This window comes from Rana temporaria, chromosome 1 (assembly GCF_905171775.1).
Source record: "Rana temporaria chromosome 1, aRanTem1.1, whole genome shotgun sequence".
NCBI lineage: Eukaryota > Metazoa > Chordata > Amphibia > Anura > Ranidae > Rana > Rana temporaria.
In genome coordinates this window covers 522,484,262-522,628,440 of record NC_053489.1, presented here as the reverse complement: position 1 = coordinate 522,628,440, position 144,179 = coordinate 522,484,262, and positions in this window count along the sequence as shown.

Here is a 144,179-nt window from a genome sequence, read left to right as displayed (position 1 = left end):
CACCCGTCCAGCCATAATTTTGCTATAGGCTAGGCGGAATGTGGTTAAGTAGCTGAATAATCAACCAATTATTTATTACAGGCATCTTCTGTACAGTATATATAGCTTCAACAATCTACACACCACTTTACATACTGTACATTCAGTCACAGACACACTAGGGCCAATTCAGACATGAGCCAATTTACCTACCAGCATGTCTTTGGAGTGTAGGAGGAAATTTATGCAAGCAAGGGAAACATGCAAACTTCATGCAGATAGTGCCCTAACTGCTAAGTCACTGTACTGCCCACAATGCATGTCCATCATTCTACATCAGCCATCTTTATCCAGCAGTAATTGTATGTGAAACATTGGAGAAAGACATTTAGCTAGCTTTTGATGCTAGATTTGATTACCAAATGGTATGTTTTTGGATAGAAAACCTGGTTAAAGTGGCGCCAAAGGGTGGTGATAAATAATGTGTACTCGGGGGCGTGGTCTGGACATGGCTGAGTGAGGACGTGTGCCTGAGGAGCTCCCGGTCCGACCCGTCCTTACCCAGCTTTACAGGCACAATATCTACTTGTTTTACCTGGCATGTACTCGGCTGGTAAACGGAGGGGAAAGACACAGCAGCGAGTACCTCCCAAACCAAGCAAGAGTGGGGATATCCAGAAATATCTTACCGGCGCCAACGGATCCTCTCCGGCCTTCAAGATGGTGGATGCGAGCAGCCAGGGACCTCGTGGCTCACAGTCTCCTCAGACCTCCTCATCAGCACTGCAGCCACTTGTTGCACCGACCCTGAACTTGGATCTCTCTATCCCGGCGGCCTTTCAGCCGGATCCGCAACATACAACACAGCCTGCCCCCGCACCGATATCATGGGGCCCGGATGCGGAGCTGAGGGCGCTGTTATGGGCACTTCCAATGAAGGCTGATATGGAGGCAATTGTGAGCAGGCTGGAGGCGACTGTAGGTACAGACACTATCGGACCGACTGGGGTCCGGGGAATCGGCAGTGGCCACACTTGAGAGCAGGATGTCAGCAGTAGAGGCGGCCCAGGCAACTCAGTCAAACACCATTCTCTTGCAGCAGCTCCAGCTCGAGGAGATTGAGGACCGTAGCAGGCAGAACAACCTGCGCCTGAGGGGTCTACCGGAGGCTACTGGTGCAAGAGATCTCGGGGCCTCGGCTATGACTATCTTCAGGTCCTTAATGGGTGACCATTTCCCTCCCACGCTGACATTCGACCGGATCCATAGGGCCCTCGGCCCCCGCTCGTCGTATCCGGATAGACCGTCAACTGTCGGATACATCAATATACTCATAAAGAGTTGATCTTGCGAATGGCGTGGGAGAAAGGAGACATGGAATTTGATGGGGCCGTACTGCGGATCATGCCGGATTTGTCCCGAGCAACACTGCAGTGACGAGCACTCCTGAGGCCTGTGTTGGAGGCCGCCAGATGCGCTGGACTTACATATCGTTGGGGGTTCCCAATTTCAGTCACCTTGAAGAAGGCTCAACACTCCTACACCCTCCGGTCCCCGGCTGATCTGCCCGCCTTGTTCACCTTCATTGACATTGACCCTGTTGCTGTGCCGGATTGGTTCCAGCCGCTGCCGCGCTACCCTACTCGCCCGGGGCTGACTGGTATGAGGAGAGCCAGGTCTCCTGGTCCACAGGAGTCGGCGTAGACCCCGCAATGTTTCTGCGGAAATCACAAGGGAGGATTAGCCAGGAGCGTTGTTAAGGTGAGCCCCCCGCAGTCTGATGCCCCTCCATGCTTTCCTTTGCACTTCAGGTTTTGGGACTCTCCTATTTCATTTTTTTTTGTTTCCTTTGCCTTCCCTTTATTTTTCATTTTCTATTTCTTATTTTCCCCTATTCTGGCCCCCATGTTTGACCTGTTCCTCCCCCCGCTTATACTCCATCACACCCTGCTGGCACGCTCTCTGGCTGGATTCACCCTTTTATACCCTGGGTCTGGGGAGGGAGAGGGCGGTTATCCCCTTTCCTGTGGACCCCAGTGCTGTCAGGCACAGACGTGGAGTGCCGGGATCTCCAACCTCACTGTCACGTGCTCGGGGGCTGGGGGGGGCCCTACCCAACACCCATCACGATGGCTACGGTCGGAACTGTTATAGATGTGGTCCGGTCGGTGGCCCCCCGAACACACGGTTTCTCTACTTTCCTTTTTCGTTGAGATACCCCCAGTTTCGGGTGGGGGGAGGAGGTATGGCACTTGCTCAGTGACGATGTCACCGCTCAGGACTCAGACCCTGCTCACCCGCGGTGAGGATACCCCTGCGGGACGGTACCCTGGAGATGGAGGTACACGGTATGACGAACACATTATGCTGAACTGATTCTATTATGCTGTTACGTGCAGGACTACATTTTACTGTTAGCTATAATCCTGTGTGGGGGATTTTTGGGGGAGGGCGGGTTTCGCTGGTGGCTGGGGGGTTTGTGGCTGGGGGAGAGTGACATGCCGCTCGCTGGGTTCTGCCTACTAGGTGGGGGTTCAGGGCCCCACGGGAGGGGAGGAGGGGGGTTACAGGTGGGGATCCATGGGGCAATGTTGAAGGCTTTCTGGGACTCTGGAGGGGTAGGGACCTGGTCTGTCTGGAAGAGTTTCATGGGGATCAGCCTGCTGTGGGGGTTGGGTTTCAATACTAATGTCTATGCTGGTTCATATTCAGTGGTTCCTCCGGTTTAAATGTTATTACTGTTTATTAATAGAGTTATGCATATTAAAGTAGATTGCTAATATATGTTTTTCTGGCTGGGGGGTGCGGGGGCGGATGGGGGCTCCACCCTTGGTCTACTCCTACCTCTTCCCAATTAGGATGAAGCATCCACCGTGGGTGAGCTAGGGAGTGCTTCTATACAAACTGATTGTTTGTACACTTAGCTAACGGACGATTGATTAGTCCGTTCGGAAACCGTCTTATTGGACGGTACAAGTTCTCTTACTGCTTCTCTTTCTTCTTTCTCCACTTCTATTCTCTCCTTTTCCCCACGCCCTTTGGGGGCTCCTTTATTCCCCTCCCCCCCTTGACCTGAGGGACGATGGACCACATCAATATTTTCTCGCTAAATGCGAAAGGGTTTAACATACCCGAAAAACGTCGGATGCTCCTAAACGACCTTAAGAGAGCTCATGCTGATGTAGCGTTCATTCAGGAAATGCATTTCAGGATGGGTAACCCCACCTGCCTCAAAAACCGCTTCTTTCTACACGCGTATCATGCCACGAACGCGGCCGCCAAATCTAAAGGGGTCTCTACACTGTATACTTGTATTGGGGAAAGTGCCCTGGACATGTATCGACACATTGTCGGGCCCCGATGGAAGATTTGTATTTGTTAAAGGCTTGATAGGGGACATGAAGGCAATGCTGGCCACGATATATGCTCCCAATGACCATCAGGACACATTTGTTCACCGGGTGTTGAAGCGGTTAGCGGATTTCCGGGAGGGTTTGCTTTTCCTGGGGGGAGGACCTGAACGTGCCACTTACACCGACGGTGGACACTTCCTCGGGTAACTCATCTCTGAACGCGGGTATACTCAAGCGTATATCACGGAACCTCCATGATGCCCAGTTGATAGATGTTCGGCGGCTACATCATCACGTGAGCGTGATTATACCTTTTTCTCTGCGCCGCATAAGGTCTATTCGAGAATAGATTATGTGTTTGTCCCTCACAATCAGTTGGAGGGGGTCTGCAGTATTGACATAGGTAATATTACGTGGTCCGACCACGCGCCCGTCACCATGCGTTACTGCCTTCTGTGTTCCTGAAATCTAGATTTTGGAGGCTGAATGAGAGTCTCCTCGAAGATCCGACAGTCCTGTCGGATGTTACGAATGAACTGAAGCATTACTCTCAAACAAATGCCACCGTGGAGTGCGACACGGGAATTCTGTGGGAAGCCCATAAGGCGGTCATATGGGGAATCTAGGAATCTAGATCAAACACGGAGCGAAAATTAAAAGAGAACGGGAACAGACACTACTCGGGCTGCTATGCAAAATACAGGCTGCAGAGACAAAGCATAAATGCGCGCGGGAAGCGGAACTGATGTCCCTCAGGAGACAGGTTGTGGATCTGTTACAATACAGAGCCAGGGCAGCATTGCAGGTCTGTCGGAAGCTTTCGCTGGGAGACAAATGCGGGAAGTTGTTAGCTAGAACAGTCAGGAAGCAGCGGCTCACCGCATAGATTCCCCAAATTGTGTCAGAATTCAGAGACTTCTATTCCTCCCTTTATAAACTTCCGGTGACTGCCCCAACCGAATCCGCAATACGAGACTATATCTCGGCATCACAGCTCCCCCAATTGTCGGCGGAGGCGAGTGCGGGGCTGGAGGACCCCATTACAATGGAAGAATTGCAGCAAGCTCTGGGCGGGATGAAACCGGGCAAGGCACCGTGCCCAGTTGGGTTCACGCTCCAGTATTACTGAACGCTGCTGCCTCTTTTGGGCCCTTACATGGTAAAGATGTTCAACGGCTTAGGACCCGGTGGGCGGCTCCCTAGAGACACCCTTAGGGCACATATATCCCTTATACCGAAGGAGGGCAAGGATCCGGCAGCGTGTGGCAGCTACAGGCCTATTTCCCTCCTTAATATTGACCTTAAGGTGTTCACTAAGTTTTTGGCCAACAGAATGTCTCAGTTTATGCCAAGGCTTGCATTCCGCTTTTATGGAAAAACACTGTTCCTCCGACTGTGGCGATGTGGCTGCGTAGGGTGGAGGAGATCAGGAGACTGGAGGTCCATTCGGCTCAAAATAAACAGGAACAACACTCCCAGACATGGCGGGTTTGGACCATGTTTATATATTCCGATGAAGGGGTGACTATGTTGGCCACCTGAGCGACAATGTATGACAATTAGAGAAGGGGCTATGCCTTCCCTGTGTGGTCTAAGCCCCTCAGGTCCCCCCCTTTTCTTCCCTTTTTCCCTCTGCTAATTTCTCTCCCTCTCTCTCTCTCTTGGTCTTATTATATTCTTTTTTCTTCTTTATCTTACACGCACACAAGTGCCAGGTATAGGGCATCAAGGGATAATAAGTGCTTTATTGGCGGTGTGGGCCTGTTTTTTTTGGCCAGGCCAGAAGCTGCTTTGATGTAAAATAATTTCAGCCCGCCAGACGGGACTTTAGTGAATAGTCAGGACATGCACCCACGACTGGTCTGGTAGCTACACATCGCACTATTGTTGGGGTTGAGCCACCCATGTACCTGTAGATGTCAATTTTTGAATTTTGTACTGTACTGCGTTTTCGCTGTTCTTTCTTCTGTTTCATTTTCATTTTGAAAACAATAAAAATGTATATTTGAAAAAAAATAACGTGTACTCAGACTGGTCTGGAGTAGTAAGTGGGGTACCCCAAAGCTCTGTCCTGGGACCAATTCTTTTTCATTTATTGATAAATGATGTAGAGTTTGTTATAAATATCTCAATCTCAGTGTTTGCTGATGATACAAAATTAAGTATGGCCACAACAGGATATAGAAACTTTACAAAAAGACCTGAATAAAATAATGGGGTGGGCAACTACATGGCAAATGAGGTTTATTGTTGAAAAATGTAAGGTAATGCACTTGACAGCTAAAAATATTATCGCACGTTGCTTGGTAGGGGGGAGAACCTCTGGGGCATCTGGAATGGAGAAAGATCTGGGGGTCCTAGTAGAAGACAGACTGAGAAATAGAATGCAATGTTAAGCTGCAGCAAGCAAAGCCAGCAGTCTATTAGCATGTATTAAAAGAGGATTTTACTCGGGAGATAAATCTATAATTCTTCCACTTTATAAAACTCTGGTTCAGGCACACCTGGAGTATTCTATCCAGTTCTGGTCACCAAACCTCAGGAAGGATGTGCTGGAACTTGATAGAGTCAAGAGAAGGGCAACAAAATTAATAACGAGGAACCATTACCAAGATTAAACGTATTCTCTCTGGAGATGAGACGTTTGAGAGATGATATGCTAGTGATATACAAACACCTCAATGGTGATCGCAGCATAGGAAGAAAACGATTCAGTCTCAGGGAGTGTAAAAAGACATGCAGGCACTGAAACTAGAGGAGAAGTAGTTTAACCTTAAGCTGTATAGGGGGTTTTTCACTGTCAGGGTGGTAAGCATGTTGAACTCTCTTTCATAGTCGGTTGGGTCAGCAGCAAGTATTGATAGTTTCAAAAAAAACTGTTGGACGTGCATCTTAGTGAACACCATATACAGAGATATGGGAAATGTTTATCGACATGAACACACATACACCTGCACAGGTTGAACTGGATGGACTAGCGTCTTTATTCAACCTTACCAACTATGTGACTATGTAACTGTTCTTTTTGGAAAGTTGCACTTTGCAAGGAAATTTTCCCTAGAGCTTAGCAAATGAGAGGAAGCTCTGACCCAGGAGCTCACTGAATCACCTTTGGAGGTGCTAATGTCGTATCCGGATATTAAAAATCTGGTTACGACTATTTATTCCCACCTGCAGTCTGCAGGGGTCAAACCCTTCCAGATTGCTCAGCGGAAATGGGGGGTGGACATTCCGGGGCTGTCCGAGGAGGGGTGGGAGGAGGCCTCGGAGGTCTGCTTCCTCCATCTTATCAGGTCTAATGATCAGTATGTACAATTTAAATGTATACACCAGTTGCACTATACTCCTGCCAGGCTGGCCCACATGGGATTTGATTCTGCTGCTTCTTGCTCTTGGTGTGGCTTCACTGAAGCCGGTTACATACATATGTTTTGGTCTTGTCCTACTCTATCAACATTTTGGAAGGACTTGTTTTCTTTTTTTAGGGGCACCTTACATTTACCCATTCCTCGAACACCGGAGGTTGGGCTGCTGAGAGTGCTTAAAGGGGTGGTTCCCCTAAAAATAAACTTTTGACATTGCATTTGCTACATTAATTACAATTAGAATCGGCTGGTTTTATTGAAAAAATACCTCCGTACGTAGCGTTTGCTATATTCGTTCCCACCGCCACTTCCGGGTACGATGCTGGCGGTGGGCGTTCCTAATTGATGGACAGGCATCCGACCGACGCATCCATCGCGTCACGAGATGCAGAAAGAAGCCGAACGAGGCATCTCGTGACGCGATGGATGCGTCGGTCGGATGCCTGTCCATCAATTAGGAACGCCCACCGCCAGCATCGTACCCGGAAGTGGCGGTGGGAACGAATATAGCAAACGCTACGTACGGAGGTATTTTTTCAATAAAACCAGCCGATTCTAATTGTAATTAATGTAGCAAATGCAATGTCAAAAGTTTATTTTTAGGGGAACCACCGCTTTAATGACTTTATACCTAAGATCCATGCTCGAACTCTGATATGAACAGTTTTGTTCTACGCTAGGAAATTAATTATGTTACAATGGAAGGGAGTGCCTCTGCTCCGGATTCAAATGTTGTATCATATGGTGAATAAGGTTATACTCATCTTTAAACGCATATATAAGGGAAGGGCCTGTCCGAAAAAGTTTAATAAGATATAGGAACCCTGGCTTGATATTGCAAATTCCTTTTGGAAAGACACCCCGCTCTCCCAGCCATAGCCGGCTATTGTCATGAGTTGAACTGGTACGTCTGTGGATTGATGGGTGGCGGGGCGGTGGGTTTGGTGTGTTTTGGATCTGGTTGGGGGTGTGGGTGGGCGGTGTGGTGAGACTGGTTGTGTGCATGTGTGTGGGTCTTAGACTAAGACTGTAACTGCTATATATCTCTACTGCCCAATATGCTATGACTTACTGTGGTGGGGCCCTAGGTGGTCCACTTCAGCTACCCTGTCTCAATTGTTGTTTTGGATTTCCTCCGTTGAGGATCCGGGGTTTACAATAGTCTCAGGATATCATATAACCCTGATGTGATATTCTTTTTCTGCACTGATATATACATGTGATGTAACCGTGTGCCTAATTGATAATTGTATTTGCAGAAAATCAATAAACAAACTTTTAAAAAAGAAAAAAAAAATGAGAGGGAGCTCGGTTGACTTCCATCATCCAATTATGTGCAAGCACAAATTGCACCACATTCACTAGGCTCTCATAAAGATTCCATTGTAAAGTACAACTTGCTTTGAAAAGTTAATAGTGTATTTACCATTAGTAAATCAACCACCCAGGTATCTAATAGGTGCAGATCAGGCAGCTCACAGTAGGACACAGCATTAGAACAACCTAGCACCATAAACACTGTAGGAGCTCAACAGCAAAGCAGTTTAAGAAAATCCAGCCGCACTTTGCAGCAACAGCTGATAAACATGCTGAACCGCCTCTCTAATTCAAGAGCACTGATTAGAGTGCATAGTTTAGAAACTACAGTACATCTCAAATACTACCAAAAAGAATGAAGCTGTGAAGCTACATTTATTATATTGTAAGAAAATCACCTACAGATGCTTCTATAGTATTTGCCGGAATCATGACACTGGCTACCTAGCAACCATGTCTTTCTGTACCAGACAGTTTTATTAAAAAGATTTGTTATTGTGGAGGCAACAGAGCCTTCCTGCAGATAAGGGATATATAAATGTTATTAGTCATGAGGATAAAACTGCATGGTTTTCATTTTTCAAAAGCAAAAACTAGAGCATATAAAAAATATCAATTTTCTAGAAGTCCTTGTAAACATCAATTGCCAGTGATTTGGTTCACGGTAACAGCTTACATAATATTTCTGGCAAGAAATGCGCCAATTAACTGGAGAAATAGGATACAAGAAAACACTGGCATTCTATACAAGACACTTTAATTGTTTTGCTTAAACACGTTTATTGCTTTGCATGGATACTTTTGTTTTATTTTTTACATTAAATCAACAGGAAACAATTTAATTTGCATAAATATTCACCTCTGAAAATAAGATTACTTTGGAGGGGACTGAAAATGATTTATAAAGAAAATGATTGTCATGACTTTTGTCATGCTGGGACACTGGTTCATGTTTAGAGGGTGTCCCCAAGCATATGTGTGGAAATCGAGAATTCCGAAAGTTTTTTGGATTAATACTAGACTCTGAGGCCTCGTACACACGACCGAACATGTCTGCTGAAACTGGTCCGCGGATCAGTTTCCGCGGACATGTTCGGTCGTGTGTAGGGCCGACCGGACCGGATTCCCGGCCTAGCGGACAGGTTTCCAGCGGACCAATGTTTCTTAGCATGCTAAGAAACATGTCCGCTGGAACCATGTCTGCCGGACATGTCCGATCGTCAGTATGACTCATCGGACATGTCCGCTGGCCCGAGAACCCGCGCATTGCGTCGAAGTGATTCGACGCATGCGTGGAAGCATTGAACTTCCGGGTTTGCGCATGTCGCCGTGTCATCGTCGCCGCCACATCACCGCGTCGTCACCGCGTCGTCTGTCCGCGGGAAATTTGCTCTGATGGTGTGTACAGCCATCAGACCAAATGATCCCAGCGGACATGTCCGATGAAAACGGTCCGCGGACCGTTTTCATCGGACATGTTGGGTGGTGTGTACGAGGCCTAAGAGTGAGGTGCAGGTCAGTGCAGAAATAGTTTATCCTTACACTGGCATTCTTTAGCAATTTAACTACTGTTGAACTACTGTCCCCCACATATAACATTCGGCTAAACTCTGTGTGAAATACTGAAATTAAAGAGGATTACGGCTTCACTGCTTCCACTGCTGCTTGCAAAAAAGCTTTTGGAAATGATAATGCAAGTGCACATGACGTACAGGGGATTTCCATTGTTCTTGGAAATCCTCTTTAAGGAGGATCTATCATTATAATGTTTTTTTTGTAGCTCTCTTACCTCTAGGATAAAGTACATGAAGTACTTTGTCCCATGTTTTTAAATGGTTTCTAATGCTAGTTATGTAGTCAGACCTGCCTCCACACCTAAATCACCGATCCCCACCCTTCTGCTGTGGTCAGTCCGATAACAACTATAAAGGAATCGGCTGATTCATAGCTGCAACTTGTCTCAGCTGTGAGCACTTTTCTGAGACAATGGAAAGAGAAATGCAGAAGGAGGGGAGACATGTTCGGCCTCTGAACATTGCTTGTCTCAGGAAAGTGCTCACAGCCGAGACAAGCTGCAGATATGAATCAGCTGTCTCCTTCAAATCTGTTGCTAGACTCGCCACAACAGAACAGGAGGGGGGAAGTCTGACTTTGTAATTAGGGTTACAAACTACTTAGGAACATAGGACAAAGTTTTATATATACTCTTTCCCAAAATATATATATGGTATATTCCTCACTTGGTAGACACCCCACAGTGATCTCCCATAAAGTTAGGGGGTGGCGGAATATACCCGAAAGAAGAATACAATCTTTATTTAACCTTAAGAGGGAGAGACCGACCTTTGTGTTCCTACAAGAAACAAACTACTCATTCAATACCCAAATTGGCTGATATTTTTTTCACTAAAGGCTTCCACACTACTAACACAGCAGCAAAAACTAGAGGTGTTTCTATTTTCATAGGAAGAGATTCATATTTTGAAATCACCCAACAACTGGTGGATCCCAAGGGTTGGTGCCTTTTTCTTAAAGGGAAGATTGGGAATTTTCCCATTACATTATCCAATGTCTTTTTTTCCCAATACTGCACATGTTTCTTTCTGCCGTAAAATAATCAATGAATTGTCCTGGTTTGCCTCTGGCTGCGTTATCCTTGGAAGGGACTTCAAGGGGCCGCCGTCATATGATGTCTTTGAATTCCCAAGCCTCTAGGGGGCGTCATTTGGGAGCCGATGCGCGTGCGATGTCTGCTGGGCACCAGCGAATGCCTGTCACACAGCAGGACAGTGGATCTGTGTGTGTAAACACACAGATCCACGTCCTGTCAGGTGAGAGGAGACCGATGATGTGTTCCCAGTACAGAGGAACACTGATCGGTCTCTTCCCCTTGTGAGTCTCCTCCCCCTACAGTTAAAATCACTCCCTAGGATACACATTTAACCCCTTGATCGCCCCCTAGTGTAAACCCCTTCCCTTCCAGTCACATTTACATAGTAATCAGTGCATTTTTATAGCTCTGATCGCTGTATAAATGTGAATGGTCCCAAAACAGTGTCCGATGTGTGCGCCGCAATGTCACAGTCATGATAAAAATGCCATAAATATATACCCTATTTTGTAGGCGCTATAACTTTTGCGCAAACCAATCAATATACACTTATTACGATTCTGTTTACCAAAAATATGTAGAAGAATACATATCTGCCTAAACTGAGGACATTTTTTTTTATATATATATATATATATATTTTTGGGGGATATTTATTACAGCAAAAAGTAAAAAATATTGCTTTTTTTCAAAATTGTCTTTTTTTGTTTTTGTTTATAGCGCAGAAAATAAAACAGGTGATCAAACACCACCAAAAGAAAGCTCCATTTGTGTGGAAAAAAAATATAACAATTTCATATGGGTACAGTGTTGCATGACCGCGCAAATTGTCATTCAAAGTGTGACAGCGTTGAAAGCTGAAAATTGGTCTGGGCAGGATGGGGGTGAAAATGTTGTGTATTGAAGTGGTTAAGGCAATCATATTGTTTCAAAGTTTGTCACCTGTCTTAGGAAATGTTTGCAGTTGGTATGACAGTAGACATAGTTGTGGAGTTGTAGATATTGCCAGTGTGTGAAGTATTTTGAGTGTAATTCTGCCTATAGTTGTTCAAAGATTTAAAGATTGCCATTGCTAGTACAATAATAGATTACCAGAGGTGTAGAATCTTCCCTATGTAGAAATGTCGCAGTTGTATGGCCTAGTGCAAAATCTTGGCTGTGTGCCCAGGGAGTCAGTGGGCCTGGAGAGGATGCTAGGTTATAATTCTGTATAACCTTTTGGAAAATTTTAAGTGTTGGTCCCATTAAAGGATGTGATTTGAGGGTGATAGCTGATATGGCATGATTCCTTTGGTACCAAGGTAGGAACCGTAAAGGTGTCTTGGATTGCATTCCCTCAATATTTACCCACTCTTTGCAGTTTAAATGACAGTTCCAGTCAATGATTTGTACTGAGTGGCACAGTAATAGTGCAAAAAAATTGGTAAATTGATGACACCAGCAGTTTTTAGCTTAGTTAGAATCTGCATACATATACAAGATCTTTTGCCTGACCATATAAATTTGCAAACTATTGAGTTCACTTGAGAGAAGAACCTCTTCAGTATCACAATGGGTAGGTTATGAAAAAGGTACAACACTCTGGGTAATATTATCATCTTGACTACCGCTGCCCTGCCAAACCAGGAAAAAGGCTTTATGTTCTAGTTTTTGAGATCTTGTTTCAGTTTGTGTAGGATAGGTTGAAAGTTTTGTGTGTATAAGTCTGTCAAGTTGGGAGTAAGCCATATTCCTAAGTATTTAAGGGATGATAGTATCCATTTGAAAGGACAAATCAGCTGTGTGTCCTTTAACTGTTTGGTATGGTTGTAGAAAACACAACCTCCCTGATGTACAGTTGGCTGCAATTCAACTCTGTAGACACTGCCAATAGACATAAGAGTGGAAGGCGGCCATTAACATGACCTTTACAGATGACCAGTGGCTCAATGCATGAATCTTGGCACATAAGTGTTCTATTAGCACTAGCATTCAAGATAGATCATACAAACTTATGACTAACGTATATCACACCAGCCAAGTTGCATGCATGGTACCTAGACACACCCGATACATGTTGACGCAGTGGTAACGATATAGGCGCCATGCTACATATATGGTGGGATTGCCCACTTTTACTTAACTTCTGGAAAGATTTATTCCCTAACCGAGACAAAACCAAAACTTACACCAGAATTTTGCTTACTGAATATATAAAATGATTCCCTAAGCAAATACAAAAAATCAATTGTGAGACATCTACTAAATGCGGCCAAATCCATTATTCCCAAACACTGGAAAACTACACATTTGCCCACAGTGACGGAATGGCTTCATATGGTGGATTCAATTATTAAAATGGAAGAAATAGCAGCAGTTGCTTTGGAAAGGACTGAAAAATTCCACAAATTATGAACGCCCTGGTTAAATACTCAAATGCATATGATAGATTAGAAAATGGCTGGTGGATACGCTTATGCACTTCAAAGAATCCACAACATCGGCCTAGTTTGGTTAGTACATATATGCTCAGGTATACACCTATACATCTGTGTGTTGATGTATAGATGAGTGAATTCTGTTCAGATGGAGTGTTATTGCAATTGTAACGGTAACTGAATTCTTTGGAATACTCTCCACTTAATGTTTCTTAAGTTAACTGATTTTTTAATTTTTTTTTATTTTAATCTTCCTTTTCATTTAATCAACTCCTATGTATTGAAATCAAAAACAGTGTAAAGATTTTTGTTTCTGGATCATGCATCTGTCGCATGATACACAATGACAGAGGTGGGTCTGGATTTTTACAATTACTGGTATATATGTTATGCTGTACATATATATTATTGTTAAAACGATACTGTACTGTTAAATTTAAACCTTTTCATTTCAATAAAACTTTTTTTGTTAAAGAAAAAAAAACTTTTTCAGCATACATTTGCTATCTGTATACTATTGAGACGATTTCCCTCCAGTCCTTCTCCTGGAGACACAAGAAGTGAAAGGAAATCTCCACAAAGTCTGTTAAAATCCTATTCTGGACAGTTGTCACTGAACATCCACTGGAACATTTTTCCTCATCTCGCGTTCTAGGGATAACTGTTATGCCTCGTACACACGATCGGTTTTCCCGGTGGTCAAAAGTCCACCAGGAAAACTGAGGGGAAAACCGAGAACCTGCTCGGTTGCTTTTCTCTGTGTACACACAGCCGGTTTTCCCGACATGAAAACTGCCATGACAGCTTTGGTCGGGAAAACCGGCTGTGTGTATGCTCCACCGCAGGCTTTCCCCATAGGAAAACTTCTGAGCAAAAAAACACAGAGAATCGCGGCGGGAAAATAGAGGACAAGTTCTCATTTTTTTGCTCGCAGTTTTCCTGTCGGGAAAACTGCTATGGAGAATATACATGTCCGGTTTTTCCAACCAAATGCAAACATGGCAGTTTTCCCGTTAGGAAAACCAGTCGTGTGTACGAGGCATCAGAGTGCCTATTACTTTTTATCTTGACAACAATGGTTACCAGGACAAACCCAGTGGAGACACAGACAGCAATAAAAATTTGACAAAGGGTAAAATTTTGGCCCTTGTATCCAAAACAAAATAAAATATTTGGGCTACTGTCATCAAGATCATGCCAGAAACAGGCGACTCAGACTTTGCGGTTCCCGATCGCGGCTGCAACCATGCATGCGTGTGCGTGCACGTGTGCACACCTCTGTTGGAGCCAGGCAGGGTATTTAAGCCGGCCTCTCACACACCATCCCTGCTGTCTGCTCTACTGTGTTGTGTATCTGAAACCTGATCTGAGACTTAACCTGTAAAAGACCCCGGCTTACCTGTGACTTTTCCAGCCATCCGCCTGCACCTGATCCTTGGCCTGTTCTGACTACCCTTTTGTCTGCACCTCTGTACCTCGCTGTCTGCCCGATAACCGACCCGGCCTGTCGGACCATCCAGTCTGCTAAACGGTTCCAGTCTGTTCCTAGTTCCAGTCCAGCTAAACGATTCCAGTCTGTTCCTAGTTCCAGTCCAGCTGAACAATTCCAGTCTGTTCCTAGTTCCAGTCCAGCTGAACAATTCCAGTCTGTTCCTAGTTCCGGTCCAGCTGAACGATTCCAGTCTGTTCCTAGTTCCAGTCCAGTTTGCTGAGCTGATCCAGTCTGCTAAGCTGATCCAGCCTGCTGAGCCTATCCAGTCTGCTAAGCTGATCCAGCCTGCTGAGCCTATCCAGTCGGCTGAGCTGATCCAGGCTGCTAAGCTGATCCAGCTCCGGTATTCCAGTTCCTGCAAGGAAGCTTCTGCTGGACTGATTCACTTCCTCTTCCTGTTGATCCTGCCAGGCACCCATGCCACTCCTTACTCCTGTGCCTACTGTTACCCTATCAGGGGGCCATGAGTGGGAGCCGTAAGGGAGGCCGTCCTCTGCAATTCGGGGCTCACAACCATCAGGTACGTGACAGCTACACATACATTTTGTAATAAGAAAAGCTGAAACCTTTACATCCCTTTAATTATGCAAAACATTTTGAAAAGACCTACTCTATGAATTTAATGCCGCATACACACGACCGTTTTTCGCGGTGTGAAAAATTGATTGTTTTTTAATGTCATTAAAAACAACGTTAAAAATGGCAGTCAAAAATGTAGAACATGCTCTAAATGTTCACGTCGTTTTTAACGTCGTAAAAAATGGTTGTGTGTGGGCTTTAACGACGTGAAAATAACACGCATGCTCAGAAGCAAGTTATGAGACGGGATCGCTCGTTCTGGTAAAACTAGCGTTCGTAATGGAGATAGCACATTCATCACGCTGTAACAGACTGAAAAGCGTGAATCGTCTCTCACCAAAGTTTTACTAACACGAAATCAGCAAAAGCAGCCCCAAGGGTGGTGCCATCTGAATGGTACTTCCCCTTTATAATGCCGTCGTACGTTTTGTACGTGACCGCGCTTTGCTAGAGCATTTTTTTTTCACGCTCGTGTGTAAGCAAGGCCAGCTTAACAAGAATCAGGTTAAAAAAATCACTGTTTTTTTCTAGAGTAGACCATTAAAAATGGTCGTGTGTACGCTGCATTATAATAAAAATTGGCTGTGATGACAATTTAACATCAAACTCTATGCAGATGTCTGGATAAAGCACATAGCCAATTACCTGAGCAGAGGGTTGGCATGTCGAGAAAGCTCTTTATGCAGTGCACTGTTGACTTGGTGGCAAGAAATCATTTTTGCCCTTTTTTTTGTTTAGTTACAGAGCTATTTGTATTACAATTGTGTTTGTTTTATTACTTGAAAAGTACAGGTTTATACCCCTTAGAAAAACACTGCAAACAATTAAAATTTTTGTTTAGTTTCTCTATAAAAAGGAAGGTGGAACCTGATTGTTTTTGTGGACATATTTGTGCTCTTTTTCTTTCTATACTTCTAGTGAATTGGTCCACATTTCCATACAAAAAGAGGAATTTAATTTTTTCCCTTGAAATCAGGATCACAATTTTGAAGAAAACATTAAAGTTGAAAGTATATTAAAGTGATTTTTACCTTAACACTTCATATTTCTGATATGATCCTGCTGTACCATGTACTTGTATGAGAAAGTATCCTGTTCTCTTTGTAATGCTTCCTTTATGTGAAATCCCCTGTGTTTCTGCCAGTCCCCTTAATTTCCTAATAGAAAATGACCACACTAAGCAGGAGAGCACACCATTGTCAGTTCTCTAGCTATGCTGGGAACTCGGTGTACTCTCCTCCAATGATCAGACTTTTCCTGATATGCACCAACTGCACAGCCATTCACTGGAAAGCTCAGTGTGATTCTGCTTCTCCTCCCCCTAGCTCGTATGCACCTGAGAACAGAGGGAATATGATCATTTATTTAAAAAAAAAATGTTATTGTATATCCCTGCAAAAATGTTTTTCATTTCTACACTATTAGCCAGATTCACGTAGACTTACGCTGGCGTATCAGTAGATACGCCGTCGTAAGTCCGAATGCGCACCGTCGTATCTTTAGGCGTATTCTGGAAACCAGATAAGCCTGAATTTGGCCAAGATACGACCGACGTAAGTCTCCTACGCCGTCGTATCTTGGCTGCCTATTTACGTTGGGCGCTAGGGGCGTGTACGTTGATTTACGCGTCAAATATGTAAATGAGCAAGATACGCCGATTCCCGAACGTACGTACGCCCGTCGCAGTAAGCTACGCCGTTTACGTAAAACATACGCCGGCGTAAAGATAAAACACCTCTCTAGGTGGCGCAGCCCATGCAAGGTATGGACGACGGAACAGCCGTCGTATTTAACGTCGTTTACGTAAGCGTACATGAATGGGGCTGGGCGTAGGTTACCTTCACGTCGAAAGCATTGAGTATTTGCGACGTGATTCTGAGCATGCGCACGCATGCGCCGTACCAACGGCCCTCATTTACATGGGGTCACGGTTACTTTACATGTAGCATGCCCACTACCTGCCTAATTTGAATTAGGCGGGGTTACGCCGGGCCATTTTTGCTACGCCGACGTAACTTAGGGAGCAAGTGCTTTGTGAATACTAGCCTTGCCTCTCTATTTTAGGTCGGCGTAGCTAAAATGAGCTGCGCTACGCCCGCTTAAACATACGGCGATGTATGTGAATCTGGCTATATATTACAAAAAATATTGGGACACCTGCCTTTACACGCACATGAACTTTAATGGCATCCCAGTAAATATTGAGTTGGCCCACTCTTTGCAGCTATAACAGCTTCAACTTTTCTGGGAAGACTCTCCACAAGGATTAGGAGTGTGTCTATGGGAATGTTCGACCATTCTTCCTGAAGTGCATTTGTTAAGTCAGGAACTGATGTTTGACAAGAAGGCCTGGCTCCCAGTCTCCACTCGAATTCATCCCAAAGGTGTTCTATCCATCAGGACTCTGTGCAGACCAGTCAAGTTCCTCCACTCCAAGCACACCCATGTCTTTATGGACCTTGCTTTGTGCCTGGTCCAAATAATTTGGTGGAGGGCGGATTATGGTGTGGGAATGTTTTTCAGGGGTTGGACTTGGCCCCCTAGTTCCAGGGAAGGGAACTCTTAAGGTGTCAGCATACCAAGACATTTTGGACAATTTCATGCTCCCAACTTTGCGAAAACAGTGTGAGGATGTCCTCTTCCTGTTCCAACATGACTGCGCACCAGTGCACAAAGCAAGTTCCACAAAGACATGGATGAGGGAGTTTGGGGTGGAGGAACTTGACTGGCTTGTGCACAGTCCTGACCTAAACCCAACAAAACATCTTTGGAGACTGCGAGCCAGGCCTTCTCGTCCATATTAGTGCCTAACCGCACAAATGCACTTCTGGAAGAATGGTCAAACCTTTCCAAAGAAACACTTCTAAACCTTGTGGACAGCCTTCCCAGAAGAGTTGAAGCTGTTATAGCTGCAAAGGGAAGGACAACTCAATATTGAACCCTTCAGACTAAGACTGGGATGCCATTAAAGTTCATGTGTGTGTAAAGGCAGGCATCCAATAGTTTTGGTAGTATAGGGGTTTATTTACTAAAGGCAAATCCAGTTTGCACTACAAGTGCACTGCAAGTGCACTTGAAAGTGCAATGAAAGTGCAGTCGCTGTAGATCTAAGGGGAACATGCAAGGAAAACAAAAAACAGCATTTTAGCTTGCACATGATTGGATGATAAAATCAGCAGAGCTTCCCCTAATTTTAGATCTACCCCTTAGATTTAGAGCGACTACAAGTGCACTTGTAGTACAAAGTGGAATTGCCTTTATTAAATAACCCCCATAGTGTATTTTAAAACAGAATTTATTTTTAATTTTTTTATTTTTTACAAGGTGATTGTTTACAATCACTTTACCAATTAAAATACATGCTGCCATTGCTATGTAGTCATCCGTGCAAAATTACCGCTATGGGCACCTTTTATTTAAATCTAGAAACTTACTTCTAACCCTGCTCTGTGTCTGACTCTGCATATAGTGATTATACCCCAACTGTATTCCGTGTCATACAGCAAGATTAATGCTGACACTCATTTTTCCTTATTAGTGAACTGCTGCATGTCAGAGGGTGTTGTAAAGGCAGACTGGTTCTCATAAGAACATGCCAATATAAAAAGTCCTTGGCATAACAGACATTTTCAGATATGCTTTTTATTCTCTATATGATTCATTCAGTTCTCCTTCAGTGAAGAATGGTTTGAGTCAGAGTATTGAACTCGTGACTTTAGTAGTTGTAATAAGAAAGGACACGGTAGGGCCTCTCATTATACTTAATAAGTATAGTTTATGAAAAATGAAGTCAAACCTAGAGCTCATGCCTACTGCAACCTATTTGATGATACTTCCTTATTTTCCCAGAAGAAGGAGGACTGGACTTGACTGGTTGACCAATGCACTTTCAAAACTGAGGAAATAAGAGCGCCTGACTGACCATTTACTCCTGGAACAAAGACCTTCTCACAAAGCACAAACTTCTGCCGCCTGCAGTGTTCAAATAATAGTTCCATATATGTTCGCTACAGGAATGTCTGTGATCTAGCAAACCAGCAGAAAATGAAAGGTCACAGTCATAGTCATAGTTTAGCAACTATGTACAGAATGTATAGAATTAATACACAAGTCCAAACCACAGTTCATATGATAGGACAAACAGATCCAGGATCAAGGTAATGTTCTGAGCAAATGCAGACAGTCATATGCCATGACTAGGTTTCACAAGAAACGACGTAAAGCTACAGACCAGCAACAGAATGTTTCTTGCGAGAATGATGCATTACACTTCTAATATGACGTGTTTTATAAAGAAAACACGTAGAGCTGAGTTTATGTTACTGGATGTTATCCATAACTACACATGCATGCTGAAAGCATCAGAGGAGGCCTGTAATGCACACACAGTGCTCTGGACAGACGGTGGTCTGAGGGGAGGCCTTGGGCCAGTAATTGCAATGTACACACTCATAGTGGATGCTCTCTGCTCTCGTGAGTCGGGGGTGGGACTCTCGTCAGGACTCGAGAGGCCTGTAATGCACAGTGCTGCTCTGGTCTCTGGAAGATTGTCTGAGGAGAGGACATGGAGGCCTGTAATGCTGGCTGCACACAGTCCAAGGAAACTAGAAGTTAGTTCATGAGAGGAAAGGTCCCTGCCTCACATTTTTATTTAGTTTTCGTTCATTAACAAAAACGGAATTGATTATCTTCATAGTTTTCGTCAGTGGACAAAAATGCGGTGTACTTTTCGTTTCGTTATTGTCACTGTAGAAATGGCACTGGCAAAAATGTTGACGAAAACTTTTTAATTGACGAAATTAACACTGGTCAGGTAACTTACATTTTCAGAAGGAGAGGACAGTAATGGCAGCCTCCATGTTTACGTTGTTACAAGTGTCCTTTAGCAAATCAACTCATTGAATGGGTTTGGTTTAGTGATTATCAGTGCAGCCCACCCCCGAGGATGTCCACCACCCAGGACCACCAAGGATACACACCCATGACCAGCAAGGATGGCCACCAGCGATGCCCAGCCATGACTGGTGACTGGAATACGGCCGAATACAGAATACGGCCGCCAGACTGGTGACTGGGAAAAGGACATGGGAATCAATCTCACCTTCGCTGAGAACCCTTCACTGGTTGCCAGTAAAAGACAGAATTGTATTTAAAGCACTCTGCCTGACACATAAGTGCATCCATGGGAAGGCGCCGCAATATTTTTGCGACAAGATAAAACCTCACAATTCTAATCGCGTTCTGCGATCCACTGACCAAAATCTGGTCAAGGTGCCAAAAACCAAATACAAGTCCAAAGGAGAAAGAAGGTTTGCTTTTCAAGGTCAGAGACTATGGAACGCTTTACCAACCAGCGTTCGGTTGGAGGAAAACCACCTGACTTTCAGAAGACAGATTAAAACTCTGCTCTTTTGATGTCATGAGACACGAAACATCAAGCGCCCAGAGGCGATTCAGTTCGCATGTGCCGCGCTATATACGTTTTTCATTCATTCATGACCACCAGGTAAACCCACTAGAACCTACAAGAGATGGCAATAATTGACCATTAGGAATGGCACTCTGTGCCCATCAGAGATGCCTGCCAGTGCCTCTGATCATTTTTCCAAAATGTTTATTCTTTTTTTATTTGAAGCGCAAAAAATAAAAATCCCAGAGGTAATCAAATACCACCAAAAGAAAGCTCTATTTGTGGGGGGAAAAAAATGATAAAAATTATACAAATTGAGTTTGGGTACAGCGTCGCATGACCGCACAATTGTAATTCAAAATGTGAGAGCGCTGAAAGCTGAAAATTGGTCTGGGCAGGAAGGTGTATAAGTGCCCTTTATTGAAGTGGTTAAACATATAGGATCAGACCATGTGATGATTATACAACTTCAACGCATGAATAGGCAGATGGTGGTTTTGCATTGTTGGCAGTATATTATAAGTTAATTAGCCAGTGAATGTTAGCTATTGAGGTTCTATTCTTAGCAAGGCCAATGTTATCATCATTAATTAGAGATCCAATTACCCTTTTATTCTACTTTATTACCATATTACCAAGAGCCCATACAACAGATCCTCTGGAAAGTGAATAGAGAACACTTACAAGAAATGAAGAAATGTCTGTTATATTTATTATTTCCATAAAATGAGGGAGCACATCCTTTTCTAGGTCAAATAATCTGTTAAACCAGACACTATAATATTAAATGATAAAATCACTAGATGAGTTATGAAACCTATATACTATACTGTAAAACAGCTAATAAAATGATTGTAAGTAGTAGTAAATTGTTGTTTCTGTGACCATAACCAGATTGGACTCCTCAATGAGAAAGGCAGGTGGTAAACAACCCACCAACCCACCAACCATCACTTATAATGCTGCTCTGCCAGGATACCAGTGATCTTTTTCCCATCCTGTACTTAACTGACAGTACATTGCAACAGACTTCTTGAAAAGTTTGCAATCTGTTTGCCACAGAAGGAGCATTTTAGGCTTTCATTTGCATAGGGAATTTCCAGCGAAATAATTGACAAAAGCAGTTTCATTATTTTCTGGTCTATTATCTGTTTAGCAAAAATGTAACATTTCTTCCACTACTTTTTATGGGCACTCTGGTCTATCCCGAATGTGAACGTGCAATTTGGACTCAATTAATTTACTAAAACTGGAGAGTGCAAAATTTGGTGCAGTTCTGCATAGAAACCAAGCAGCTTCCAAGGGGTTGTAAAGGATTTTTTTTTACCCTAAATAGCTTCCTTTACCTTAGTGCAGTCCTCCTTCACTTACCTCATCCTTTGATTTTGTCTTTTAAATGTGCTTATTTCTTCTGAGAAATCCTCACTTCCTGTTCTTCTGTCTGTAACTCCACACAGTAATATGAGGCTCTCTTCCTGGCGTGGAGAAAGCCTATTGAGGGGGCGAGCAGGAGTGTCAGGATGCTCTCTACTTTGCAGATAGAGAAAGGAGCTGTGTGTTAGTGGATGTCCTGACACTCCTGCTCATCCCCTCAAGAGGCTCTCTCCACACCAGGGAGAAAGCCTTGCATTACTGTGTGGAGTTACAGACAGAAGAACAGGAAGTGAGGGTTTCTCCGAAGAAATAAGGACATTTAAAAGAAAAATCGAAGGATGAGGTAAGTGAAGGAGGACTGCACTAAGGTAAAGGAAGCTATTTAGGGGGAAAAATTATTCCTTTACAACCCCTTTAATCAAAGTCTTATTGAACAAGTTGATGTTAGAAGCTAATTGATTGCCATGCAGAGCTGCACCAGATTTTGTAATCACCAGTAGTAGTAAATCAACCACACTGTTTAGAAGCAGCTCCCTTCTTCAAAACTAAAAACATTGGGCCAGATTCACAGAAGAAATACGCCGGAGTATCTACTGATACTCCGGCGTATTTTCAAATTAGCCGCGTCGTATCTTTATTTGTGATTCACAAACAAGATACGACGGCATTTGGCTAAGATCCGACAGGCTTACGGCTTTGTTCGCCTTCGGATCTTAGGCTGTAATACTTTGGCCGCCGCTGGGTGGAGTTTGTGTCATTTTCCAGCGTCGGGTATGCAAATTAGCTTTTAGGGTGATCCACGAAGGTACTCGCGTGCGTTACATCGTTGCAAGTAGTTTTTTCCCGTCGCAAAGTTAAGCCTGCCTTTTCATGGCTTAACTTTACACCAGCCATGTTAAAGTATGGCTGTCGTTCCCGCGTCGAATTTTAATATTTTTTTTGGCGTTACGCACGTCGCTATTCACAAACACGTCGGGGCGCCGTAATTTTGCGCAAAGCACGGCGGGAAATTTCCAAACGGAGCATGCGCAGAACGTTCGGCACGGGAACGCGCCTAATTTAAATGGTACACGCCCCATTTGAATTAGGCGGGCTTGCGCCGGATGGCTTTACGCTACGCCGCTGAAAGTTTGCACGCAAGTGCTTGGCAAATCAGGCACTTGCGCTGAAAACTTGCGGCGGTGTAACGTAAAGACGATACGTTGCGCCGCTGCATTTGTACCTGAATTTGGCCCTTAGATTTTATCTGGTGCTAGTGACATTGAACTTTGTGACTTTCCTGGGATAGCATAAAACAGATCCTTTAAACCCTAATATATAAGAATTAATTACATTAATTCATTGGCTCAGTCTAAACATTTACAGTATATGGATTATACTCTTGTAGATAGAAAGATACATTCTATACCTCATAGCTCCCAACTGTCCCTAATTTCGAGGGACTCTCTCTGATTTGGAGCAATGTCCCTCTGTCCCTCTTTGCTCCTCATTTGTCCCTCATTTTGGTCTGATCTATCGTATATAGTTGTATATAAAATGCACTTTTTATATTTTTTTTGTAGTACAATTCTCTTTTAAGGGGCAATGCAGGGTGTGTGTCCTATGCTTCATACTTTTGCTGATAGATGTCCCTCGTTGCCATCTCAGAAAGTTGAGAGGTACTATATTCCATTTAACTGAATTTGCAAAAAACTCTATTCCAAACTAGAAACAACACCCATTGATTCTGTCTATGTTAGCTCTTAGATATGCAAAGGTAGAACTGAGAAATAAGGGGTAATGAGTCATCTGTCTGTCCTTGAATACAAAACGGAACAGAGAACAGCGCCATCTAAGTGCAGTAAGTATGCAGTTTAATAAGGAAAACTTAATTGATTACACTCACAAGATTGTGGTCATGACAGTCATAATGGGGTTTCATCCTCTCCGACTTCCGGGTGAGGGAAGAGTCCGATGCCACTGGTTTGGACTGGTGTCCGTGATTAGGTATGTCTTCCGGCCACACTGCTGGTACAAGGTGCTTCCGGATGGATGGGACTATGATCGGCGGTACACTTCGAATCACGTCACTTCCGGGTCGGGCGGTGCTCGCGTTCCGAGTATGCGTACTCCTTCCTCAGGCTTGGATAACAGCCATGGCACCAGTGCGACTTGTCAAGAGATTTGACAGTTCCAAATTGCATGAACGATTTGTGTGACTCTGACTTTGCGGTGCCGCGATGATTCCTGCCCTTTTTTTTTCAATTTCAGGTGCGACTTGCACAGACTTCTGTGCATGAAGTCGCACAGATGTCAGGCAAGTCACACCTGAAATTGCACTGACCTACGGCTTTGAAATTGTGCTAATTCAAGTAAAGTAGCACAATTTCAAGGTTGCTTTCACTGTGAACAGGGGCTTAATCCAGGAGATTCAACAGTACACAAGTGATGTTTCTCAGCAAAAAAAATCTGATGCCAGTTTGTGCAAAGTTTTTTAAAAAAAAAATTGGAAAAAATGTGTATGATTAAGATAACTTCCAGCAGTTGGGAGTACTTGTTAAGTTGTTATAGTACAACAGGATTTTAGTACATCATCATGTAATGAATCATTATCCAATCTGGCTGAATAGGGTCAGATCAAAGATTGCCTACAGGGCACTTTCACCCCCTCCCTGCCCAGGTAAATTTTCAGCTTTCAGCCCTGTCACACTTTGAATGACAATTGCGCGGCCATGTAATAATGCACATATATGACATTTTTATAATTTTTTTTTTCAAACAAATTGAGATTTCTTTCTGTGATATTTAATCACCACTTTTTTTTTTTTTTTTTTTGCTAAACAAATTAAAAAAGACCAAAAGTTTAGAAAAAAAATGTTTTTCGCTTCTGTTCTAAAACTTCACAAATAAGTAATTTTTTTCCCTTCACTGATGCGTGCTGATGTGGCAGCAGTGATGGCCACTGTTGAGGCGGCACTGATGGGAACTTATGGGCGGAACTAATGGGCACTGATAGGCTCCACTGATGGGCAGCACTGCCAGGCAGCACTGATAGTGCCCATCAGTCCAGCCTGATCGGACTGCCCTGATAATCAGGGCACTGATGATCAGTGCTCTAATTATTTGTGTGCATGTCCCCTCTGATATTGACTGGTTACCAACTGTATGCTTTCCACATGCTGCGACAGCGCGTGAGGAAAGTACTGCCGATAACCGGAAAGTCTGTTTAAATTGTGATCATTTTTCAATTCATTAATTAGTTGTCTACTGTCCTTTTAAATAGGATTTTCCTTCCTTCACTAGTGGTTTCAGGAACCCGTCTATATATGCCCCTAATCTTGAAAATAGTGAATCTATGCCGCTTTTTATGGGCCTCCCTGGTGGTTTATTCTGATCCTTATGGATTTTGGGAACATAATATACAACTGGTGTTTTTTACGTCTCTGGAGTGAGGAACCTTGCCTCTTTCTTTGTAAGAATGCCAATATCTTCGCCCTTAGGCCCAGATTCACGCAGATTGGCGCATCTTTATGCCGGCGTAGCGCATCTCATATGTGTTACGCCGACGTAACTTAGAGAGGTAAGGTCCGTATTCTCATAGCAAATGCGTCCAATTTTGCGCCGGCGTAACGTAAATCCGTTAGCGTAAGCTGGTGTAATTCAAAGTAGGAAGGAAGTGGGCGTGATCCATTTAAATGAAGCGTGACCCCATGCAAATGAAGGGCCGAACGAACGGCGCATGATTGTATGTCCCGCGCCCCTCTGCGCATGCTCACAACTACGCCCGGCATAAACCCTGAGATACGCCGGCCCACCGTTTACGCCCAGGGCATAAATACGCCCAGACATGCGCCCGTCGAGTGCAAAAGTACACCCGTCTGTTTGTTAGTGGTGTAAGTGCTTTTGCTGTCTTCCTTTGTGCCATGTCTGCTCGTCGTAGTGGTAGTAGGAAGAAAAACTTCTCCCCAGAGGAGAGGGCCATTATCATATCGGCCATGGAGAGGTATGATGCTCGCCCCCATGGGGCACAAAGTAAAGACACCAGCAAGGGGAAGAGGGATGAGATCCTGATGTGGATAACCACCCAGGTCAATGCCCTAGGGAATGAGGTAAGGAGGCCCCAGGACATTGTCAAAAAAATGAACGACCTGTGCAGGAAGGTCAAGGAGAAGCTAGGCAAGATGAGGAGGCATGCCAGCACCACTGGAGGTGGACCAGTCTCTACTATTAGGCTGACTCCTGAGAAGCAGGTGGTTGCCCGGTGCCTTGAGAGGGAGCAAGTGGAGGGAGTGGAGGGCTATGACTCAGTTGAGCCGGCCTTGAGGACAGGTAAGTGTGTTTTTTCTCCTATCTGGTGTGTAGCATGTGAGGGGGTGGAAGGGAACATGTGACAAGTGTGTGGGTCCACCAACATGTGAATGTTTTGTGTCATCCGCAGATGTCCAGGAGGGAGCTGGGCCATCATCTGCCTCTGCCCGTCCCACACCTTCATCCCCTGAGCATCATGCCCCTGACCCCCTGGGAAGCCAAGAGACATGGTGCAGGCAGAGACAAATACAATCCTCAACCGCATTGCCGGGGCTTTAGAGGGCAGGCCTCCAGCCTGGGAGAGACCAGGGGATGCTCCTCCACCTGATGCCCCCCCACCTGAGCCTTCTACCAGGCAGTTACAGAGCCGTGGCCGTGGCCGTGGCCGTGGCAGCAGGCTTGGCCCACGACAGGGCAACTGATTATTTGGTTTTGCTTTTTTTTTGCTCTGGTGAAGAGCGTTTTTGTTTATTTTTGCTCAGGTCATGAGTTTTTTTTTTCCTCAGGTCATGAGGTTTGTTTTTTTTACAATTACTGCACACGGTGAGGCATGCAGATTATAGTGTGACTGGTGTGTGAATGGGGGGGTGACACTCCTGCCAGCAAGGGGGTGTCACCCTCGGTCGTTGGGGAGAAGTTATCCCCACGACCGTGTAAATGTGGTATGAATGGTCAGCGACATAATTGGAGCCTTGGCGTGGCGTTTCTGCTCCCAAGTCCTGCATGGTGGACTTGGGCTAATCCAATGTGATGTGGATGTGGTGTGTGTGAGCTAGGGACCACAGTGGTGTGCATGCGTGCATTCTCCTTGTGCCATGATGAATGTGTGTGTTTAACGTGCAAAGATGCATTCCACTAGGCAACTCCTGACTGCTGTTCCCTCAGCAGACAGGGTAGCCTCGGGCAGGGGGGGAATGTCTGGTTCGGGGGTCAGGTCATCACGTATGTCAATCTCCAGGCCCTTTCTCTCGGCAAAGTTGTGCAGAATGCAACATGCACCGATGATCTGGCACACAAAGTTTGGGGAATACAACAGGGTTCCCCCGGACTTATAAGGGCATCAGAAACGGGACTTCGGCATGCCAAATGTGCGTTCCACCACTGCACGGGTATGTGTGCATCATTGTATTTTTGCTCTCCTCTGGTTTGGGGATCCAGCTGACCTGCACACGTCTGGTGCAAAGTTACCCCTGCTTTATGAGGGGTAACTTTAGGCCAGGCGTATAGCTTACACGCACCGCGCGTAGCCTGCGTCGGGCGTACGTACGTTCGGGAATCGGCGTATCTCCCTCATTTGCATATTTGAATACAAAATCAATGTGAGCGCCAGATGCGCCCAGCGTAAATATGCGCCCACGCTACACCGGCGTAGAAAAGTTACGTAGGTCGGAAGAAGCCTATTTCAGGCATATCTGGTTCTGTGGGTACGGCGCATAGATACGCCGGCGTATATATACACTTACGCCGCGCATCTCGAGATACGCTGGCGTAACTTCTTTGAGAATCTGGGCCTTAGTTTCTTCTCATACTCTTCTTTGGTATACCCTTTTAGTTTTTTGTACGTGTCTTGTATATTCAGAAGCCTGGTCATTTCTGTTTCGTAATCTTGTTTATTTAAAATTACCAGTCCCCCCCCCCTTTTTTTCCTGTATATGGGATAAACACTGAGAGCACCACCAGGACCACAGCAGGATTTGCATTTGCCAGAGTGCTGCACAGTGGCATACACTGTGAATGCTGCAAACCCCAAGAGGGGGCACAAATCTGGTGAGTGCGGTCCATATAGGAGCACAGATTGGAGTGGATCACTGTGTGAAGCATAGAACTAGATGTTCACAACAGCATGAAGCACTTTTTCAAAAAAAAATTGTTTAATTTATTTATAATTATTGGCACTTAATACATTTTTTCTTTGTAATTTCTCACACATTTGGAGTGTATATCACTAGCCTTTGTAGCACAAGGATTTTATTAAGGTGCACTATTTTATTATATTTTTTTTGGATCACTTGGAACTGCGTTTTTATCGCAGCTGCTCAAGCAATCTAATTCATCTATTTTCACTTAACCACTTAAGACTCGGACCTTTGGGCAGCTAAAAAACCCGGCCAGGTTTTGCGATTCGGCACTGCTTCGCTTTAACAGACAATTGCGCGGTTGTGCGACGTGGCTCGCAAACAAAATTGGCGTCCTTTTTTTCCCACAAATAGAGCTTTATTTTGGTGGTATTTGATCACCTCTGCGGTTTTTATTTTTTGTGCTATAAACAAAAATAGAGCGACAATTTTGAAAAAAATGCAATATTTTTTACTTTTTGCTATAATAAATATCCCCCAAAAATATATATAAAAAAAAATTTCCTCAGTTTAGGCCGATACGTATTCTTCTACCTATTTTTGGTAAAAAAAAACGCAATAAGCATTTATCGGTTGGTTTGGGCAAAATTTATAGCGTTTACAAAATAGGGGATAGTTTTATTGCATTTTTATTAAATATTTTTTTTTACTACTAATGGCGGCGATCAGCGATTTTTTTCGTGACTGCGACATTGAGGCGGACACTTCGGACAATGTTGACACATTTTTGGGACCATTGTCATTTTCACAGCAAAAAATGCATTTAAAATGCATTGTTTACTGTGAAAATGAAAATTGCAGTTTGGGAGTTAACCACAAGGGGGCGCTGAAGGGGTTATGTATGACCTGTAGGGGGGTGTGGCTGTAGGTGTGACGTCATTGATTATGCCCTATAAAAGGGATCACACGATCAATGACGCCGCCACAGTGAAGAACGTGGAAGCTGTGTTTACACACAGCTCTCCCCGTTCTTCAGCTCCGAGGACCGATCGTGGAACTCCAGCGGCGATCGGGTCCGCGGGTCCCGCGGTCCCGGAGCACTAGCAGAGTGCTGGGCACTAGCAGAGGACGTACCTGTACGTGCATGTGCCCAGCCGTGCCTTCTGCCAACGTAAATGTGCAGGAGGCGGTCCTTAAGCGGTTAATCGCATTGCTATTTACACACACATTTTGGATATCACCAGCATTTTCCTTTACGTAAATAATGCATAATGAGCGTGGAACAAGCTATATGACAATTCAAGTTTGTCATTTTTACTTTCGGTATAAAATAAGCTACAAAAAATTGAAAATGTTGTGAAAGTTCAGGAATCTCTAACAACCAATCAGATTTCAGTTGACCATAGCGAGATTAGGAATATTATTTCTGATTTGTTGTTACTGATCTTCAATGATATTATTGCACTCAGTTTTATAATCTGTCGAAACATACAGTAGAAGATATACAGCCTGAAAACAATGACTGACCAACAGAGGGCATTGTTGCAGTATATTATATTTGACATACATAAACAGATTGTGTGTAAATATTTGTTAATATTGACAGCAGGGTGCCTCCTTCTAAAGATTTTTAATGATTTTTCCTCTAAGTTAAAAGAACAAACTTGTACATGATGAAGATATGTAGTCATGCTCATTATTCTTTCATTCTTTCATCATTAATAAATCAATTCCCAAGATTTAACACTACTATGCTACAACATAGAGGGGATTGTACAGCTTGAAGTTAATAACTAGAAAAACAGCATATCAAATGTGAATACACAACCAGCAGTAGGTGTGGAGGGTCTGCTGCATAAATGTCATCAAATGATTCTCATTATCAGCCTGTAAAGGTGTTTTATTTTTATTTTTTTTTACTAAGAAAAACCTTGACATGTTTGTTTATCCTTGTACTTATCTCTGTCCTATGAATTCTAAATACATTGAATGGTTCTATTATACCGTACCTAGTTGGGAACAGAAGAGTGTCACAATATACATTATATTGCTACTAACAGTGGCAGCAATATTTTGTTGTACATGCCCAATATCATAATTAAAGAGGAGCTCCAGTCTGTAAAAAAATAAAAATAAAATAAAAGTCAGCAGCTACAAATACTGTAGCTGCTGACTTTTAATATAAGGGCATTTATCTGCTCAGGGATCCCGCAATGTTGGAACCCTGAGCTAATTCATCAATCAGCTTTGGGTGCAGGCGCCGGCATTATAAGTAATTGAAATTGGCAGTGAAGTCATCAAGCTTCACAGCTGATTTTCTACTGCGCATGCTCGAGTCGCGCTGCACTTTCTGAATGGTTCTGCCGTCTTCTGGGACCTGTGTGTGTCCCAGAAGGCAGTGGGGGGAAGGAGGAGGGGCCAGAAATGTTGTAGATCGCCGATTGGCAATCTTACCCAGAAGTGAGAGTGGGTACCTGTCAAAACTAGGTACCCGCTCCCCCCCCCCCCCCCAGAAGGTGCAGAATGTGGCAGTGGAGGGAGGAAGGGTGCGAACAAGCGGAGTTTCCACTTTGGGGTGGAGATCCGCTTTAAAGCTGAAATTTAACCTCCCTAGTGGTATTCCTGAGTGTGGCTCAGAGGTTAATTCTCAGTACCAAAAGCGATAACCCCGAGCTACACTCAGGATTGCATTGCAGTATCCTGGTACTGGTTACTTACCTTGTCCCCAGGATCCTGCGAAGTCCTCCGCCGGATCCTCCGCCCGACGTATTACTGTTCCGGGCTCCGTTTCCTGCGAGCGCCGCAATGCATAGGGGCGGAGCACGGCGGCAAATTCCAAAGAGTACACTTTAATATGTATCAAATATTACTGTATCAAATCATTTCACATCAGTTTTTTCCCTAGTGCTTTGTCCAGTACCCAACCTGCACTTTTATATTATTATTACTTATTACTTTTTAATTATGTTCTTTCTGCCTGGAAACTTGAGGTTGTCCATGGCAACCAAAACGCGTCCCTTTACGTCAAAAGCGGTTTTAGACCAGCTAGAAAACAGCGATAGTGAATTAGAATCATTTGCAGAATTGAGCGATAGTGATTCGTGGGGAAATTCGTCATCAGACACCAAAAGTGACGACAGAGATAATTCTGCAACTGAACACATTTCAGTATTTTTTTATTTGATTACAATATTGAATAAAATGTATTATTTTTATATTATTAATTTTTATAATTATTTATAGTTATTTATTATATTATAATTTATGAGTTTGTGTTTTTAAATTTTTTCATACCCGGGATGTCTACAAGACTCTTTTTTGGACAGATTTAAGTGAGTTATTCCTAAGGCCTTGTACACACGACCGAACATGTCCACTTAACCTGGTCTGACGACCAGTTTCCGCTGACATGTCCGACCGTGTGTAGGGCCTAGCGGACAGGTTTCCAGCGGACAAAAGTTTCTTAGCATGCTAAGAAACTTGTCCGCTAGAACCATGTCAGTTGGACATGTCCGATGGTTAGTACGACTCATCGGACATGTCCGCTGGTTATGACGTATAACCAGCGGCCCGAAATCCCGCGCATGCGTCAAATTGATTCGACGCATGCGTGGAAGCATTGAACTTGCGTGTTAGAGAACGTTGGTGTCTTATACGTCACCGCGTTCTCTGTCCGCGGGGATTTTGGTCTGATGGTGTGTACACACATCAGACCAAAAGCTCCCAGCAGACATGTCCGATGAAAACGGTCCGCAGACCGTTTTCATCGGACATGTCTGCTCGTGTGTACAAGGCCTTAGAATTGCAGGCCTACAATATAAAAACCAACTTTCCATGCAAAACAATGTACCGCTTTGACATTCAAAAATCTGATATAATCATACTGCCAGGGAGGTTAATCTGCTTATATTTTGCCTTCTCTGGTTCATCTTGCCCCCTATCAACATGCTAACAAACATAATAAATAAAACCTCTCTCTTTTTTCATACCTTATTATATTCCCAAAGATTTCATCACTGGGTCGCTGGGCTACTCTATGCAATGTAGGTAGTTCGTGACTGGTGGGAGGGCCGTAGGGTGCTGTACATGGCTCCAAGAAATGAATCAGTTCTTCTTTCAAGAGCCCTCCATCTCATTCAAGCTGTAGCCTGTCTCTTGGGAGGAATTATGTAAATATCAAAATACCTTGATGGGTGGGTGTCAGTCTGGAGCAGTGTGAGTTCCCAAGTTGACTGTATTTGCGTGAAGACTGCTGTATTGTGATGCTGAGCCTCCATAATCAGTGGCATTGCAAAGGGGGGGAATCTGGTGACACCCGCCAGAGGGATGTTGACACCTGTCGGCAGGGCCCAGGGCAACACCACTGCACTGATCCAGATCTGCATTCGTGGACTGTACTGAATGGGGGGTCTGCACTGAAGGGGGTCTGTACTGAATGGGGGTCTGTTGTGAATGTGGGGGTCTGTACTGAATGGGGGGTCTGCACTGAAGGAGGAGTCTGTACTAAATGTTCTCCCCTCATGTCGTCTGTCCAGGCGCCAGCATGTTAATTGCAACATTCGTCTGTGACAGTTTGTGGCTTCACTGCCGGGTGCCCACTATGCGAGCGGCATTGCGCCTTGTGAATGATCCCATAGTCTTCTGGGACCTGTCATGTGGGGGGAGGGAGGGGGGAGAACTTCCACTTCTGATTGTCTAGACCAGTGATGGCGAACCTTGGCACCCCAGATGTTTTGGAACTACATTTGCCATAATGCTCTTGCACTCTGCAGTGTAGTTAAGCATCATGGGAAATATAGTTCCAAAACATCTGGGGTGCCAAGGTTCGCCATCACTGGTCTAGGTGATCGCAGTGGAAGTGGGAGCTGGGTACCTGTCAAACTCATGTACCCGCTCCCCAAAATTGCCATTTCTTCACCAGGAGCTAGGTAGGGGGCCTTAAAGCATAACTTCCCCTTTTGGGTGGAGTTTAGCTTTAATCCTGGCATCGCCAAAATAGTACACTGGTCTGCACGTGTGCACAGCTCAGTGTATATTGTGGATGGGCAGGTAAGAAACGTTAATGAAAAAGAGACATTGGGGTTGATTTACTAAAGGAAAATGGACTGTGCTGCTGCACTCATTTTCCCCAGTGCTTAATGAATGTGTAGTCAATCGTGTGTAAGAAAACATATTGTTTTTTTTTTCTTTGCACCTGATTGGGTATTCTTTACAAAGTGAGGCTTCACCACTTTCACAAAGCTCTGGGGAAAATTAGTGCAATAGCACTTGCAAAGTGCAAAGTCTATTTGCCTTTAGTAAATCAAGCCCACTGCGTGTCTCTTCTGCTTTACACAAACAGATCCCGGGTCTTGCTCTGTCATGAGCGATGGCGGGTGGCCAGCGGTCAGCGCACCTGCCAAGCACTCTAATCGGCTCCGGCAGAGAGCCGCAGGTGCACGTGCGTGCGTGCCTCTGGCAGCGTGTGCGCCCCTAGTGGCCAAAGGGGCGAAGCAACATAAGGTAACATCGCCCAGCCGTGCCACTCTGCCGCAGTAAAACTTCGGCAGCTGGTCGGCAAGGAGTTAAAGGAGCAGTGATTTTAATGATGCTTAAAGTGAAACAATAAAAATTAGAGATTCCTTTAAATATAGCACCTGGGGGTCCCCTTATTCTGCCTTATTCTGCCTGTAAAGTGGTGCATCTGTAGCATATATAGAACATACTGCAGCAAAAATTGCATTTGTAGAGAAACTATTTAAATCACATTTAAATTGACTCGCGGTTGCGATTGCCAGAACCCACAATGGGGTGGGGTTCCCCCAGTCCATACCAGGCGCCAAGAAGACTGAGGACATCTTGTGGCCTAGAAAAGTACTGTAGTGGCAGCTCCAGATTGAAGATGAGTTGTTTTGTTTGTTTGGCTGTTTTATACCGCCTGGGGACTTCATCATGCAATAAAAATGTAAAATTTAGTGTTAACATAGAACATTTGTCAACCTAATTACTAAATTGTATATGTAGAGCTACCCCCCTCAGGAGCCGCTGGTGAATAAGGGATCCCCCACCCTGCACAGACAGGCACACATGATTTTCCACAGCACACTGTAGACAGAAAACAGTCCTTGCAGCTTTGTTTTTGTGTTTTTATTAGGGATATTAAACTTGGATGGGGATAGTGGTATTATGGGATGCCCACTTGAATTTAGCAGAACGTAATAGGGACAACTTCTTCTCTACAGAATATTTACAATCCTAAGCTTCCTCCATCATAACTCTTGCTTGAAGCACTAAAACTACCAGGACCAGCTGGCACACTGTTAAGGAATCTGACAATTGGGCTTAGTCAGATTAGTAGCAAATGCCCTTTGCAGCCAGGGACTGTGGGTCCCTTTCGTAGTGTAGCAAAGTCTTAGTGCCCAGCTGTCCTTTTGTGGCTTCTTATCCTAGTACCACCTCTTCAGGCACTGCTAGCCCACCTGGCTGCAGCTGCCCTTTTTCTAGCCCTCTTGGCTAAACTTCCACAGTCCTCCCAGACTGACTCTACTCTCACCCAGTCCTCTCAGGCTGCCTCTCAGTCCTCCCCGACTGTAACACTCACCAGCCCGCTGGCTGTCTTCTCCTTGGAGATCTCCCAGATGTGCTCACTGGCTCCTGCTGTCCTCACACTTGCTCTTGTGCAACTAGACAGGATACTTTGTGGGTTGTAGAGGATCCCTCCTGCACCCGAGCTCCCAGTCCCAAAATCACACCACTACCCCCCCTTAAACTAGGGCTGACCCTGAGTATTTAAGGGGACCTGCCCCCTGCTAACCCATCTGTTGGGGATTGGTCGGGTCCCTCATGAATACTCCAGGCAGCTCCTCCTAACCTCCACTCCCATTATTCTAGAATCTTCTCTAAGTTTCTAGAAGTAGGGGGGGGTATCAGCGATGCTGCCTGTGAGTCATAACAGTCTCTCTGCGTCACTCACCCAACCCAGCCAAGCCTAAACAGTTTGCCTACTCTAACAAAAATCGAATAAGTCCTATTCTTGCACGCTAGAGGGTGCTACATATACTTAAATTTGATACCTTGGGGTTGATTTACTAAAACTGGACAGTGCTAAATCTTGTGCAGTTGCTCATGATAGCCAATAAGCTTCTAACTTCAGCTTGTTCAGATAAGATTTGACAAATAAACCAGGAAGCTTATTGGTTTCTATGCAGAGCTACACCAGATTTAGCATTCTCTAGTTTTAGTAAATCAACTCCGCTGTGACTACCCTGGATTATTACTTGTTTGCTTTTTTCATCGGTGCATACATACTTTTATTTAATGGAGCTGTAAATGTAAAAACTTACATTGTATAGTGTTTTCTTGAGTATTAGCAAGTTGATATTGTAAATGCCTATTCATCGTGATATGCTTTAAAACATACAAATTTTATAAAACGTGTTATGTTGTTCCATGTTAAGTTTAAAAATTGCACAGGGACATGGAGCAAACATTGGTGCGTTATCTAAAACAAGATTCCTTCTTTCATATCTCCCAAAGAACAATAAAATCCTATTAGATACCATGGGGAACAGCTAGTTTGAGCTTTTTGTTTTATTTTGTGCTTCATCCAACAGAAATCATCGCCAATGTGCTACAAGAAGCAAATATTCAGTGGTTACCTTAAACTAGTGACACTGAGGCCTCGTACACACGACCGAGTTACTCGTCGGGCGAAACACATCATTTTCCTCGTCGAGTTCCTTGTTAGGCTTGTCGAGGAACTCGACAAGCTTGCTTTGCGTACACACTGTCAAGACAAAATCTCCTCATTCTCAAACGCGGTGACCTACAACACATACAACGGCAGGGGAAGTTCGATTCCATTGGCACAACTCTTGGGGCTGCTTTTGCTAATTTCATGTGTTTGCGTGTAAAATAAAAGTTTGCAAAATCCAAAGACAAATGAGAGAGAAGATCACCGCTCAAGGTAGGTCTATTGTAGGGTCGTTTCAAAAATATAGGACTCCAAGGGTGCAGGCAATGCACTAAGGCAAATATTGGTAAAAAGATGAGGGATGGACAGCCGCACTCCAAACCAAACAGGTTGTCTTTATTCAAATCAACAGCAAGAACACAGCAGATCACAGCAATAGGAACAGGAGAATACCGACGTTTCGCACTGGCTTCAGTGCTTATTCATGGCTGAATAAGCACTGAAGCCAGTGCGAAACGTCGGTATTCTCCTGTTCCTATTGCTGTGATCTGCTGTGTTCTTGCTATTGATTTGAATAAAGACAACCTGTTTGGTTTGGAGTGCGGCTGTCCATCCCTCATCTTTTTACTAAAATAAAAGTTTGGTAAGAGACGATTTGCACTTTTCAGTCTGTTACAGATTTAAAAATGTGTTATCTCCATTACAAATGCTACTTTTACTCCCGTCTCATACTTTAATCTGAGAAAGCGCGGGTTTCTTAGCATACACACGCTCGAGTTTCACGTCGGAAACCAGCCCGACGAGGAACTCGACGAGCCAATTTGAGACTCCCGTCGAGGAAATAGAGAATTTGCTCTCTTTTTGGCTCGTCGAGTTTCTCGACAGTTTCCTCAACGAAAATGTACACGCGACCGGTTTTGAAAAATATCTCACAACAAGTTTCTTGATGGATTCTGCCGAGGAAACCGGTCGTGTGTATGAGGCCTGAGCTATGATAGAATTCTATAGGTGACAATTTATGTTATTAAATAGCCCTTGTGCTGATATTCCTACTGTACATCAGTATTTACAAGTCTTATGCCGCGTACACACGACCGTTTTTCGCAATGTGAAAAATGATTTTTTTTTATGTCGTTAAAAACGTGTGGGCTCCAGAGCATTTTTCGCAACGTTAAAAATGGTCATTAAAATTTTAGAACATGCTCTAAATTTTCACGGAATTTTTAACGTCGTAAAAAAATGGTCGTGTGTGGGCTTTAACGACGTGAAAATAACGCGCATGCTCAGAAGCAAGTTATGAGACGGGAGTGCTCGTTCTGGTAAAACTAGCATTCGTAATGGAGATAGCACATTCATCACGCTGTAACAGACTGAAAAGCGCGAATCGTCTCTCACCAAAGTTTTACTAACACGAAATCAGCAAAATCAGCCCCAAGGGTGGCGCCATCCGAATGGTATTTCCCCTTTATCGTGCCGTCGTACGTGTTGTACGTCACCGCGCTTTACTAGAGCATTTTTTTTTTCAAGATCGTGTGTAGGCAAGGCAGGCTTAACAATAGTCGGGTTGAAAAAAACGTTGTTTTTTTCTAGACCATTAAAAATGGTCGTGTGTATGCGGCATAACAATAAGTGACTAGTTCTACATCAATTTACAGACGCTAATAAAATCTATTAAAATACATAGTAGCTCTTCTGCAGCATTAATGATTTCGAATGACTCATTTTCAACAATTTAGGCCATATATTGTAGAGAAGAAATTCGATTTCTTTCCATTATTAATAATGCAAATAGGATTCTAATCTTGGACCTCCAGTAAGTCGTTTTAACATGTTTCAACAATTCATCTTTGACTTGGAAAAAAATATTGAGAAAGAAAAAGCACTTTTAGTTCTAACACTTTGTGGAAAAAATACAATCACAAAAGTAAATTGTACCAGAAAAATGTCTCTAATTATACCTAGATAATCAAGTATATAAATGTCTGCTTTGAGCCTGTCTTCTTTTTCGTATGCAGGACTGAAGTCTATAAGTTCACGTTATAAGCTGAAGAATGCGCGGTTAGCTTTTATTTCAGTGTGGTATTTCAACTGAAGTGTATTTATTTATTACTTGAACCAAAGAGAACAACCATCTGACCCTAAAGGCTCATACACATAGGTGTTAGGCCTCGTACACACGGCCGAGGAACTTGACGTGCCAAACACATCGAGTTCCTCGGCCAGTTCAGCCCTGAAGCCGCCGAGGACCTCGGCGGGCCGAGAGCTCCCATAGAACAACGAGGAAATAGAGAACATGTTCTCTATTTCCTCGCCGAGGTCCTCGTTGGCTTCCTCGGCCGAAAGTGTACACACGGCCGGGTTTCTCGGCAGAATTCAGCCAGAAACTCGGTCGGAAGCTGAATTCTGCCGAGGAAACTGGTCGTGTGTACGGGGCCTCAGTGTTTTTATGCATCTTTATGTAGGACTCTTATAGTCCATTATAGCCAATGTGTCCATGAACATAGCGGTTCTAAATGTCTGGAAAATATTATATGATTGTTTGTTAGTCATAGTAAATTGACTAATCATTTTCTATTTTTCTGTTTCGATAAGCAGTAAAACACCTTAAACATTAGAGAACAAGTCCAGCTGAGTGTGAACAGCTACTGTCTGCTAGCTTAATAAATAAAATGGTAAAAAGCATACTACTTCAACAATTAAATTACAGAAAGAACACTACTAATCTTGATATGGCGGGAAAATGTGTAAATAACAAAAGAAAGTGAAAGAAAGGCAAGTTACATGGAGGGAGCGGGACAAAAAAACTGCCTTTAACCACTTCAATACAGGACACTTTCCCCCCTTCCTGTCCAGGACAATTTCAGCTTTCAGTGCAGATTTTTAGATGAAAAGTGCTTGTGTGTGTCTGTGTATATGTTTACTGTGCGTGTGTCTGTCTGTCTGTGTGTGTGTGTATATTGTATAATCCATGTGTACCCACTGCCACTCAGCAGAAGCAAATCTACCTTTCGACTTCTGTTGAGCAGAAAAATGTCTGTAAAAAATTGCACTTGTTACCGGCCTCTGAACTGTGCATGTGGAGTTGTGGAGCCAGCCGAATGGTGAACTGCTGAGCTCGGCCTTGGATCGGGCAGTATGGCGGGTCTGGATTTGCATGCCTGTGCAACGACATCATTGCGCACATCAAACATGGCTAATTAATTACACTGCTCCTTCCAAAGAAAAAGGAAGTGAGGGGCAAAATAAAATGTTTCGGAGCTCACAAAGAACATTACAAGGAGGCAGAAAAAAAAAAACAATAACAAACTATTTCATGAAAAATATATTACAGAGCCATTAAGTAGTGAATCTGTATGGTTTATTTCTGGAAAATAAGGATATCATTAAGTGTAATATTAAAGTGACACAAGAGCAATAAGGAAGGTTCTAAATTAATTATCCAATCAGATACCTAACACCAAATCAGGCACAAACACACCAGAAATGACAACAGACACAATAAGTGTTAATTTAATTATATATTTGGAAATAGAAAGTGTCAATTAATCCCCAACAATGATGATGGGGAAATTCAATCATGGACACGGTGCAATACCTTTAATTGACTGGTCTGTCCATTGCAGAGATCTTTATGTGAGCAGTGATATATTCGTAAGGCAAAGGGCAGAGGTCCAAAGGCAATAGGTTCCTCTATTGAAGTATTACTTTAAAATGTCAAGACATTATAGCAGAGGAATGTTTAGCCAACATTAATGAGTAGATCTAAGTGTATCACTCCAATTTTGCAGAATAAATGCGGCATGTATTAGACATGTGGGCCCTAGGCAGGTAAAAGCTTCTAGCCCCACCTCTCCAAGCTCCCTTTACGATTTGGACAGCTATTCACATACTTCAGCACTATGAAAACCAAAATAAAAATATTTAATCTAAAAAAAAAAAAATTTTTTGTACTCACTATAAAAAATGTTTTCTGCAGTAGTTTAATAGAGTGTGGTTATAGCTTCCATCTCTAGAAAGTTTGAACAATATGCAATATGCAAATTAGGAAACATAGCCACACTTAATGTCATTATCCTTGACCCTGCATAGAAGCTCAGTAGTAGAAAAACAGTAAGCAATAAGAAAAGGATAAAACAACCTTCCATAACACATATTCCAGACAGTGGCAACAAATCAACATGCAAGAGAAAACCATCAGAAGGATGGAAGTATTGACCTCCATTAAAGCAGTATTAAACCCAAAAGCAAACACTCTTGTCGCCGCCACCCGCTTCACAGCCTGTTAAGTCTTATGCGGCATACACACCATCACTTTATGTGATGAAAAAAAACGTCGTTTTTAAAAACGTCACTTTAAATGACCGTGTGTGGGGGAAAACGTTGTTTTATGTCTTGTGAAAAACGACAAAAAAAAATTGAAGCATGCTTCAATTTTATGTGTCGTTTTTCAAAACGTTGTTTTTTACTTCACAGAAATTGACCGTGTGTAGCAAAAAACGACGTTTAAAACGACGTTTTTACACCCGCGCATGCCCAGAAGCTTCTTATGAACTGAGCTTCAATGGAAGAACGTGGTGAACGTAACCTCGCTTTGCTAGAACATTGTGAGAAAAACGATGGTGTGTAGGCAACTTCGTCTTTGAAAATTGAAGTTTCAAAAACGTCGTTTTTTACTTCACAGAAAATGTTTTTTTTTTCATCACATAAAGTGATGGTGTGTATGCGGCATTACTCTCCAGGCCCCAGCTACTACTGGGTGGGGAGCGGAGGAAGATCACTCCACCAGAGAAGACAAGAAAATAAACAGGCAGGTGGATGGCCAGGGCTTGAGCCAAGGCAGAAGAGCAGAGCTGAGCAGAGCTGAGCAGAGCAAGCAGAGCTGAATAGGCATACACTTGAAACTGAAGAAATATTCCCTCCGATTCGACCAGTGGCGGCCCATCAATAGGGGGCGCCCGGGCGCCGCCCCCCCCCCCCCTCCTGTAGTCATAAAAAAATTAAGAAAAAAATTAAAAAAACGGGCCCTTTAAGACTTTTAAAAAATTTGTTCTGCAGTGCGGCGCAAATAACATACACTCATGCATTGCATGAGTGTATGTTATTGTGGCCAGCCTATTCAGATAACCGGACATTGGGCACCGATTATCTGAATAAGGACAGCTGGTTGGATGTGCGGAAGTGCCTATCAGAGCCACCGGCTCTGATAGGCTTTCCCAGTACAGCCCTTCAGCTCCCGGATGTCTTATCCTCGGAACATAGTGGGCTACGTCCCTTGGCTAAGACTGACGGCCGTCTCAGCCAATCAGGTTCACTGATTCTGGTTATCAGTAACCTGATTGGCTGAAGCATCATCGAGGGCGGCAGAAGACATTGAGGGACCGTGGAAGGAGGATGGCGAACCCCAGAAAGGAAAGTGCCGGGCAGGGGGGACAATCTGACTGGCAGCATTTTACAGGGCACAGTGGGGACAATTGATGTGGGGACAAGTGATGTGGGGACAAATGAAGTGGGCACAGTGGGGACAATTGATGTGGGCACAGTTGGGGACAATTGATGTGGGCACAGTGGAGACAATTGATGTGGGCACAGTGGAGACAATTGATGTGGGCACAGTGGCGACAATTGATGTGGGTACAGTGGGGACAATTGATGTGGGCACAGTGGCGAAAATTGATGTGGGCACAGTGGGGGCAATTGATGAGGGTACAGTGGCGACAATTGATGTGGGCACAGTGGTAATAATTGATGGCATGGCACAGTGGCTGCGTTTGATGGCACAGTGGCTGCGTTTGGCATGGCACAGTGGTGACAATTGATGGGCACAGTGGTGACAATTGATGGGCACAGTGGTGACAATTGATGGGCACAGTGGCTGCGTTTGGCATGGCACTGTGGCGACAATTGATAGCACAGTTGCGACAATTGATGGCATGGCACAGTGGCGACAATTGATGGCATGGCACAGTGGCGACAATTGATGGCATGGCACAGTGGCTACATTTTATGGGCACAGTGGCTGCTTTTGATGGGCACAGTGAGGCTGCAATTGTCTTTTTTTTTTTTCATTTGTTTGCGCCCCCCCAAAAATTTTGAGCACCAGCCACCACTGGATTCGACCAGCACATGATCATCAGAAAGGGGCACAGATAATGGAAAGAAATACACCCCATCCCCCCCAAGCTAGTAAGAGCGGCAGAGCAGGGGTGTGTAATTTAGCTTTTTGTTTTTTTTATTTTGCACTGACTGTCTTTGAAATTGCCCCAGCCCCTGTTCAAATCCAATCCGGGGACAAAACCAGAGCCAGACTTTGTTCAGGGACAGTGTCCAGGGTTGTCTGGTCACCCTAACTGCCTGCACCACATCAAGACCATGCAGAGCAAACTCTTTAGGATGAAGACAGCACAAGGCAATCATAAAGATGGAAGCAAAGACACAACTGTTCTCAAACACAAAGGTTTAAGTCCCAAAACAACATTATTTGTGTAAAGGAAACAATAAAAAAAAAACTCATTACAAGATAATGCAGGCCACTCCAAGAGCCTTCTAGCTGACATAGAGGAAATTTAATTATTACATTTAAATAGAGGTCTTTGAAGAGCTGAAAGGGCTAAATATAGGCCCGGTGGGAACTGAACAGAAGCAGCAATGCAAGGAATACTCAGAGCAAAGGCATGGACCAAGAAGTGGGGACCAAACACAGCTGCAATAAAATTGCAAAACGGTGCTCAGCAATAGTTGCTAATCTATGCCCAAATGTAGGATACTCAGAATCCAGGGAATCAAATAGGTCTGACAATCAAGGCCAAGAGGCTCTTGTCATCTGATTAAGCCTTCCAAGTATAATGGTATGCCTTCTGGGAAAAAAGGTACAAGCCTCAGTTATGGTAGAAATCATCACTTCTGAGAGACCTATCTCTTTCAATTCTTGGGATTCAAAAGCTATGCTTTTTAAGCCAGCAGGTATAAAATCTGGTTCTCAGGCCTCGTACACACGAGCGAGTTTCTCGGCAAAAAACAGCAAGAAACTTGCTGGGAGATATTTTTTTGCCGAGGAAAACGGTCGTGTGTACATTTTCGTCTAGGAAACTGTCGAGAAACTCGACGAGCCAAAAAGAGAACATGTTCTCTATTTCCTTGACGGGAATGGAGAAAATTGGCTTGTCGAGTTTCTCAACAGCCTAACAAGGAACTCGACGAGGAAAACGATGTGTTTCGCCCGTCGAGTTCCTCGGTCGTGTGTACGAGGCTTCAGACAGCAGGTCTGGTTTAGGTTGAAGCTGCCACAGAGCATCTGTGACCAGCTGACCCAGGTTGGAATATTAGGTTCTTCTTGGCCACTATGGAGCAAAGGGAAAGAAAATTAAGAATGCGTTCCAATTGTATTCTACATAGACATCAAGGAAGGTTTTTTTTTTCCTTAAAGGAAGAACCACTTACTTCAGTGAGTACTGTACCAGGGGGCCAACAGGTACATTTGCTATATGCATAGTTGCAGCTGAAGAATCTATACTGCTCAGATTATACAAAGCAAAACATCTTGACGGTGAAGACTTTTGTATGTTTAGAAACTAGACACAATCCTACAAGGTTTATAGGGTTATCCAAAGGCAAGTTTTCAATTCCAGAACCTAAACAGCTCTAATGATAAAGTACTGAGGATCCGAAATGGATAGAAGTAGGTGGCAAAGTTTTTTGTAGGGATCCAATTAGATGAGAGATTGTAGCTGAATGGTCTGGGTCTACTATTTTCGTACTGTTGGAAGAAACAGGTAACCCACTTTGTTTTCGACCCCACAAGCTAGTTCTCTGATTTTTTTCACAAAAAGACATGATGGACATGATGAATAAATAATATATGATATTCTTACTGATGTCCATATTTTCTCGCATTCAATAGTTTTCATGGTTTTATCATCCTGGTATCCATTCAAGTAAAGATTTAAGGCCTCTTTCACACTGGGGCATTTTCTGGGCGTTATTCAAACATTTTCAGGCGCTTTGGCATTAAAAAAAAAGCCCTTAAAGCGCCTGAAAGAAGCCTCATCTGCAATCCCAATGTGAAAGACTGAGTGCTTTCAGAGCCCTTTCACACTGCCAGCGCCCAAAAAATGCTGGTAAAGCACCGCTAAGACCCTAACGTTTTAGGGCGTTTTTGCAGTGCCACAGTGTGAAAGGCGTTTTTACAGCGCTTTCAATTAATTTCAATGGAGAGGGGCATTTTTGGAGCGTTTTTTTTTTTCAGCGCCCAAAAGCTGCTCCAAAGATGCTGCTTGCAGGACTCAGTGTGAAAGGGTCCATTAAGATGCATGGAGAGTGTTTTATGAGCGTTTTAATAGCGCTATTTTTAACGCTAAAATGCTGTAAAACGATTCAGTGTGAAAGGGGTCTAAGGCCCCGTACACACGATAGAATCCATCCGCTGAAATATCTCAGCGGATCGGTTTCAGCGGATAGATTCTATGGTGTGTACATTCCTGCGGATATTTATCCGCGGAAATTTCCCAATTCCAGCAGACAAAAATTTGTAGACATGTCTACAAATCTATCGGCTTGAATTGGCTCCCGCGGATCGATCCGGTGGTCTGTACAGACTCACCGGATCGATCCGTCCGAAGGGATCCCCCGCATGCGTCGTAATGATTCGACGCATGCGTGGAATTCCTTTTATGACAGCGTCGCGCACGTCGCCGCGTCATCATCGCGGCGACGGCGCGACACGTCATCGCGAGGGGATTTCGGCGCGGATTTCGATCCGATGGTGAGTACACTCCATCGGATCCAAATCCGTGGAAATCCTCGAGAGGATTTATCCGCGGATACGGTCCGGTGGACCGTATCCGCTGATAAATCCTCTCGTGTGTACTAGGCCTAAGTGTTGAGGCAGAGAAGGAATGTGGAGGTGGTATAACAACTTCCGTGTCCTATGACTGAAGTTATCTTGAGTCTGTACACATATAGGAACACCTTTGCAATAAACAAACATGGTATGTTCTATACTTGACTGGTATATACTCTCTTCCATTCCTTTACCACCATTAAAAAAAGTAGTGTGAAAGAATTCAAAATAGGGATCAGATTATGAAGAGGGAAAACAGAATAGACAATACAATTAGACTGTGGAAAAGGAGAGAGAGAGGATGCAGGGAGTCTGAGTGGGAGGAGAGAATGTAGTACATTACATTTTAATTTTAAAAGATCAGAAAAAATGTCCAAAGTCAGTTTTTTGTTTGTTTCTTTTTGGCATCTCTGTCCCACTGGGTATTTTCCCCTTCACTTAATTTTCTGTAGACTCAACAAGAAGTGAGACTTTGGAAACCCCTCCTCTCTGACAAGTGTTCTCAGTGGAAAAAATCTCCTTCTATTCCTGTTCTGTCACAACTCAGAATTTTGGACTTTCCCTTACTTTCAGTTCTGGTCTACATTTTACATTTTAATAATACCTGGGGATCGTTTATCAGTGTCTCCCACTTGTTCTATTTCATTGTCACTGTGTTACACTCTTTTAATGGATTCTACAAGAGTCATGCCATTGCACAGGTATGTCCTATTGTTTTCCTATTAGGAAAAATGGCATGTAGCCGTTGTCAAAGTCCATGCATGTTGAGAGAAAATGGCTGTGCAGAGGCTGCAGGAGAACAGCATATACTATGCCTGGGGACAAGGCCAAACTGAGTGTAGGCACTTACACAGAGAAGGTGCTATGGTCCTAAACTTCCACCTTCCACAAACTCAGCCTTCAGTTTACCATACAAGTGAGCTATGACTAAGCATCTATCCATGATGTGAAACATGTTAGCTTTTTTTCACCCTATGTCCACTTTCTAACATTGATTTTTTGGATGTTATACAGCTTTGGATTTTATCCTTTGTTCATTTTGTTTCAATAAATCTCCTATCAGAGTGCGGCAGTCCAGGAACATTTCTTTTTTTCCACCTTACAAGTGTATTATATTTAAGTGGCCTGATGAGAAAAAGCATCTAGGATTGTTTAACAACAGGGCTATACCTGTATGCAACAAAGGATAAAGAAAAGGTGAAAACAAGTATCATATTAAAAAAGAAAATGGCAATCATTTTTGATACACAGTGCTCTAGCAAACCAAATGTTATTCGGGTAGGGTTTACAGGTTGAAATAATAATTTGCCACACACTGATAATGTCTCAATATTCACAGCTTTATTGCACACTGCACAGGCACACATGCAACCAGAACAACAGGCTTGTCTAGAGAACACCATATTTATGTCATTTCACCCAACCACAACAATAGGCCTGTCTAGAGAACACCCTTTTTAAGTTACTTCACCCAATCAGGTTTAATTAAGCCTGATTGTGTGAAATGATATAGGGAAGGTAGTCTCTGTTTGTCTGTACAATAAAGCTGTGAATATCAGAATGTTATCAGTGCGATACTGTCCATTTTTTTATGCAATCTGCTCAGAGCATGGATGGCTACTTTTGGCACCTGATTTTTTGGAGACAGTCGGAGGGTTTTCTTGGGAGCGGAGGATAGTGTTCATCTTCTCAAACTGAGAATTTACTTGCACTTAAACTTTTCAAAACAAAAATGATCTGTCTGTTTTCCTGTTAAAAAAACAAAAACAAAATTAGGTCTTATGGGCCTCTAATCATAGAAACAGATTCCTGCATCCTAAAGTAATAGCAGTCTATCATCCAGGAAAAAAGTGCCTACCTTCAATTTACTACAGTTGCACAGAGTTGAGTTTTCTATTGCCTTACACACCATCTTTTAGTTCTGCTAGCTCTACACTGTGTGAAGACATGTGATCAGGTAATCTGCTGTAAAGGCTGCTGATCTGGAACTCAAATAGCAAATCCAGTAAGTAGCGTCTGTGTAATCATTTACTAATGATTTCACATACGAATAGGTCAACAGTATGCATAAACTAGTGCACTAGTGGTAGAAGGCCACACCATAACACAGTGTTACAAATACACACCATGTGACGCGGTTTTACCTACAATTTAACATGATAACCTGCACTCCCAGAGAGCCCACATGCATTGTGGATTGCACCCCCCGCATACACCCTAGTACACCACTGCCTCCTAATTAAAGCATTTGATTGAACAATGTTACAAACAGGGCCGTAGATCTTTTTTTGTTCTGGGGGGGGGGGGGGGGGATTCAGCAGCAGGTACTAAGTAAAAGTATTTTTAAATAAAAGATATTGCGCCAAAATTATAAAGACTGGAAAAAGTAAAAAACTATATGTGTTGCCCCTAGTAAGCAATCACATCCTTAATTGTATTTTATCAGGTCCTTTAGATAATCAAACCTGATTTCAGTTTTTTCCTTCTTCCAGTTTTTTTGAACGCTGTTGGCTATTGTCCAGTATTAGCGTCCAAACTGAATAAATGCAAAAGTGAGTGTGCTGCCTACCTACAAGAACCCTTTGCACCTCCTCAGTAAGGTTGACTATTATGGTGCAAAGTGCACCATGTTGTGTCAGGCAGCACTCACTGGGCCGGATTCAGGTAGAATTGCCCATTATTTACGGAGGCGCAGGGCAACGTTTTTGCCCTGCGCCCCCGCAAATTTGCTCCGCTGCCCTTGATTCACGGAGCAGAAGCTCCGTGAATTGCGCGGGCGCGCCGGCAAAAAGAGCACGCAATTTAAATGATCCCGTAGGGGGCGGGAATCATTTAAATTAGGCGCGTTCCCGCGCCGATCGTAGCGTGCATGCTCCGTCGGGAAACTTTCCCAACGTGCATTGCGGCAAATGACGTCGCAAGGACGTCATTTGCTTCAAAGTGAACGTGAATGGCGTCCAGCACCATTCACGATTCACTTACGCAAAGTACGTAAAATTCGAATTTCGCGACGCGGGAACGACGGGTATACGTAACATGGGCTGCCCCTGCTAATAGCAGGGGCAGCCTTGCGCGAAAACCGCCGTACGTAAACGGCGTAAATTGCGTACGCAGGGCTCGCGCAACGTTGTGAATCGGTGTTAGTATGCAATTTGCATACTATACACTGAGCACAACGTGAACGCCACCTAGCGTCCACCGCAAGAATGCAGCCTAAGATATGCGGGCATAAGAGCCTTATGCCGCGCAGATCTTAGGCTGCAGTCGGCGTAACGAGGTTCCTGAATCAGGAGCACTCGTTACGCCGGGGCAAGTAAGCAATTGCGCTGTGTAACCTATGGTTACACAGGCGCAATTGCTTCTTGAATCCGGCCCACTGACTTTTTTAACTTTTACAGATAAAAAAAACGGGGGGGAATGCACTGCCTACCGCAGGATGGTGCACTGCAATACTGGGCAGGTACAAAGGGCACCATCTTGTGGAAGGCAGCACACTCACCATGTTCACATTAGCTTAATTTTCAATTAATCACAGAATGAAATCGATAAAAAAAAACAATCAGCTGAAAAATGACCAGCCTTGAATACACTGACTTTTCTTTAGGCAAGGTTGACATCAAAACAGGTGCGAAAAGGTGTGTAATTGCCCACCTCCCTGCACTGGCAGAGCAAAAACACACTACTGCTTAGGAGATACGCGGCGATACACTACAATGCAGGAAACCCTCAATCCATGCACGTTTCATGCACCTCATTCAAATCGCACCCCCCTTGCAATCTGCAGTGGGTGTCAGTGCTATCTTAATGACACCCCAATCAAAGTTTGCAAAACACAGTATGTTTGCCTGCACCAGATCGCATTCACAAAATGACCATGTGAACCAGTTGCAGTGCGGTTCCAAAATTGGTGCATGCATGACTTTGGTGCGATTTGAGCCCATTCAAAATGAATGGGCTTTGATTGCATCGCGATAAAACACATTAGGCCTGGTTTTACACTATAGTTTGCATGTAAATCGCACAGGAACTCCACCATATTCCTGTGCAATTCACATGTGATTCTGTGTGGTGTGATTTGAGCCCATATTTAATGGGATGAATTGCACCACATTGCACCAAAGTAGTGCAGGCACCTTTTTTTGAAAACCAACCATGCGATCTGGTACAGACAAACACTGCGTTTGTGACCTTCTTTTGGGGAGTTGTTATCTTTGAATTGACACCTACAGCAGATCAAAAACACAGTGTGATTGCAATGCAGTGTGGGAAACGCACAGCGATCACAGCGTTTCCTGTACCACATATGTATGAACCAGGGGTAAAACAGGGCCAAGGCATGCCATTGAGGGTAGCAGAAAGTCTAGCCTGGCTCTTGCATTGGCAGACATGCTGTGGTGTCAACTGCTGAATCAGTAAGCCGGTGGGCACCACAACAAGCTTACCAGTGCCAAACTCAGCTTAGCTTCAGTCAACTGTCACTAACGCAAGCAATGCAAAATTTAGCCCAGCCAGCCTCAATAACATACTTTGCCAGTTGCCACACAGAATCACAGACAGTCTCTCACTGACTCACGATTACCTAATATGAACAGCAGAATGCCAGCAGCAGCACAGCAGTCTGATCAGTGGTAAGTCTGAGGACACTCTGAGACTCTCTGAGACTAGGGCAGAAGAGAAAGAGGGACAAACCTGGAGAGGACAGCAGCATCCATGTGGGGGGCTGGTGGCTACACAGCACTTTACAAGCACTCTGCGCTCCAGGGCCCAGGCAAAGCTCCTCTCCCATGCCCAAGGTGGGAGTGGCACTGCAAGCCAATGGGAATACAGGGTGTGCAGTGGGCAGGACTGCACGCACTTCCGTCTCCCACTTTGCTGCCTGGTGAAAGATCTGTCAGCCCGAGCACGATAGACCGCCTTGGCGGTGTACCACAACATGCGTGCAGGTATGCCTAATGATCTATTACACTTGCTGCAGCAGCATTATTAAACTCTGTGTGTCACAGGGTATACTATACTAACCATATACTATAATGAAATACCGTTCTATTAACTATTAGGGTGCATTCAATTAGCACACACTTCAAATTCCAGTGGCAAGAATCTGCAGACTTCCCTTGGCTAGAATATCTGCAAAGAGCTGCATTTCCAATGACTGTTAGCACAGCCAGGGATTATATTAGGTGGGCACAGAGAGACTGAGCCCAACCACGATCATTTTTCTATAACTGTAGGTAATGACTGGCTGTGCGAACAATCATGAATAGCTGTAGCCGCCATCAGCCAGTCATTGTACTACAGCAGCCACAGCTCTTCACACGCAGCTGTCATTCCAGCAGCAGTAATCCACAGATTCTTGCCACTGGAATTTCACAGTGTGGACTCAATTCACTAAAGAATACTTCATGAGATAATTGAATCACGTGACACATTTTTTCCATGTATCTCTTCCTCTAATTTGTAGGGATTTCCTCTCACTTCTTGTTTTGGCTATGTGACAGAAGTGAAAAGAATCCCCCCCAATGACAATGTTGTTTTTTTATTGGTGGAAGAAGGGTATGTATATACATGTGTGATTTTTGATACTATTTTTACCTATTTGACATTTATAAAGATCTTGGCCTGGATTCACATACATTGGCGCATATTTATGCGGGCGTAGCATATCTAATATACGCTATGCCGGTGCAGCGCACAGATGCAAGCACAGTATTCACAAAGCACTCGCCCCCAGTCGCTGTTAAAGATACGCTGGGTTTCCTCAGCGTAAGCCAGAGTAGGTAGAAGTGGGCGTGAGCCATGCTAATGAGGCGTGACCCCATGTAAATGAAGGACTGAGCGTCATAAAGTTACGAATAACAAACGGCGCATGCGCCCTCCCGTAGACGCATCTCTGTGCGCATGCTCAGAATCACGTCGGAACTACTCCCTAAGATACGTTGAATCACTGCCTACGACCTGAACGTAACCTACGCCTAGCCCTATTCACGTACTACGTAAACGATGTAAAATATGACGGCTGTGTTCCCTGTTCCATACCTTTGCATGACTTGCGCCTCCTATATGGGGAATAACTTTACGCTGGACGTAAGTCTTACGCCAACCGCGTATATTATGCGCAGGGCGCAACTATGTTCGTGAATCGGCGTATCTCCCTCATTTGCATATGTGCATAGAAAATCAATGGGAGCGGCAAATGCGCCCAGCGTAAATATGTGCCAACGATACGCCGGCGTAGGAAAGTTACGTCGGTCGGATGAAGCCTATTTTCAGGCGTATCTCAGTTTATGGGCACGGCGCATAGATACAACGGCGCATACTTAAACTTATGCGGCGTATCTTGAGATACGTCGGCGCAAGTGCTTTGTGAATCCGGGCCCTTTTGTATATACTTAATTTACAGTAACTTAGTTGTTTTTGATACACTATGTGTGTCCTGTGAAAGCAGCTTCCCTTAGACCGCATTCCAGTCACCTTTTGTCTTTTGTATTAACCACTTCAGCTCTGGAAGAATTGGCTGCTCAATGACCAGAGCATTTTTTGCGATTCAGCACTAAGTCGCTTTAACTGGCAATTGCGCAGTCATGCGATGCTGTACCCAAACAAAATTGACGTCCTTTTATTCCAACAAATAGAGCTTTCATTTGGTGGTATTTGATCTCCTCTGCAATTTTTATTTTTTGCACTATAAAAAAAAAAATTGAAAATTTGGAAAAAAACACAGGGGGGGTTATCCACAAAGCCGCGGCGCAACGTAACTTTTCGGATTTAACCACTTGCTTACTGGGCACTTAAACCACCTTCGTTCCCGGAGCAATTTTCAGCTTTCAGCACTCTCACACTTTGAATGTTAATTACTCAGTCATACAACATTGTATCCAAATGAATTTTTTGTCCTTTTTTTCATACAAACAGAGCTTTCTTTTGGTGGTATTTGATCACCTCTGGACTTTTTATTTTTTGCGCTATAAATGAAAAAAGGCGGAAAATTTTGAAAAAAAATGAATTTTTCTTAGTTTATGCGATAAAATTTAGCAAAATATTAATTTTTCTTCATAAATTTTGGCCACAATTTATACTGCTACATGTCTTTGGTAAAAATAACCCAAATTAGTGGATATTATTTGCTCTTTGTGAAAGTTAGAGAGTCTACAAGCTATGGTGCAAATCATAAAAAAAATATCACACCTGTTGTACCGGTGCCTATCTCATTTCTTGGGGCCCTGAACACGCCAGGAAAGTACAAATACCCCCCAAATGACCCCTTTTTAGAAAGTAGACATTCCAAGGTATTTAGTAAGATGCATGATGAGGTTTTTGATGTTGTAATTTTTTCCCACAATTCTTTGCAAAATTAATATTTTTTTTATTTATTTTTTCCCCCTCACAAAATTGTCATTGTAATAGGTTATTTCTCTCACATGGCATGTGTATACCACAAATGACACCCAAAAATACATTCTGCTACTCCTCCTGAGTATGGCGATACCACATGTGTGGGACTTTTTCACAGCCTGACCACATACAGAGCCCCAATATGCAGGGAGCACCATCAGGTGTTCTAGGAGCATAAATTACACATCTAACTTGTTGACTACCTATTACACTTTTGAAGGCCCTGGAGCACCTGGACAATGGAAATGCCCACAAAGTGACCCCATTTTGGAAAGCTAACACCCCAACGTATAATCTATGAGGCATAATGAGTCTTTTGAACGATTCATTTTTTTCCAAACGTTTTTGGAAAATGTGGGAAAAAAATGAAAACGCATTTTTTTTACGCAAAGTTGTCCATTTATAAGATATTGCCAACACATAGCCTGTACATAGCAAAAATTACACCCCAAAATACATTCTGCTACTCCTCCTGAGTATGGCGATACCACATGTGTGGGACTTTTTCACAGCCTGGCCACATACAGAGCCCCAATATGCAGGGAGCACCATCAGGTGTTCTAGGAGCATAAATTACACATCTAACTTGTTGACTACCTATTACACTTTTGAAGGCCCTAGAGCACCTGGACAATGGAAATGCCCACAAAGTGACCCCATTTTGGAAAGCTAACACCCCAACGTATAATCTATGAGGCATAATGAGTCTTTTGAACGATTCATTTTTTTCCAAACGTTTCTGGAAAATGTGGAAAAAAAATGAAAACGCAATTTTTTTATGCAAAGTTGTCCATTTATAAGATATTGCCAACACATAGCCTATACATAGCAAAAATTACACCCCAAAATACATTCTGCTACTCCTCCTGAGTATGGCGATACCACATGTGTGGGACTTTTTCACAGCCTGACCACATACAGAGCCCCAATATGCAGGGAGCACCATCAGGTGTTCTAGGAGCATAAATTACACATCTAACATGTTGACTACCTATTACACTTTTGAAGGCCCTGGAGCACCTGGACAATGGAAATGCCCACAAAGTGACCCCATTTTGGAAAGCTAACACCCCAACGTATAATCTATGAGGCATAATGAGTCTTTTGAACGATTCATTTTTTTCCAAACGTTTTTGGAAAATGTGGAAAAAAAATGAAAACGCAATTTTTTTATGCAAAGTTGTCCATTTATAAGATATTGCCAACACATAGCCTGTACATAGCAAAAATTACACCCCAAAATACATTCTGCTGCTCCTCCTGAGTATGGCGATACCACATGTGTGGGACTTTTTCACAGCCTGACCACATACAGAGGCCCAACATGCAAGGAAGGCCAACCGGTGTTCTAGGGACACATAGCATACACATGACAAGAATTACACCCCAAAATACATTATGCTAAGCAAAGGGTAAACAAAAAATGTACCTGTGGTTTTAGTAGCGCAGTTGTCCACGGGACGATAGCACTGGTCCAGGCAGCAGGCAGGGACTTGGTCAGCAAAAGAAAATGCAATTGTCCAGGCAACAGGCATGATGGCATAGGTCCTACAGGCAGCAGGCAGAAGTAGGGCCTCGTTCAGGACAGAATGGGGACGGGGTAGAGGCTTCTCCCACCCAAATCTCTTTGAAGCCTCCGGGCAACCAGACCCTAATCTAGAATGAGAAAACAAAAACAATAGTTTTCTTCATCCAGAAAAACAATTCTGGAGCCCCTCACATGTGAGACCCCTGTGCTTTGAATCCCACTAGTCCACTGGCAGGGTAAAAGATCAGTCCAAGAGGCAGGCAAAAAGAATGGTCAAACGGTCCAGGGTCAGTTCCAGATCAGGCAGAGGTATAAACAGAATCGGTAGGCATAAGCGTGGTCAAATAACAGTCCAGGGTCAGTTCCATATCAGGCAGAGGTATAAACAGAATCGGTAGGCATAAGCGTGGTCAAATAACAGTCCAGGGTCAGTTCCATATCAGGCAGAGGTATAAACAAAATCGGTAGGCAGAATCGTGGTCAAATAACAAGCCAGGGTCAAATACAGAGCAAGCAGAGGCATAAGGGGTGTAAAGGTAAATGGCAGGAAGTGACTAATAATTTAGTAAGGAATGATAACGGCGGAAACAGCCGCCTATGCAGAGGCCTGGTTGGGAAGGGCATTGGGCACAATGAAAACGGGTGTCTCTTCTCACTCCATCTTTGGAGCACACCCGGCATTTTTTTGGGGAATTTCGGCCTGTTGGTCCGGGAGGGATTTTATCTGGGAAGTGGCGCTCGTAGAGTCGGCTTACCACATCGGATCGAATGGTTGCTGGTGGGTTGCTGGTGTATAAAAGGGCAGTGGTGATTTCCTCCTGGAAGTAAAGGTAGGATTTGGGTCTTGGAGTGGATTTTCGATATAATACGTAGGTGTTGTATATGGCCAAATTGAATAAGTAAATTGAAACTTTTTTATACCACTGGTATGATCGTCTTGTGGAAAGGTAGGGCTCGATCATTTGATCATTGAAATCGACACCCCCCATGAACTTATTGTATTCGTGGATACATTTAGGTTTCTGGATTTGCCCATTCCTCCTTCTGATGGTAACGCATGTATTGTTGTGGATGGTAGAAAGCACGTACACATCCCTTTTGTCCCTCCATTTCACGGCCAGAACTTCCTCATTGCGTGCACTCGCCGTCTCCCCTTTTCTTAGCTTCTTGGTGACGAGGCTTTGAGGAAAGCCCTTCCGGTTCGACCGTACGGTGCCGCATGCGGGTGTCTTCTTTCTATACAAGTTTCGGAAAAGGGGCAAACTTGTGTAGAAATTGTCCACATACAAGTGGTAGCCTTTCTCCATGAGCGGGTTTAGGAGTTGCCAAACAATTTTCCCGCTGGTTCCTATGTAGTCTGGGCAATTAGGGGGGTGTAGCTGGCTGTCCTTTCCTTCATATATGTTGAAGGCATAGGTATATCCGGTGGCACGGTCACATAATTTGTAGAGCTTCACTCCATAGCGGGCCCTTTTGGAGGGCATACATTGCTTTATGCCGAGCCTGCCAGAAAATTTGACAAGTGACTCGTCAACACAGATGTTTTGGTCCGGGGTAAACAACTGGGGGAAAATTTGGGAAAAATAATCTAGTAGTGGCCGAATCTTATAAAGTTTATCAAAATTTGGGTCATCTCGGGGAGGGCACTGGGTATTGTCACTATAGTGTAGGAATCGCATGATCATTTGATATCTGGACCTGGGCATTTTTGAGGAAAAGACGGGCATGTGGTATATGGGGCGTTTTGACCAATATGAACGTACTTCGTTTTTGTGGTTTAGTCCCATACAGAATACGAGGCCCAAAAATTTTTTAAACTCTTCCACTGTAAGGGGTCTCCATTGGAAGGGACGGGCATAATAGGATGTGGGGTGACTGGAAATAAATTGTTGGGCATAGAGATTGGACTGGGAAACAATTGAGGAAAGCAAGTCCTCAGTAAAAATTAAATTGAAAAAATCTATTGGGGCAAAATTTTCTGTGTCCACTTGGACTCCTGGCTGGGCAGTGAAAGGGGGAATGTTGGCTTCTCCTGAATTAGGAGGAAGCCACAAGGGGTACTGAAGGGAATAGGGAAGGCTGGCATGGGACCTACTGGTACGTGACCTTGCTTGACGAGGTGTTGCGGTTCTGGTGGATGGCACAGCGGTGCTGGTGGATGGCACAGCAGTGCTGGTGGATGGCACAGCAGTGCTGGTGGATGGCACAGCAGTGCTGGTGGATGGCACTGCCTCCTTAGCAATACGCCTTCGTCTGGCGGGCGGACCCTCTTCCTCCTCTTCTTCCTCTTCTTCTTCCTCTTCCTCCTCTTCTTCCTCTTCTTCCTCTTCCTCCTCTTCTTCCTCTTCTTCCTCTTCCTCCTCTTCCTCCTCCTCTTCCTCCTCTTCCTCCTCTTTCTCCTCTTCCTCTTCACTGCTAACTATCGGCTCATATTCAACATCAGATCCGGCGTCTGACTATGCGGAGGAATCCGAATCGCAGAGCTCCCCGTTGCTCTCGTCGGCCGCAATAATTTCGTATGCCTCCGTAAGTGAAAAAGATCTTTTAGCCATCGTTGGCAATGACAAAAGATGGCACGTGGCACTGATGACACTGACAGGTGGCACTGACGGCAAATGGGACTGGCAGATGGCACGGGCAGATGGCACTGATGGCAGGTAGCACTGATGGCAGGTGGCACTGATGGCAGGTGGCACTGATGGCACTGATGGCACTGATGGCACTGATGGCACGGGCAGATGGCACGGGCAGGTGGCACGGGCAGGTGGCACTGGCGGCAGGTGGCACTGGCGGCAGGTGGCACTGGCGGCAGGTGGCACTGATGGCAGGTGGCACTGATGGCACTGATGGCTGACGGCACTGATGGCACGGGCAGGTGGCACGGGCAGGTGGCACGGGCAGGTGGCACTGGCAGGTGGCACTGATGGCAGATTGCACTTTTGGCAGATTGCACTTTTGGCAGATTGCACGGGCAGGTGGCACGGGCAGATGGCACGAGCAGGCGGCACTGGCAGGTGGCACTGATGGCAGGGGCAGGTGGCACTGATGGCAGGGGCAGGTGGCACTGATGGCAGGGGCAGGTGGCACTGATGGCAGGGGCAGGTGGCACTGATGGCAGGGGCAGGTGGCTCTGATGAAAATGCACTGGCTGGTGGCACTGGCTGATGGCACTGGAAGGTGGCACTGGAAGGTGGCACTGGAAGGTGGCACTGGCAGGGACTGGGTAGTGTTTGTGTCACTCACTTTTTTTTTTTTTTACTGTAAACGATCGAAACTGTCTTTCTCTCCTCACACGCGGTCTGTGTGTAAGGAGAGAAAGCCGGCGATGAGAGATGATCTCATTTGTTTACATTCGAGATCATCTCTCATTGGACGGCTAGATCGAATGCTGAATGGCCGCTGTGATTGGCCATTCAGCACGATCTGTGATTGGCTGTGTCCGAGGGACACGGCCAACACAGTTTTCTGCAGAAGCGCGCTCGCGAGGACGCGCTTCCAGCAGAGAAACAGCAGGCCGTTTAAACACGGCCACTTGGCACTTCAGGTCCGCGCTGCAGACGTATTTTTACTATAGCGCGGATCTGAAGTGGTTAAGTTACTCCGCCGCAAAATTCCCAAGTTAGGTGCCGATCCACAAAGCACTTACCTGGAATTTTGCGGCGCTGTAACTTAAATCCGTCCGGCGCAAGGCGTTCCTATTCAAATGGGCGAGTCCCATTAAAATTAGGCGCGCTCCCGCGCCGGACGTACTGCGCATGCTCCGTCGGGTAAATTACCCGACGTGCATTGCGCTAACTGACGTCGCTCCGACGTCATTTGCTTAGACGTTAACGTAAATGGCGTCCAGCGCCATTCACGGACGTCTTACGCAAACGACGTAGAATTTAAAATTCGACGCGGGAACGACGGCCATACTTAACATGGCTTAAGACAACTAGGGCTTAGCCCTAGTTTTACGCGGCGGAACTCGACGTAAACGACGTAGATTTAGAGCGACGGGCCCGTCGGAGCGTTCGTGGATCGCCGTAACTGGTCATTTGCATATTCTACGCCGGCCGGAATGGCCTCGCCACCTAGCGGCCGGCCTAGAATTGCATCCTTAAGATCCGACAGTGTAATTCAATTACACATGTCGGATCTTCGTCCTAACTATGGGAAACTGAGTCTGTGGATCAGTTCCATAGTTAGGACCAGGGATACGACGAAGTAACAGCAGTTACTCCGCCGTATCTCTTTTGAGGATCTGGCCCAATATTTTGTACTTTTTGCTATAATAAAGAGCCCCAATTATTTTATTTTTTTTAAAAAGCAATTTTTTCCTCAGTTTAGGCCAATATGTAGCCTTCTACATATTTTTGGTAATAGGAATTGTGTATATTGATTGGTTTGTGCAAAAGTTATAGTCTACAAAATAGGGAATAGATTTATGGCATTTATTATTATTTATTATTATTTTTACTAGTAATGGTGGCGATCTGCAATTTTTATCAGGACTGCGACATTATGGCAGACTTATTGGACACTTTTGACACATTTTTGGAAAATTGGCATTTATACAGCGATTAGTGCTATAAAAACGCACTGATTGCTGTGTAAATGTCACTGGCAGGGAAAGGGGTTAACACTAGGGGGCGATCAAGGGGTTAACTGTGTTCCTTAATGTGTGTTTTAACTGTGGGGTGAGGGGACTCACTATAGGAGATGACAGATCGTGGTTCCCAGCTTGTAGGAACTCACGATCTGCATCTCCTCTCCTCCCAGAACAGGGATGTGTGTGTTTACACACACACGTCCCTGTTATGCCTCTTGTGCCCGCAATCGCTCGTGGCCGGCGGTCATCGTGATCGCCGGTCACAAGCATCTGCTGTGCTGGAAAATTTAGCTTTCCTGTGAATCACTGAACTAATATTTAGTTGTATAACCACTATTTCTGAGAACTGCTTCACATCTCTGTTGCATTGAGTCGACCAATTTCTGGCACCTGTGAACAGGTATTCCATCCCAGAACGATTGCCCTACATTGCACAATTCCTCTGCATTTCTTGGTTTTACCTCTGAAATAGCTGTTTTGATGACGCCCCACAAGTTTTCTATTGGATTATGCTCTGGAGATTAGGCTGGCCACTCACTAACATTAATCTTGTTGATCTTGTCCCAAGATTCTGCTCGCTTGGCTCTGCTTCGATACTGGTGTATTTGGGGTCTTTGTCTTGTTGAAACACATTTCAAGGCCATGTCCTCTTCATCATAAGGCAGGGGTGCCCAACCAGTGGTTCAGGGGCCACATGTGGCCCGCGGAGCCCTCTGATGTGGCCTGCGACCTCCTGCTCTGGGATAGAATGAAAAAGGGGGCATTAGTATAGTGCTCACAGCATGGGATTGTGGCTAACAAAAAAAAATTGGGGGTTAGTATCACTTTAAATGGTTAGCTGTCAGGCACATGTAGTGTAAGCGGGAAAAACGTGAGGTTAGGCGGGATTAACACATGGATGCAGGGTCACGTGAGAAGAGGGGTATATAAGACCCCCCTCTATGGTAGTTAAGTCACAATTAACCTGGATGACCTGTGAGCTCCCCTTCCCTCCCACCCATGTGGTTTGTCACCCTTGAATCAAGGGGGGGACTTTATTGAATATTTTATTTTTGATACTCGCTTGAGTTCTATAACTGAGTGAGATTTTGATTTTGATAAATTTTTGAAGTTTTAGAATTTTATGTATTGATAAATTTAATAAAGATAAGTTTGAAATGAAATTAAATGTTTGTATTATAATATACCAATAAAGGTGCCGCGGCCATTTCATCACCATCTTGTATGGTTTTTGGTTTGGTGTTTTATTTGTTTAATGTTTTGTATAGCCTACATTCCCATAGAATACTGTTATTAAAGGTCAGTTTATTACTAAAATCACAGTGTATATATGGGCAGAGGGGCAGCTGCTTTTATAGGACCCGGAAGATCAACGCTATCACCAGTGTTGTCAACTGTCAGTATTTTTACTGGCAGCCAGTAAAAGCCAGGCATTTGCTAGGTCTTTAAATAGATGAAATCATAGGTGTGCAGTGCACAGTCTATTGCATTAGGGTGTGCACCTTAAATCTCAAACACATATGTGTATATATACTGACAATGTGGGCGGTGTCACTAGGATAGAGATCGGTGTCAGTAGGGAAGTGGATGGTGTTAGTAGTTTTTATTTGTATTATTTTATTTTTTACAATTTTATTTTTTTACAAATTTTTTAGGAGCCCAGTTAAAGGGCTTTGGTCGAAATACATAGGAGAAATCTGTGCCACACAGTGTGATTAGGGTATGCCCAGGCGCACCCAGCACAACCTATGGATAAAATCAAGGAAAATTTGCATGTATTGCAGAGATGCACCGCATATGATTTTTATTTTGAAGAGGAAATGTTACATTTTTAAGTTGATGTTGACTTTTCTAGCAGACAGTAGTACTACCGTAGTAACCAGATGATAGAAAAAAAAGAGCAAGGACGGGAGGGCTCTGACTACTACAATGCATAAATCTAATTAATATGATGTGTGAGGAACTTATGTATTAAAAAACATAAAATGAGCTGCACAAATAAAAACATAACAGCTGTGAAGAGGAGGAACAAAGGAATTATATTACATTGATAGAAAACTTCTGTTATGTTGCATGAAAAGCCGTAGTGAATTCAATGATATCAGAGATATGATCATTTCCAATAATATATTCCACATGTGCTTATGAAATCTTTGACAGTTTATCTTAAGGGACAGCAGCAGCTACACACAAAAGGTACATTGTATGGTATGTACATCTAGTGTACAGTTCAGAGATCCTTCAACAAATTCTAGGCATTTTACTGTACTTTCCACAGCTGTGATGCATTTGGCGCTGTAGATATCTGTGAATTTTCGAAGGAATGCAGCTGTCCATCTGGGAGATATTTGGATCTCATCACTTTGTGCATTGCATCATACATTTGATTTATGTAAATACATCAGGAAACCATTCCATTCTAGGAAGTCTGCGAGTGTATGGCATACTTCTGCAGTGCAGCAGGACCCTCAAGCTGCTAAGGAGAAAATAAAAGGACCGCCGTCTACTTCTGATTTGTGCGTAATCCCTTGAAGCAAAAATGCTATAAATATTTTCCAGCAGTAAAATTAAGAATAATGTTATTTGAGAAGTTCTTCTGTTTACAGCTGAAATAGAGTTAAAACTTTTTGTTTCCTTTTGGCTAGAAAGGGGAAGAACTGTTTTTTCCACTATTGACTAGACAGGTAAAGGTTTAGACCCTGTTTTAGGATTTTTGCTCTCTGTGTTCCCAATGGGGAGAGTTTACTTCAATTTCTGTGTGGTCACCAGTAGGGATGAGCCCGGTGTTCGAGTCAAATGTAAGTTCGACTCGAACATTGGCTGTTTGCCTGTTCGCCGAAATAGCGAGCAATTTGGGGTGCTCGCGGCAAACTCGAAAGCCGCGGAACACCCTTTAAAAGTCTATGAGAAAAAGTCTAATTTTAAAGGTTAATATGCAAGTTATTGTCATAAAAAGTGTTTGGGAACCCAGGTCCTGCCCCAGGACACATGTATCAATGCAAAAAAAAGTTTTAAAAATTGATGTTTTTCGGGAGCAGTGATTTTAATAATTTTAATAGTGAAACAATAAAAGTGAAATATTCCTTTATATTTCGTACCTGGGGGAGTCTATAGTATGCCTGTAAAGTAGCGCATGTTTCCCATGTTTAGAAAAGTCCCTGCAAAATGACATTTCTAAAGGAAAAAAGTCATTTAAATCTGCTACTTAATACAGATACAAGCATGGGTTCCCCCCAGTCCATTACCAGGCCATTTGGGTCTAGTATGAATATTAAGGGGAACACTCAACCAAAATAAAAAAAAAATTGTATAGGAGTCCCCCTCAAAATCCATACCAGACCCTTACCCAAGCACGCAACCTGGCAGGCCGCAGGAAAAGAGGGGGGGCAAGAGAGCGTCCCCCTCCTGAACCGTAACGGGCCACGTGCCCTCAACATGGGGAGGATGCTTTGGGGTCCAAAGCACCATGTTCTCATGTTGATGAGGACAAGGGCCTCATCCCCACAACCCTTGCCCGGTGGTTGTGGGGGTCTGCAGGTGGGGGGCTTATTGGAATCTGACCCCCTATGTGAATTTGTAATGGGGTACATTGTACCCCTACCATTTCACAAAATAGTGTAAAAATGGCAAAAAACACAAGACACAGCTTGGGACAAATCCTTTATTAAAAAATAAGAAAACATTCCAGCGATGTACATCCATTCTCGATCCAAGGATATGGGAAAAATAAATAAATAAAACACTGCAATGATCTGATTCCGCCTCCATGGGAGGCAGCCGCCGAATGACGCTACACCCACCGTGACAGCTCTTAAATAGCTGAGGGCAGGGCCATCCACGTCATGTGCGGATGACCCCATCCCCTCTGACGCTACAGGAAACCCCCCGTGGCGTCAGAGGGGGTGGGGTCACTTGTGACGCCATGGGCAAATCGCAGGAAACCCCTGTGGCATCAGAGGGGGCGGGGTCACCTGCGCACATCACGCGGGGCCACACCCTCAGCAATTTAAGAGCTGTCATGGTGGGTGTAGCGTCATTCGGCGGCCGCCTCCCATAGAGGTAGAATCAGATTGTGGCGGCTCATCTCTAGTCACCAGGACAGGAAGTGAGCAAAATCTCCCCAACACTGACTTGAATGTAATAGTAAACACCTGACATAGCTACTTACCCTTCCTTGTTCCACCCAAAAACGAAACAGTAGGGTTTTGGCTGGATTCTGTGTTTTAGGAAATGTATCATAACCTTCTATGTAATTATAGGATTGCTAGCTTGGGAGAAAAGTTGGAAAAGCTCACAGAGCCAAAGCAAATTATCAATCGGGACCGGTACTTCTACAGACTATAGAAAGAAAAGATTACTGTGTGCAGCTTTCATGTAGCTATATGTAAGTGATGTCAAGCTTGTAATTGCCCGTACACACGATCCAGATCACCTGTTTTTTTTGCATGCTAGTTGCATATCAAAAATTGATAAGAGTTTACTAAAGTTGCAAAAATTCTCGTTCGACAGAATAAAATATCGAAAGTGATGTCATGTGTTGTAGTGTAGTGTTGAGCAGAATACGCCATATTCGATTTCGCGATATATCTCGAATATATAGTCGAATATTCGAGATATATTCGCTAAATTCGAATATTCGTGATATTTTATCGAAATGAAATGATTGCGAATTTTCGCTATTGCGAATGCGAAAATAATTGCGAATTTTCGATAACTGCGGTAGGAGCACTCTGATTGGCTCAGAATATTCGTGATATTTTACAATACAAAATAATTGCGAATATTCGGCAAATGTGGAAGGAGCACTCTGATTGGCTCAGAATATTCTTGATATTTTACAATACAAAATAATTGCGAATATTCGGCAAATGCGGAAGGAGCACTCTGATTGGCTCAGAATATTCTTGATATTTTACAATACAAAATAATTGCGAATATTCGGCAAATGCGGAAGGAGCACTCTGATTGGCTCAGAATATTCTTGATATTTTACAATACAAAATAATTGCGAATATTCGGCAAATGCGGAAGGAGCACTCTGATTGGCTCAGAATATTCGTGATATTTTACAATAGAAAATAAAAAGTGTTTTGCATTGGTGGTGATTCTTTACTCTATCCATCTGTCACAGCCGTTTGTCAATCAAACACCTTGAAGATTGAACACGTTCATGCTGCATGCTTTGGACTTTTTTTCACTTCACATATCAAAGACATTTTTATGAAAGATTATTTTTCTATTATTGGGACTATATTTCTTTATATATTTGTTTCACTGTGTATTTCACAAGTTATTTGCGCTTGCTTATTTTATAATTTGCCCACATGTCTTGTCACTAGACATATTTTTTATTCTTGTAGAGCGACTCCATTTTCTGTCTTGTATTAATTTATGTTGTATAACATTTTTGAGTTGCTGCTGTATTCTCCCCTTTTTTTAAGGTATGCGCAATTTTTTCCTTCTTACAAAAAAAAATAATATCAAACATACAAATATTCATTTTTGCATCAGAGACAATCAGAGTTCTCCTACCACAGTTAGCGAAAATTCGCAATCATTTTCGCATTCGCATTAGCGAAAATTCGTAATTTTTTTTTTTTTTTTTATTCGGCAACATAAAAGGATCGCCTCAGCTTAGCTACTCGGCCCAGGGTCTCTAATCATACCAGCAATGCTTTTAGACGTCGATAGGATGTGATCTGTTTTAAAAATAAAATTGAAAAAATGCGAATATTCGGAATTGCGAATATTCACCGCGAAATTCGAAATATATCGCGAATACTCGAATATGCCATATTCGAGCCGAATATTCGCAATACGAATATTCGTGAGCAACACTATTGTAGTGTACTTGTATTGTGTTTTCGGACAACAACTGTACTGATTAAATGAAAATCGTACAATCTGGTATCATACGAGAACATTTTCTGTGCTTGTTCGATCGGATAATATTGGATTAACTCGTTATCGGCTCTCGAAAGCTCTATACTAACATTCCAATTATTGTACGATCAAGACAAAAGCAGTATTTTTCGTACAATTTCTAGATCGTGTGCATAAGTCTATAAAAATAACCTCTCAAGCATTTAATTTCACTGTTTTTACAGGAGGAAAGAGCAATAATATCCATGACTATACCGCAGGAGAATAGAACTATTGAACTACCGTGGCTTACTACACTATTTTCACTATCACCATAGGATTGATTTACTAATACTGGAGTGTGGAAAATCTGGTGAAGCTCTACATAAAAACCAATCAGCTTCCATGTTTTATTGCTAAAGCTTAATTGATCAAGATGAAGTTAGGAGCTGATTGGCTACCACAGCTGCAGAAGTTTCTGAGTGCTCCAGATTTTGTAACTCTCCCCCAATGTTATTGTGCACTTCAAGCAACATTATTAAAACCAAAAAGTCTGCGGTACCCACTGCTGGGCTCCTGCTGTGTGTGATTACGGCAGGAGCAAGTCATTAGAGGCGTGCATGCATGTTCCCTAACCGGAAGAGCTGAATCAACATACATTATTCGGCGCAGAGGTGTCACCCTGTAGAAGTAAAACTGCTATAGGACGGCCCTTAAGTGGATAAAGTACATATAAGTAACCCAAGAACAGAAATATATTATATTACACTTTACCAGTGCTTAGATGTAATGGCTGCATTTGTTTTTGTTTTTTGGTTCACAAAATTTTCAGTAAGGCCTCGTACACACGACCAGTTTCTAGGCAAAAACCAGCAAGAAAACTGCTTCTTGCCGAGATTCCCGTTCGTTCCCAGGTTTCTCGTCTGGAAATCTGGCCAGAATCTCGATGAGAATAAAAGAGAACGTGCTCTCTTTTTTCTTATCGAGATTCTCGTTTGCCTGTTTCCAGACGAGAAACTCGAGAGTGTGTATACTTACCTGTCGCCATGGAAACCTGCGCATGCTCGAAATGACTTTGACGCATGCGCAGTAGCTTCCACGACATAGGTAGGGTGAAGCAAGATGGCGGCGATGGCATCGAATGTGAGGAGCGCATGCTCGTCATACGCAATGACGTCATCACGTTTTTTCCTTTCAAGAGAACCGCGGTTCTTTTGAAATGAAAGTCAGTACACTTGGGCGGTAAGAGTTTCTTGCCAAGAATCTCGTCAGGGAAAACGATGGGTTTTTCCTGACGAGATTTTCGGTCGTGTGTACAAGACCTAAGAGAAAACACCTATTCATTCTGCCAGAAATGCAGCATCACTATAATTTCCTAGAAGATGAAGTATAAGTAAAAACTTTGAATTATCTTTCTTGTGTAAACTACTAGACCTGTCTCCCTCTATGTAATTCAATTGAACAAAAGCAACCATGGATCCTTATGTAGATACAGTCAGGGGAGGTCTGGCAGCCTTAGGCCTGGGGGGCAAGTCCAGTCAAGTGTCCCATAGAGCGTGGAAAAGTGATGGATCGCGCAAAACAGTCTAAGATTTTTCATGATCACAGTCCGCACAGAGGCCCCCCTTACATCAGAGTCCGCACAGAGGCCCCCCTTACATCAGAGTCCGCACAGAGGCCCCCCTTACATCAGAGTCCGCACAGAGGCCCCCCTTACATCAGATCTGATGTAAGGGGTGTTCTGGGAAACTTGATTTAAGGGTGCATGCTGTGGACTATTGTGTAAAGAGAAAAATAAATAAAAACCTGCGCTAGGATGTCAGAGGTAAAAAGCTGCTGCCTCCCTAAAAAACTGTCCCCCAAGGGGCAGGTGTAGATAATGGATATATGGATGGGGATGATGGCGCTGCTATATAGGCACTATATAAAGAGCTAGATGAGGGGTATATATCATAACCCCCTGATAGGACGCTGGGTATGCAGTATGTTCTGATAATGCTCCTCAAGAAACTACAGTGATGAAAGTCCGCAGTTAATATGTGCTACTGATAGAATGATAGAATACAGTGTGTACTTATATACAAAATATGCTATTCACTGCACTAGCACACAGTGTATAACATTCTATACTTAGGTAGCTGTATAAGGGGTATCAACTGCAGGTACTGTATTCTTGATAGTAGACCCTTGCTATATAGTAACAGTTAGATGTAACAGGAATATAGCTAGGTGCATAAATCACATACAACTCAACCCAATCGATCATCCACGCCTCTGTTTAGACACAATCTGTCCGGGCGCAATAATACTAGGTAGGCTCCTGTCCCCTTAACAGGAAGAAAAGGGGGGGTATTGCTGTAGGCGTACCCCAGATGGAGCAGTGGGTGGACTATAAGTGTACACTAATTGTAACATACATATATAAAATATGAAATATAATGTCCATCCTGGGAAAAAACATTGCACAAACTGTCAAAAAATGTGTTAAATAAATATATAGTTCAACATTCTTCTTTCTGTAATTGAAACCATAAGAAAGTATACAGAAAATCATGGTAGATTGGAAAAAAGTCCAACAGACAGGTGGGTGTGAAAGTGGTGCCTCTGTCACACAATTCCGAGTGCTCCCGGTGCTCCCCTCAGGATACCCCACTCACCAGATAGAGGTCCCCTCTTGGGGTAATCCGCATATATCGGGGGTTCCAGGAGGCCACTGCTGTTAGATGCTGCTGGATCCCTCCTCCTAAGCGTGTATGGTGTTGCTGTGGATCCAGATGGTGTGGTTCCCTTGGTTCCTCAGATAGGAAAAAAGCACATACAGGGGGCTCCGATGGTGTAATAAAGTTTTGACAGCTTGATCTTGTAAAAACGCTGGTTTATTCAAAAAGCATGTGGATACAAGCCACTCACAAGCAACATTTAAAAAAATATATAAAAGTAAAAAACTCATAAAAATAAAAATAATAATGAATGGCAATGTCCGCACCTACTGGCTGGTATTAAGGTGTGTGGGCTAACTGCCAGTCAAACGGTAATCCCCTGCGGGCAAATGGGCAGAGGACACCAGTAGTAAGCTAAACTAAAATAAAGAGGATAAATGAAATCACTCGTAGCTGAATTGGCTGGCTTCAATTCGCCCTAGATGCCGGCTCAGCCTAGCTACACAGAGTGATAGCGTGTGTGTCCTAGGTAGTGGCGTGCGTTCCAGCCAAACCACCTCTCGTACACCCGGAAGTGACGTCACACGTACAGGCCTGACGTACGTTTCGAATTAGCTGTTCGTCTTCTGAGGCTTGAAGCCTCAGAAGACGAACAGCTAATTCGAAAACGTACGTCAGGCCTGTACGTGTGACGTCACTTCCGGGTGTACGAGAGGTGGTTTGGCTGGAACGCACGCCACTACCTAGGACACACACGCTATCACTCTGTGTAGCTAGGCTGAGCCGGCATCTAGGGCGAATTGAAGCCAGCCAATTCAGCTACGAGTGATTTCATTTATCCTCTTTATTTTAGTTTAGCTTACTACTGGTGTCCTCTGCCCATTTGCCCGCAGGGGATTACCGTTTGACTGGCAGTTAGCCCACACACCTTAATACCAGCCAGTAGGTGCGGACATTGCCATTCATTATTATTTTTATTTTTATGAGTTTTTTACTTTTATATATTTTTTTAAATGTTGCTTGTGAGTGGCTTGTATCCACATGCTTTTTGAATAAACCAGCGTTTTTACAAGATCAAGCTGTCAAAACTTTATTACACCATCGGAGCCCCCTGTATGTGCTTTTTTCCTATCTGAGGAACCAAGGGAACCACACCATCTGGATCCACAGCAACACCATACACGCTTAGGAGGAGGGATCCAGCAGCATCTAACAGCAGTGGCCTCCTGGAACCCCCGATATATGCGGATTACCCCAAGAGGGGACCTCTATCTGGTGAGTGGGGTATCCTGAGGGGAGCACCGGGAGCACTCGGAATTGTGTGACAGAGGCACCACTTTCACACCCACCTGTCTGTTGGACTTTTTTCCAATCTACCAAGATTTTCTGTATACTTTCTTATGGTTTCAATTACAGAAAGAAGAATGTTGAACTATATATTTATTTAACACATTTTTTGACAGTTTGTGCAATGTTTTTTCCCAGGATGGACATTATATTTCATATTTTATATATGTATGTTACAATTAGTGTACACTTATAGTCCACCCACTGCTCCATCTGGGGTACGCCTACAGCAATACCCCCCCTTTTCTTCCTGTTAAGGGGACAGGAGCCTACCTAGTATTATTGCGCCCGGACAGATTGTGTCTAAACAGAGGCGTGGATGATCGATTGGGTTGAGTTGTATGTGATTTATGCACCTAGCTATATTCCTGTTACATCTAACTGTTACTATATAGCAAGGGTCTACTATCAAGAATTCAGTACCTGCAGTTGATACCCCTTATACAGCTAACCAAGTATAGAATGTTATACACTGTGTGCTAGTGCAGTGAATAGCATATTTTGTATATAAGTACACACTGTATTCTATCATTCTATCAGTAGCACATATTAACTGCGGACTTTCATCACTGTAGTTTCTTGAGGAGCATTATCAGAACATACTGCATACCCAGCGTCCTATCAGGGGGTTATGATATATACCCCTCATCTAGCTCTTTATATAGTGCCTATATAGCAGCGCCATCATCCCCATCCATATATCCATTGTGTAAAGAGGGTCTCTGCTCACCAAAGCCTGCCCCCTTCCCCTTTAACAAAGTTCACAGAGCACCCCTTTTTATACACTGGGAGGCAGGAGAGACTAGAGAGGGTGAGCTTACCAGGATGGAGGCTGAGGCGCAGGGAGGCTGTCTGATGCTTTTTTGGGTTCAAACTTCCTGTCCAGTGCCCACACATGCCCGGGGAGTGTGGGCAGGGCAGACTCAGAAGGAGGAGGAGCATATGAGCTCTATCTCTCCTTGTGTCTGTGCAGAGAGAGAAGGGGATGTCAGCGCTGGTGTGCGCTGAGGCTGAGCTATGTGTGAGACGAGACATAGCTCAGCTCTGCAGCCATCTACCTCGGAACTGACACAGCTACGGCTGCACAGTGGGAGGTGAGCAGCGGCCGTGACCTGTGTTAACAGAGCTCCAGCAGGCATATTCCTGTTCTGCAAAAACAGCATTTGGTAGCGGCGGGCGGTGGCTGTGCATAGTATGACCAGCCCGGGGGGAGATTTCCACCTTGCCTCCCCTGCCAGCCCTCCCCTGGATACAGTGGAGGAGTGGGTGCAAGCACCCAGCAAAGAAAGTGAGTTGTTTACATGATTACCAGATGAAAATAAAGAGGAAAAAGACATAAAAAAGAAAGCTAGGGGGCGTGACCGGAAGCCGACCTGGATGGAAGCCTGAATCCTCAGCTCCAGCACAGCCCGCACTGAGAAGGCACTTTAGGGGACCCTAAACCACAAATTGATGGGCAAATCCAGGGGCACTCGATCCACAAAGCTCCGCGGATCCTCTCAACCACCGCCGGGCTCGGCTGCGGACCTCCGATCCTTTTTTATGGCCCAGGACACGCCGCCTGACGGAGCAGCCAAGATGGCGCCGGGCCCTCACACGGCGCGCACTGAGTCACCGACGCGGCTCTCTCGGCCTGCCTGCTCCGGATCCATGTCTCCCGGGAGACTCTCGGTGGCCCCACTGGACTCCACGGACTACCCATTCACCCTGGGAGCGGTGAGTTCCCCCGGCCCAGGCCACGCTGCCCTCCCCAGACTCTCACCGCATGGAGTGCAGGCCGCCATGACAGGCCCCCACCACCCCCCGCTTGACACACAATGCTCTGAAGCATTTCCTCTACTACTGAGGACCATGTCGGACCCCTGCCTCCCCGACCTTGAAGGGGGCTCCCCCACCCCCTCGATCTCATCAGGGGACTTTCCTGACCTGCCGCCCCCTATGTACCCTATGGATCGTGTGTTGCAGGACTCTGGGGGGACCCATGACGCTCCCACCCCCCGTGCATCAGATTCACCCCCCCATAAGGCACAGAGGCTTCCGAGGGCACAGTCCTCCGGCTATCCTGAGGTGCGTCCTGCGGTGGCTACATACGCCCAGAAAGCAGGCTTCCCTGCGGCCTACCCCTCAGATCAGGGGCCATGCCCATCTGCCCGGGCCCTGGTGGAGGCTGGCCCAGAGCACTCTCCCATGGAGCTGGCGTACCTAGCCCACGGGTATGCCACCCCCAACTCGGAGCATCCGACTCCCCGATCCTCATCCTCTGGGCATCCACCAGCACCGCCTAACGTTCACCCCGTCCCCCTCCAGTGGCACTCTTATTTACAAGCCATGCCTACCAAAGAGGACTTTAAGCTCCTGATTGAAGAAGTCAAATCGGCATGCCGCTCAGAAATTCAGGTGCTTCAATCTGGCATGAAGCACCTGGCAGATCGCGTAGAAATGGCAGAAGAAGAACTTCAGGAAACCAAATTAGCGGTCCATAGAGTTCAACTCCAGGGTGCAGATCACCGCACCCTGTTGAGGGACATGCAGCGCCATGTGGAGGACCTGGACAACAGGGGGCGCAGAAACAACATCAGGCTGCGGGGGGTGCCGGAAACGGACGGACCGGAGGACCTCCAAGACACATTACACTCGGTATTCAATAATCTTCTGGGGAAGCCGCCGAACGCCCGCATTGAAATGGATAGGGCGCATAGAGCCTTGCGCCCAAAAAACATTGCCTCTAAACCAAGAGACATAATCTGCAGGATTAGTTCCTACCCTTTGAAGGAGGAGATCATGCGCCAAGCCCGCCTGACACGGAAAGTGATGCTTCGAGAGGTTCCCATACAACTGTACCCTGATCTCTCGTGGATCACTCTTCAAAAGCGCAGACTGTTACAACCCCTGCTGCGCGCCCTGCAAGATGAACACATAATCTACCGATGGGGCTTCCCCTTCAGCCTCACAGCCAAGCATCAGGGCAAGTCGGCCATCTTGAGGTATCCGGAGGATCTCGACGCCTTCTGCGATGTGCTGGGGATCCCTGTCCCCCAACTTCCTGAGTGGGACCTTGTGGCTACACCACCTGCCCCGCCAGTGGTCTGGCAGAAGGTGCCCCCGTCTAACCGCCCCCGGAGTGGGGGGCCGCCCCGCAAGTCACCCCGCCATGGGGGCACCTGAGGCCGGAACCTGGAGAGCCCCCCCCTCTATGCGAACTTTATTCTCTAGCTTTTCAACCTGAACAGTCCGCTTTTTGTTCTTTCTACTGTCCCACTGGGACCGTTTTATCCGCCCTGGACATTTTCCTCCTGCAATTAGTCCCCCCCTTAAAAGTGCCCCTAACACTAGTTCTAGTTTACACATTGGGCTTGTTTCTGCTGAGACTCGGGAGTTTAGGAGTTTTTTTTTTTTTTTACTACTCCTTCTTCCCTTTTTTTTTGTTGTTGTTTTGTCTCTCTGCTGGACCCCCCCCCCCCTGGTTTAGCGAATGTATTTATCCACGCCTTGCATCCCTAGTTATTTCTTGATGACCACCCAAGGGCTCCCGGGCACCTATCTGGCGCATTCCCCTGGGATGTGGCCGGATGGGTCTTTGGGAAACCGTGCTGACCTAGGCCCTTTGGCCTGCCAAGGTCTGGCGCAAATGTTACCTCTGATTGTATGTTATTTCGTTCTGTGTTCTAATGTCTTTTTTCTCTTTCAGTTTCCATCCCCCCTCCCTTCCCCCCGATCGTCGGACGGTCCGCTATGGTACTTGTGGAATCCACCTGAAGCCCCTCCCGGGGCGCCTCCATCCTCGGCCTCTGATCTCCATCGGCTCCACATCACATCAGGTAGGATGCTCCTCCCTCCTCTCTACCCATTCCCATGGCTAAGATATTGTCCCTGAACGTACATGGTCTAAACTCAGATAGGAAGAGATTTCTGGCACTGAGGGAATTTAGGCAGTCGGGCGCTGACGTCATTTTCGCCCAGGAGACGCACTTTGACAGCGGGGGGTCCTTCGCGTTCGCCTCTAGGCAATTCCCACAAATCTACTCTTCCTCGGGCCCTCGCAAACGAGCCGGAGTTGCGATTCTTCTCAAACATGGATCTCCGTTCACCTGTTCTAGCAGCTACAGCGACCCCCTGGGTCACTTCGTTATTCTTAGAGGCAAATGGCAGGCACAGGAGGTGACGTTCTGCGCACTCTACGCCCCTAATGTCCGGCAACATAGGTTCCTAACTAGATTACTTACCCGCCTCTTTAAATCAGATCATGGACTACTGGTGGTGGGAGGGGATTTCAATTTGACCCATTCTGCAACTGCCGATCGCCACGTGGTGGGCCCACGGGTGCCGTCAGCTCGAGCCCTCAGAGACTCGAAGCTCTTCCGCCAAATCACTAGACGTTATGCTCTCTTCGACGCCTGGAGGGCCCTCCACCCGGGGGATCGGCAGTACACCTTCTATTCGGCCCCCCACAGAGCGCACTCACGTATCGACTACTTCTTCACTAATAGTACCACGCTCCGGGCGACGCGTGAGACGCGGATTCTTCCAATATCATGGTCAGACCATGCCCCTGTCCTCCTAACGCTAGATCTGGGCTCCCCCACCCGTAGGCCCTGTAACTGGAAGCTCAATACCTTCCTCCTCCAGCACTTGCCATCTAAGACAGAACTCACTACCACACTCCAGCTTTACTTTGCGGAGAACAACACCCCTGACATTTCGGCCTCTACGCTCTGGGAGGCCCATAAGGCAGTCCTTCGAGGTAAATGCATAGCATTATCCGCCGCCCTGAGAAAAGACGCACAGGCCACTAAACAGAGGACTGAAAAGGAACTGGTGGGTCTGGAGCGCCGCCTACAGCTTACCCCCTCCATTGCCCTCCTTAAGAAAATCACAAATCTGCGCGCAATTTTGAAGGACTTGGCTCTTGGCTGTGTAGAGAAGGCTCTGGTTAGACTACGACAACTCTACTACGATAAGGGCAACAAAGCCCACTCATTGTTAGCGAGGAAACTACGTGACACACATCTTGCGACGACGCCTCATCAGATTAAGGACAGTTCGGGCTGCCTTCAGTCCCACCCCAGAGATGTAGCCCAGACATTCTCGGACTTCTACACAAAACTTTATAACAACCCTGACATCCCCGGTAATCCACCCCCCCCAGACGTCTCGCTTAGTATAAGACAATATCTAGAACAGAGTGGAGTCTCCCGCCTCCAACCCTCCGACCTGACACTCCTCAACATGCTGATCTCCGAAGACGAGATAGAGCAAACTATTAAATCCCTGCCCTCCCGCAAGTCCCCTGGCCCTGATGGCCTGCCCTATGAATACTACAAAGCCTTTCTGCCCCTCTTCCTCCCTCACATGTGCAAGCTTTTTAACTCCTTCCTCCGCGACACCCCTGTCCCGGCAGACATGCAACGCTCCTTTATCACCCTGATCCCCAAGCCAGACAGGGACCCCGTACTCTGCGCTAACTATAGACCCATCGCACTGCTTAACTCGGACCTAAAAAATTTTACGAAATTACTTTCTATTCGTTTGAACGGGATTCTCCCCTCCCTTATCCACAAAGATCAAGTAGGCTTTGTACCCCTTAGGCAGGCAGGCGACAACACCCGAAAGGTGATCGACCTGGTGGATGCGGCGAACAGGGAAAATGCGGCGTCCCTGCTTCTTAGCTTGGACGCCGAGAAGGCCTTTGATAGGCTTGGGTGGCCCTTCCTGTTTGCCACGCTGCGTCATATAGGGATTCGGGGCCCATTTATGAATGCAATTCGCCACCTCTACTTCGACCCCTCGTCCCAGGTTAAGACGCCCTTCGCCCTTTCGCCCTCCTTTCCCATTACTAATGGCACCCGACAAGGGTGTCCACTATCGCCCCTCCTATTTGCGCTATGTGTCGAACCTTTGGCGGCCACGATTCGGGGAAACCCGTCCATTCGGGGGGTGACAGTCCGGGGCAGGGAATTTAAAATATCCCTCTTCGCGGACGACATCATCCTTTCCCTTACGCAACCCAGGATTTCCCTGCCAAACCTCCATGCGGAATTGACCCGATACGGAGCTTTGTCGGGCTACAAAATTAATACCTCCAAATCTGAGGCTCTCCCTGTTAACATCCCCACCGTGGAGGTCGACCTCCTACGAGCCAACTTCCCCTATCAATGGAAGACAACCTCCCTGAAATATTTGGGGGTGCATATCACCTCAAGCTTCACTACCCTGTATCAAGAAAACTTTCCCCCCCTATTCCGGTCTATCCGATCCCTGCTATCACAATGGAAAAGACACCATATCTCCTTGCTTGGCCGGATCGCCTCGGTCAAGATGACGATTCTTCCGAAGCTCCTTTACCTTTTTCAAACGCTGCCCATCCCGGTCCCTTATAAGCACTTGAGAAAACTTCAAACGGACCTACTTAAATTTACATGGAATTACAGGAGACATAGGGTACCCCAGAAGATACTAATGGTAGGGCGCTCGGACGGCGGCCTCGCATTTCCTAATCTGGTCAAGTACTATGAGGCCGCGCAGCTGCGCGCAGTGGCCTCGTGGTTCACCCAACGGTCATACAACAGGTGGACGGAGATCGAGAAGCTGTGGCTGGCCCCGACCCACCCCAATAGTTTGCTGTGGGGCGCGGATGCGGAGGCCCCCCCTGAACGCATGCTGGGCTCGGTGGCGCAGCTTCGGCGACTATGGCGTCGACTGTCGCGATCGTGCGGACTCTCGGCGGAGCACTCGCTTTTGAATTCCTTTATGTATAATCCCAAGGTGCCAGATAGCCTCACCTACCAAATGTCTCACCCGTGGACGTCACGGAACCTATTTCACTTTGGGAACCTGGTGGATCCTATCTCACGTAAACTCCTACCCTTTTCTACCCTCCAGGCCAAACATGATCTCCCCAAGACGGTATTCTATAGTTACCTGCAAATTCGCCACTACGCCTTGTCTATAACACCCAACCTGCAATTCTCCCCCCCAACCCCCTTTGAAAGATTGGTCCTGGCCGGGTCGACCCAGAAAGGCCTAATTTCGGATATCTATAAAATACTAAATTCTTACCCCTTGGAGTCCCTAGGCAAACACCCCTATATGTTAAAATGGGAAAAAGCCCTGGGAGAGGAACTCTCTCTGGAGCAATGGCGGACTATCTGGTCCCAAGCAGCTAAGAGCTCCCTTTGCACCTTATACAAGGAGAATACGTATAAAATACTTCTCTTCTGGTATATGACTCCCGATGTGCTCCATGCCATATTTCCCGCTAGCTCCGATCGCTGCTGGCGATGCCAAGGGGACAGGGGCTCCCTCTTTCACATCTACTGGAGCTGTCCACTGATTACCCCCTACTGGTCTGATGTTCAGCACCTGCTTAGCTGCCTCCTAGACACTCAGATCCCCATGTCCCCAAAATTTTTTCTTCTGGGTCTATCCCCCCTGAAAATTTCCACGCCTTGCAAAAAACTGCTGCGCCATGTCCTCACGGCCGCCCGTTGCCTTGTTGCCCTGAACTGGAAAAAAAGGTTCCCCCCTACCCCTGAGGCCCTGCACGCCAGGATTAAGGATGTGGAGCTGATGGAGAGAATGACCGCCAGGATACAGGATAGACTGGAGACCCACGACATTGTCTGGGAACCATGGCGCCTTCGGGAGGACTCACCTTGATCAGGTAGCTGTGCCAATCCGATGATCATTTTCCCCTCTTCCCACCCCCCCCCTTCCTATCTTCTATCTGTTCTCTTTGTTTTTTTCTCTTTCTCTTCCTCTCTCGCTCTCTTTAACTATCTCTGTTCTTTTGTGTACGCAGCTTCGCACCATGAAAGCATTGGTCGCTGTACGGCGACACCCTTACCTTAAGTTATGTGCCTGTGTATTATATAGACCCGGGTAGACGGTTCATGTTTTGTTATTGTATGCACTGAAGCAGTAGGACACCAATGGAAAGTTGAAATGTGCCTTGTCTACATGTGCCTCTTCATGCTGCGACATGTGGCTCTGTGTTTCGTAAGATATGTACTCCTTCTTTCTCTTATCTTCAATAAAAAAGTTACTTGATAAAAAAAAAAAAAAAAAAGAAAGCTAATACTACCACCTCTTCAAAGGACCGGTAATATATTACATTTTTTTTTTTGTCTTTGAATACACTTCCTACTTCTCACTCCCACTTTGTCCATGCAACATTCCCAGCACCACACACACACCACGCAGAGCAGGATGGACACCACAAGGGACTTCCAATCATAGATAGAGGAGGAGAGGCATGGTTTTACTCGGTGTGTCCCTCTTGAGAAGCCTATGTGTGTGGCAGTGGTGGCTGGTGGTATATTTTTGGGGGTGGGGGTCGGCAATCCGTCCGCCAACACAACCCCCCGGCGGTCGGGTCTCCCGCACAACCCTCCCCCCCTTGGTTGATCGATCGGTCCCCGCACTTACCCCATCTAGGTCACGGTTTTCCCCTGGGCGTGGGAGTTTCCTCCTTTCTCGGCTTCATAGTGGCGCAGCTTCCCCTGCAGTATCCTCCCTCCTCCTCATTGGTGACCAATAGAATCGCTTCTCCTCTTGGTCAATCGGGTCTCACGACCCACTTTCTGGGCCAGGATTGGCCAGGAGAAGAATCAGGAAGACAATAGTTTATTTTCATTTGCTAGTGGGTGGGCTCGGGAAGCAGAGCCTACCTTTTTTTAAGCCAATTAGAGCCTCAGGCTCAAAACATGTGCATTTAAGAAAAAAAACATTTGAATCCATGTGTCCGGAACGCTGTATGTAAAATAGGGGCGGGGCGATGCCCCTAATTTACATATAGACGGGCCACCGCTGGTGTGTGGGCCTATGGAAGCCATAGGTCATAGCACAAAGTAGTTGGTCATTGGTCATGCCAAAAAGGGACATCACTCAAGAGGTTGAATCCCATTCATTTCAATAGCCCTTGTTCACATTGCAATACTCTGTCACTTTTAGTGTGTCACCCGTCACTTGAAAAGGTACAGGAGCTTCTTTTTGAGCAGATTCAAACATTTTTTAGCCCCATATAATTAATTGGGCATGTCTGAACATGCATGAAACAAGTGTGTTTGCGTGTTCTTTGTGCGTATTTCAGACTGACAACCAGTCTTTTCCTCCTAGCAACATAAACACTCTGAACAAAACAGAGGCCCGTGCACTCTGCATGCTGGACTCTCATGTGGCCTTGATCTGCTTGGTGTAGGCCCACCCACATCTCTATGACCCCAGGGATCCCCTAAATAAAAATTGTGAATTTGCACAAAAAGGGGCCCCTGGGCAGAGATTGCCAGTGAGCTTCTGCCAGATTGGGAGATATATATACCCACTGTGAAAAAGGTAAGCTGTTGTTCAGTATAGCACTGCAGTAATATGCTTTTCCAGATCTGTGAGCCCAGAGAAAAGTTTGAAAAGTTTAAAGTTGCTGGAATGCAGTATTGCAATGATTTTCAATATGAAAACTCGCTTAGACATTTTAGCTCTGTTCCCTTTTTTTGAGGTTAGTTACAGAAGCAAGAATGCTATCAAGATTTTTTTTTCTTGTTGATCAGGGAACATACTAAGTGCATCCTGAATGTTCGAGTGGCAGTGTGCTACACACGCCAGTGGGAAGAATGCCAGAATGCACTCCACAACTCCACATTGAGGACGTGCCCATAATTGCAAACCCTGTTCTGTAAATTCAGAATTGATTTAGCAGATGCTCAACCCAGACAAAGGCCTTTAAAAACATTATAATTTATGTTTTTTTTTTTGCAGTACGCATGCTGAGGGCCGCCATCAGGGGGGTACAGGCAGTACTCTTGTAAGGGGCCCATGCATCTCAAGGGGCCCTGCGCCGGGCCCGCTCTCCGCCTCCCCTCACATGAAAATAACCTGTCATCTGATCTGCAGGCAGCCACTAGCTCGTGCGGAGCCCAAAAAAGAGAACAATAGAGAGTACAAGCCTCAGCCTGGGCCCCGTCCATCACCACCGCCTTCTTTCAATAGCACCCCCGCCCCCCCTGGCCGGTGATTGAAAACGGTACTCGATCTGCTTACATCCCTGCTGAGGCGGAGCCTGATAGTTGCTGCTGCTCAGTCGCAAGCACATTGGCTGGTACTCAAGCAGGGGGCGTGGTCAGCTTCTTAGCCTGGAAAGTGAACCCAGCCCTTCCAGAGGCATGCAGATATGAGAGAGCGGTGTGGAGGATAAGTCACAGAAAAATAGAGTGTACTGCTGTGCCCCCTCACTTAGTCACTTACCTAATCCAATAGATGGAACACAGGCACCTGAAGCTGACAAGCTAGCATGCTCGAGTTGCATTGTGGACAATATATCCTCACCTCCACTCAGCATCATCCTCGTCCCTCTCCACAATATATCACCACCTCCGCCCAGCATCATCCTCATCCCTCTCCACAATATATCACCACCTCTGCCCAGCATTATCCTCATCCCTCTTCACAATTTAATTACCACCTCCGCCCAGCATCATCCTCATCCCTCTCCACAATATATCACCACCTCCACCCAGCATCATCCTCATCCCTCTCCACAATATATCACCACCTCCACCCAGCGTCATCCTCATCCCTCTCCACAATATATCCCCATCTCCGCCCAGCGTCATCCTCATCCCTCACCACAATATATCCACACTTCCGCCTAGTGTCATCCTCATCCCTCCCCCCATTAATTCACCACCTCTGCCCAGCATCATCCTCATCCCTCTCCACAATATATCACCACCTCCACCCAGCATCATCCTCCTCATCCCTCTCCACAATATATCACCACCTCCGCCCAGCGTCATCCTCATCCCTCTACACAATATATCCCCACGTCCGCCCAGCGTTATCCTCATCCCTCTCCACAATATATACCACCTCCGCTCAGTGTCATCCTCATCCCTCTCCACATTATTTTACCACCTCTGCCCAGCATCATCCTCATCCCTCTCCACAATATATCACCACCTCCACCCAGCATCCTCCTCATCCCTCTCCACAATATATCCCCACCTACGCCCAGCGCCATCCTCCTCTCCACAACATATCCCCACCTCCACCCAGTGTCATCCTCATCCCTCTCCACAATATATCCCCACCTCCACACAGCATCATCCTCATCCCTTTTCACATTATATCACCACCTCCGCTCATCCTCATCCCTCTCCACATTATATCACCACCTCCACACAGCATCATCCTCATCCCTCTCCACATTATAGCACCACGTCCGCCCAGCATCATCCTTATCCTTCTCCACAATATAGCACCACCTCCGCCCAGCATCATCCTTATCCTTCTCCACAATATATCCCCACCTCCACCCAGAATCCTGGAAAGGGATGGATGATGCTGGGCCTAGATGGGGATATATTGTGGAGAGGGATGGATGATGTTGGGTGTGGATGGTGATATATTGTGGAGAGGGATGGATGATGTTGGGTGTGGATGGGGATATATTGTGAAGAGGTATAGATATAGCCGGGCATGGGTATATTGTGGATAGGAATGGATAATGCTGGGCGGAGGTGGAGATACATTGTGGAGATTGTTAAAATAAAAGTGGGTGCACCGAAGGACTTAGTAGGATGGCCAATGGGCATATTCAGTGGCATGGCCTGTGGACGGGCCCTGGGAATGTTGGTGGTCAGGCCTCAGAGGGGGGCCCAGGCCTGAAGCTGTGTAAGGGGCCCCAAAATTTCTGATGGCTGTTAAATGTAAGCTTTGAAAGGCGAGAAGTGTGACAAGGGCTGAACCTATTCATAGTAGGGAACTGGACTTCCTCCAAACGATTCTGGAAATTCCAAATTAAGCTAGCATCTAGGATCACCTAATTCTTTGGAAAAGTAGGTTCACACAATCTCAATATTTAAAATGCATATTTTGTATTTAGAGGCACAGAAAGAAGCTGGGAAATAACTGTGCAAGAAGAGAAGGCACATGAAACACAGTCACTGGGCCAGTAGCAGCACCTCCACATCTGTCACTCCTGTGCCAAAAGAGGAGACTACACCTCTTCCAAAGCCTGTGATGTTAATATGCAGGGAATAAGAAGGCCTGCACAACGCAGAGGAAACCCGAATATTGACATACAGTCATGGCCGAAATTGTTGGCACTTGAGAAATTGTTCCAGAAAATCAAGTATTTCTCACAGAAAAGTATTGCAGTAACACATGTTTTGCTATACACATGTTTATTCCATTTGTGTGTATTGGAACAAAACAGGGAGGATAAAAAGCAAATTGGACATAATGTCACACAAAACTAAAAAAATGGGCTGATCAAAATTCCTGGCACCCTTAACCTAATATTTGGTTGCACACCCTTTGGAAAAAATAACTGAAATCAGTTGCTTCCATTAACCATCAATAAGCTTCTTACACCTCTCACCTGAAATGTTGGACCACTCTTCCTTTGCAAACTGCTTCAGGTCTCTCTTATTGGAAGGGCGCCTTTTCCCAACAGCAATTTAAAGATCTCTCCACAGATGGATGATGCTGGGCCTAGATGGGGATATATTGTGGAGAGGGATGGATGATGTTGGGTGTGGATGGTGATATATTGTGGAGAGGGATGGATGATGTTGGGTGTGGATGGGGATATATTGTGAAGAGGTATAGATATAGCCGGGCATGGGTATATTGTGGATAGGAATGGATAATGCTGGGCGGAGGTGGAGATACATTGTGGAGATTGTTAAAATAAAAGTGGGTGCACCGAAGGACTTAGTAGGATGGCCAATGGGCATATTCAGTGGCATGGCCTGTGGACGGGCCCTGGGAATGTTGGTGGTCAGGCCTCAGAGGGGGGCCCAGGCCTGAAGCTGTGTAAGGGGCCCCAAAATTTCTGATGGCTGTTAAATGTAAGCTTTGAAAGGCGAGAAGTGTGACAAGGGCTGAACCTATTCATAGTAGGGAACTGGACTTCCTCCAAACGATTCTGGAAATTCCAAATTAAGCTAGCATCTAGGATCACCTAATTCTTTGGAAAAGTAGGTTCACACAATCTCAATATTTAAAATGCATATTTTGTATTTAGAGGCACAGAAAGAAGCTGGGAAATAACTGTGCAAGAAGAGAAGGCACATGAAACACAGTCACTGGGCCAGTAGCAGCACCTCCACATCTGTCACTCCTGTGCCAAAAGAGGAGACTACACCTCTTCCAAAGCCTGTGATGTTAATATGCAGGGAATAAGAAGGCCTGCACAACGCAGAGGAAACCCGAATATTGACATACAGTCATGGCCGAAATTGTTGGCACTTGAGAAATTGTTCCAGAAAATCAAGTATTTCTCACAGAAAAGTATTGCAGTAACACATGTTTTGCTATACACATGTTTATTCCATTTGTGTGTATTGGAACAAAACAGGGAGGATAAAAAGCAAATTGGACATAATGTCACACAAAACTAAAAAAATGGGCTGATCAAAATTCCTGGCACCCTTAACCTAATATTTGGTTGCACACCCTTTGGAAAAAATAACTGAAATCAGTTGCTTCCATTAACCATCAATAAGCTTCTTACACCTCTCACCTGAAATGTTGGACCACTCTTCCTTTGCAAACTGCTTCAGGTCTCTCTTATTGGAAGGGCGCCTTTTCCCAACAGCAATTTAAAGATCTCTCCACAGATGGATGATGCTGGGCCTAGATGGGGATATATTGTGGAGAGGGATGGATGATGTTGGGTGTGGATGGTGATATATTGTGGAGAGGGATGGATGATGTTGGGTGTGGATGGGGATATATTGTGAAGAGGTATAGATATAGCCGGGCATGGGTATATTGTGGATAGGAATGGATAATGCTGGGCGGAGGTGGAGATACATTGTGGAGATTGTTAAAATAAAAGTGGGTGCACCGAAGGACTTAGTAGGATGGCCAATGGGCATATTCAGTGGCATGGCCTGTGGACGGGCCCTGGGAATGTTGGTGGTCAGGCCTCAGAGGGGGGCCCAGGCCTGAAGCTGTGTAAGGGGCCCCAAAATTTCTGATGGCTGTTAAATGTAAGCTTTGAAAGGCGAGAAGTGTGACAAGGGCTGAACCTATTCATAGTAGGGAACTGGACTTCCTCCAAACGATTCTGGAAATTCCAAATTAAGCTAGCATCTAGGATCACCTAATTCTTTGGAAAAGTAGGTTCACACAATCTCAATATTTAAAATGCATATTTTGTATTTAGAGGCACAGAAAGAAGCTGGGAAATAACTGTGCAAGAAGAGAAGGCACATGAAACACAGTCACTGGGCCAGTAGCAGCACCTCCACATCTGTCACTCCTGTGCCAAAAGAGGAGACTACACCTCTTCCAAAGCCTGTGATGTTAATATGCAGGGAATAAGAAGGCCTGCACAACGCAGAGGAAACCCGAATATTGACATACAGTCATGGCCGAAATTGTTGGCACTTGAGAAATTGTTCCAGAAAATCAAGTATTTCTCACAGAAAAGTATTGCAGTAACACATGTTTTGCTATACACATGTTTATTCCATTTGTGTGTATTGGAACAAAACAGGGAGGATAAAAAGCAAATTGGACATAATGTCACACAAAACTAAAAAAATGGGCTGATCAAAATTCCTGGCACCCTTAACCTAATATTTGGTTGCACACCCTTTGGAAAAAATAACTGAAATCAGTTGCTTCCATTAACCATCAATAAGCTTCTTACACCTCTCACCTGAAATGTTGGACCACTCTTCCTTTGCAAACTGCTTCAGGTCTCTCTTATTGGAAGGGCGCCTTTTCCCAACAGCAATTTAAAGATCTCTCCACAGATGTTCAATGGGATTTCGATTTGGACTCATTGCTTGCCACTTTAGAACTCTCCAGCGCTTTGTTGCCATCCATTTCTGGGTGCTTTTTGACATATGTTTGGGGTCATTGTCCTGACCCAAGATCTCAGACGCAAATCCAGATTTCTGACACTGGGCTCTACAGTGTGACCCAAAATCTTTTGGTAACCCTCAGGTTTCATGATTCCCTTGCACACATTCAAGGCACCCGGTGCCAGAGGCAGCAAAACAACCTCAAAAAATCATTGAACCTCCACCATATTTCACTGTAGGTACTGTGTTGTTTTCTTTGTAGGCCTCATTCCGTTTTCGGTAAACAGTAGAATTTAACAAAAAGCTCTATCTTGGTCTCATCTGTCCACAAGACGTTTTCAGAGAAGGATTTTGGCTTACTCAAGTACATTTTGGCAAACTGTAGTCTTGCTTTTTTATGTCTCTGTGTCAGCAGTGGTGTCCTCCTTGGTCTGCTGCCATAGCATTTCATTTCATTTAAATTTTGACGGATAGTTCACATTGACACTGATGCTCCCTGAGCCTGCATGACAGCTTGAATTTCTTTGGAACTTCTTTGGGGCTGCTTATCCACCATCCGGACTATCCTGCGTTGCAACCTTTCATCGATTTTTCTCTTCCGTCCACGCCCAGAGAGATTAGCTACAGTGCCATGGGTTGCAAACTTCTTGATAATGTTGCACACTGTGGACAAAGGCAAATCTAGATCTCTGGAGATGGACTTGTAACCTTGAGATTGTTGATATTTTTCCCAAATTTTGGTTCTCAAGTCCTCAGACAGTTCTCTTCTCCTCTTTCTGTTGTCCATGCTTAGTGTGGCACACACAGACACACAATGCAAAGACTAAGTGAACTTCTCTCCTCTGCTTTCAGGTGTGATTTGTATATTGCCCACACCTGTTACTTGCCCCAGGTGAGTTTAACCCCCCTGGCGGTATTCCCGAGTCTGACTCGGGGTTAGATTTCTGTGCTGCGATCGGTAACCCCGAGTCAGACTCGGGCTCGCCTCGCTGGATCCACAGGCAGTGTTTTCTTACCTTGTCCCTGGATCCAGCGATGCCACCGCGCTGTGTAAGCGAGCGGGACCTCGCTCGATTCACACAGTGTCCTCCTGTGCCGCCGATCTCCGTTCCCTGCGACGTTACGACGCACGGGAACGGAGAACGGCGCCAAATTCAAAAACGTAAGCAAACACATTACATACAGTATACTGTAATCTTATAGATTACAGTACTGTATGTAAAAATTACACACACCCCTTGTCCCTAGTGGTCTGCCCAGTGCCCTACATGTACTTTTATATAATAAAAACTGTTCTTTTTGCCTGCAAACTGTAGATTGTCCATAGCAACCAAAAGTGTATTTTTATGTCAAAAATGGTTTTAGAGCAGCTAGAAAACAGCGATAATAAATTATAATCACTTGCAGAATTGTGCGATAGCGATTTGTGGGGAAATTCGTCATAAAAAAATAAAATTAATGACGGCGACAATTCTGCAACTGAGCAAATTTCAGTGATTTTGAGTTGATTACATTATTGAATAATGTTTATTATAATTATATTATTATTTGTTATAATTATTTATAATTATTTATTATATTATAATTTATAATTTTGTTTTTAAAAAAATGTCATACCCGGGATCCCTACAATACTCTTGTTTGGTCAGATTTAAGTGAGTTATTCCTAAGAATTACAGGCCTACAGTATAAAACGCCAAATTTCCTTGCAAATAATGGTACCGCTTTCAGCACCTTTTTTCTGAAAGAATCATACCGCCAGGGAGGTTAAAGGAGAATCACATGCTTGAAACAATCTAATTTATCTAAATTTTGAAAGGGTGCCAAGAATTTTCACCAGACCATTTTTGGAGTTTTGTGTGACATTATGTCCAATTTTCTTTTTTTCCTCCCTTTTTTTGTTTTGTTCCAATACACACAAAGGGAATAAACATGTGTATAGCAAAACATGCGTTACTGCAATACTTCTCTGTGAGAAATACTTGATTTTCTGGAAAAATTTCTGGGGTGCCAACAGTTTCGGCCATGACTGTAAGTTGGCATTTTTGAATGGACAGAGGACAGCAACTATGATATGCAAGTTTTTTTGGGGAACTGTAAACCAGGTACCATAAAAAGTATCTGGTGCAAATGAAGAGCGGGGTCATGAACTATATTCCCTTGTACATTTCTCCTCCCCAATCCTTTACTCCTTCAACTTTTCCCATTCCATTTTCTGCACCTCCAACACCTTCAAGATGATCTTACTTTACTCCTCTGCCAACATTTGCTTCTCTCACAACGACTTGAACATTGGGTATTTGCCCGTTCGCCGAATAGCGAACAATTTAGGGTGTTCGCGGCAAATTCGAAAGCCTTTAAAAGTCTATGGGAGAAATCAAAAGTGCTAATTTTAAAGGTTAATATGCAAGTTATTGTCATAAAAAGTGTTTGGGGACCCAGGTCCTGCCCCAGGGGACATGTATCAATGCAAAACAAAATGTTTTAAACCTAAGTTTTTCCGGGAGCAGTGGGCCTGATTCCCAAAAGAGATACGCAGACTTAACTGCTGTTCAGTCTGTGCCTAACTTTGGAAACGATTCTCAAAAGGCTTTTTCCAAAGTTAGGCAGAAAATCTGACATGTGTAAGACACTTACACGGTTAGATCTTAGGATACAGTACCGCATCCGCCACTGGGGGCATTTCTCATTGAAATGCAGCTTTGAGTATGCAAATGAGGACTTAAGCAGATTCTCAAAGCATTTCATCATTGTGATTTCTGCGTAAGTTCCGAATTTGCTTGCGCAAAACTAGGGCTGGTCTTACAATGTGTAAAGTTAGTCACACCTTGTAAAGGCCCATTCAAGCGACGGCATTTGGTATGCATTCCTGAGGGAGAACTCCACGGCAATTTTTAAATTCAAAACCGGCATGGGTTCCCCCCCCAGGAGCATACCAGGCCCTTAGGTCTGGTATGGGTTGTAAGGAGACCCCCCCTACGCCGAAAAATCGACGTAGGGGGTCCCCCTACAATCCATACCAGACCCGTATCCAAAGCACGCTACCCGGCCGGTCAGGAAGGGAGTGGGGACGAGTGAGCGCCCCCCCCCCCTCCTGAGCCGTGCCAGGCCGCATGCCCTCAACATGGGGGGGTTGGGTGCTCTGGGGCAGGGGGGCACACTGCGGGCCCCCCCACCCCAGAGCACCCTGTCCCCATGTTGATGAGGACAGGACCTCTTCCCGACAACCCTTGCCGTTGGTTGTCGGGGTCTGCGGGCGGGGGCTTATCGGAATCTGGGAGTCCCCTCAAATAAGGGGGCCCCCAGATACCGGCCCCCCACCCTAAGTGAATGGATATGGGGTACATTACTTTTTGCCTCCATTCACCTGGAGGCAAAAAGTAAAAGTTAGTAAACACACAACACAAGGGTTTTTAAAATAATTTATTATTCTGCTCCGGATGCCCCCCTGTCTTCTTTATTAGCTCTATTACCAGGGGGGGCTTCTTCTTCCACTCTCCGGGGGTCTTCTTCCACTCTCCGGGGGTCTTCTTCCACTCTCCGGGGGGGGTTTCTTCTTCCGCTCTCCGGGGGGGGGCTTCTCCGCTCTCCGGGGGTCTTCTTCTCTCTTCGCCGCTCTCCGCTGTTGACTCGGCGAACCCCGGTTCTTCTCCAGCTGTCCTGTGCCTTCTTCTTCAGCGCTGGCTGCCTGCTATCTTTGTGTGTTAGCTCAATTAGTAACAGGCAGCCGGCGCGGTCTTCTGTGACGTCACCTTCTTCTCTTCTGTTCTTCTCCCCTCTTCCGATGTTGCCTCGTCGCCTCTTGTCACTGTAATGATGGAAGCGCGCCTTGCATCCCATTTATATAGGCATCACCGTCCCATCATGCTCCGGCAGGTACCCACGTGGTGGGTGCCTACCCACGTGCACCCACCACGTGGGTACCTACCGGAGCATGATGGGACGGTGATGCCTATATAAATGGGATGCAAGGCGCGCTTCCATCAATACAGTGACAAGAGGCGACGAGGCAACATCGGAAGAGGGGAGAAGAACAGAAGAGAAGAAGGTGACGTCACAGAAGACCGCGCCGGCTGCCTGTTACTAATTGAGCTAACACACAAAGATAGCAGGCAGCCAGCGCTGAAGAAGAAGGCACCGGACAGCTGGAGAAGAACCGGGGTTCGCCGAGTCAACAGCGGAGAGCGGCGAAGAGAGAAGAAGACCCCCGGAGAGCGGAGAAGCCCCCCCCCCCGGAGAGCGGAAGAAGAAACCCCCCCCGGAGAGTGGAAGAAGACCCCCGGAGAGTGGAAGAAGACCCCCGGAGAGTGGAAGAAGAAGCCCCCCCTGGTAATAGAGCTAATAAAGAAGACAGGGGGGGCATCCGGAGCAGAATAATAAATTATTTTAAAAACCCTTGTGTTGTGTGTTTACTAACTTTTACTTTTTGCCTCCAGGTGAATGGGTAGGGGTACGATGTACCCCATATCCATTCACTTAGGGTGGGGGGCCGGTATCTGGGGGCCCCCTTATTTGAGGGGACTCCCAGATTCCGATAAGCCCCCGCCCGCAGACCCCGACAACCAACGGCAAGGGTTGTCGGGAAGAGGTCCTGTCCTCATCAACATGGGGACAGGGTGCTCTGGGGTGGGGGGGCCCGCAGTGCGCCCCCTGCCCCAGAGCACCCAACCCCCCCATGTTGAGGGCATGCGGCCTGGCACGGCTCAGGAGGGGGGGGGCGCTCGCTCGTCCCCACTCCCTTCCTGACCGGCCGGGTAGCGTGCTTTGGATACGGGTCTGGTATGGATTGTAGGGGGACCCCCTACGTCGATTTTTCGGCATGGGGGGGTCTCCTTACAACCCATACCAGACCTAAGGGCCTGGTATGCTCCTGGGGGGGGGACCCATGCCGGTTTTTTCTTTGAAAATTGGCATGGAGTTCTCCCTCTCAGGAATGCATGCTGAGCGACGCTGTCATTTTTTTTTATAATTATTTGTTTTCCCGGCGCGTATATTTTTTTTCACCCGTCGCAACTTTAGTGTCCCGTCGCAATCTTCAAAGCCGCCCGGCGTCAATTACGTTCGCGCGCTGCACGTCGGGAAAATTACGTCACACGCATGCACAGTACGGCCGGCGCGGGAGCGCGCCTCATTTAAATTTAAAACGCCCCCCAGAGAGGAGGACCGCCTTGCGACGGCGGCACTTAAGTTACACGGCCTGAAATTTCTAGGTAAGTGCTTTGAAGATCGGGCACTTAGGTAGAGATTTTAAGTCAGTGTAACTTAACTGCTGAAAGTTAAGTTAGGCAGCTTTTTTGAGAATCAGGCCCAGTGTTTTTAATAATGCTTAAAGTGAAACAATAAAAGTGAAATATTTAAATTTCGTACCTGTAGGGTGTCTATAGTATGCCTGTAAAGTAGCGCATGTTTCTGGTTTTTATAACAGTCCCTGCACAAAATGACATTTCTAAGGGAAAAAAGTAATTTAAAACTACTCGCGGCTATAATGAATTGTCGGGTCCCGGCAATACAGATAAAAGTCATTGAAAAAAAACGACATGGGTTCCCCCCCAGTCCATTACCAGGCCCTTTAGGTCTGGTATGGATATTAAGGGGAACCCCCGAACCAAAAAAAATGCGTGGGGGTGCCCCCAAATTCCATTACCAGGCCCTTCAGGTCTGGTATGGATTTTAAGGGGAACCCTGCGCCAAATTAAAAAAATGGCATGGGGTTCCCCCAAAAATCCATACCAGACCCTTATCCGAGCACGCTACCTGGCAGGTTGCAGGAAAAGTGGGGGGGGTGAGAGAGCTCCTGAACCATACCAGGCCACATGCCCTAACCGAGGGTGGGGCCACCCGTGACGTGGACTGTTGACCACGAGGGGGGCCCCCGCCCTTGGTTATAAAAGAGCTGTTGACAATTGTAAATCAGCTTTTTAAACTTTGATGTCAGTAAACCTGCTTTGCAATAAAGAGGTTCTATATGATTATGGCTCCTTGCTAAAGAGTGGATCTGATGTGGAATTTCTGATCAGAAGTGGAATTTTTGAATACAAGTGGAAGAGGGAGTGTTTAATTGTAACAGGTGAGTATATAAGTGTCTGTAAAAACTCCATACGAGCTGGCTCCTTGCTAAAGAGTGGATCTGATGTGGAATTTCTGATCAGAAGTGGAATTTTTGAATACAAGTGGAAGAGTTAAAAACCAGGAGTTTAAAACAAGAGTTAAGACTCGAGTCTTCCAAAACTGTAGGTATCATCTTAATCTTCATAGAAGTAATTATATTTTAACTGGGAAATGAGTGCTAGCAGGGTTGAAGGTTTTGCTCAGTGCACAGTGTGTCACATGTATGCAAAATTGGTGCAACAGCTCCAAGATGGATACCGCTGTGACAGATGTGAGCAGGTTGCCCTTCTGGAAGCTCGTAGATCTGGAGGAGCAAGTTGCAACACTGGGTAGAAATGACAACCTTGAAAGGGGTCCTCTGCTCACTGAGCAAGTGGTCAGTAAGGTTGATGTGGAAGGTGGAGGGGCAAGTCAGGATTATCAGATAGGGAGATGGGTTAATGTAGTTAGAGGGAGTGGAAGGGGCGTAAAGAAAGGGAAGGCCAGTCCTGTATTTGTGCATCAAAACAAATTTGCCAAGTTGGGTGATGATGTGGAGGTCGCAAACACAGAGGTGGCAGCCCTAGATGTTACTGCTACCCCTAACAGCCAGGAGAGCAACCCATCTAGTAGAGGTGGGGAGGGGAGTGCAGGTAGGCCTAGACAGTTGGTGGTAATAGGGTATTCTATAATCAGAAGGACTGATAGAATAATTTGTCGCCAGGATCGATTCAACCGAATGGTTTGCTGTCTCCCTGGTGCCAGGGTTCGGCATGTGGTGGACCGGGTGGATAAATTACTGGGAGGGGCTGGGCATGACCCAGCTGTCTTGGTCCACGTTGGAACCAATGACAGTATACATGGAAGGTGGAGGCTCCTTAAGAATCAATTTAAAGAACTAGGTTGCAAGATGAAGGGAAGGACCTCCAAGGTGATATTCTCTGAAATATTGCCTGTGCCATGCGCAACACAGGAAAGGCAGGGGGAGATTAGAGAGCTGAATGCATGGCTAAAGACCTGGTGTAGGAAGGAGGGATTTGGGTTTCTAGAGCACTGGGCTGACTTTTCATTGGGGTGCAACCTATATGCTAAAGACGGTTTGCACTTGAATGGAAGGGGGTCTGCTGTGCTGGGGGAGATGTTTATGGGAATGCTGGAGGAGTATTTAAACTAGGATTGAGGGGGAGGGTGAACTAGAATTACATCGAGCACACAGGTCAGCTAGGGGTCAGACATTAATGGAGAGTGGAATGGGGATAGATGGGGGGAGATGACAGATGACAAGAAAGTTCCCATGTTGCAAACAGCCATTGGAAATAATAGTGCCATTTGTACTACTATAAATTATATGAAAAACACCAGAGAAAAATGTACCAATACATTTAAGTGTTTGTTCACCAATGCCAGAAGTCTGCCAAGCAAAACAGGTGAGTTGGAAGCTCTGGTGCATGAGGAGAGCTATGATGTAATCGGTATTGCTGAAACTTGGCTTCAATCCTCACATGACTGGGCTATCAATATTCCTGGCTATGCTCTCTTTCGGAAAGACAGGGTAAAAAGGAAAGGTGGAGGGGTCTGTCTCTATGTGAGAAGTGACCTCAAAGCAAGCGTGAAAGAGAACCTGGTTGATGGAGAGTGTGATGAGGCTGAAGCATTATGGGTGGAACTGCATACAGATGTGCGTAGTTCAAAATTAATCATTGGAGTTTGTTATAAACCACCCAATGTTAATGAGGAGGTGGAGACTCAGCTCCTTGCACAGATGGAAAGGGCTGCAAGGGCTGGGACGGTGATAATAATGGGGGATTTTAACTACCCAGAAATTGACTGGATTAATGGCACTTCTGGGACAGTTAAAGGACAAAAAATTAAAAACCTATTGCAGGACAATTTTATGGTGCAGTTTATTGAGGCCCCAACTAGGAATGATGCTCTGTTGGACCTGATAATCTCAAACCATGCAGAGCTTATTAATAATGTTCAGATAAAGGAACACCTGGGTAACAGTGATCATAACATGATTCCATTTAATGTTAACTATAAGCAAGAAATACATACAGGAAATATTAAAACACTAAATTTTAAGAGAGCAAATTTTCCAAGGATGAGGGCTGCTCTCCAGGACTTGGACTGGGAGGGACTATTGGCACCGAGGTACACAGAACAGAAATGGGAATTCTTCAAAAAGACTGTGTGGAACCTCACTGCAAAGTATGTTTCCATGGGCAATAAGTTTAAAAGGCTAAAAATAAAACCTATGTGGCTCACGGTCAAAGTTAAAAAAGCTATAAACAATAAGAAAGTAGCTTTTAAAAAATATAAAAATGAAGGAACACTAGTGTTGTTTAAATGTTACAAAGAATATAACAGGATATGTAAAAAGGAAATCAAGGATGCAAAAATTCAAAATGAACGACAGATTGCAAAAGATAGTAGGACAAACCCCAAAAAAATTCTTTAAATATATTAATAGTAATAACATGCAATGCCAAGCTGCGGTTTCCAAAGCGAGCAAAGTCCTTTCTTGTATTAAGAGAGGTATGGACTCCAGAGACAGAGATATCATTTTGCCCCTGTACAAATGATTAGTAAGACCTCATCTGGAATATGCAGTTCAGTTTTGGGCACCAGAAAGTGCAGAGAAGGGCAACCAAACTGATAAGAGGCATGGAGGAGCTCAGCTATGAGGAAAGATTAGAGGAACTGAATTTATTCACTCTTGAGAAGAGGAGAATTAGGGGGGATATGATCAACATGTACAAATATATAAGGGGTCCATATAGTGAACTTGGTGTTGAGTTATTCACTTTACGGTCAACACTGAGGACAAGGGGGCACTCTTTACGTCTAGAGGAAAAGAGATTTCACCTCCAAATACGGAAAGGTTTCTTCACAGTAAGAGCTGTGAAAATGTGGAACAGACTCCCTCTAGAGGTGGTTCTGGCCAGCTCAGTAGATTGCCTCTCGGGGGATCAGGAAGGAATTTTTTCCCCTGCTGTAGCAAATTGGATCATGCTCTGCTGGGGTTTTTTGCCTTCCTCTGGATCAACTGTGGGTATGGAGTTGGGTGTATGGGATTGTACTGTGTTTTTTATTTTGTTTGTTTCCTGTATGCCTTGCATCCCATTTATATAGGCATCACCGTCCCATCATGCTCCGGTAGGTACCCATGTGGTGGGTGCACGTGGGTAGGCACCCACCACGTGGGTACCTGCCGGAGCATGATGGGACGGTGATGCCTATATAAATGGGATGCAAGGCGCGCTTCCATCATTGCAGTGAGAAGAGGCGACGTGTCAACATCGGAAGAAGGGAGAATAAGAACATGACGTCACAGAAGACCGCGCTGGCTGCCTGCTAGTAATTGAGCTAACACACGAAGATAGCAGGCAGCCAGCGCTGAAGGAGAAGGCACCGGACAGCTGCAGAAGAACCGGGGTGCGCCGAGTCAACAGCGGAGAGCGGCGAAGATAGAAGAAGACCCCCGGAGAGCGGAGAAGACCCCCCCCCCCCCGGAGAGTGGAAGAAGAAGCCCCCCCCGGAGACCGGAGAAGACCCCCGGAGAGCGGAAGAAGAAGCCCTCCCTGGTATTAGAGCTAAAGAAGACAGGGGGGGCTTCCGGAGCAGACTAATAAATGATTTTAAAAACCCTTGTGTTGTGTGTTTAATAACTATCACTTTGCCTCCAGGTGAATGGGTAGGGGTACGATGTACCCCATATCCATTCACTTAGGGTGGGGGGCCGGTTTCTGGGGGCCCCCTTATTTGAGGGGACTCCCAGATTCCGATAAGCCCCCCGCCCGCAGACCCCGACAACCAACGCTTAGGTAGAAATTTTAAGGCTGTGTAACTTAACTGCTGAAATTTAAGTTAGGCTACGTTTTTGGGAATTTGGCCCCACATTTCCAACACTGCCACCACAGATTCCTCCTGCAGTCCTCTCACAACACAAACTACTCACTTTCCTGCTGTATTTACTATTCCATCTGCCTCCTTTCAGGGCATGAATGAGGTAATGCAGCAGCATGAATCCTCCAATTTACCATACACCTACATGCAGCTGTAGATTATAATTTCCCATGTGGAAGTAAAATATATTTTAAATATATTTTAAAAAAACATTCTTAATATATTTTTCTCAAATATATTGCCATATATTTGAAATGCTACAATTTTGGCCAGATTCAATATATTTCAAAAATATATTTTAATATATTTGTGAATATATTTTGGAATGCATTGTGAAATATGTTGCAAATATATTCATAAATATATGTTAAATGTACTTCTGAATGCATTTAGCAATATATTTTTGCAGCCATAAATATATTTCAATGTGCATTTTGGAATGCATTGTGAATATATTCAGAAATATATTGCTAAATGCATTCAGAAGTACATTTAACATATATTTATAAATATATTTGCAACATATTTCACAATGCATTCCGAAATATATGCACAAATATATTGAAATATATTTTTGAAATATATTGAATCTGGCCAAAATTGTAGCATTTCAAATATATGGCAATATATTTCGGAAAAATATATTAAGAATGTTTTTTTAAAATATATTTTAAATATAAATGTAAATGTACTTCTGAATGCAAAATTTTAAAAAAATATATTCCTATTACATTTTGAAATGCTGTGTATTTATATATTGTATTTTATATATTGTAGGCCTATAAAACTAGCAAACATTTGGAAAAAAAACAATAACACAGTACAGTACACACAACTTTATTATCATGTAAATATACAAAAACTACAACACAGGGAATAGAAAGTGGTGTTAACTGTGGTAAATGACATTAATGACATAAAAGTTTGTGGTATTCTGCTGAGGTTCCTGATGTTTCCCTTCAGGTGATATTTCAATGCCGCAATTTTTCTCGTAACAGCGTCACTGATCACAGCTTATGAAGTCCCAGGAAACTTTGCCAAAGTAGCAGCTTTAAAAAGTAAAATGGAAAATATTAGACTTATTAGATTTTCCCTGTGAATCAAAAGCCATATAAGACCCTTTTCAAACTGCAGCGATGCTAAAGCTCCGGCAGTTTTGCAGTGTTTTTGTAGCACTTTTTAGGCGTTTTTTTTTTTTGCTTTGGAAGCACTGCCCATTAATTTCAATAGGCAGGTGTGTTTTAGGAGCGCTATTTATAGCGCTCCCAACCCGCTCCAGATGCCGCTTGCAGGACTCTTTCTAATGTTGCGCAAGAGCATCGCCCCAGTGTGAAATTACTCATTGCACTGTAAGGGATGCAGTTTTATGAGCTTTTTAGAGGCTATTTCTAGCGCTAAAACGCCTGAAAACTGCCTCAGTGTGAAAGGAGTCTAACAGATGCAGCTGAGTAAATAAAACTAACAAAATTAAGCATGTATAAAAACATCAAAATATTGTAGACTTTTCAAAAATCAGTATAAAAATCAACATCTTGCCTACAACTTGCCTTATTAGTTCAGACTACTACCAGACTGAGCAAGATATCTCATTTTGACACAACAGTCAAATTGGCTTACAGTCTACATGTCAAAGCTGATGTTTTCATAGGGTCTAACTGTACCTGCTTCTCTCCATCTGTCAGCCGCTTAGAGGCACCGCCTTAAAGGTTACTTTTTATTGAAGTGGTTGTAAAGACACAAGGGTTTTTACCTTCATGTATTCTATGCATGAAGGTAAAAAAAAAAACTTCTGTGTGCAGCAGCCCCCCTATACTTACATGAGTCCCCTCTCGATCCAGCGATGTCCACGAGAGCCTTGTCTCTCCAGGGACTTGCACTGCTGATTGGCTTTCTGTAGCGGTGGGAGCTATTGGCTCCCGATGCTATCAATCACAGCCAGTGAGCTAATTAGGAGATGGGGCCAAGGCAAGGCTCAGTGTGTGATTGGACACACAGAGCTCTGGTTCAGGAGCACTGGCATGGGACCTGAGAAGAGAAGGATCTGAGCTGCTCTGTACAAAAACCCTTACACAGAGCAGGTAAATAGGAGTAGGACATGTTTGATATTTAAAAAAAAATACGTTTTAATGTTTCGGTACCAAAAGAAAACCTACCTGTTTAGGCCCTGAGTACGACACTTGACAAGGAGATAAGTTCAACTCTTCGGACGGGACAGAAGGTGATGCACACGATACACCCACACAGGATGAACTTCCACCATCATTCTTCAGTGCTATTAGCTGAGCTCTTGTGGTTTTCAAAGTATCCATTACACCAGGCAAATCTATGCAAATGCATAAAAACTTTTTAAGTAACATAATGCCCTATTTTGTCACTATATCCATTCATTTCATTTGTTAGAAATTGATGACTTGTGGAAAAATTTACTTTTACATGATTAGAGGGTTTCCTCCAGTCTGCTGCTGACCCCCCCACTAGATCAAAAATATTCCAGGAGGGTTTCTCCCAAGGTAAAAGTAAGGATGTTCCACAAAACAAAAATCCTACTTGTGTATATAGTATGTAGTTACCTCAGTGCACTCACTGATACTATAATGAATGTAGTACAGTAAACTCCCAGTTGCCCAACGATCCTCATTGGTACTGTTGTTTCCGGTTGCTTGAGAGCTAATAGTAACTCTCAAGCACCCACCTCCCATGGCACCCTGACCCCCTCCCACTTAGCAGCTAAAGGGGGTAGGGCTTGGGGGCAGGGTTTTACCACCCCCAAATTCACATGTGAATGAGCCTTAAAAGTGCTATTGCCAAATGCAACTAAGGGCTCATTCACAAGTGCGGTATGCAATGCTCCAATGCGCCTCTGAGAAATTCTGCAAGGTGGTGAGGAGGTAAAATGTTTACACCAATAATTGCAGTGAAAGGCACGTGATTGCAGCGCGGTAGTACGGCAATTATAGGTTTTAGTCAGGTGGGAGGAGGCAACATTGGAAGACACTGTGCCCTGTGATCTTTGACTTCTCCCATGTTGTTCAGGTAGATCTCCACCTCTCTAAGGTTGCCTAACTCTGCCTTAAAACACTGTAGAATGAAAGGGCAAATGATTGGTCAAAGAGAAAATAAAGATAAAAAAAAAAAAAAATAACAAAGGCAGCAGTACTGGTGGAATAACACACAATAAATAGATAAAAAAATGAAAAGACTGCGCCAATATAAAAAATTCAATTAAAATAAAAAAATTTCACCAATACCAATTCACATTGAAAGATTGGCATCCAGGGGCTGATATGCCAAAAACGGTGCACAATAATTAACCAAAACAAAAAATCAGAGTGCACAGAAAAATTTGTATATAAGGGCCAGATTCACAAATGAGATACGACGGCATTTCTCCTGATACACCGTCGTATCTCTGTTTCTATCTATGCGACTGATTCATAGAATCAGTTACGCATAGATAGCCAGAAGATCAGGCAGGTGTAATTGTTTTACACTGTCGGATCTTAGGATGCAGTACCGCAGCCGCCGCTGGGGGGAGTTTGCATCGTAAACCAGCGTCGGGTATGCAAATTAGGAGTTACGGCCGATCCACAACGTTTTTTTGCGTTCGCTACGTCGCCGCTAGTATATTTTCCCGTCGCATAGTTACACTTTTTTTTTGGTGCCTTAACTTTAGTCAGCAAGTGTATTGCTGTCTAAAGTATGGCCGTCGTTCTCGCGTCGAAATTTAAAAATCAACGTCGTTTGCGTAAGCCGTCCGGGAATACGGAAGTACGCTACGCGCGTCGCCGTTCAAAAAAATTACATCACGGCGCGCAAAGCACGGCGGGAGTTAGGAAACAGAGCTAGGCAGTAGGTCCGGCGCGGGAGCGCGCCTAATTTAAATGGCACACGCCCATTTGAATTGGCCCGCCTTGCGCCGGAGGCCGCGGGCGTGGGTTTTCATGGCAAGTGCTTGGTGAATCAGGCACTTGCGATGAAAAATTGCGGCGGTGTAACTTATCTAGGATAAGTTACGCCGCCGCGATTCTACGTGAATCTGGCCCTATATTCACAAAATGAATGTCCAATTATATGTGTAAACAATGAGAGGTTAATACGCCAAATCGGTGATCCCAAAATTGTATGCCAACAGCACACAATTGGCAAACCAAACCTCAAAAGTTCTTAATGATATCACCACAAAACTCAAACACTGATGACCAAATGAATAATGAAGGATGATGCAGATATGATGATCAGATACAGTGCCAGTTGAATGCAGTGATATAAAAAAACGGAAGGTGCCCACCACCGTAATTAAGTTGTCCGCTTACCAAAGGCAAGTTGTCTCAGTTGTCGGTTTTCTTCTTCCAAGTGCTTATTCCGGTTTTCCATTCACCAGTTGTCAGTCTTGGTCAGGTGCTTTGACAGCGGCCCATCTGTCAGAATCCCCCAAAAAAAAATAAAAAATTTAGCTTTCCACCTCCACACCTCCCCCCCCCCCACACACACACACACACACCCCAGACACAGCTAACCTCCTTCTGCACAATTTATTTGATGGCAGCTGAATGTAAACAGCAGGTAGTGGGGGAACCATAGCCAGACTGCCATTGGCTGTTTCAATTTTAAAATTAGGCTGACTATTGCGCCCCGTTCCGAATGCCTGCTGTCAATTAGCAGAGGAAGACCCGAAGAAGAATGTTCTCCTTCAAATCCTCTCCTTTGCTGATTGACAACAGGCAGGGGGGCGGGTGCAATAGCCCACTAGCTATTGGCTACTGCAATTTAAAATAGTCAATAGCAACCTGGTTATTGATTCCCCTGCTATCTGCTCTTTTTTCCTGTATTCTGACAGTGGCCAGTTGCTGTTAGAATACAAAAAAAAAGGCCTAGGTGTCAACTGATATCAGGCTACTTCTGGGGCAGCTGGATGTAAACAGAATATCAGTACCTCATATTGTTATCGGCCTGAAAGGTGGCCCATAATTGGTATCTGTATGGAAAAATCCATATATGTTGGCACCTAGTAGCAGGGCAGATAATACTATGCAAAAGGGGAGGGAGACATAAAACATTGGTAGCACTGTGCCCTGACATTATAATGGGGTATATTTACTAAAGGCAAATCCACTTTGCACTACAAGTGCACTTGGAAGTGCAGTCGCTGTAGATCTGAAGGGGACATGGAAAAAAAATCATTTTTGCTTGTACATGATTGGATGATAAAATCAGCAGAGCTTCCCCTCATTTCAGATCTTTCCCTCCGATCTACAGCGACTGCATTTTCAAGTGCACTTGTAGTGCAAAATGGATTTGCCTTCAGTAAATCAACCCCTATGCTGCATGGTGAGTGGATATAGAATGGAAGCCGTATAATATTATATGCAGCAATGTGCACTGAAAATATGCTACACAGTTACTGGATATAACATGGAAGCCATACATATTATATGAAGCAGGGTGCACTGAAAGTATGCTACACAGTTACTGGATATAACATGGAAGCCATACATATTATATGAAGCAGGGTGCACTGAAAGTATGCTACACAGTCACTGGCTATAACATGGAAGCCATACATATTATATGAAGCAGGGTGCACTGAAAGTATGCTACACAGTTACTGGATATAACATGGAAGCCATACATATTATATGAAGCAGGGTGCACTGAAAGTATGCTACACAGTCACTGGATATAACATGGAAGCCACACATATTATATGCAGCAGGGTGACATGCTGTGGAAGAGGAGCTCTATGATATTACATGCTGCATGGTAACTGTGAAGGTGAATGCACATAGAATGAGAACTATTCAGCAGGAAATAGACAAATACAACTTAACTCATGCACCAAACTGTCACAATTCTAATATTTGATAGAAGACATACCTTAAATCCAGGAGAATCCATCCAGGAGAATACAGAGTATCTCCACCATGCCATGCTTTCCTTTTCAGACTAGGCCTTACAGGAAGTGAGAGGTGAAGGTTCACCCCTCAGGTTCCCACCCAGCTCACTTCCTGTCTTCCTGTATTATGATAGAAGTCTGTCTGTTTGAAGAGTTTTTCCCAGGGCAGGATTTACATATTAGAAGATTGAAGGCACAGAAATCACAGACCCACATCCCAATAAAAGGAATGAAAAAAAGAAATGAGAAAAATATTTATACATGTAAGTAAGTGATGGGAGAGGCATTATATATATATATATATATATATATATATATATATATATATATATATATATATATATATATATATATATATATATATATATATATATATATATACACTGTATCTTCATTCTGCTATATATGTGTGTGTGTATATATATATATATATATATATCAGATATACTCTATGTGTGTGTGTATGTATGTATGTATATGTATATATTATATACACACACATATACACATATATACTGTGTATATACACACACACAAGAATGCAGCTCTCATCACTTACATATTTATCTTCCAGTCCAGCCTAGTATTGGCACATGACAACAGTGCAGCTTGGGCAGGGATATGACATTTAAAGCGAAGTTCCACCCAAAAGTGGAAGCTCCACTTATTTGCCTCCCCCCCCACTTTGCCACCTTTCGGGGGAGGGGAGCAGGTTCCTGTTTTTGACAGGTACCTGTCCCTACTTTCGAGAGATCTCGCTGCGGCAGATGCGTTTCCGATGCTTTTCTGCATGCGTGTTTTTGATGCATTCCAGGGCATGTTTGGTGTGTTTTTAAAGCATTCCAGTGCATTTTCCTCCTCTTTTTTTCTTAACCTTAGATAAGGACATGTGTGTTCCAGTGCGTTCAGGTGCATTCTAGTGCGTTTTTGATGTGCTTTACAGTGTTCCATTACAGTCCAGTGCAGGAAAAGTGCAGCATGCTCTACTTTTTTTTTGGAACTGCAAGCACTGGTGTGAATTATGCCATTGAAAACCATATAACCTACTTTCCATGCAGACAAAAAAAAAAAACGCACTGGACTCCATGTGGTGTGAATTGGCCCCTATAGGGAATGGCAGCAGCAGCACCCCGAGAGCCAATGGAAGCATTGGCTGGGGTACCAACATCGCTGGATTCCAGGACAGGTAAGTGTCCTAATATTAAGTCAGCAGCTGCAGTATGTGTACAGTATGGGGGTTATTTACTAAAGGTAAATTCACTTTGCACTAAAAGTGTACTTGTAAGTGCAGGCGCTGTAAATCTGGAGGGTAGATCTGAAATGAGGGGAAGCTCTGCTGATTTTATCATCCAATCATGTGCAAGCTAAAATGCTGTTTTTTTATTTTCCTTTCTCCCCTCACATCTACAGCTACTGCACTTCCAAGTGCACTTTCCTTGCAATTTCAAGTGCACTTTGCATTTGTAGTTTGCACTTGTAGTGCAAAGTGGATTTGCCTTTAGTAAATAACCCCCATTGTGTAGCTGCTGAGTTTTAATTTTGTGCTGGGGGAGAACTTTACTATCCCAATTCCTTTTATTTGGCTGCTGGAATTACCCTTCGGCAGGTACTAAGTCCAAACAATGGACTGGATTTAGTTTAAAAAGAATATACAGTATATATACTATATATACTATATTACCAAAAGTATTAGGACACCTGCCTTTACACGCACATGAACTTTAATGGCATCCCAGTCTATAACAGATTCAATTCCTCTGGGAAGGCTGTCCTATGGGAATGTTTGACCATTCTTCCAGAAGCACATTCATCCCAAAGGTGTTCTATCAGGTTGAGGTCAGGACTCTGTGCAGGCCAGTCAAGTTCCTCCACCCCAAACTCCCTCATCCATGTCTTTATGGACCTTGCTTTGTGCACTGGTCCAAATCATTTGGTGGAGGGGGTATTATAATGTGGGGTTGTTTTTCAGGGGTTGGGCTTGGCTCCTTAGTTCCAGTGAAGGGAACTCTTAAAGCGTCAGCATACCAAGACATTTTGGATAATTTCATGCTACCAACTTTGTGGGAAGAGTTTGGGGACAGCCCCTTCCTGTTCCAACATGACTGCACACCAGTGCACAAAGCAAGGTCCATAAAGACACTGATGAGGGAGTTTGGTAATAATAGTGCAACTACTGATTCATGGATTAAACAGAACATTGAAGATTTATATCCGGAGTTTATCTCGGTACCCTGTAAGCAGACAAGACCCTTGGACTGTGGAGGTGGATGTCTGTGAAGGTTCTCATTCATTCAGGTCAATCAATAAATCAAACTAACTGGACTTGCTGTATTTTAAGACATTTTGCTGGTCCGCCGACAAGCGTTCTCAATTCAGAATGACATTCTTTGGGAATGGAAAGTGGATGCGAGAGGTTTATCTGCTTTGTATTAAATAGATTATGTGCTTAAAATCTTATAAAAAAATTTTTATATTTTATTTGAATCTTTTGGTTTTTATTTTATTTTTTTATTTTAAAAGGAGTAAAACAAACCATTTTAAAATGGGAGTGGCTCTCTTATAAATGTATTCAGAATGTTATCTATGTCATATTTACAAAAATGTCAGAAAAAATATATGTTGAAATGTCTTTAGTAGACATTAAGGGGCAGATCCACAAGGATCTGCCCCGGCGCATCGTATCTGAGATGCGCTACGCCGCCGTACCTTACCTGGCTTTGGTTGGAATCCTTAAAGATTTTGCGCCGTAAGTTACGGCGGCGTAGTGTATCTCAAGCGGCGTAACGGCGCGGAATTCAAATGCGGCGAGTAGGGGGCGTGTTTTATTTAAATGAAGCGCGTCCCCGTGCTAAACAAACTGCGCATGCTCCGTTCCTAAATTTCCCGCCGTGCATTGCGCTAAATGACGTCGCAAGGATGTCATTGTTTTGACGTGGACGTAAATTACGTCCATCCCGATTCACGGACGACTTGCGCAAACGTAAAAAAAAAATTCAAATTAAACGCGGGAACGACGACCATACTTAACATAGCAGGTTTAACTATACGCCACCAAATAGCAGCTTTAACTATACGCCGAAAAAAGCCGACTAGAGACGACGTAAAAGAATGCGACGGCCGCTCGTACGTTCGTGGATTGTCGGAAATAGCTAATTTGCATACTGGACACAGAAAACTACGTGAACGCCACCCAGCGGACGCCGAAGAATTGCATCTTAGATCCGAAGGCGTACGAAGACGTACTCCTGTCGGATCTAACCCAGATGCCGTCGTATCTTGTTTTGAGGATACGACGCGGGAAATTTGAAAGTACGCCGGCGTATCAGTAGATACGCCAGCGTACTCGCTTTGTGAATCTGCCTCAATATTTTCAGAAAAACATATTTTAAAAATATATTTTCTAATATATATCTTTGGAAAATACATTTAAATTATATTTTTGGAATGCATTTACAAGTATATTTAAAGATATATGTTCAAATGCATTTTTTTATATGTTCAAAAATATCTGAAACATATATTTACAAACATATATTTTCACATATATGCCTTTTGGAAAATATATTAAAATTATATTTTTGGAACACATTTACAAATATATGTAAAATATAAAGTATATGTTGAAATTACTTTTTTTATGTGTTTAAAAAAATCTGAAGAATATATTTTGTCTTTGGAAAATGCATTTAAATTATATTTTGGAATGCCTTTACAAGTATATTTAAAAATATATGTTTAAATGCATTTTTTTAGATGCTCAAAAATATCTGGCAAATATATTAAAAAAAATATATTTTCAAATATATGCCTTTGGAAAATATATTTTAATTTACATTTTTGGAATAGATGTAAAAATATATTTGCGTAGGCCAATATATTGTAAATATATTTAAAATATATAATTTTTTTTAATAAATATATTGGAAATATATTTTTCTTCCATATGGTCTGATTCTTCTTTAGCAAAGTTTAAAGGCTGCCCTTTCCAGCCCTAATGTTTTATCACCTTCCATAGTTTTTTTTATAGAATGTTTTCCGACTTTTGTATACTGTGCCATTTTCTTTATGAAGTACTCTAAGCATTGTTGCACGTGATTGAAATGTAACAGGAGCTGTGTGCTAGGCTGCATGTCCTCTACTTGTACAGCTAATCATGTGGTGGGGCAGCTTGTGCACTATTTAAATTATTTTGAATCCCATAGACACTTTTAACAAGCGATCCTATTTGGGGTACCCCTTGGAAACAGACAATAGCCAGAGTTGCTTCACTGTTATCAGTTCCCAGTTACCAATATCCTCAGCTTTTTTTGTGTGTACTATAAAACACCTCCCAGGACACTGATTATCAGCGCAGCCCCAACAGTGCCCACCAGTGCTGCCTATCAGTGCCCAAAGGTGCTGCCAATCAGTGCTCACCAGTGCTGCCAATCAGTGGCCACCAGTGCTGCCAATTAGTGCCCACCAGTGATTCCCATCAGTGCCTCCTCATCAGTGCTGCCCATCAGTGCCACCTCTCGGTGCCGCCTATGGTGCCACCTATCAATGCCCTTTAGTGTCGCCTATCAGTGCCCATCAGTGCTGCCTCATCAGTGCCCATCAGTGCTACCTCATCAGTGCAGCCTATCAGTGCCCATCAGTTCAGCCTTATCAGCGCATATCAGCAAAGGAAACACATTACCTGTTTGCAAAATGTTTTATCAAACTATGAAAAAAAAAATTGGGGGATTTTGTCAAAGTTTTCGGCCTTTATTCATTTATTTTGCAAGAATAAAAAAAACAGTGGTGATTAAATACCAAAAGAAAGAACGCTCTATTTGTGTGAAAGAAAAAAAAAACTCCAGCCTATTGAACTCTTGCTGCTAATTTAGCTGTTAACCAGTTCCACACCACAGGGCAGCAGCTACAGAGAGCAGCTGCAGTCAGTGTTTCTCTTACTCTCCATTCTCAGCCAAGCACCTGGTTAGAAATGTAATTCCTGTCCTATGGTGACAATTCTATTGTTTTGTGTTTATTGCCAAAAATGTGGCTTTTGGTCCTGCCAGACCATATATTTAATTTGAAAAAAATATGTATTTTATGAAAAATACATGTCGGTCGGTGTGGGTATATTTAGAGAATTAAAGAGAACATACAGAGCTCTAACAGCTAAACAAGGCACACACAACACACAAAAAAAAAAAAAGATTAGGAGGTACAAGGGCCATGACAGCTGAAGCCACAGATGAGTCTATATTTCCACTGGCCAAAACAAACGATAAAAACAGATGGAAAATACATGAAAAACATTTCCATAATGTATGTTCATGTGTGGAAAAACACCCAAAAACATTCTAAAAAAAAGCTTGTAAATTGCCTAAAATGGTATTAAAAAAATAATAAGGGTTGTAAGGACAGAAACACTGATATTTAGGAAAAGGCAGGTACAGGAGAGATACAGGTAAAGGAAACATATTTCTGGTTCCGTAAGGAGTCACCAAAAGGTAATATTTTGGCAGAATGTGAAAAACGCTTTTTTTTTTTTTTGGCATCTCCTTCTCAGTAGCAAGGTTTACTAACACAATGAAAGGGTTATTATTATCATGGTGCAGTTTGCCAGAAACAAATACTAATCATGCAGGAAGCCAAGCACCAGTTCTGCCCGGTCTGATCTGGAAGCGGCCGTCAGTTTACTCTTGACATTCTGAGAATAAAGTCCATTGTGCACTGTGAATTTTCATTACAGCCTGACAGACAACAACCATAGGTGTGCACAGCCTATTGCATTAGGGTGTGCACCCCAAAGCTCCAACACATATGCATTTTACATATTTACCTGCCTCTGCCCCGCTCTCCATCCTGAAAAAATGGGAGGAAGGGGGGACCCGTGCAGCAGAAGGAAGAGGAACAGGGAAAGGAGAGGGTGGCGGGGGTGGCATGTATTAGCACCATTCCCCTATATTTTCCTCCTGTGGCAGCAGAATGTTGACAAAAGGGAGAGGAGGAGAAGCCTACTTTAAGCTGCTGCAGGAGGAAAATACAGATCGGTTCCACTAAATTCCACCCCCACCACCCCTCCTGTCCTATTCTGAGGGTCAGCAAGGAAGGATTGTGGTTTACCTGTCACCTGCCCACCATTGACAGGTTGCTAACTCCAGGATTAGGGTGTGCCCAAGCACACCTGGCACACCCCTTGCGCACGCATATGACAACAACTAAAGGTGCCATGCCCTTACATACCGGAAACATTGTAATAAAATACTGACATGTAAGGATGACACAAGTGCTGCCTCCACAGTCCTTTTCTCCAGTCTTTGTCTGTGAGATAGATGTAGGAATTCCTTCTTTTAGGAGAAATGGCATTTCCTATAGTGGCCTGTGTGTCACCTGGGAACCACCTGTGGAAGCACTGACATTAGTGCCACCTAAGATCTCACATGTTTCAATTAGCTATAGCAGCCCTTGGCCATTGGTATATGTATATTAGCAGCTACATGGTGCTCTGCTAGTCCAGGCTTGATCATTTTACCTCTGGCAGCCTATGTGATTAGATTTACCACACTAATAAAATAACCTCTTTTAAATGCAGTGGACAAGTTCAATTAAAGCTGAACTCCAGGCAGATATTAACCTTCTTAGCATTACACTTCACTGAAAAAACATGCAAAAAGCATTGATCCATTTTCACCACACATGCTAAATGAAGAAAATTACTTTAACCCCAAAACATAGATTTCAACACAGAAATCTATTGAATAAAAAAGAAAGTTGCACATGTATTTACAACTTCTTTACAAACATATAGTTTCAATAATAAATACACTAAAACTGATTATGATATACACAAACACAATTCAAATAAATCACATTTGTTTTGCAAATAATAAAAGACAAGTAAGGGTAGATTCACACCAGGTGATTAGATTTAATCTGGTTTATGATCAGGATTTTTTGTAGCTTTTATAGTATGTTGGTATTATGTTAATTATTATTTGGGGTAATGGTAGAGAAAGTGGTGTATTATTTTCATTTTGGTAGTTTGATTTTCTGTTATTTTTCAATGTGTGTGTTATTTAGTCTATGTTGTATTTTATTAGTATAGATGGGTTATTAGAGCATAGTTTTAATTTGTTTTATTTGGTACTAAGTGCCAATATAAATTTGTATTATGTTATGTATTACTCGTGCTCACCATAATTCTGTATCGTTGTAACAGGCGCACCGCACGCCTGTTACTTCCTGTTTGCGTTCCACCCTGGAGCGCATTACGACAACCACGTGATGACGTCATCGCGCGGCGCCCCGTGCGTTCCACCGCGGAACGCAGAAGTGCGCCGCAGCGAACGGCACTCCTTACTAATTCAGTGTGATGCACTACACCTGGTCCTTGCCTATAAAGGCATTGAACTGAAATCTAAACATTGTTCTATTATTGTCAGCCGTAGCTGGGCCACTCTACTCATACCGCAGCCATCGCTCCCCATGCTGCAACACCGCTCCAGGCAACGACTACTACTTTGGTGCTATTGCACCTACTACAACACAGAGCATTGCTGGGGACAACCTTGAGGCCTTTGCTGAACACCCTACACCAGTGGTCATCAACCCTGTCCTGCAGGGCCCACTAACAGGCCAGGTTTTATGTATTACCTTGGGGAGATGCAGTCTAGAATACTGCAATCACTGAGGAGCAAATTATATCAGCTGTGATGTATTTCAGTTATCTTGCAAACCTGGCCTATTAGTGGGCTCTGCAGGACAGGGTTGATGACCACTACCCTACACCACGGAATCTCTATCTCCTACATAGAAGCCTACAAACTGTTTAGTAGCTATTGTATCACTTGTAGTCCTATAAGAAGATCTGCTGCTTGTGTTCCATCTAATACATTTGTTGTTACTTAATATGCCTTGTGGATATCAACATACTATGTGGGAGATGCTGCTGTGTTCAGGACTGTTTGCTAAGGAGTACCTTAAAGGGTCAGCTACCCTCAAATTACTTGTGCAATTTTCACCTCATATATGCAACTATAATTATCTGAGCTATATTGCCTCTCACATGCAACTACTATTACGTGTGCAATATTAACCTCATATATGCAACTATAATAACCTGAGCTATATTTCCTTTTATATGCAACTACTATTACCTGAGCTATATTGCCTCTCATACACAATTACTTGTTGTCACTACAACTCCTATTTACTACGAGCTTGACATAAGTACAAATCTCTTATAGGCCTTTTCCTAATTGTTTGAACATGTTCGCTCTAACTTTTCTATGCTAGGGGTTGATGCTATTTTATAGCATCTCCCTTAGTGGCCTAATACATCTCTATATGCTCAAGGTGATATGATGTAGAGAACCCCCAAACTCCTGTTTGTGTGGAGTGACGCCTGGGGTCCCGTACTGATAATCACTTGCATATAGAGGTGTATTGGAATCTTGACCTTTAAAGTATATTATATAATTTTAAACGCTAAGCTCTGGTCGCATGTTGTAATGCGTCCATCCCTAGTAGCTCAATGCCTTTCTTTATGTGACAAAGAGATGATGTAGAGATCCCCCAAACTCCTGTTTGTGAGGAGTGACGCCTGGGGCCCAATACTGAGTTGTCACATAAAGAAGCGCATTGAAATCCTTGCTAACCGCAGTTGTGGTTCACTCCGTTCACCAGTGCTGTTACAATCGTATATATTGATTTACCATTAATGCTATCTTTTGCACTATACTCTACTGCAGAGGTGCCCAACCAGTGGCCTGGGGGCCACATGTGGCCCTTGGAGTGCTCTGTGGCCCACGACTTCCTGATCTGGGATTGCTGGTTGGCAAGCCCAGATCGCGGGTTGCCGACCCGCTATCCCATAGCATCAGGGTTGTGAATGAGGTCAACAGCAGAGGAAACAAGTGGCTGCGGAGAGTGGACATGGACTTGTCATCTGCCCGCTTCGCTCATTGTGGCCATCGACTGGTTACCAAGTCGCTTAAGTGGCCCTCGCTCTTCAAAAGGTTGGGCACCCCTGCACTGTTGTGTTAGTAATAAATAATGTATTTAATATTGATTGATTCAATCTACCCAAGTGTTGTGCTTCCTACAAAATTCCATTGTCCTCTTATTCCCCCTTCCCCTCCTTATCAATTGCCAATATTGGTAATGTTATCGTGTCATTATGCACTGTTCTGATCATTGTTGTGATCTTGTGTTGGCTTTTTTGAATGTAACTGTATCGCAATAATTTCCCTTTGGGATTAATAAAGTAAAGTATATAGTAGTGTGGTGGGACTGTGGTGGGTGGCTATTCCAGTGCAATCCCACTGCACCCCAACCACAAGACCAGGCAAAATGCCTTGTCTCCAGGGTGACTGGTTCACACCAGCGCAGCGCAGTCACTGCATGCTGGCTGATAAAACCTTATAAATTGTGACATTTCAATAAAGTTAATTAAGAAAAAAAAAAGGTGAAAAGTACAATGCACCGGGATCAGTGTCTTAGCACTGCCTGCACTGCAACACACACCAGACCCTGTGTTTTACCATCATGTATGCCATAGTATTCAATCTTTGAGGGCATTGTAATTGTGAAGTGATTTGTGGCTTTCACATGCGTCACTTATTTTTTACGACTGGGATCTGTCCAATCAAATTGTAATTTGGTAATTTGGTTACTTTTTCTGGCCGGTACAGTTGAGTACTGAGTCATTTCTTTGTTCAGTGTCCATACCATGCTACTTTTCCTGTTGACCCAGAAAGCAGTGATGTACAGCATTCCATGTGTTACACAATTGATTTGCTCAAGGCATGCTAAGGTACTCTGTTACAGGTTATATATTTATGAAGATTTTATCACTAAGATTGGATGACACAATATGCCTCTATCACTGCTCATGTTAATAGAACCATGTGAAACTAAATTCACTCTGGTCTTATCCATAATGAATTATCCATTGCAAACTAGTACAGCGTAGGATCTCCATGCAATTGTCACTTGGACTGGACCTGAGTTAGGCATCATGTGGCACCTACACCCAGGGCCGATCCTAGGCGGGTGCCTGGGGTGCAAGGCACCCAGGTGCCGCAGGGGGGGGGGGTGCCAAAGTGCCAGAGTGCTCCACCTCCCTCCCTCCTCTCCGTGTGCTTTGAAATGCCTGGTGTTCCGGCGGCGGCAGGGGCGATCAGCTTACTTGCTACTCTGGGGACAGGACAGCAGCCATTGCTTCTATTTACATACACTGCCCAGTGATGTATGTACAGTTAGAAGCTCCGATGCTGGTGCCTGTCTCCCCTTCCCCCGTAGTGTCCTACACCCACACCCATTAAATGCTGTAACTCAGCTGAATGCATCTGCAGTTTTTGTCAGCTGAAGTTACAATTCCTTTTTTCCCAATTGTCTTAAACATCATCATATCATAGCTTAATCCATCTAACAGCTAGCACTTGTAGAAACCTAAAAACGAGTTTCATTTTCTGTAACCTTTGTTTTTTTCTACAATGCTACAACAGTTTTAATCTAGAAATGAACCTGTAAAAATGATCACTTCGTCATTTAGGACATTTGTGTACAGTTACAACTTGTAAAGTATGTTTGTATAGATTGCAGTTTAAGTGCTTTTTGTACTGAGTTGATGCTGACAGGTCATCCATGTTCACTTTGATGTACATCACATAATAGTGATGTTCTTCTCTTATTGAACAAAACATCTCAAACTAAGAAGCCTTTCATGGCGATTTGACAGTTGACTAATGTAGTGTGTGAAAAACTGATTTGCTTCAAAATTATTGTGTTAGATGTTGAAGTGGCAGTGACAGATGTTATATCTGAATTATTTCTTGTGACATTCACTTTTTATTGTTGCTCAAGTTGATGCATTTCTCAAAACAAGTCTTAACTAAATTATCTCTTTCTTTAATAGATTCTTTATGGTGTCCTCATCTGAGCCATTGTACAAGAATTTCAGTTTTGCCTTACCATTAAATTAGTTTAACATTTATATTAAAAGCAAATTTTCTGCAAAAGGGAGATTCAATAGCTGATTTAATACTATAGTTCAATATAGTAGTGACCTGCAGCAACTTAACCTTCGATTTTATTTTAATAAAAATATCAAACATCCCTATACTTACCTGCTCTGTTCAATTGTTTTTCACAGAGCAGCCCCGATCCTCTTCTTCTGGGGTCCCCCGCTGGCGCTCCAGGCCCTTTTTTTTCACCAGATGCCCCCATGAAAAGCCGCTTTCCGCGGGGGGGCATCTTGCTCCCAAGTTCCCACTGAAGCGCCCATTGACACACACAGCGGGACATGGCCCCACCACCAACCCCTGTGTCATAGCTTTTGCTTGACAGCAGTGGGAGCCAATACTGCGATCAATCTGTCCAATGAGGAGAGCGACAGTGGCTGGAACCACTGCGCTCATGCACATCACTGGATTAGATCGGGCTCAGGTAAGAAGGAGGGGGGGGGGAGCTGCAGCACAGGAGGTTTTTCAGCTTAATGCATAGAATGCATTAGATATGTGGATTCCATTCATTTACTATACACCATTCACATAAATAGGCACATGTATGAGCTTTAAATATTGATAAAAATAATGTTTTTTAACCACTTCACCCCCGGAAGAATTTACCCCCTTCCTGGCCAGGCGAAATTTCAGCTTCCAGCACTGTGTCGCTTTAACGGACAATTGCGCAGTCGTGCGACGTGGCTCCAAAACAAAATTGACGTCCTTTTTTTCTCACAAATAGATCTTTCTTTTGGTGGTATTTGATCGCCTGTGCGGTTTTTATTTTTTGTGCTATAAACAAAAAAAGAGCGTCAATTTTGAAAAAAAACCACAATGGGGCAGATTCACAGAGCAAGTACGCCGGCGTATCTACTGATACGCCGGTGTACTTTTAAATTTCCCTTGTCGTATCTTTAGTTTGAATCCTCAAACCAAGATACGATGGCATTTGGGTAAGACCCGACAGGCGTACGGCTTCGTACGCCTTCGGATCTTAGATGCAATACTTCGGCGCCCGCTTTGTGGAGTTCGCGTAGTTTTCAGCGTTGGGTATGCAAATGAGCTTTTTCCGACGATCCACGAACGTACGCGCGGTCGTCGCATTCTCTTACGTCGTCTCTAGTCGGCTTTTTCCGGCGTAAAGTTAAAGCTGCTATTTTGTGGCGTATAGATAGACTTGCCATGTTAAAGTATGGCCGTCGTTCCCGCGTCGAAATTTGAAATGTTTTTTTTTTTCGCAAGTCGTCCGTGAATAGGGATGGATGTAAGTCACGGCGAAGTTCAAAAAGTGACGTCGTTGCGACGTCATTTCGCGCAAAGCGGGAAATTTCGATAAGGAGCATGCGCAGTTCAATCGGCGCGGGGACGCCCTTCATTTAAATGAATCACGCCCCCTGCCCGCCGATTTGAATTACGCGCCGAGAGATACACTACACCGCCGTAACTTACGGCGCAAAATCTTCCTGGATTCGACTTAGAACCAGGTAAGATACGGTGGCGTAGCGTATCTCTGATACGCTGCGCCTGGGCATTTCTATGTGAATCTGGCCCAATATTTTTTACTTTTTGATATAATAAATATCCCATTTTTTTTTTTACTTTTTTTTTTTTTTCAGTTTAAGCCGATAAGTATTCTTCTACATATTTTTGGTAAAAAAAAATCGCAATAAGCGTATAGTGATTGGTTTGCGCAAAAGTTATAGCGGCTACAAAATAGGGGATAGAATTCTGACATTTTTTTTATTTTTATTTTTTTACTAGTAATTCAATGGTGGGTCAGAGTGTTGGACTCTGACCCACCATTGAATTTGAGTGACAACAGCGGGAGCCAATAACTGCGCCGCTATCAATCTATCTATCCAATCAAAGCTGGGACTCCGTGGAGAGGAGGACGGCGTGGACGCATCGAGCGGGTGAACTGGCTCAGGTAAGTAAAACGGGGAGGCTGGGCGACCGGTCTGATATAGAGGAAGGGGGAATCCCTGGCTGCTTTTTTTTTTTTAAGAGTGCAGCAGGTAAGAGATAACATTTACTCATTTACTGATAATTTTAATAGCATTTTTTTGTAAATGTATGTTTTGCTGCAGTAGGTTTTATACAACATACAGATGTACCCATTTCGCAAGCAGGTTGGAGGCAACCCAAAGCCATGTTATTTAAAAGAGGCTTGCATTTTTGCTTACAGTGCAGTGCAGTGCAGTATCTAGCCCACCATGCTTTTGTTTTCCTATTAGCCTGGAAAATAATCATCACTTTTTTTTAACATAAAGGGATTTGGATTTGGAACTCAAACTTCAGTAATGTCCGCTGAGCCTGCATCAAACCAAACACAGGTTACGTTTGGCTCATCAGCCTTCTCCATTGATGTCTACCGATATTGGGAGTCTGTTTGCTTCAAGTGAAACTTCTCCATCCATATGATGACGGGATGATCTTCATACCATCCATCTGCCACAGCCGGATATTGTTGAGGTTTACCTCACAAGTCACAAATGCTCATTTAACTCAGTATCTAATGGTATGTGAGTCCACACTCTCTGGTAAGCATGGCAATTTTACCATAAGGTGGTGGATCGCACAACTAAAGGCAAAGTTATAACTCTACTGTGCTGTCACACAGGTGTCCTTTCTACCTCAATGATTTAATTTCCATGGTGGACTATTTCCCATTTGATCATACATTTATGAATTGTCATTGATAATAGCATGGTGTTTTGACTACTATCATGGTTTCCAACTTTTGTTGATGGACATCACTATATATATATTATACTTTTTTGTTTTAATATATATTTCATGTTTTATATATACACACACAGTATTGAGCGCTGCACTATTTATTTGTTATACGTTTGCACTATATGTCTAGTGAGTGTTAGCTGCTATTCACAGTATCTGAGCGCAGTTTTTACCTTTTCTTTTATAGCTAAGGTGTTTACCAATATTCTGAATCGGCTACAAAGGCTATGAATGTATTTTTCAGTAGCACATGGAGCTCATTGCCCTGAAGAGATTATCCATCCCAAATCACCTTTCCAGATAGCTTACTCAGTCACAACTCACATGAAAGAAGATCTGGCGATGTTTATTCGTCGTATGATCCGTAGAATGCAAGTTACAACAGGTAAAAGAACGATTCTTCCATGCAGGTAGAAGAAACATACAGGTCACATGAATTACAGCATTAAAATGACTGATACAGAAAAGAGGGGGAGGAGACTGAGCAGCATGCAAACTAAGGAATGCCACAAGAGTCAAACTAGATAGGGATTAAAGAGACAGTACATAATAAAAATAATATCATGTAACATGACACTCCCCGCCTGAAATCTTTAGATTTCAAAGTCTATTACATATATAAAGATAAGTCCAACTTGAACCTGTAGGGAAAGAAACGTTAAAGGTAAAACTGGTGTGTAAACCATAGATACGAGATACCCGCAAACACAAGAAGGTATGCAGTAAATGAACAATGAAACATGACGTCCAAAAAACAGATGGCTTGAGTCCTGCAGTCTATCGTTTGTAATCGTGGGACTTCAACAGTAGCACAGTCAATAGTGATAGTGATATTCTCCCCGCCATAGCGGGTATAGCCGGTACTCCTGCCTAAGTCACTCATTATGACTTCAGCTATTTCCACTGCTAGCACAGCTGCACAAAGTTCAAGTCTGGGTATGGTATGTGCGGGTTTTGGTGTTAGCTTTGTCTTGCCTAGAACAAAGTTGCAGTGTATGTCTCCATTAACTCCTGAGGTCTTCAAATAGGCCACTGCAGCTATAGCTTCAACTGATGCATCAGAGAAAATATGGATTTCCCTCTGGACAGCGGCTGAGATGGAGACTGGGGCATAGCAACGTGGAATTTGGAGCTGTTCTAATGTCTTCAGAGAACCTCTCCATTTCTCCCATCTTTGTTGTTTCTCAATAGGTAACGGAGTGTCCCAATCTAGGTTATCGGTAGTAAGCTGTCTTAATAACATCTTACCTTGGATGGTGACTGGGGCTATAAATCCCAGTGGGTCGTAGATGCTGTTCACTACGGACAAGACTCCTCTCTTGGTGAAGGGTTTGTCACAGGTTGACACCTGGAAGGTGAATGTGTCTGCCTTGATGTTCCACAGCAGACCTAGACTTCTCTGTATAGGGGGTGTGTCTGACCCAAGGTCAAGGTCTTTCACACTGGCAGCATAGTCCTCAGGGTGAAATGCATTCATTAGCTCTTGGCTGTTAGATATAATTTTGTGAAGTCTCAAGTTTGCTACAGCTAGCATCTCCTTTGTTCTGGTAAGAAGATTAATTGCTTCTTTAGCAGTAGGAAAGGATTTGAGCCCGTCATCTACGTAAAAGTTCCTTTCAACAAATTGACGAGCATCGGATCCATACTCAGCTTCTCCAAGCTGAGCTGTCTTTTTTAGTCCATAGATTGCTACAGCTGGGGAAGGGCTGTTCCCAAAGACATGTACCCTCATTCGGTAATCAATTACCTCTTTGTTGATGTCGTTGTCCTTGTGCCATAGAAACCTGAGGTAATTCCTGTTATCTTCCTTGACGATGAAGCAGTGGAACATTTGTTGAATGTCGGCCATCACCGCTACAGGTTCTTGACGAAAGCGAATTAGGACTCCAATGAGGTTGTTGTTCAAGTTGGGCCCTGTGAGGAGCATGTCGTTAAGTGAGAAGCCTTCATGTTGGGCACTGGAATCAAAGACAACTCTGATTTGGTCTGGCTTTCGTGGGTGATACACACCGAAGGAAGGGAGGTACCAGCATTCTTCTCCTTCTTTCAATGGGCGTGCGGGTTCGGCATGACCCCTGTCAAAGATATTCTGTATGAAGTCCACAAAATGTCTTTCCATCTCTGGCTTCCTGCTTAAGGTACGCTTTAAGGAGGAGAATCTTTTGACTGCTTGATGTAGATTGTTTGGTAGCTTCTCTCTCGGGAGGCGAAAGGGTAGGGGTGCTACCCAGCTATTGGAATCTTCCTGAAAGAACTCATTGTCCATTACTTTAAGGAATTCTTTGTCTTCTGCCGAAGGAGCCAACTTGTCGTCTTCACTGCTTACATTGAAAACTGTAGAACCAAAGCTGTCATCGTAGGTGCGGGAAAGGTTTGTGTTGCAATGTCGCAACTTGCAGCTAGTTACCTTCTCCTTTACCCAGTAGTGATGTGGGCATGGCTCAAAGTGAGTATTACGACCATTTGGCAATACATTTGTCTTGAATGAAGAAATGTTAGTAGGCCTTTTCATTTTGCCTATACAGACGTTGCCTATGATGACCCAGCCTAAGTCCAGGTACTGGGCGAATGGGGCCTCTGGAGGTCCGCTGACCTGCCTGTGTACCTTGTGGATCCTTAGAATATCTCTTCCCAGCAGAAGAAGGATTTTAGCATCTTTGTCAAGTGGTGGGATTTCACTGGCTATTGACCTTAGATGAGGGTGGTAGAAGGCAACTTCTGGTGTAGGTATTTCTTCTTTGTTGGCTGGTATCTGGTTACACTCTACAAGTGTAGGTAAGGGTAATTGTAGGTTATTTTCTAGGGAGGACACAATAAATCCATGAGCCCTTCTTCCAAAAACCTCTGTAGTTCCACTACAAGTGCCTAAGGTGTAAGGGTGAACCTCTCCTTTTGTGCAAAATAGATCGAACAGTTCGGATCGTGCAAGCGATCGATTGCTTTGATCGTCTAAGATAGCATACACCCTTAAAGTCTTTTCTGGCTGATCCTTGTGATGAATATTCACTAGGCATATTTTAGCGCAAGATTTGTCACAGTGGTCTTCCCCACAGACTTCAGTGCACGAAGAAAATACCATGGTGGAATTAGGTACGTGATCTGTACTCTTCCCGCTGTGGTTCTGCCCAGGAGGAAGGTCTGCATGTTGTGAAGGATTGGACTCAAGGGGATGGAGTGCTTGCACATGGTCCTCGGAACCGCACTCTATGCACTTGATAGGAGTTTTACATTCCTTGGCAAAGTGATCGGTGGAAGCACAGCATCTATAACATACCCCAAAGGTCTTTAGGAGTTCCTTTCGTTCTTGTAGGGGCTTCTTTCTGAAACCGATACATTTTTTGAGGGGATGAGGTTTCTTGTGGATGGGACATAATCGGTTTGGGTTTTCGATCTTGCCGCTCTTGTTTGGGGCGGGAGTGGGAATAATGTCTGTCTTCCTAACGGACACGGGACCTCTGCGGTTCCTGTAGCTAGTATGTAGGTTGTCACCTTTAGGTGAGGGAGTATTGAACTCGCTGAATGCAAAACTAGGATCATTCTTGGTGTCAGCAATGTTCCTGACGAAATTGCAGAAGTAGGAGAACGGGGCAAAGGAAACCTTGTTTTCCCGTTTGTATGATGACCCAACTTGGATCCACTTTTCTTGTAGGCCATGCGGAAGCTTGCAAACGATAGGGTTAACTCCTCGAGCAGTGTCCAGGTAACTGAGGCCAGGTAGCTTAGGGTCAGTTTTGGCAAGCTGGACTTCGAGAAGAAGGTCGCTGAGTCTCTGGAACTCTATATTGTCCTTACCAGATATCCTTGGGAAATTTTCCAATCGTTTGAGCAATGCATTCTCTATGGCTTCAGGACTACCGTAAGTCTGTTCTAGACGCTCCCATGCTGCGGTGAGACCTGCAGTTGGATTGTCGATGTAAACTGACCTGAGGCTCTTGACACGTTCTGTTGACTGTGGGCCAAGCAACCCGATCAGCAGATCCAGCTCACGATCGGCAGTAAAACCGATACCGCCTAATGTAGTTTTGAAAGCGGCTTTCCAGCTTCTATAATTTTCAGGATGGTCGTCGAAGTTTACTAGGCCTGACTTGGCGAGCTCATGTCGAAGTAAGTACTTTACTACCTCTGTTGTATCGGTTGCCTCTGACTTTACATAGGAGGTTGCTGGTTGATTGTTGTGGATAGCATTGTTTATGGTATCGTTGCAAAGAGACGTGGGAAGATATGGTGCAGCAAGGGCATTCAGCTGAATTGTTGGGTGAAGGTCTGGAACAGTACTGTTAGCAGGAGGCTGGCGACTTGCTTGCGGATTAGTGTGCCGTTTTGTGACATATGCGGGATCAGCATGACAGTCGGGAGCTGCACTGGGGTGGGTTTGCATGTAGGAAGTGGCTGGAACAGCTTTTACCTGATGATGTGGTGAAGTCCTTGCGTTGCCGTGAAACGTGGAGGTAATTGAGTGTTCACTGCTGTGGTTTAGAACATAGTTCTTAGTGCGTTCAAAAGGATCTTCTACATCTGCCTTGACGCTGACCCTTTCGCTAGCATTTTCATCTGCACCGATAGCTTGTTCCAAAACCTTTAGTTTTGCTGCAGCTGCCTCGTAGTTGCTCTGTTCCTTTAAAGCTTCAATTGCTGCCCTTTGACGTGCCGTTTGAGCTTCTATTGCTGCCTTTTGATGCGCTGCCTCGGCTTCCATTACTGCCTTTTGATGCGCTGCCTCGGTTTCCATTACTGCCTTTTGATGCGCTGCCTCGGTTTCCATTTCTGCTCTCTTTTTTGCATATGCGGCCCGTACCTTGATAGCCTCTGCTTCGGCGCGGGCATTCATTAGCTGTTCACTAAGCGTTGAGTGTCTTGAACTTCGGGATCTAGAGGAACCTTTAGAACGTCTGGTGGATACAGATTTGTGAGATACAGTGTCCCGTGGCAGCATTAATTTTGCTTCTGCCTTTGCTTTAGTTCGCTGGATAAAGCTTTCTCTTTCCTCATTAAGAAGCTGGGCATTGTTAAGTTGCTCTAAGGACTCCTCAGTGTTGATGCTTTGCAGAATAGTTTTATATTTGTTGCTTGTAGTCTGGTACAGTTCGTATGAGGCAGAGAGATGCTTTATGGCGCCCTCTAGTTGCAGTACCTCATGGCTGGGACATGAAATCACATCAATGTGGGTGAGGATTTTATCCCAAATCTGCTTCAAACTGGTTGCTAGTTCAGTTCTCATGGATTCATAGTTCTCTTTAACCTTCCAAGTGGGTTTCACAGAGCGTTTGGTCAATGCAGTGGACTCTGGGTCCTCATCCTGGCTTTCTCTGTGTGAAGCATGCTGTGGTGTTTCATCACACACTGAGCCCTTTCCACTCATGATGGCCTGCAGTACACAGGCTTGACTGTAGCAGTGAAGAGTGTCTGTATACTGTGAGGAGCTGTAACAAGCTGTGCTGGGGTTGTATGCAGAATTCTCATGCAATACACACAGTTACACTTCACTATGATCTGTCCTGTGACGCAGTTATCTCTGTGCAGGCTGCTGGATACGTTCTTTTACTATTCTGAATCGGCTACAAAGGCTATGAATGTATTTTTCAGTAGCACATGGAGCTCATTGCCCTGAAGAGATTATCCATCCCAAATCACCTTTCCAGATAGCTTACTCAGTCACAACTCACATGAAAGAAGATCTGGCGATGTTTATTCGTCGTATGATCCGTAGAATGCAAGTTACAACAGGTAAAAGAACGATTCTTCCATGCAGGTAGAAGAAACATACAGGTCACATGAATTACAGCATTAAAATGACTGATACAGAAAAGAGGGGGAGGAGACTGAGCAGCATGCAAACTAAGGAATGCCACAAGAGTCAAACTAGATAGGGATTAAAGAGACAGTACATAATAAAAATAATATCATGTAACATGACAACCAAGGACAACCTAGGAAAGCAGTTAAGATGTATGCTGTCTTAAGCCTCGTACACACGATTGGATTTTCATCAGAAAAATCCCTGGAATTTTGTGCGAAGGGCGTTGGCCGTGAACTTGTTCTGCATACAGACGGCAGAAATATTTCAGCCAACATACACAAAACTATGGGCCAGATCCACGTAGCGCGGCGCATATATCCGCCGGGCGTAGCGTATCTAAGATACACTACGCCGCCGTAACTTTTTTTTTTTCGAATCCTCAAAGAATTTGCGCCGTAAGTTAAAGCGGCATAGTGTGTCTTTGGCGGCGTAGGGGCGCGGAATTCTAAAGGATGTAATGGGGGCGTGTTTTATGTAAATACGTCGTGACCCGACGTAAACAACGTTTTTTTTTTAACGGCGCATGCGCCGTCTGTGGGGGTATCCCAGTGCGCATGCTCAAAATGAAACCGGAACAAGCCAATGTTCTAAGACGGTGACGTCATTCTATGCAAATCCCTATTCGCGACCGCCTTACGCAAACAACGTAAAAAATTCAAAATGCGATGCGGGAACGACGGCCATACTTAACATTGAGTATGCCTCATAATAGCAGGGGTAACTATACGCCGGAAAAAGCCAAACGCAAACGACGTAAAAAAATGCGCCGACCGGACGTACATTCGTGGATCGCCGTAACAGGCTAATTTGCATACTCTACGCGGAATTCGACGGAAACGCCACCTAGCGGCCGCCGAAAAATTGCACCTAAGATCCGAGATACAAAACAAACATACGACGCGCAAAATTTGAAATTACGCGGCGTATCAAGAGATACGCCGGCGTAATTCTTTCGTGGATCTGGCCCTATGTGTTTTTTCTGCTCTTTAGCGCCACCCTTTGGGCAACTTCTGCTAATGTTGTCTTATGGTTAGCATTGGTTCGGAGCATGCGTGTTTATACTTTGAATTTTGTGTACACACGAACGGATAATCCGACGGAACACATTTGTTGTCGGAAAATTTGAGAGCATGGCTATCCAACATTTGTTGTTGGAAATTCCGACAACAATTGAACGATGACAAAACCCTTCCATCACACAATTGTTGTCGGAATATCCGATCCTGTGTACGGGCTTTTAGACAACCAAAGCAGTCATTCACTTGCAGCTTCAGAGTTCTTCAACTTGTTCAGCACTGAGGAAAATGTTTTGTCCTATACACTGCATTCCTGCGCTGGTTCAGTACAAATTTCAGGACAATCAACTTGTTCTTATGATTTCATTATTGTGCCTGAACTCATCAAGCGCAATCAATAGTTAATGATAGAGTGGACATCCCTACACCAGAGGATGCTTTCTCTACCTCACCTAAGCCATTTAGATGACTTCATCCCACCACTTGACAAACAACGCAGAAATCAAGCTTCTACTGGGAAGAGACATCTTGAGCGTACTTTAAAGTACAGTACGTCAGCAGTACAATGGTTAGAATGATGATCCTTATGCACAAAAAACTGACCTAGGTTTAGAAATTATTGGAACCAACCATCCATACAAACCTTAAAGTAAAAATCCAGTCTATATCTAAGTTAAAAAAAAAAAAGTTCTACCTCCTATTCTAACCCTGTTAAAGGGAGATGCATATACCTACCTATTCTCTGGGCATGTTGGCCCCATCATGTGATTGGCTCCCAGCAGCCAACTTCAGGGAAGAGGAGAGATACATGGGCAGTGACGTTACCCATATGCTTACTATGGTGCATACATTGTCGGCTGTCCCTCTTCTCCCCTGAAGCCACCGCTGGGAACCAATCATGTTAATGGACCAGAGGGCCCTAAGAATAGATAAGTAAAAGCAATTCTTTCTTCAGGGTAGTTAGAATAGGTAAGGAGGGAGGTGGGAGCCATTTTAAGGTTAGTTAGATTTAGACTGTAATTCTACTTTAAAGTGGTTATACAGGCAGAAGGATTCCTCGCAGCCTCTTCCTTATACTTATCTTAGCCTGATCTTGATCCAGCAATGTACAGTGCATCCGGAAAGTATTGACAGCACTTTTTCCACATTTTGTTATGTTATAGCCTTATTCCAAAATTAATTATTTTTCTCAAAGTTCTACAAACAATACCCCATAATGACAACGTGAAAGAAAAAGTATAAAAGAAACGTATATAAAAACCCATTTACAGAATATTTACAGCCTTTGCTCAATACTTTGTTGAAGCACCTTTGGCACCAATTATAGCTTCAAGTCTTTTAGTTTCTTAGGGCCCTTTCACACGGAGCGGATCCATATTTATCCGCCCCGTGTGTGTCCATCGGCTCAGCGGGGATCATCCGTAAATCCCTGATGAGCTGTCGGCGGACAGGGCGGTCCCCACACACTGTGCAGAGACCGCCCTGTCTTTCCTCCGCTCTCCCCTATGGGGAATCGGATGAATACGGACCACGTGTCCGTATTCATCCGTTCCGCCAGACGGAAGAAAAATAGGGTTTTCTTCCGTCCGAAAAAGCGGATGTTTGCGGACGCGGATGTTTGCGGACGTTAGCGGATGCATCATTCGCTAACGTCTGCAATCCCATAGGGAAGCATTACAAGTCCGTTTACGGACTTGTAAAAAACGGACCGTTTGTCCGCACGTGTGAAAGGGCCCTTAACCACTTAACCCCCGGAACATATTGCTGGTCAAAGACCAGAGTACTTTTTGCGATTCGGCACTGCGTCGCTTTAACTGACAATTGCGACGTGGCTCCCAAACAAAATTGGCGTAATTTTTTTCACACAAATAGAGATTTTTTTTGGTGGTATTTGATCACCTCTGCGCTATAAACAAAAATAGAGCGACAATTTTGAAAAAAATGAATATTTTTTACTTTTTGCTGTAATAAATATCCCCCAAAAATATATAAAAAAAACATTTTTTCCCTCAGTTTAGGACGATACGTATTCTTCTACATATTTTTCGTAAAAAAAATTGCAATAAGCGTTTATTGATTGGTTTTCGCTAAAGTTATAGCGTTTACAAAATAGGGGGTATTTTTATGGCATTTTTATTAATATTTTTTTTTACTAGAAATGGCGGCGATAAGCAGTTTTTTTCGGTACTGCGATATTATGGCGGACACCTCGGACACTTTTGACACATTTTTGGGACCATTGGCATTTTTATAGCGATCAGTGCTATAGAAATGCATTGGATTACTGTAAACGACGTAGAGCTACGGGCTCTCGCGCAGGAGAGCCAACCTGCCACCGTAGAATGACGGCGGCAGGTCTGCAAGTAGTTAAGTATGATGCTTCAAGCTTGGCACACCTATTTTTAGGCAGTTTCTCCTATTTTTCTTTGCAGGACCTCTCAAGCTCCATCGGGTTGGGTGGGGGTGTCGATGCACAGCCATTTTCAGATCTCTCCAGAGATTTTCAATCGGGTTCAAGTCTGGGCTCTGGCTGGGCCACTCAAAGACATTGACAGAGTTGTCTCATAGCCAGTCATTTGTTATCTTGGCTGCATGCTTAGGATTGTTGTCCTGTTGGAAGATGACCCTTCGCCCCAGTCTGAGGTCCAGAGCGCTCTGAAGCAGGCTTTCATCAAGGATGTCTTATCCTCAATCCTGACTAGTCCCCTGGTTCCTGCCACTAAAAAATATCCCCACAGCATGATGCTGACATCACCATGCTTCACTGTAGGGATGGTACTAGCCAGGTGATGAGCGGTGCCTGGTTTTCTCCAGACATGATGCTTGCTATTCAGGCTAAACAGTTCAATCTTTGTTTCATCAGACAAGAATTTTTTTTTCTCATGGTCTGAGAATCCTTTAGGTGCCTTTTAGCAAACTCCAGGCGGGCTGACATGTACCCTGTACTGAGGAGTGGCTTCCGTCTGGCCACTTTACCATACAGGCCTAAATGGTGAGGTGCTGCAGAGATGGTTGTATTTCTGGAAGGTTCTCCTCCCTCCACAGAGAAATGCTGGAGCTCTGTCAGAGTAACCATCAGGTTATTGGTCACCTTCCTTCTCCCCAATCACTGTTTGGCTGAGCGTCCCGCTCTAGGAAGAGTCCTGGTGGTTCCAAACTTCTTCCATGTACAGATGATGGAGGCCACTGTGTTCATTGGGACCTTCAATGCTGTAGAAGTTTTTCTGTACCCTTCCCCATACAATTCTGTCTCAGAGGTCTACAGACAATTACTTGGACTTCATGGCTTGGTTTGTGCTCTAACATGCACTGTTAACTGTGGGACATTATATAGACAGGTGTGTGCCTTTCCAAATGATGTCCAATCAACTGAATTTACCAAAGGTGGACTCCAATCAAGTTGTAGAAACATCTCAAGGATGATCAGTGGAAACAGGATACACCTGAGCTCAATTTTGAGTGTCGTTGTAAAGGCTGTGAATACTTATGTACATGTGTTTTGTTTGTTTTTTTATTTATATTTTTACATTTGAAAAGATTTCAAACCAACATCTCTCACATTGTCATTATGGGGTATTGTTTGAGGAAAATAATGAATTGAATCCATTTTGAAATAAGGCTGTAACATTACAGCGCTGTGAATACTTTCGGGATGCACTGTACATGAGAGCCGAGGCTCTCTCGGCTCTCTCGCTCCTCATTAGCCCAGATACAGCAACAGGAGCCATTGGCTCCCACTGCTGTCAATCACAGCCATTGATGAGAAGTAGGGGCGAGGCCGCCCCCTTTCTATGTATCTTATGGACACACAAAGCAGGGCGTGGGAGCAAGCATGCATGAATGCCTCCATAGCAAGTGCCTTGCTATGGGGTTACTCGACAGGGGGTGGAGCCCAGAGCACCATTGGGGGACCCCAGAAGAGGAGGATAGGGGCAGCTCTGTGCAAAACCATTGCAAAGAGCAGGTAAGTATAGTATGTTTGTTATTTTAAGCCTCAAATGCTGTGCACTCCAATAAAATTACCATACAAGAAAATCAAGGCTACGTTACAGAGCTGATTAAGATAACCCTGTTATGAAAACATTTTAAATGGCAGACGTGAGACTGACCCTTTATCGAGTGTCCAGAAAGCTAATAATACTGAGCTCCTGCTCTACAATACTGCTGCTTATTAGTTCATGGAAGTAGGTACTCTAAACCACTTTCTACTTCTGTAGATGCATAGGCGTGCGCACATTGTGTGCTGGGTGTGCCCAGGCACACCCTAATCACCCCATGCACATTAGTAATATTGCTCTGTGTAGCAGCAGGAACATGTGAAAGATCTACCGCTTATCTGCTCTGCCATAAGAGAAGTGTCTGTGCTCTTTCTTTCACTGTGGCGGCAGGGAGGTCAGTGTTCCGGGTCATATAAATGTAGACACATACACATGCATGTGTGTTTGAGCTTTAGGGTGCACACCCTTATGCAATAGGCTGCGCACACCTATGTGTAGATGCTACAGAGTTGCTCACAGGAGACCATTCGCAACCTGAGTCTAGTTCTGTCATCAATTGGTCTACACCTGACAGCTGCAAAGCAGTAACATCCTTCTACTTGGAAAATTTAGCTTGAAAGGGTTTAACTATACATTCTTGCAAAGAGTCATGACCTAATCAACAGCATGGTTTCAGGTTTGTCCTTTAAGACCCAAGCTGATACAGCTGGCAGCTCATGCTTCACACCCAGAATCCTGCTAACAGAGAAATCGCTACACTAATTGTTGTGCAAGATCATCACTTTCTTTGCAAGCTGGAAAAAGAGTCTTATAGACCTGTCCTATAACCACTTAGAGAGACTGTCCACCCATAAGGGACCTTGTACGCCTTGCTACTAATCTAATGCCGCGTACACACGATCAGGCTTTTGCCCGGCCAAATCACATTGGAATTCCGACAGAATTCCATCGGAGAAAAATAGAACGGGCTAGATTCAGGTAGGGGCGCGCAATGTTACGGCGGCGTAGCGTATCGTATTTACGCTACGCCGCCGTAAGTTAGAGAGGCAAGTGCTGTATTCACAAAGCACTTGCCTTCTAAGTTACGGCGGCGTAGCGTAAATGGGGCCGGCGTAAGCGCGCGTAATTTAAATGTGGATGAGGGGACGTGTTTTATATTAATTCTTGGTGACCCGACGTGATTGATGTTTTTTACGAACGGCGCAAGCGCCATCCGTGTACATATCCCAGTGTGCATTGCTCCAAAGTACGCCGCAAGGACGTATTGGTTTCGACGTGAACGTAAATTACGTCCTGCCCTATTCGCGAACGACTTACACAAAAACCTTAAAAAATTCAAAATTCGACGTGTCAACGGCGTCCATACTTAACATTGCGTACGCCTCATAGAAGCAGGAGCAACGTTATGCCGGAAAAGCCTTACGCGAACGATGTAAAAAAATTCAGCCGGGCGCACGTACGTTTGTGAATCGGCGTATCTAGGTCATTTGCATATTCTACGCTGAAATTTACGGAAGCGCCCCTAGCGGCCAGCATAAAATTGCACACAATTATACGCCGGCGTATTCAAGTTACGTCGGCGGAGGAAGCCTATTTTTTAAACGTATCTGCCTTTGAGAATCGGCGTAAAGATACGACGGCGCAGATTTGAAATTACGGCGGCGTATCTGGAGATACGCCGCCGTATGTTGTTGCTGAATCTAGGCCAACATGTTCTATATCTAAACTCTGATGGAATTCATTGGAATTTCCGATGAAAAAACTCCAATGGGGCTACACACGATCGGAAAACCCAATGGAAAAAGTCCGTATGACTTTTTCCATCGGAAATTCCGATCGTGTGTACAAGGCATAACACATCATTTTTTTCTCCCATAGACTCGTGGATGAATTTTACCAACATATATTTAAAGTGGCAGTAAAGTCCACTTTTTAACCTGTAATTAATAAGGCTTACCTGTAGGTACAGTAATTATCTCTTAAACTTGCACTGTTTAGGAGATATTCTCACAGCATGCACAGCATGTGACCTCACTGACACATGCGCTCTGAAGTGATGGCATACCCATATTCAGAGCATTGCGCCAGAGCATGCGCGTGGAAGTGACATCTTCGAGGCCCCGCCCATTCATTGAACTGGAGTCTGCAAACCCGGAAGGAAGACCAGGTGAAGATGGAAGCGCCAAGAAGCCATGACAGTGCTGCACTGGAGTCCTTTTTTTGTTTTTTAACTGTTTACTGCCGCTTTAACTGGAAAACATGGACCTGTTCTGTTACCCTTTTAGACTACAATTTACAATTTAAGTCAGCTGAGCTCTGATATTTTGTGGTCTCTCTGACTTGAAGATGGGGTCTTCAGGAGATTCATTTGAATCTTCATGTTTCCTTAAAGGACATCATATTTTGCATGTTTTGTTTTCTTTTATGCATTGGCTTACCTCCTTAATCCCAGTGTGTCCAGACAGTCCACCTACTGACATGGTACAATTCACAGGCAGCCTAACTCTTCAAAAAGACACAGAAGTTGAATCCAACCCAATTTTTCTTCAGCTAATTGCAGAATAGAGGATGTTTTTCCAGTCTTTGAAATTGTAACCAGACAGTGTTTTTCTGGAAGGCACTAACACTGACTGAGGTAACGTAAAAGAAACAAGGCAGAACAATCATAACCTTATACATTTCAATACAACACAGAAAAATCACATATACAGTAAGTGGGAAAGAACATTTTTTGAAAGTAATCTTTAGGTCCAGAGGACAAATCAGAAGACATGTTTGTGTTATGTGTATAAGGTGAAATCTAAAGATTTTAGATGAAGAGTGTTGTGTGTCTCACCTATTATGTGTTTTGTATTGTTGCCATTGTATTGTTAATATTGTGTATCTACTAACAATTCAGCCTTAATAACGCTGTATCCTGGCCTAGGCCAACAAGGTCCAGGCCTAGGGCAGCACTTTGCAGTGGGGAAGCACGGAAAGAGTCTCCGCCGGCTTGCGCTACACTGCTAGTGTAGCGCCAGTCTGATGGGGTGGACTGGGCTGAGAGGCAAATTAGTCTATCGCCCCCGAAGCGGCCGCAACTGTGGAGGGGGGGGGGGGTGCTGCTTCTAATTTTGACTGTTCTATCATCCTGGACCACAAACCTTCCTCACTGTGCTATATGTTGTCTGTGCTGCACCATTGGCATGGTTATATCTTCTCAGTCCTCTCCATAAAATTATCAGAAATTTATGCTTAACGTAGAACTATAGGCAACACTTTTTATTTCATTTTGGATAGAGTAAGGGAGGGTTATAGCCCCGGTCAGTTTATTTTTTACAATGCCTGTCCCATTGCAGAGATTTCCCTTCACTTCCTGCCCCATAGTCAAACAGGAAGTGAGAGGAAATCTATGCAAATTAAAGTAATCCATTGCCTCAGCCTCTCAGAACTAGTGTCCCCGCAGGGAGGGTCTTAAACAGAACGGGGTGTGGCCTTGACAGGAAGGGGTGGGTCATATTTAAATTAGGGGGTGCACAAGGTTTAGTTAGGGCAGCACAAAACCTAAATACACTACTGGCCTTAACTATACCCTTATTGCTTGTCTTGTGTGCCCTCAATTTGTTTCAGTTTCATCATAGACACAGGGTTTAGAAAGTCATCTTTTTATATTTCATGAGACTGAAAAAAAATCTTCTGTATTGTACTTCGAAAGTTTGTGGATTCTTCTAAATTAGCAAGTGGCCATACTGTCCAGCCAGTTCAAGATCAACAGGGGTATTGAATACAGGTTCCCAATTCACTGTAGTGCTCAGGAAAAAATACTCAGAAAAACGAATTCACTATAAAGGTGAAATATTTGAATATCGTGCAAAAGTTCATTTATTTCACTAATGCAACTTAAAAGGTGAAACTAATATATGAGATAGACTCATTACATGCAAAGCGAGATAGTTCAAGCCGTGATTTGTCATAATTGTGATGATTATGGCTTACAGCTCATGAAAATCCCAAATCCACAATCTCAGAAAATTAGAATATTGTGAAAAGGTGCAATATTCTAGGCTCAAAGGGCCAGATCCACATACAATTAGATGGGCGCAGCGTATGTGAGATACGCTACGCCTCTGTAACTTACTTTTTAATTCTTTGAATCCACAAAGAATTTGCGCCGTAAGTTACGGCGGCGTAGTGTATCTCTCGGTGCGTAATTCAAAACGGCGAGTAGGGGGCGTGTTTCATTTAAATGAAGCGCGTCCCCGCGCCAAATGAACTGCGCATGCGCCGTCCCTAAATTTCCCGCCGTGCATTGCGCTAAATGACGTCGCAACGACGTCATTTTTTTAACTTAGACGTGAATTACGTCCATCCCTATTCACGGACAACTTACGCCAAAAAAAAATTCTAATTTCAACGCGGGAAAGACGGCCATACTTAACATGGCAAGTCTAACTATACGCCGCAAAATACCAGCTTTACATTTACGCTGGAAAAAGCCGACTAGAGACGACGTAAGAGAATGCGACGGCCGCGCGTACGTTCGTGGATCGTCGGAAATAGCTAATTTGCATACCCGACCTGGAAAACGACGCAAACTCCACCCAGCGGACGCGGAAGTATTGCATCTACGATCCGAAGGCGTACAAAGCCGTACGCCTGTCGGATCAAACCCAGATGCCGTCGTATCTTGGTTTGAGGATTCAAACTAAAGATACGACGCGGGAAATTTGAAAGTACGCGTTCAGGGCATTTTGGCTGGTATGGTTCAGAGGGGGGGCGCTCTCTTGCCCCCCCCCCTCTTTTCCTGCAGCCTGCCAGGTTGCGTGCTCGGATAAAGGGTCTGGTATGGATATTTGGGGGAACCCACGTCATTTTTTTTTAAATTGGACGCAGGGTTCCCCTTAATATCCATACCAGACCTGAAGGGCCTGGTAATTGAATTTGGGGGGACCCCCACACATTTTTTTTTTATCAATGACTTTCAATTACTTTTCTCTGTATTGACTGGAGCCGACAATTCATTATAGCCGCGAGAACTTTTAAATTACTTTTCTTTCCTTCAGAAATTACATTTTGTGCAGGGACAATTCTAAGCATGGGAAACAAGCGTTACTTTACAGGCATAATATACATATTTTTTTTACCACTTCAGACTCAACCAAAGATAAAAAGGATCTATTAGACGAGGAGAGGACCACGCTCCTGGCCCACATCTCACTTGCCGATATCATCTCCTCTATGGTATCGCATCATAAGTGGATCATAATCATTTAGTTAAATTTATGATTTCATTTTTCTTTCGTTCCTTTTTTTTTTATTTATTTTTTTTTTCATTTAAAATATTTTTCCTCCTTTTCATCTTTCATTTTAATTTACAGAGGAACAACACAACCCTCCGAATCTGAGTGGAAAGAGAATACCCGTTCTTCCCCTCCCCTTCCTCCCCAACCCAAACCTCCCCTGCCAGCATCCATTTCATAGTTTCGGTGCCATTATTATACCATAACCCCCCTCTCTTAATTATTTCTCTGTCCCTTGCGCCCTGGCTCTCACCGGACTGTGTGAGAGAGACCGCCCGGGCTCGATTGTACCCGCACAATCTCTCCCCCGCCAATCGTCCCAATGCAGGCCTGTCCCAATCATATCCAACGAGAGCCCGTGCCTCCCGTCAATGCGTTATATACCCATAGCGTCAGCAAAACCCATTGTGTATATATATACATAATATACACACCCCCCAGGTATGAAATTTAAAGGAATATTTCACTTTTATTGTTTCACTTTAAGCATTATTAAAATCACTGCTCAATTTTTAAAACTTTTTTTGCATTGATACATGTCCCCTGGGGCAGGACCGGGTCCCCAAACACTTTTTATGACAATAACTTGCATATAAGCCTTTAAAATTAGCACTTTAGATTTTTCATGTTCGTGTCCCATAGACTTTAGCGGTGTTCGGATGTTCGAACAAATGTATTGCCTGTTCGCATGTTCTGATGCAAACCGAACTGGGGGGTGTTCAGGTCATCCCTACTCCATAGCCACATGGTTAAATGAGAAGCATGCAGCAGTGCAAGCAGCCACACTGAGGATGGTGATGGGCAGTAAATGCCTCCATGTTTACAAGCATAATCTGAACCTCACAGAGGAGCAAAAGTGTGACACCAAAACCTGGATGCATTAGAAGCTTTCTTCCTCTAAAAATGTCATATGAAAGATATATATTTGGCTGCTGTAAGCAAGAAGACTGTGAATCAATAGACAGGTTTGTCACATGGCTAAGAGAAAAAACTGCAAGCTGTGAATATTGCTCTCTGAGAGATGAACATATTGGTGATAAAATAGTTTTGGGTATTACCAGTGAAAGCACACACCACCATCTATTGAGGAAACACGATTTAGATCTACAAACAGCAAATGAGAAGGCGCTGTGGACGCCACTGTTCAATTTTATGCTTGTTTTTATCGATTTTCATGTAAGCACAACTGTTTTTCAATAAATGCCCTGTTTATTTACGTACTACACTATTGGAGGCCTTCCATTTGTCCCTCTTGTTCCCCAAGCTTGAGCATTTTAGGTACTCTGTTAAGGGACCAGTGTTCTGCCTTTACCAGGGGATATCGAGGAGATTGATGCGTGGTGGTATTTCACATTGATTGCTGATTTTAGCCCTCATTGAGGTGAGCGTTCTGGGAGACCAGACTGCTGTCTTTGGTGGAGTTTCATTCCTCTTGGGATTAATGGACACCTCACATTAGCAGTTTATCTGCACTTTCATCTTTTGGACTTTGTCACTCTTATTTTCCAGTGGAATCAATTGATTTATTTTGATCACCCTTTTCACTTGCTTTATACACCTATCTATGTGTCTTGAGATATATAATATTATTTATGTATTATGAATTTTTCTGCGCAATAACCCATTCACCATAGCAATAGAGATATGCTGCACTGCAGAACTTACTGACAAATATATGAAAGCTATGGAGAAGGATAAACTGATTAACAATATAAATGCGGTCTCTAAACAACAGCAAAGCTTCAAAAACCACCAGCATAAGTTTCAGCACAAGGGTCACTTACACAACTCACCTGGGAGGAAGCCTACATCATGCAAGTATTGCGGCAATGTGCATGTACGAGAGAAAGAAAAGTGTCCTGCATATGGGAAAATCTGTACTGCATGTGGTAAACCAAATCACTTTGCAAGAGTGTGTCTCTCCAATAAAGCTGCACACAATTGAGCAAATGTCAGATCCGGAGGACGCACACCTGCATAGCACTGATATGGTTTACTCCTCAGAATGCATTGGTGCTGTAAACACAAAGGGCAAAAAATGGTTTGTAAACCTCAGATTAAACAATATAATCCAACCCTGACAGCTGGACTCGGGTGCAACATGTGATGTCATGAGAATAAAGGACAAAATGAAACTGGCACCCAGAGCACCCCTTCAGCCTAGTAGCACCAAACTAAAGTTGTATTCAGGGGAACTAATGGAATCATTGGGGCTATACCAAACAGGCAGCATACGTTATTGCATACACAAACTGAAATTTGAGATTGTTGATGCCGATCAGAAACTGCTATTATCGGGTTCAACATGTGAGCACCCATTCCTGCTGAGCTACATAATGTTGATAATCAGCCTGCAAAATCTCTGACTAGGCCACTGACAAAACAGCAAATTCTTCACGCCTACAATGATGTGTTTGAAGGCCCGATAGTCTCTGTTCCAGGAGAGGTTCATTTTGAACTTGATCCTACCATTCAACCTGCACAATGTGCCCCATGCAAAGTGTGCCTATCTCCATTAAACACAGGTTAAAGCTCAACTAGATAAATATGAAGAATAAGGACATTTAACTTCAGTGTAAGAGCCTACAGATTGGATCAGTAACATGGTTGTTATCAGAAAGACTGAGTAGATCAGAATATGCATTGATCCCAAGTTCCTGAATATGGCCCTGAAACAGTCATGCCACGTACACACGATCAGTCCATCCGATGAGAACGGACCGATGGACAGTTTTTATCGGTTAACCGAAGAAGCTGACAGATGGTCCGTCGCGCCTACACACCATCGGTTAAAAAAACGATCGTGTCAGAACGCGGTGACGTAAAACACAACGACGTGCTGAAAAAAACGAAGTTCAATGCTTCCAAGCATGCGTCGACTTGATTCTGAGCATGCGTGGATTTTTAACTGATAGTTGTGCCTACTAACGATCGTTTTTTTCCCATAGGTTAGGAATCCATCGGTTAAATTTAAAGCAAGTTGGCTTTTTTTTAACCGATGGTTAACCACTTACCCCCCGGACCATATTGCTGCCCAAAGACCAGAGTACTTTTTGCGATTCGGGACTGCGTCGCTTTAACAGACAATTGCGCGGTCGTGCGACGTGGCTCCCAAACAAAATTGGCGTCCTTTTTTTCCCACAAATAGAGCTTTCTTTTGGTGGTATTTGATCACCTCTGCATTTTTTATTTTTTGCGCTATAAACAAAAATAGAACGACAATTTTGAAAAAAATGAATATTTTTTACTTTTTGCTGTAATAAATATCCCCCAAAAATATATAGAAAAACATTTTTTTTCCTCAGTTTAGGCCGATACGTATTCTTCTACATATTTTTCGTAAAAAAAAACGCAATAAGCGTTTATTGATTGGTTTGCGCAAAAGTTATAGCGTTTACAAAATAGGGGGTATTTTTATGGCATTTTTATTAATATTTTTTTTACTAGTAATGGCGGCGATCAGCGATTTTTTTTTCGGTATTGCGACATTATGGCGGACACTTCGGACATTTTTGACACATTTTTGGGACCATTGGCATTTTTATAGCGATCAGTGCTATAAAAATGCATTAGATTACTATAAAAATGCCACTGGCAGTGAAGGGGTTAACACTAGGGGGCGGGGAAGGGGTTAAGTATGCCTGGGTGTGTTCTTACTGTGGGGGGGGGGGGCCTCACTAGGGGAAACACTGATTTTCTGTTCATACATTGTATGAACAGAAAATCAGCATTTCCCCTGCTGACAGGAACGAGAGCTGTGTGTTTACACACACAGCTCCCGTTCCCCGCTCTGTACCGAGCGATCGCGTGTGCCCGGCGGCGATCGCGCCCGCCGGGCACACGCACGGGAGTCGGGGGCGAGCGAGCGTGCGCCCCTAGTGGCGGCTAATAGGCAGGACGTCCATTTACGTGGTCTCGCCTAGGAGAGCCACCTTGTGGACGTATTTCGGCGGTGCAGCGACGGCAAGTGGTTAAATAACCTATGGGGCCCACACACGATCGGTTTTGACCGATGAAAACGGTCCATCAGACCGTTGTCTGTTTAACCTATTGTGTGTACGATGCCTTACACTACTTAACCTCCCTGGCGATATGATTCTATCTGGAATTACGTACCAAAAGCGGTACAATTATTTTGCAAGGAAATTTGGTTATTTGTACTGTAGGCCTGTAATTTTTAGGAATAACTCACTTAAATCTGACCAAACAAGAATCTTGTAGGCATCCCGGGTATGACATTTTAAAAAAAAAACAAAATTATAAATTATAATATAATAAATAATTATAAATAATTATAACAAATAATAATATAATTATAATAACAATTATTCAATAATGTAATCAACTCAAAATCACTGAAATTTGCTCAGTTGCAGAATTGTCGCTGTCATTATTTATTTTTTTATGACGAATTTCCCCACAAATCGCTATCGCACATTTCTGCAAGTGATTATAATTTATTATCGCTGTTTTCTAGCTGATCTAAAACCATTTTTGACATAAAGGGACACTTTTGGACAATCTACAGTTTCCAGGCAGAAAGAACAGTTTTTATTATATAAAAGAACATGCAGGGCACTGGGCAGACCACTAGGGACAAGGGGGGTGTGTATTTTTTACATACAGTACTGTAATCTATAAGATTACAGTATACTGTATGTATTGTGTTTGTTTACTTTTTTGAATTTGGCGCCGTTCTCCGCCCCTGTGCGTCGTAACGTCGCAGGGAACGGAGATCGGCGGCACACGGGGAGACTGTGAATCGAGCGAGGAGGACCCGCTCGCTCACACAGCGCGGTGGCATCGCTGGATCCAGGGACAAGGTAAGTAACTTGCCTGTGGATCCAGCGAGAAGGTAAGCCGGGCCGCTGCACACTCTGCACGTCCACCCCGAGCGTGACTCGGGGATACCGATCCTAACATTGAAAACCAACCCCGAGTTTACCGCTAAGGGGGTTAATGCCAACATTCATTGATATTTTGCACAAACTACCTAAAGCACGTGTCTTCACACTTGTTGATGCCAGAGATGCCTTTTTACAGTGCAAACTGTATGAAAAGAGTATGGGAGCCCTCATCAGGGGATCAGAGAAGAGGAGGGTCGGTGCTGCTTTGTGCAAAACCATTACACAGAGCAGACATCTGTCGTGATCGAGGTGAACGTTTCTACTCGCTCAGATTACTTCCATTCACCTTCCAGCCGCGGAGATCGAGGTGACCGGTCTGCATCCGTTCGGTTTACCATTGTTCATCTCCCTGTCGTACGACCAATACCAGCCAAGAGTGTGGTTGATTTCCAGGCTTGCATAGCCTGTGTTCTGGTAAGCAGGCTTGTACATCTGGTGTAGGTGCACGTTTGATATTGGTGTCATCACAGGCTTCTTTTCACATTTCCACTATTATGGACTCATTTTTGTCTGACACTTATTAGGACTTTTTGCTGCCATTTCTATTGTCGGCAATTGGACTCTTTATGTTATATATTATATGGTTTATATCCCCACGTATGCACTTAGTGTGGTATTCCTATCTTTACATATTTTTTCATTCAAGATACTTTCCACAGTTTCTTTTTCACATGTTGGTTTATAGCGCAGTTTTCGTATTTTCTTTTGTCTAATCATTTGTGTTGTCACGCATTTTTTCACTGCTGCTTTATACTTCTATTATTGCACTTGCTGGTAGGCCAGATGCATTTTCAATATTATATATTTATCATCAAATTTTTTATTGTGTTTAGTCACCACTAGGGAGCGCGGTATTTTTCCCTTTTTCTGGATGAAAAGAGTAGCTACATGACCATGTTCTGGACTCCTTGGGGCAGAAAGAGATGGCTCAAACTACCATTTGGAGTCTTTGTAGCACCGGAGGTATACCATCGAAAGCAGCATGAACTATTAGGTGGTCTTCAAGGAATTAAGACAATAGCTGATGCCATTCTTATAGTTAGCTGCAGTAAAACAGATGACAAGGCTGAGCATGATCATGATGAAAAGTTAATAGCACTATGGGATCGTTGTAGCCAGATGATGCTGAGGCTTAGTGTAAAGAAATTACAGTTCAAGGTGGAAAAAGTAAATTTCCATGGACATATCCTGTCTTTACAAGGCTTAAAAGCTGACCCGGATAAGATTAAAGCCATTGTGGACATGCCACAGCCTGCTGATGCCAAAGCGGTACAGAGATTTTTTGGCTTTGTTACATACCTAGCAAAATTCCTGCCACGCCTATCTGAGGTGTGTGAGCCATTAAGGCGACTTCTGGACAAAGATGCAGTTTGGCACTGCCTTCCCAAGCATGACCGGGCAGTAGAGGATATAGAACGCTTGGTCACCTCTGTCCCAGTGTTGTAATACTATGATGTCGCAAAGCCTGTTACGATACAAAGTCACTCCAGTAAAAATCTTCTAGGTCAGGGATATGCAATTAGCAGATTAGCTGTTGCAGAACTACAAGTCCCATGATGCATAGCAAGACTCTGACAGCCACAGTCATGATACCCAGAGGCGGAGGCATGATGGGACTTGTAGTTTTGCAACAGCTGGAGGTCCACTAATTACATATCCCTGGTCTAGGTTGTTGCCTTTTTCAGAAAGGTCAGCTAGTTGCATATGCGTCCAGAGCTCTTTCATCAGCTGAGCAAAATTGTGCTCAAATTCAGAAGGAATGTTTAAGCATTGTATTTGCTTACCAGCGTTTCCATCATTATCTTTATGGACGGGATTCAATCACAGCTGAAACTGAGCACAAACCTCTGATAGCCATTTTCAAAAAGCCCCTTTTGTGTGCTCCCAAGCGTTTGCAGAGCATGATGCTTACATTACAGCATTACAACCTCAATGTTGTCTACAAGCCAGGATGTGAAATGTATATCAGCGATACCCTGAGCAGTGCTACTTCAGATAATGTGGCACCTGGAGGTGAACATGAACATTGTACAATTTGTCTGCTGCAACAGGATTAAAATTTCTTTGCTGATATCAATCAAGTGGATATTAATATCACAGATCAGCAACTACATCAACTCATACAGCACACTGACAGTGATGCAACTTTACAAGCTTTAAAGTTTATTGTTTTGAGTGGGTGTCCAGATGAAAAAGGGGCAGTACCTGGAATTGTAAGGGAATACTGGTCCTTTAGAGATGAGATCAGCATACAAAATGGTATCTTGTACAAAGGACCAAGGGTCAACGTGCCGAAGTCATTGAGAGCAGAGATGTTATTACGCATACACTCCAGACATATTGGTGGTGAAGCATGCTACATGACAAGCTTGTGATACTCTTTACTGGCCCAACATGCATGGTAAAATCAAAGACTTTGTCAGTAATTGTCCCACCTGCAATGAATATGCCCATTTACAACAAAAAAGAAACCACGATGTTACATGAGATACCTACTCGTCCGTGGCAGCTTATCAGTATGACTGCTACGCAGGCAGGGAATGCCTGCTATTAGTCGATCATTATTCAGATTTCTGGGAAATAGACCTTCTTCCCGAATTATCCACTGAAGCTACAATTAAGAGGTGCAAGGCTCAGTTTGCATGTCATGGCCAACCAGATACAGTGATCTCCAACAATGGCCCTCAGTTTGCAAGCCTACAATTCAGAAAATTTTCCATTGAATGGGAGTTTGAGCATGTTACTTCCTCACCACATCATCCACAGTCTAATGGCAAAGCTGAATTAGCTGTAAATATTGCTAAAAATGTATGCAAAAAAGCACAAAGTGATGGTAAAGACCCATGGAAGGCCATTTTACATTGGAGACTCTGATTGAAGGCATGGATAGTAATCCGGCACAAAGACTGATGTCAAGGAGAATAAAGACCTCCTTACCAGTAGCAAATAGGCTGCTTGAACCCTCTGTCATACAAGGTGTTACAGAAAGGTTAAGGATTAAGAGACAAGTGTGAAAGGCACGATATGACACATCGGCCATAGATTTGCCAGAACTGAATATTGGGGAAGGAATCCGCATGAAACCATTATCTGGAGATCAAACAGGCTGTTGGAGAATAGGTACTTGTCAGCAAAAGGTTGCACCACGGTCCTATCTTGTGGACGTTGAAGGAACTGTCTATCCCTGCAATTGAGTGGATTTGAGAGTGGCAGAGCAGCCTGAATCCCAGTATCCTGTTGATAGATCAGACTTGCCCAATATCACAAGGACATACTCACCCATTGACAGTGAGGCATGTACAGACTGCAGAGGCAATGCCTCATACCACCGGCAATGACAGTTCTGAACAAGCAAGTATACCCAACAGCTGTCAAGCGCAGAGCATGCCAGTACGTGATGAGAGGAGCCCAGTTACTTCAGAGAGGGCTAAAGGAATCCTTGCAGAAGGACCAGTCTTCACCCGTAGTGGCAGATGTTCAAAACCACCTATGAGACTTAACCTATAGAATGTGTTATTGCTTTGTCTCTTTTGAATTTCACATTGTTCATTTATTAACACTAAAAGGGGGAGATGTTATGGATGATAGGTTTCTTTAAATGCGACGCTATGGTGCATCTCTATTGTACTTCTTCCTGTGTGGTGTTTCCTGTTCCTGCTGTGTCATTCAGTAAACATAGCTTCTGTACAGTAATGGCTTGTGCTGTCTCTTCACACATCAAACATGCACTGTTGTAAAGCCCAACTTCAGGACAAACTTTTCATTTTGTTTTGAACAGAACAAGGAGAGGACCTGGGTTATGCATGATGATATCAGAAAACACCAGAGCACAGAGCACAGACATACACACTGCTAATGCCTTGGGTAGGCCAAGCAGTAAGAACTTGAATCTGTGCATACCTGGTCTGTACTTCAAAAATTAAAAGTATTATATTCTTGAAGCTTAGAACAATAACATTTTATAACTGCATTAGGCAATCTACTGGATTAAGGTGAATTTGTACCGACCACAGCCCCCTACACCCCCCTTTCAGATGGTAAAGGGTACCCAACACCACAAATATATTAAAAATAGTCTGCATTAATATTCATGTTTATAATAAACACATTTCTCAAATCTATAAAATCATCAGCCATAATTTGATCAATAAACTAGGATTGAAGTCAGTAGTGTATACACCCCATAATTGATTAAAAAGTTACACCTAAAATGCCAGAGGATGTTATATTACCCAGATTAGATTGATGCAAATACAGCAGTTATCTCCTCTTGTCCTGTCATATGATTATATATATTTATATCTCTTCTTTATACATTTGATGATTGATCTAATAGAAATGCATGTGTTTAGTCTTGTCCTCATTGTTGAACTTACTTTGCATAATAAGTTCCCTACCCATCCCTAGTACATACCAAAGCTATAAAAACTGTCTAATATGGCAGGATTTGTTCTGAATGTAAAAATCAATTCCCATTGAAAAATGATTACATTAGTTACAGCTATGTACTGGCAAAGCCAACTCCATGTTATCCACTGCCACTGCGCTGATCCATTTTCTCCAGACAGGGGTATACATGTATAAAGAAAGAGAGCAAGAGACAGAGAGAGAGAGAAAAAATAACATATAGAATATATATCTATCTATATATAGAGTGTGTCTATAGGAATTTTTGATCATTCTTCCAGAAGCACATTTGTGAGGCCAGACACTGATGTTGGACGAGAAGGCCTCGCTCAGGGTCTCTACTCTAATTCATCCCAAAGGTGTTCTATGGGGGTTTAGGTCAGGACTCAGTGCAGGCTAGTCAAGTTCCTCCACCTCAAACTCACTAGCAGGTTTTTATTGGTGTCCCTATTCCCATTGATAGGGGATCCCTTCCCTTCCTTTTACTTGTGGACAGGGGGTGAGGGAAAAATAGAGCAATAAAAACACTTATGCCGCGTACACACAATCGGATTTTCCACTCAAGCTTGGCTTGCATACACACGGTCACACAAATGTTCTCTGAACTTATGACCGTCAAGAACGCAGTGATGTACAGCACTACGACGAGCCGAGAAAATGAAGTTCAATGCTTCCGAGCATGCGTCAAACTGCTTCCGAGCATGCGTCGGAAATGTGCGCGTCGGAATTGCTACAGATTTTCTGATAGGATTTTTTTCCGACGGAAAATTTGTGAACCTGCTCTCAATCTTTTGTTGGCGGAAATTCCGACAGTAAAAGTTCGACGGAGCATACACACGGTCGGAATTTTCGCTCAAAAGCTCACATTTGACTTTTGCTGACGGAATTTCAGATCGTAATTACTATTACCAGGTTTTTATTGCTGTTTGAGTTCTCATTTGGAGTGATTCACTCATTTCCCAACACAGTGACTTTGGTCATGGTCACAGGATAAAGGGAAAAACATCAAAGATCGAAATCCTTTCAAGGAATTTCAATATTAAATTAAGTTCTGTAACTATCCTACCACAACCTATGTTATATCTACCACTTGACCCCCGAATGCCATAATAAAAGGCATTGGGATAGCAATTATTAGTCCCTATGGTGCTTTTTTTTAAATGGCACCAGGACTGGCATGTTTTAGCAGATGTTGTTGCTATATTTTTTGCTAACATGTCTTGTTTTGCTGGATCTAACTTGTAAACTTTATTGTTTATAAACCATATGGTTTATATTGCAACTTGTGATTTCTTCATTGGACAGTAAGTTCACGTGACTATGTGCACTGAGCTCCTTTGGTGCCCAGGATACAGCTATTACCAGCGCCTTAGATATTTAGCAACACAAATTGCTCACTTTATTTCCATGAAGACAACTTTTAGCCATACAAATTGTCTACTTTATTTCTATAAAGACAATACAAATTGCCTTAGTTTACCCACTTAAGGACCGCCTCCTGCACATTTACGTCGGCAGAATGGCACGGCTGGGCACAGGCACGTACCTCCAAAAAGAAGGTACAGCGCTGATGTGAATGAAATAAGTTATGAATGGACAAAATAAATTATGAAAAATAATAATCGGTGACTAAATGAACAAAACAAATTGGTGTTGTGATAAAAAAGTTCATAAAAATATCCAAAGGTGAAAAGGTGAATATACTGATCCTTCACCAATCGAGGATTGAATATAAGTGATGGAATAACAAATATAAATCAGTGAAAAAAGAGTCCAATGGTAAAAACAAACAAGATTCTTAATCTTCCACCAAAAGAAAACACCCGTGTGATGGTATTCCAATCTGCTTACCAGATTCACTGACCGTGATTGCGGTCAGATAAAGCCCAGAGATCTTTTAGAGTCCTCTCAAGTGGACTATATAACAGCAGGTTACACAGATCGAATCGTCTACTGCTCCAAAGCTCCAGATAAAATAAGGATGCGCTCATATATTCAAAGAGAAGAAACGAGAAATAGCTCCATAGTGAAGTACTGTATGTAAGGATGGTTTATTAAGGGAATAATAGCACTTACAATTCAGACGGTATAGACAGGCTTGTCACAAATCCCAGCGCATACAGCGCGAACTGACAATCGAATCCTGGTGGCTGTGTTCAGTGTGTATAGCTCTCTCCGTACGAGCGATGACAAGGTACGCTTTAGGCCACTCCTACGTACGTTTCGTCGTAAGACGTCGTCGGGATGGATTCGATCTGTGTAACCTGCTGTTATATAGTCCACTTGAGAGGACTCTAAAAGATCTCTGGGCTTTATCTGACCGCAATCACGGTCAGTGAATCTGGTAAGCAGATTGGAATACCATCACATGGGTGTTTTCTTTTGGTGGAAGATTAAGAATCTTGTTTGTTTTTACCATTGGACTCTTTTTTCACTGATTTATATTTGTTATTCCATCACTTATATTCAATCCTCGATTGGTGAAGGATCAGTATATTCACCTTTTCACCTTTGGATATTTTTATGAACTTTTTTATCACAACATCAATTTGTTTTGTTCATTTAGTCACCGATTATTATTTTTCATAATTTATTTTGTCCATTCATAACTTATTTCATTCACATCAGCGCTGTACCTTCTTTTTGGTTGTATGTTTTTTGCTTTGGGTATTTAGAGCAATAGGTACTAGCTGCTTTTGTCACTTAGTATTATCACAATTTTTCATCACGCATTAGCGCAGTGTTTTCCTCTGGTTTTTCTTAGGATTTTTTACACAGGCACGTACCTGCACGTCCCCTTTAAGTGCCCAGCCGTGGGTCACGCGCGCCGAGGGCACGCTCCCGCGACCCGGTACGAAGCTCCGTGACCGCGGACGCGGGACTCGCGGACACGATCGCCGCCAGTGTCCCGCGATCGGTCACAGGAGCTGAAGAACAGAGAGAGGTGTGTGTAAACACAGCTTCCCTGTTCTTCACAGTGGCAATGTCACTGATCGTCTGTTCCCTGATATACGGAAAGGCGATCAGTGATGTCACACGTCCAGCCTCGCCCCCCTACAGTTAGAAACACATTTGAGGTCACACATAACCCCTACAGCGCCCCCTAGTGGTTAACTCCTAAACTGCAATTGTCATTTTCACAGTAAACAATGCATTTTTATAGCACTTTTTGCTGTGAAAATGACAATGGTCCTAAAAATGTGTCAAAATTGTCCGATGTGTCCGCCATCATGAAAAAAATCGCTGATCGCCGCCATTAGTAGTAAAAAAAAAATATTAATAAAAATGACATAAAACTATCCCCTATTTTGTAAACGCTATAAATTTTGCGCAAACCAATCGTTAAACGCTTATTGGGTTTTTTATCAAAAATAGGTAGAAGAATACGTATCGGCTTAAACTGAGAAAAAATAATGTTTTTTTATATCTTTTTTGGGGGTATTTATTATAGCAAAAAGTAAAAAATATTGATTTTATTTCAAGCTCTATTTTTGTTTATAGCGCAAAAAATAAAAACCGCAGAGGTGATCAAATACCACCAAAAGAAAGCTCTATTTGTGGGAAAAAAAGGACGCCAATTTTGTTTGGGAGCCACATCGCACGACCGCGCAATTGTCAGTTAAAGCGACACAGTGCTGAATCGCAAAAACTGACCAGGTCCTTTACCTGCATAATGGTCCGGGTCTTAAGTGGTTAAGCCTGTCCACTAATCGCTGACCTGCAATTATTAATCTGTCATTAGCTTGGCAATTTACAGTATGTGTTTATGCCATGATTATCTTCTGTTGTTTACTTCTTATTCTAAAATAAATTCTAAAATAAATTCTATGTCATTTGTGAAAATGCAAGACCTCACTATGTTGCACTTGTCCTATGAGTAGATACTGCTGTGTCACACAATTCACACATTTCACAGAGACTACCCATTTTTTTTTTTTTTTGGTCTTTATTATTTTTGAATGGGCACATTTTTTGGAGATTCTTTTTTCTCTCTTGACATGGAATATTATTCTATGGAATGCAAAGGCCCAACTTTTTGATGGGCCTGTATGTATGTATTGGGGTTATTGAATAGTGGGTATTGATAACAAGTAAAATTAAGAGGATGTCTTGGAATGTAAGAGGATTGGGAGACAGGGGTAAAAGACAAGCAGTTTTGCAAGCAATAGAATTTTACAAACCAGCAATAGTATTTTTTCAGGAGACTCATTTGGAGCGAGAAAATGCTACACTGTTCAGCACATCTAGATACTTGTGTCAATTTCACTCTACCTACTCTACATATGCACGAGGGGTGAGTGTTTGATTTCTCGCTCTCTTCGATTCTCATGCAAGTGTATCGAAGACCCTAAAGGTCGTTATATAATGCTTTTATGTACATTAAATTATAAAAAAAATGGGTGAGTGTCTATGTTCCCCCTCCTTATAATGAGGAAGTATTAAAGATGGTGTTCCAAAATATTTCACAATGGTCGGATCCCCCAATCTCATTGAGGGGAGGTTTTAATAATGTATCAAATGAGGTGGAAGATAGACTTAACATCTCAATAATTAAAAGGAAAGAGAATTTACCTAGATTTGCTAGCCAAATACAGGAGATGGCCTGGTGACTTAGACATATATCAATAGGAGATTATTCTTGCTGTTCAAGTACTTATGGATCACTATTAAGAATTTATCTGGGTTTGGGGAATGAATATTTTCTCATGTGGCTAGAGTCAATTCAATATGACCCTAGAGGCCTCTCAAATCGTTCTCCTATTATATTGTCCATGGAGATGGGGAGCAACTTCCTCCCACCCCACCATGGAAAGTGGTTGACCTTAATGTCAGAGGAGAATCAAATAGCGTTATTATTAGTGGATTTTTTTAGGGATAATAAGAATATGGATTCCTTAACAGTGGTTTGGGACACTATAAAAGCTTACCTATGAGGATTATTAATTGAAGACATTTCTAAAATTAAGACTTCATCAAGGCAATGAGAGGAGGAAGTAATACAAAGGGCAAATTGGGTACAGCAGGATGTCATTTTGCACCCTACGGAAGATGGACTTTAGCCTGGCAGGAAGCTCAGAAATATATAGAAGCCTAAACAGAGAATTGTAGATTCTTTCAGAGTCAACAACATTATTAAATGGGTGAGCAGTTAGGACGCATGTTGGCTGTTATCTCAAACTCAAAACGGATTGTTAGTATATGAGACAAGTAGTATCCAGAGCACATTTGTGGATTTATAAGTCTAAGGCCTGGTACACACGATAGGATTGATCCGCGGATACGGTTCGCCGGACCGTATCCGCGGATAAATCCTCTGCGGATTTTAATCCGATGGAGTGTACACACCATCGGATCGAAATCCGCGCCGAATTCCCATCGCGGTGACGTGTCGCGCCGTTGCCGCGATGATGACGCGGCGACGTGCGCGACGCTGTCATATAAGGATATCCACGCATGCGTCGAATCATTACGACGCATGCGAGGGATGGGTTCGGACGGATCGATCCGGTGAGTCTGTACAGACCACCGGATCGATCCGCTGGTGCCGATTCCAGCAGATAGATTTGTAAGCATGTCTACAAATTTTTATCTGCTGGAATTCAGAAATATCCGCGGATAAATATCCGCTGGAACGTACACACCAGGGGATCTATCCGCTGAAACCGATCCGCTGAGATTTTTCAGCGGATGGATCCTCTCGTGTGTACGGGGCCTAAGATAACAAAGGTAACAAATCAAATTAAACAATTTCTAGATACACTAGATCCCTAGATTAGATCTCTAAACTTAAACCAATAGAAAGAGAATTTCTGGACAGTCCTATACCCTGGAAGAGTTAAAGTAAGCATTGGCACAGAGTAATAAAGCTCCGGGGTTGGATGGACTGCCTACGGGAATTTATAAAAAATATGGTCAGATTTTATTGTCTGAACTTCTGGAAGTAATAAATGATGCTTTAAACACACAAAAACTCCCCAAATCAATGCGAGAAACTATAATAATAGTGATTTTAAAACTGGATAAAGATCCATTAAAACCAGAAGCCTATCGTCCTATACAGTATCTCTCCTTACCTCGGAGGGTATTGCAAATAGGTTATCTAGTTATATTTATACTTTAATTCACAAGGACCAAACAGGGTTTATCCCTACTAGAGCTGCCTCAACTAAAATTTGTAGACTTTTTAAATATGCAACTACCTGTGGATAATGGGGGTACTAGAGCCATATTGAGTTTGGATGCCCAGAAAGCCTTTGATATGGTGGAGTGGGAATATCTATGTACTGCACTTACAGCCTTTGGTATTGGCCTGGGATTTTTAACCTGGCTGAGATTTTTGTACAACGATCCCAAAGCGAGGTTGAGAATTAATAACACTCTGTCTCCATTTTTTTCACTGTCACTTGTTTGCTTTCGCTATAGAAACTTTGGCTATCTCACCATTAGGCAATCAGAAGGCATAGTTGGGTTTCATGGCCCGGTTAAG